Raw genomic sequence first — 140,652 nt, forward strand, 5'->3', positions numbered from 1 at the left:
AGCTAAAAGTTCCATCAGAAAACTACTCCTGGCTACGCGCCAATAACTGAAGATTGTTACTAGTGGAAAAAATGCGACCCGGAAGCAGTTCGTCCTGAGAAAAATTAGTTTTCGAGAGTTGACTGTATTTACATTTTTCTAACCTATTCATTATCTACAGGGGGCGAAATGTGGGAGGGGCCACTTTTCCGTAGATCACCTGAATTACTAGTTATGGTTGAAGCACTAGCTTTCTTTTTTATGCAACTACATCTTGAGGAGTGATTCTACCCGCAATAGGAGTTTAAGTTTTGAGGCTCTCGATATTAAGGTTTATTATTCGATAATTTTCATGTGAGCATCGTGAAATTTTGTTTAGTGCCGTCTGTAATAAATTTACTAAAAGCAAAGGTTTCTAGGAATAGACACAAAAAGCACTATTAGTTTGGTTTAAATGAGAAAGAAACGCTACTTACAGTTCTGGACTGCAGCTTTCCGGCACGGGCAAGGAGTCGCTGCTGCGGATAGTCTGTAGGAACTGGTAGTTGGTCAGCCCCTTGAACGGAGGTCCCCCAAACGTAACGATCTCTGAGACAACCACTCCGTAACTCCAGACATCTGAAGGCAAGATGTAGATTCCCTCCAAAAGACTCTCCGGGGACATCCACCGAATAGGAAGCATCCCTAAGCGAAAGTGCACATCCACGTCTTACTTGGAACAGAACTCAGCAAGCGTAAAAAACTCAATGTTAGCTCTACTTACAAGAAATGTCAATACAGAAGGAGTTTTGGGTCCACCCATTGCAAAATTACCCCGTTACGTCACTAAGTGGATGTATTTAATGTATATAAACCAAAGTAAGACTGTCTTCTTGGTTTGTTATAAAAGTCAGCGTTCGTGTTAGTCGAATATCGAAGCCTTTCTTGGCAGTTTCAAAGAAGGAGTTCCAGTTGCATAATCAGGTGCGGACGATGTGAACAGTGTCGGCGTGGCGAATCCAGAGGACGTGGGCGAGAAGTATTTGCGAAGCTTCCTTGGGAGTAGTGTTGCCAGGAAGCCACCTCAGAAAACTTGCACACTTCCGATTGCGTGAAGTACTTCAAAGTGGATTGAATTATTGGATGGTTTCCATTAAAAAAAAAAAGAACGGAAGGAAAGTGTGAACTTAAAAAAAAGTTCTCATTGAATGGGGGTAAATGGCAAGAGATACTAATTTAAAATATAATGGAACTAAATTGAAAAACTTTATTCAAAATCTCTCTCTCTCTCTCTCTCTCTCTCTGAAAAGAAACCTTCACATTGACATCCAAATAATTCAGAGGTATAAACAATTACTTGGAATAACTTGAACGCACAAAATGTTACGTCCATCTGTTCACAGAAATGAAATGTTGCCGAAACAATTGAAGCTATTATTATGGGAGAATATTTTTCACATTTTATTATTAATATGTGAAAATAATGAAACTTTGAAGAATGTAGTTCTACCCTTATTTTGGAGGAGATGACTGATTGTGCATATATATTAAGCGCAGGAAACAGTGCGAGAATTAGAAGGACCACGGTCACTAATCACGTAGGTAAATTGTATAAGAGGATAGTGGAGACGAGGAAAGAGTGAAAGTACGATGAGGAAAAACAGAGTACAGTCCCTTCAAAAAAGGTAGACCGAAAATGATCTTATTTTTGCTGCGAGACAAATTATAGAAAAACAAATCGAGGGTGGAAGGATCTGTGCACGGCCTCCTTAGATATTGAAAAGGCATATGGGAAGTGTTAAGACATCAGGGAGTACGAAAGTCGTTGATCAGTTGTCCATACAGATGTGTGAAAACAATGGTTGGAAACAGACCGAACTCTCACCTCTGCTGTCCATATTCGTAATGGACAATACAGCAAATGCTGTGGAGAGAAAGAGTGGGACAGAAAAAAATGAGTGATGATCTACGCTGATGATTTGGGAAAGGGGGATTAATGTTTTTATTGAGGGACAGAAGACAGAAGTGGATAGTTTCAGATATTTAGGAAGCATATTAAGTGAAGGAGGGAGAATTGATGAGGAGATATGCAGAAGAGCAGAGCAAGGAAGAAAGGAGCGTACAGTATTAGGTTTCAGTAATAAGTGATGCTGGAGAAGGATATTATCACAATGCGCGCGATGAAAATGAATTTGAGGGGTGTGTGTGTGTAGACCATGTGAGATAGAGCGAGAAATGCAGCCATACGGAAGAAAGTGGGAGATGAACAATTACAATAACTGATTGAGAGGAACAAACTGGGATGGTTTGGTCATGTAAAGAGGGTGGAGAATAACAGACTGCCAAATAGAATGTAAGAAATGGAAATGACCAAGACGAAGACCGAGAAGAGAGACTGGAGGAAAGGCAGTTTGCTCGGGGAGGCTAGAAGTAGCATTTGCTCCTCCAATTACTTTTTTTTTTTGAGTTTTCCTCCACCAACAGATCCTCGTATGGCTATGCAAGAAACATGTCGAAGATTACTCAGATTTCATCCATGACAACAACATTCCGCAAAATGGGGTCCATAACAGATCACTGCAAACACCCTTTTGCTTGACTAATTATAAATATATATATATATATATATATACACACACACACTTGGTTTAAATAGATAATGTTTTCAAAAAAGAATTTTACAGAAAACAGCAGGACACTACCACAAGTTATCAAAGGCTAACTAGAATTCAATGAGTATATAATATCTTTATTGCAATTAGCGAAAATAAGTAAATTTTACATGTATGCCTGATGCAACGAACTCAAACTCTAACAACAAAAAAATAAGTTGTAACAGTTGTAACATGAAAACAGTTTTTTTTTTTTTTAACAATATCAACAAAACCAATCAACGAAAAATAGCGACAGTCACTCTATTGAAGATGAGCTGCTCCCTGATGACACGTCTTCTGTAGGCTTTGTCCTCAATGAGTTTCTCGTAGTCAGCATCCATATCTTGGATGTTTTGGAACATCTCCATTGGCAGGAATCTGTCGCTCTTCCTGAGCCATGGACTGTAAAGAAGAGAGGGCCCTTAAGGGTCTCGGGGGGGGGGGAATTCTCCAACTACAAATCTGCCAAAAACTTCGCGTGTTGATTTCACTCGCTGCCATTTTAACTGCGACGAGTAAGCAGAGGGTGAAGATCCGTTCTGAGACTTTTCTGTAGTTTAGAAGTTTTGTCACTTCTGAAGTATATGTGAGGGATGGAAGCTTGTGCTTGAAAGCACCCACCGAAGGAGCCAGTACGCATCAGATGAGATGGTTTTTAGCGTGGTTTTTGCTGCTGACGCCCAGATTTCGGATCCGTAGATAATGACTGGCTGAAGAAACCTGTAAATATATTGGATGGTGTACTGGGACTCTGTGACATGAAGGAGGTGCTGTTTGGCAAGCCATCTGGATCGGCAGACCTTGTTGTGAATATCTCCCACATGGTGTTTAAAGCTAAGCTTAGGGTCAAAGATGATCACAAGATCTCTGTGCTTGGTTACTGGAGGTTCCATGGATTTTCAGGTTTAGTTGAGTTGGGTGTGATTTTAGTGAGAACACCATTTGTGCCAATTTATTTGGGTTAATCTGGAGAGAGAACTGTGCTAAGTACGCAACTAGAGCTTTTAGGCTGTTGTTGGTGTCGGAAGCAGTCTCAGGTTGGTCGGTCCCATGGATCCGATAGAGGAGCTTCAAATCATTTGCATAGCTGAGAAAATCCATTTCCTGGCATAAGAATGGGTGGATCGCAGCAGTAAAGAGGAGTCCAGACCGAATTCCGCCCCGGGGAACACCTACACTGACCTTCTAGTGAAGGATTTTTTTATTCACCTTTAGGTGAAGAACCCTGGTTGTAAGAAGCGACTTTAAGAATTCAAGGATATTTCCTCTAATCTGGTATCCCTCCTCACAAAGCTTAAAGTGGGGCTGGATGTCAATGCATCAAAGGCAGACTGGATATCTAAATACACAATTGCCATCTCCTTCCTGTCTTGTAGGGCCTCCAGAATGGTGTTATTGGTTGCCAGCAGGTTGGTGATGGTAGACCTGCGTTTCAGTGCATAATGGATAAATAGTGAATTGCATGGGAGAACCTGGTTGGTTAAGATGGGAAGAAGGCAGTTCTCCATAACTTGGAGGATGCATGACGCTTTCATAATTGGCCTGAACTGTGATAATGAGGTAGTTCCATGTGTTTTTGGAATTGCCCGAACTATATATTGGTTCCAGGCTGTTGGGAAACTGAGCTGTGAGAATTACATTCAGGATTCCTAGACGCACATCTATGATGAAAACACTTACGCTCTTAAGGATAAATTGTGGGATCCCATCAAATCCAGCACATTATGTTGGTGGGATACTATTGATGGCCTAGATGAGCTCTCCTTTTCTAATGATGATGGATGTGAGGGTATCTCGCTGACAACTGTTGTGAAGGTTCTTGCGGTCTGATGCAGACTTTGGCTTGAATCTTGTAATGTAGTCAATCCATTCGATCGGATTAATTTACTGAGAGATATTATCATGTCCTGCCTTAAACGGTGTCTTCCCTACCTAGAGGGTTTTATCAATGTAGGCTTTCATGGCTTTAGATTTACATCTGTCAGACTGAGCACGGGTTCTTGGGTATGCTGTCCTGTCTATTGCGTCTGATGTGGCTTTTCATTTTGCATGAAGCCTTTGCTTATTCTGAAATTCGAGGATGAGCTGTTGGTTCCACCATGCTTTGCTCCGGCAAGAAATTGACACTTGTTTCTGTACCCTGCAGATCGAGCAATGGAATTCAGCCAGCAGGTAAGAAAATGCAGCCCGAGCTGTGGATGACATTGGTTTAGGGTATCCCAAGGAAAGATGGATGCTGCAAAGCAGCATTTCTGTGGATCGAGGAGTGAAGGACTAATCACAGTTTTCTTAACTGGTATCTGATGTTGCCATGGTGACTTGGAAGCAATTGGGAGACATAGGGCTATTGGTAAGTGGTCTGACATGAAGGCTGTTTCAGGCTGGCTGTCTAAGATGAGGGAGTCTGTTGCAAAGATTAGGTCTAACTGGCTAGTCCCTCTAGTGGGAGCAAAGTTCTGAAGGGTCAGTCCTACTGCAACCAGATTAGAGGACAACAATCTCTGAAGACTGTTGGTCTCAGCTAATATTGAAGTCTCCACACACAAGTAAAGTTGCTTTTGGGTGGCATTGATTAATGATTCAGTTAGAGACCTCTTGTATAGTGTTCTTAACTGAAGGTGGGGGATATAGACTGTGCACACGTGAAGTCTGTTGTCTTGGACACTGAGTGAGACTCTTCCAGCTTCAAATAGGTCTATCTTCAAAGTGGCTAAGCTAGTCAGTAAGAATTTCTGTGTGTTGAAGAGAATGCCAGCACCGCCGCCAGTCCTCCGCTCTCTTCAGGCAAAAATGCCAGAGAAACATGCAGATTAAGAGAAGGCGAAGTCCTCTTCATTAGGGGAGAGCCAAGGCTCTGTAATGCAAATCACGTCATACAACCTTTAGCGGAGAAGAATTTCCATTGTCTAAAGCTTATTTCTCAGGCTTCTAGCGTTTTTGTAGAAATAGTGCACATCATAGAAGTTTTGATGTATGTCCTTGTTGGAGCTCTGGTGGCCTTCGAATATCAGCTTTGTTCGTTCTGGAGGTAATCCTCACTTTAATCTTCATACGTCCCTCAGCAGTTGGTGGCATGTGTTCTTGTCGCTGACTTGCTTCTATGAGGCTGTTCGGACCTTTGGAGCGGTTCGGAACAGTATAACCTGAATGCTTCTCCATTTTCTTAGAGTTGATGGTGGGTCTGAGTCAGCTCTTCCTTTCCTTCGTCATGGTTTCATATCGTTCAGGAAACTGCTTCTCGGTAGAGAGACGCTTGGAAGGGTAGAAATATTTCACAAGTGCCCCGGCAGGCCAAGATGATGCAAGGCTGATTAGTTTATAGTTAGATTCCGCAGAAGTGATTTTGAATGATGCATAGTATGGTTGTTTGGTGGTAAGCCTAGTGACTTCTGCATCTATACCTATGTCTTCATTCAGATATGATCTCATCTGTTCAACTGCTGTCTGTGGGGGAAGCCGTGTGACAAAAATTGATCTATTACGTTTCAAGATTTTAAGCGGAATTGCATGAATTTTGTTGGGTTAGCAGTACCGACCGTGGGCTTCATATGGTAGTTCGGCTTTCCTTGTGTGGTTTCTGGGATTTTTGTGCCTTTTTGCTTACGTTCGGAAAACGTCATCTCCTTAGGATATTCTTGCTGGGTTGTTACTTCGTTGTGGCGGTGAGATCGATGATTTCGGGATGTTTTTCTTTGAGGAGGGTACTTGTAGATCCGATTTGGTTGATACGGTGCCTCCAGTACTTTAAATGGTGGTATTTGGATGCCAGGAATTGGTCGCGTCTCCTCTTCCCCCCCTGGCGTGCGCCGGATGTGTTGCCTTGGGGTGTTCTTCCTTGGTGTCTGGACGGTTGAATGATTGGATTTGAGGACGTCTGCATATGTATCACATCGACTTAATTCTGCATCTTGGACGGATAGGTTTTGTTTCTGAGATGAACGAGGATGGGTGGTTCTGTTCTGCTGTGATGAGGGATGACAGGTCAGGAGTTCGATCGCAGTTTCTGAGGAGGAGGGAGATCTATCATTGCGTTGGTAATTCTTATTCGCTCCAAAAGTTTGTTTCTTGACTGCTGACATCCCTTTCTCCTGTTTGTGGGATGGCATTCATCAGTCGTCTTTTCCTGTGAGTGTGTATGATGTTGTCCCTGTGAAGAACAATATTCGCTCTTGTCAGTTGAAGTAGGCTGTTGGAGACACGTAGATTGGGCCCGATGAGCGGTGTCGATTGGGACCTCAACGGAATCATTTCTCCTGTGAATGGTGGGGGAAAGAACATGACTACATTTCCTTTTACAATCAGGACAAACTAGCACAATATTCGTCTTCGTCTTCTCAACGTTTTTATATATATTAATGAGTTCCCGCGCGTTAAGAAGGTTTGTAATGTCCCTCGTATCCTCGGACTATCTAATTCGATGTTATTGAAGATGTCGAGAAGAATAAGCTTAATACCTTTGTTACTCCGGTGCAGAACTGTGACATTACCTTGCAGTTCTGCAAGGTTCGCTTTCATCATATTGAAGCCGAATTTCAATTTCGAAATATCGCCTGATGAGGTCTCCTGGAGGTTCAGTAATTCTTTCTCAATGAGGTTGACTCTGGACATCACAATCTCGGAACTGTTGACAAATGCGTCCATCGCAATTGTGACGGTTCAATCAGTTTCCGTTCTTATTTTATATTAATGTTCCAGTTTCGCGACAACTTTCTCTGTCAGTCGCATGCGAGTCTCTTTTAACTGATCTAGTCGGGTTACCAGTTGCATAACCGCGACTTGAATTGGGTTCACAAGGGTTCTCAACTCATCCCAATCATGGGACCTGTTTGTTCCGACTGTTTTATTGTGGAGGTGGGGATCGCCGCGTCTACTTTTTCGCTGTGATAATTGTTCATTTTGCATGCATCACATTTCCACGAAAGCTTAATCTTCTTTGCAAGCTTCTTTAGGTCGGTATATGGGCTACATTGTCCGCAGAGACATACCTGCTTACAGGAAGTGCAAACAAGAAGAAAATCTGCTTTCTTAAGGCATCCGGTGCACAACGCAGCTTCACTCATGCCGAAATTAGCTGAAATGAAGTATCAGAGCGGGGCTTAACAAGGTCGGTGAAAATTCAAGTTTTAAAATGAATTGAGTAAACAGGTAGAAGGTCACGTCGCCCGTGAGCCTTAGGGTGTGTACACGTAGAACGCATGTAGTGGTTATCGGAAACCATCGACATACAGTTGAAGCTTCTCACTGGCTATGAACAAACAGAAAGCAGTTGACCAGTGCAACTGATCGGTTTTCGAAGGGGATAAGTTTTGCACTTATCGACTGCTTTTTATTGCGTCTATAGTCAGTGAAAAGCTTCACCTGCACTGGTTTCCGATAAGCACTTCTGCGTTTTACGTGTGTGCACCCTTAGGTCGAATAGCTTTCAGCACGAAATCAATCAGCGGGGGAGGAGTGTTACGCTAACCTTGTCCAAATGCAGCCGCGATGGTGGCTTTCTTTGTCAGATGCGGAAGAAACTAAAAATTATAAATAATTACCTGTATCTGACGAGTCGATGCTGCAAGACCAGACCTGGAGATAGTCACCATAAAGCTTAAATAGTCACCATAAGCTTGACAATAGCATTTAAAAATGCAAACTTTTAGGAGCACTTTCAAGCACATGTTCATCACGAGGATGCCCACATGGCTCAGTCTTGGGCCCACTCTGTTGGAACCTTGAAGAGTTGTTTTTGCACACTCATTTATCTTCTTCACAGCTTCCACTAGTACCTCTTCGGCACCACGACCCTGCTTGTAACAAAGCTGCCTCTCAGCAGTACTATAACGAAGATTACATCTTTGAACTGTTACTCTTTCATGCAATTTTCGTGATGTAGGAAGAAATGCTACATCATTCGTTGAGTTCTCAGGATCTTTTAATAATATCTTTAACACAACTAATTTCCACTTTTCCAGAAATTTCCCTTCAACCCAATATCTGTTATATAAGCACGGCAGAACTTTCGGCCCAAAGTGGAGAAGTTTCTTAGCCACCACTAGCTCAATCAAATTGACCCGAGGGGCCTTCCCCAATGTCATTTTCTCAACAGCAGGTTCTAATTCCCTAATCGAGAACCGAGGCTCTTTTCACTCAGAGGCGTAAAGTGAATTGAATTGCCTAATTTGCTGTTGCTCAATACTTTATGAAACTTCCTGCTCTTTAACCTTATTCGTAGCTAATTTTTAAGATATCTAAAAGGGCTTTTCTTTCCTTCGTGTTCTGCAAATTGTTTTCAAAGCAGCAAAGTTACTTCTGGCGATCTGCTTCACATTATTCTGTCCTAATCTTTTTATTTACCTTTTGAATTTTCCAATAACATTATTTCTGAACGCCTGACACACTGAAACTCCCGTCTGGATGATCTGCCCTCCTTCATTGTCTTAAAATTTCTATCTCATCTACAAAGGGTAGTGTCTTCACAAAACGCTTTTTCCGTTCCATTGAATTCTTCGTAGCCTTTCCCAATAGTTCTAATATGTTTTTTTTTTTTTTTTTTTTTTTATGATGTAAACCCCAAACACGAGAGGAATTATAACCTATAGTACTTAGTACCGTGCTTGGGTTGGAGGTTGAGAACACGAAAGAAGATATTTGTTGATATTGAACTTGAACTTCTGCAGATTGTAATTTTCAGGAAATACGTATGAAGGAAGGTTGTTCCAGAAAACGGCAGTTGAATGAATAAATGAGGAAGATGAGTAGTTGGTTCTGTGGGTTTGAAGTTGGATAGTAAATGGATGTTGGCTGGTGGCGACATGTGTTCGGACTGTTTTGAAAGAGAGAGCGGGAATTATAGAAGCCAATTCAGAAGAACAGTGCCCATGGAAGTATCTGTAGAAGAGGCATGCAGCAGAAACAGTGCGTCTATGAGAAAGCGAGTGGAGAGACTCTGTTAGAGATGGATCATTAATTAACCTAACTGCCCTCTTCTGAATGGAATCAAGAAGCCTGAGAGAGGTTTTGGGGGCACCACCCCAGATGTGGGAACAATATTCCATGGCAGGGCGGATTTGCGATTTATACAAAGTGAGCAGCTGTTTGGAAGAAGAGTAACGCCGAGAGCGAAAGAGAAAACCAAGTTTTTTAGATGCAGAGGAAGCAATATTTGTAATGTGCTTGTGCCAAGAGAGATTAGAAGTCAGGGTAATCCCCAAAAGAGATATATCATTTTGCCTAGAAATCGGAGTGTCACTAAAGATAAGCATAGGAGCAGAAGAATCCTTTTTGCGAGATATAAGACAAGACTGAGTTTTAGAAGGATTGAAATCAACTAAGTTGTCTTTGACCCACTGGAAAATTACCTGAAGATCGGCATTTAAGGAATTGACAGCAGATTTTCGAGAACTTGAAGCTGATTGAGCTGGACAAGGTTTCTCAAAATGGAAAGTGGAATGCAATGTGCTATCATCGGCAAAACTATGGATAGGATTTCCAGTCAATTGAAGAAGGTCATTGATATACAAGAGGAAAAGAGTGGGGGAAAGAACTGAACCTTGGGGGACACCGGCATTAGTGGAGAAGTTAGAAGACAGAGCCATCTACCATCACCCTCAGTGAGCAATCAGAGAGAAAACTGGATAACCAATTACTAAAAACAGTTGGCAAACCATAAGATGGAAGCTTGTCTAGAAGACCTTTATGCCAAACACGATCAAAAGCCTTTGAGATGTCAAGAGCAAATACTTTTGTTTCACTGAACCTTTCCATTGAATTAGTCCATAAATGGGTAACATAAGCCAGAATATCACCAGTGGATCGACACTGACGGAATCCATACTGGCGATCGTTGATGAGACGGAAGGTTTCTAGGTAGTTTAAGAGTTGGCGGTTAATTGATTTCTCCATTACTTTAGAAAGAGTAGAAGTAATTGCCATCAGATGATAATTGGATGGCAGGGATTTGTTGCCCTTTTTAGGAACTGGCTGGATATGAGCAAATTTCCAAGCAGAAGGAAAAACACCTTTGGAATAAGAAAGTGAAAAAAGGCGACAAAGAATAGTAGTAAGTTCAGCAGCACAGGTTTTGAGAACAAGTGGAGAAATACCATCAGGACCTGGAGCTTTCTTGGCACCAAGATTCATCAGAATCCTTCTGATATCCTTTTGACGGAAGACCACAGGAGGCATTGAATGGAGCGTGTTGGGAATGGTGGGAGGTGTTTTACCAAGATCATTAATACATGAGCTGGAAGAAAAATGGGATGCTAGCAGGTCAGCTTTATCCTTGGCTGAAGTGACAACAGAACCATCTGGTTTGGACAGAGGTGGGAGCAGAGATGGGCAAAAGTTGTGGCCAATGCTTTGGCTAGAGACCAGAATGCTCGGCTACCATTAGGGCAAGAAGCAAGTTTTCTACTCTTAGCCTGTTAAAACTCTAGATTGCACTGATTAATAACTGCTTTACAATTGTTCCGAACTTTGGTGTAGGCAGAAAATGAAACTGAACAATTAAAAACAAGCCAATTACGATATGCAACGTTCTTCTCTTGGACAGCCTTAGCACATTTATTGGAAAACCAAGGTTTAGATAAAGGACGAGATTTTAAAGTGGAGTGTGGGATAAAGGATTCCATTCCTGCAAGAATAATTTCACTGACACGATCTGAGCAAACGTTGACATCAGAAGTTTTGAAACAGTAATCAGACCAAGGAAAAGAAGAAAAGAAGTCTCGCAGGTCATCCCATTTTGCATTCTTGTAATGCCAAACAATACGAGGTTGGGAATAGGCATGAGATAAAGGTTCCATTGGAGAAGAGACAATCACCAAGTTGTGATCTGAAGTGCCTAAAGGACCCCTCACTTCGACCGTCTAATTAGAAGGGTTGTTTGTGAGAAAAAGATCAAGCGTATTGGCTGTATGATTAGGATTGTCTGGTATTCTTGTAGGTAAATGAACCATCTGTGCTAGGTCATTAGTAATTGCAAAAGCCTCAGCATCTCGACCTGCTGGGTCGGTGTGACTAGAAAACCGAAGCCAGCTGGAGTTGTGAACATTAAAATCACCAAGGAAAATTACCTCACTGTTAGGAAAGTTGGACTGGAGAAAGTCAAGTTGCAAAGAGAGGAAGTCAAAGAGCACCATGTGATTAGTGGAGTTGGGAGAACGGTAGAGACAACAGATGAATTTGACACAATGAGGTAGGAGATTTTAAGCCAGAGAAGATCAAAGAGAGGAGATTCCAAATTGCCAAGTCTCTGACAGGGAATATCAGAATGGACATATGCACAAGTACCACCTTTTAGGCGAAAGGAATCATACAGCAAATAATTTGGACATCTGAGATGAGCAGTAGTTGAATCAACTGATAACTGAGATTCAGTCAGAAAAAGTACATGGGGTTTGGAAGACTGCAAGTGGAAATGGACATCGTTGAGATTAGAATTGAGACCACGTATATTTGTGAAATGAATTAGGAAGTCCCTGGGAGGTTTAGATCTTTTCGCAGATAAGCTTGCTCTATTAGTTTGACAATTCATGGTGTATTCAATAGTAAGAAAAAGTGGGTGGGACAAGCTGTATGAAGTAATGAAATTTTTGGATATGGCGTACACGTGGTAAGAATATACCCAGATCCTTGACATTACGTTGCCTCGACAATGCTCCCCGCATACACACTACTCGGACTCCCTCCAGTCACTATCTGGCAGGGTAGAGGTAGCAAGATTATACATTAGCTGATCCGGAAGCCTCCTAGAGAGTTAAAAATAGGTTCGGTCCGGTGTACTAACTAGCGGCTGGCCTGCGAACACCGTTTTAGAGCTGTACCCTCGAAATGTAAGGAATATTGGATCTCGCCACGACGTTCATCATAACCTGAAAAGTCATCAATCATACTGCACGATGGAAGAGATAGGGAAGGGTTGACTGGAACTTAGCTCTAGAGACTAAACATGGGTACCACCACTTCAAGCCTCCAATAAGCAAAGTGGTGGTATTTCACCGGTTGATGAGTCATCTACCACCTAGTACTGCCTGGTAACATAGAGGGGCGGCGTTCCTCCATGTGGTGTGGGCGCCACACCTCGACCCCTGCTTACGTTGGTTCACACCTGGGTGGTCACCCACCATGTACTTGTGCATGGAGGTTATACCCAGGATTACTAACAGTCCCACCATCGCGAAGGTGCAAGCAGAGGATTTGGCTGTCACAGACCGTTCGGACTTCGCCGAAATTGGGTCCACTTGACTTGAGTTTCACCTGAATATCAGTTCCATCAGCGTTTTAGACTCCCAGGTAGCAAGTACAGCTTGTCTGGCATATCTGAGAGAATGTCTGTGACAACCTCAAGGACCATATGTATACATATGGTCCTTGAGGTATGTTGTATAATATGTTGTTGTATACATGTTAAACTCACGTTAAATTCATCTCCTGATCATCCGCAAAATCCACAGAAACCTGTTCATCAAAATATTGCCATTCGTAGCCCTCGATGAAACATTTATTGTACATCATCAAGAGCACGTGTGGAAGCAATTCATGGAACTTAATTATAAAAGGCATTTTCTGTTAGGTCCATGCCAGGACATTTACTAATATTAACTTTTTAAAAACATTTGTTAATTCATCAGCAGTAAAGGATGGTGCAATTCTTTCAGTTTCACGAAATTGATTATCAGTTCGAATGGCCAATTGCTCTTTTGTGTCCTGCACAGGATTATCTGCTGGAAATAATTTAGTAAGTATGCCTGAACAGTATCTCCCTATCCTGCGGTTTCTTAAGAGTCTACATTGACTGTTCCAAACATATCTGAAGTGCACAGTTTGTCCCTAAAAATTTTATATAACTCCCCCCCCCCCATGGTTTCTGATTTCCTAACTAAAAGCCCTCCAAATTTTACGCTTCCGTGCAGCTATATATATATTTTTTTTTTATGCAACCTGTTGACCACCTGAAGATACCAATTACGCCAGCGTTGATATTGGCATCTTGCACGATGTACAGATCGACGGAGTACTGTAAACTTACTCGACCACCAAGGAGTGAAACATCTTCTTAGCTGACTTATTCAACGCTGTAATGATACACTTTTGTACATGTTCACTGCAGATTCTTCCATCATTTGATGTTGCTTATCAGAAGGGAAATTGGCAGAAACAGAATATGTAATCAAATACTGACTAACGATGTAACAGAATACCTAATGAGATGTGGAGAATGTTGACCACGATCAGCATGCTGAGGGAAAATATCCACATGGAAGGAAATGGCACGATGGTCACCGAATGTCCAATTTTCTATTGTTTTCCAATCCCGTACTCAGTATCGTAATCCAACAGAAGCTAAAGTAATATCGATGTTGGACTCGCTCATGGGGTCCACAAAACGTAGATAACATAAATTAGTTCTTGAAGAAGAAGTCCTGGCGAAGTGAGCGACCTTGAGTCGCCCGTTGGTTTGTTCTCTACTTTACACACGCGTAATTCTTCAAATAGTCCGAAACAACCATCACCAAAATATAGCCGTTTTTAAATCCCCGCGTAGCGATTCAAATCCAATTTCTAAACTTGCTTTAGAAATGAGGTTTCAGTTTTTGAAATAGTGGGTTCTGAAACGATCGGAATTTTTTCCCGACTCATTCTCATTTGGTCGAACAGGCAAAGGAGGTCATATTTACCGTTTTCGCAGACTGGGAGCTTCTTTTAACTAAGACTGAAACCATTTAAATAATTACTTTTACTTAACACTTACTTTCATATTTAGTTAATAAAACCTCAAACAGAAAAAGGATATATATTATTTTTTATTTAGTCAACGTTTCTGCTTAACATAGATTTACCAAAAATGGGTGTAATCGAGGATAAATTTACTTAGAGCAATGTTATTTGACCACAACGTTCTAAGTTGGGATTCTCCCCATTGTGTGTGCATATCGGTGCATGTGTTATTGAAGAAACACGAAAAGGCGTGAACAGTAAATTAAACAAGAAACAAAATTCGGTCACTTGCCTTTCCTGTTGAAGCGGTAATAGTTGGTGTCGTACATCTGCCTGCACATCCCGAAGTCGGCAATCTTCACCCGCTGACAGGCATTCACGAGACAGTTCCGGGAGGCCAGATCACGGTGGATGTACTTCAGTCCTGCCAGGTAACTCAGTCCTTTGGCGATGTCAAGCCCAATCGTAGTCAGACATTTCCTGACGCTGTCGTAGCATTCCTCGCGACCAATTTTACAGCGATATCCCCGAAGAAAACTCTTCAGGTCTCCTGTAGAAGAAACCGGTGCGATTTATGAAAGATAAAGCCACAGGAGTGGGTGTCGCAAAGTCAGAGAAGGAACTGAAAAGAATCAGATTTTTAATATCATTCAAATATAATAAAATTAAACAAAATACAGTAGATTCGATATGATTTGGAATTGAATCCTTTCTAATGACGGAACACCGATTTCCACTGGTCGAAAGTGTCTTGTCTCGTGTTCGCAGTCGCGTTTCATTTATTAAACGTTAATTGCCAATTCTCCTATTTTAGGTAACCTACCGGCCCCGAGTGCCAAGCGATTTTTCCCTGCGACTTATAAAGTGATCTTTGAAAGTGATATAGTTCTATTTTTGTTGTGCGATTTTCTTCTGTTTTGTTCACTTAAAGTGGTTCTTTGCTTAAAAAATCTTACGTAAGAACCCAGAAAGGGAATCTACCTTTCTTCTTTAATATTCTTATTAAATACCAACTCACTCTACTAATCTTAATAACCGCTTGGTCACTGGTGGCACTGCTCCTGCCTCCACGTGGCGGGGCTGGTAGTCTGGGAGAAGAAAGTCCTTCTCCCAGGGCTAAAAGGAGTAAACATGGATACTAATGATTTCCCACGATTAGAGCCAAAGAGCTCGCAACATGACAACCACGAAACTGATCATGACTTCTCATTGTCGAAAAGACTAAAAAAGGATGCAAACAAGCAGGAAGCTCCAGCTTTCCTGATCATCCATTCTCTATCTTCACAACCTGTCAGCAAGCTTTCGCCTTTCATCATACAACGATGCCTTGTAAATGCAGCAGCATCTCCAAAAATGGTGAAACGTCTTCAATCTGGTGACTTGCTAATGGAGACCTCTCTTCCAAGACACTCTGACCTCCTGTTAAAACTTACATCTTTAAGTGGAATTCCAATTCAAGTCACTCCACATAACACCCTGAACTCTTCCAAGGGAGTGATCAGTGAATGGGACCTATTGAACGTTTCCGAGGAAGAAATAATTCAGGAACTAAAAGATCAAAATGTAACTCAGGCCAAGAGAATCCTGATACGAAAAGACGGCACCTTAGTCCCAACCCGTAACATAATTTTAACCTTTAGTTCGCCGAATCTACCATCCTCGGTGAAAGCGGGCTATTTAAACTGTCGTGTTCGGCCCTTTATTCCAAACCCTCTGAGATGCTACAAATGTCAGAAATTTGGCCACTCCCAGACAGCATGCCGTGGAGATGCAACATGTCCAAACTGCGGTTGCAAAACTCACACTCAATCTGAATGCAAGGCACAAACTCCGCAGTGTCCTAACTGCAAGGGCAATCATCCAGCCTACTCCAAAGATTGTGATCTTTGGAAGTTAGGAAAAAAAATACAGAAATACAAGACTGAAAATAAAGTATCTTTTCAAGAAGCTAGAAGACAAGTAAAATCAACTATTACAAAAACTACTTATGCTTCGGCTGCCCATAGTTACAAATCAGTAGCATGTCAGACAGAAGTGTCAATCTCTCCAGACAAATCGATCGCCGACTGGGCTCGATCAGTACTATCAACTCAGCCTACATCTGAATCGCAGTTAGTGGACCAGAGTAATAATACACCACTCACAATTCCAACTCAAAACCTAACCCACAATACAGTGGCAGAAAAATTGCATAAATCAGATAGTGTGGAAGTGAAACAACCAACAAGCATGGATACTGATGATATGCCCAACCAAGAAGATTTTCTTGAGTTATATGCAGATGGAGATATGGAGGATAAAAATGATTCAGGACGCCCTAATTTTCCTAGAAAAGAAAAATCTAAATCTGACCGTCACAAACAACCTACGCATAAAAAGCAGACAGATTCATCTTCCTCTTTCAAAACCAAATAATGCAACATATTATCCAATGGAACTGTAGAGGTCTTCGCAGTAACATAAACGATATACATGAAATAATTCATCACTATAAACCTCTTGCAATGTGCTTGCAAGAAACTAATTTGACATCACTGGTCTCAGTTGCAATCAAAAATTACACTGTATTCAGGCAAGACAGGGCTGTCTCCAATATCGCTCATGGCGGAGTAGCGATACTCGTGGATTCCTCCATCCCCGCCAGACGTATTCCCTTGCGAACATCCTTAGAAGCTGTTGCCACGCGTGTTGTTAGTGGTATTACTTTGACATTGGCTTCCATTTATCTTCCGCCCAATCATCAATATACTATTCAGGAACTTGAAGATCTTGTTATGCAGTTACCATCACCGTTTTGTTTACTAGGAGACTTTAATGCACATCACCCATTATGGGGTTCCCCCACCTCAGACAGACGGGGTAAGCTGATCGAAACGTTGATTGATAGGCAGAATTTAACATTACTGAATACTGGGTCTCCTACATATGTGCATCTCCCTACTGGCTCAATATCTGCTATAGATCTTTCCATATGTTCCCCAATCCTCTTTCCAAGTATAGATTGGATACCTCTGAATGATCCTTATAGTAGTGACCATTATCCATTAATCTGCAAAATTCAAACATCCTGTTCATACCCAACAGAAAGTCCAATTAAATGGAAATTTTCAAAGGCTGACTGGGCAAAATACAGATCGCACATCTCATTTGACAACGATATCATTCAGACCGATCCCATCAATAGTGTTACTGAGCACATCACGAATAAAATCCTGGCAGCTGCATCTGTCACCATACCTCAATATCAAGCAAGAAATAGACGAAAAATAAATTACTGGTGGAATGAAGATTGCAATAATGCAAAAAAAGAGAAAAACAAAGCATGGAATCTTTTCCGCAAAAATCCGACCACCCCCAATTTTATTAACTATAAACGGCTCAGAGCTAAAGCTCGATGCATCAGACGCAAAGCAAAAAAAGAAACTTGGATTAAATTCGCCTCATCAGTTAATAAAAATACCGATATCAGATTAATCTGGAGAAAAATAAAATGTTTAAACAATAAATTTCCTCCTCTGTCCACCCCGCTACTAAACTGGAATGGACAAGAACTCTCTAATCCCACAGATATATCAAATGCACTGGGAATTGTATTTTCTCTGTTGTCTTCTTGTAATGCTTATGATCAATCATTCCAAAAACGTAAAACAGTTGCAGAGAGATCCAAACTGAATTACGCTGACAATTCTGCTTTATCTTATAATCAGCCATTTACCATGTTCGAGCTACAGCAAGTTCTTACCAACTCAAGAAACAGTGCTGCTGGCCCTGATGGGTTATATTATGTAATGCTCCGAAATCTGGATCAAAGATCACTCTTTTCGCTGCTCTTATTTTATAATCGCATATTTTTTGAACATACCTTCCCCAGCTCCTGGAGTCATTCTTATGTAATACCGATTGTAAAACCCGGTAAAGATCATTCGGTTCCTCAAAATTACAGACCGATATCCCTCACCAGCTGTCTCAGCAAAACTCTTGAGAAAATGATACATCGCCGTCTCACCTGGTTCCTCGAATCTCAAAACTTGATAAGTAACAAACAATTTGGATTCCGGAAAAACCGATCTTCATTGGATCTTATGATCAAAGCCGAGACAAATATCAGAAATGCTTTCATCAAAAAGGAACATCTCGTCATGGTCTGTCTTGACGTGGAGAAAGCCTTTGACACTACGTGGCGTTTTGGAATCTTAAAGGATCTACATTCTCTTGGCCTGAGAGGTAATTTACCATATTTTATCCAAAATTTTCTTCAACGGAGATCCTTTCAAGTTCGTTATCGAGGAACCCTCTCTAAAATCTTTATCCAAGAAGAAGGAATTCCACAGGGATCTGTTCTCAGCGCTACCTTGTTTGCAATGAGAATCAATCATATAATTGAACTCATTCCGAAAACAGTGGATTCATACCTTTTCGCAGATGATCTCTCGATTTCCTGTCATTCCCAAAACATGCATTACATTGAACGCCAACTTCAAATATCAATGAATCGCATCCTGACATGGATGACACAAAATGGTTATAGACTATCCAACCAGAAATCTACTGCCATACACTTCTGCTCTAGACGCAATATGCATTCTGAACCTGAGCTGCAATTGAATAATCATCCTCTTCCCATAGCTAACTGTACTCGTCTACTAGGATTGTTCTTTGACAATAAGTTAAATTTTCAAAAGCACATTGAACATCTCCGGACTACTTGTCAAAAAAACTGAACATTCTCAGAGTCTTATCAGCCACAACATGGGGAGCAGATCGACAAAGCCTGCTACATTTATATAGATCCATAATCAGATCTCGATTGGACTACGGTGCCCCTGTCTTCGATTCTGCTGGGGAGAGCGCTTTATCTCGCCTCAATCCTATTCAACATTCAGCTCTCAGAACAGCACTAGGTGCATTCAGAACATCTCCAGTGCAAAGTTTGTATGTTGAAGCTCATGAACCTCCCCTAAATATCAGGAGAAAGATGCTGCTGCTGAATTATGCAACCAAGATCCAAAGCCAGATGACCCATCCTAATTGGCCAATACTCTACAATCCACAGTTTATGACCTACAGGAACAAACCACAGACAGTTCGGCCTGCTGGTATTAGGTTAAAACAGCTAGCAGAAGATTGGGATGTACACTTCAATAAAATTTTACGAGATCCTATAGATTCTGATCCTCCATGGTCTGTCATCACACCATCTTGTGACAATTATTTCTACCAGTGGGGTAAACACTATCAGATATTAATATCCAGCAGCTACACATAGCGCATACTCAACGTTATCCTGACTTCGCTAAAATTTATACAGATGGATCGAAGTCTGAGAGTGGATCAGGCGCAGCAGTAGTACTCCCTGATACTACCATTTCTCTATCTCTCCCAACAGAGTCCAGTAGTTACACAACTGAATTATATGCCATAAAGCTTGCTATAGAAAGTATTTTCCATGTGTCAATTCAAAAGAGCATAATTTACACAGACTCGCAGAGTTCCTTATCAGCCTTGCAAAACAACTCCCCGTCTACTCACCCTCTATTAAAGCTCATTAGAACAGAGTTGATACGTCTGAGAGAGCGCCAACAGAAGGTTATTTTCTGCTGGATACCTGGTCATACTGGAATACCAGGAAATGAAATTGCGGATGATGCTGCCAAACATCCATCCAGAGCAGCCCCAACAAATTTCTTAATACCGTTTACAGATTATAAAATGAAGATCCGAAGTATATGTAAAGATCGATGGACTCTACAATGGCAAGCACAAATTCATAATAAACTTTTTCAAATTAAACCTGTACCAAAATTATGGGCCTCTAGCCTCATTACTAACAGAAAAGAAGAAGTAATCCTAACCAGAGCCAGAATCGGTCATACTCATTTAACTCATTTGTTCCTCCTCTCAGGGAATGACCCTCCTGAGTGTAATCATTGTCATACACCACTTACAGTGAAACACATACTTCTAGAATGTACTCTGTATCATAATGCTCGACTAATGTCATTCAGTTCTCTAGCAAGCTTAAAGGTACCATTGTCACTTAGCCATATCATAGGCGAAAAATAAAACATCACAGAATTCTTCTCCTTCCTAAAACAAATAGGAATGTATAGCCGTTTCTAATTGCTTCTACATGAACCAAACAGGCAGTATGAACCACTTTTCTAAGTGCAATATGGCCTAAGTAGCCATTGCACTTAAAACCCCATAAACAACAACAACAAAATGGGTAACCTACCCTTAATACAGGTAAGATAACTTCCACGTTATATTCGCTCTAGGTGTGCAGGCAATTTGTTTCTTAAGTGCCCAATTAAGAAACTACTGATTAGCATGTTTTAAGAACACCAACTCATTTAATAACGTTAGGTTACCTAAAATGAATTGAAGGAAAAAATTCTTGGAAGTTTGTTACATAAAGATTTATTTTCGGTAATGCCAGCCTGATAATGGTTGTCAGCCATGATGAGTAGAAACTCATGAGGGAGACAAAAATATCAAAATTTTTACCTATCATTCCGATAGTACTGGAAAATTCTTAATAGCGTCCCTTTAATTGATTTTGCTCCCTTTGTCTACAACATAAGGGTTTATTACGACGCAGTTTGTACTTTCAAATTGCAGCAAATAGTCAAATGAACGTTGAAATTGTTTCCATTTCTAACGTTGCTCCATTGATTGCTAATTAATGAAAATCAATTATCAATTTGACCACAACGTTCCCAAAATAGAGAATGTATATTGGGCAGTTTTTAAAAGCTCGGAACTCTTGCATGTATTAAAATATTCAGCCCACTTTCTACGGGCTCGTAAGTTTTCTAAATTATCATCTTTCGTTTTCTCAGAAACAATTCCTTAATATTCGTAAATTTGTCGAATAATCTACTACCATCCATTTTAAATTTGACAAATGATGGATGATAATACAGTCCACTTGTAATTTTTGGATAATACAGTCCCTTTAATGCAACCAGCGCATGGCCGATAATGTTACTGCTGTGTCAGACGTCCAAGGTCAAAGTGTTAGCTTTGTCTCGCAGTCGAGATAATCTAATCAATTCCCTTAGGAGTCCCCCCACGTCAAATTCCTACTCCATTCAAGCTAAGCATTGATATACTCCTGCAAGTATCCTTAGGGAGTGTAAATACTGCAAGTGTAAACATTTCCTTTTCGCCTTAACGCGCCTCAGCTGCACGAAAGGAATGTGGCATTAAAAGTTAATCGATAGGAACTCGTGCCTCCGGGGTTCAACCGACTAAGAGCAGTTCTACAGTTTCAAGCAATAATTGCACGCCTACGACCAGCACCACTGGCACTTTCGTTTACCGTACAAGAAAACCACAATGAAGAAAACGCTTTGAAAAGCTAAACATTCGAAATTCAAATAACCTTAATAAAGAATTACTGGATCGGCTAGCGTACCCGAACCAGGGATGACCAGAGTACCAAGAGTTCGTGACCAAATACAAGTTAGAACACGGAACCAAAAGCCCCAAAAACAGGGACGTAAAAATTAAAAATTCAGAATTCATGTCACGTGTCTTAATGATATAAATAATTAAAACAAATATCGACCAAAGGGGGAAAAACTAAGAAACAAGGTACAACGTCTGGAGAAAATTAAGGTTATAATATTGCACAGAAAAGCTGGAAACAAATGGCTTGAAGATGGCGCTCGAAAAGTATTAACAGAATAGCCAACACTCTTCAGATATACGTACCTAATAATGCACCAGACTGCCCTCAACTGAAGAAACTCGGAAGTCATTCACAAAAGGGAAGGTGGCTACTAAAACGTCAAACCTTCACTTATAATGCCTACCAAGACATTACCACAAGGAAAAATAGTACATCCCGGCATCAGAAGACAACTAACGACGTTCGGTACCAAACTTCAAAAAACCAAACAATCTGAATCAAGCTGCCTGCATCAGAACACATACAACAGCACTATTTTCAAGCAACAATGAATAGTAATAACAATAACAAGAGCCACCCGCAACAGCTCTTTGATGGTGATGGCAATATTCCTAGCACGTTTTAGGGCTAACAACAAGAAAACATTACTGCAATAGAGATCCCTCCTTTTCCCCAGTAGCTGATTGTCGGCAAATCATCTATGGAACCGCTGGTAATTTAGTTCTAAAATCTTTACCTCGGAGGTTATTATCCAACACCTCAGGATGACTGAGTGGCAGAGTATGTTCTCTTTATCATTCAAAGACGCGACACAGTTCTCAAATTGCACTTTCAGGTGCTTCCAAAGATGTGCGTATTACCCCGAGGAGTTGTCCATAGTTCTCCGGAGACTTGAAAACGGCCTTCCTTAGGAAGCAAAATGCCTTCAGAAAATAGAGAAAAACTAAAGCAACAGCAGATCACATGGTAGTAGTAGTGGCATGTGATGCAAGAAAGCAAGTGTATGAGCTTATGCAGCATCAGCCAAAAAAAAAAAAAAAAAAAAAAAAAAATTACAAAACAATCCCCTCCAAATGCCTGTCCAGTTCCTCCTTAAATTTATTCAACCTATCAAACTTCCACAACGACAGATGGAAGTTTGTTCCAGCAATTAACCACTCGCTGGCTAAAGGCAAATTTCCGGACATCTATTCTACATCTGTCCTTTCTTAATTTGAATTAATGCCCCCTTAGGTTAGTAATCTGAACAAGTGGAAGAATCCCATCAGAATTGATCCTCCTCAACCCATTCAAGGCCTTCATCATCATCATCATCAGCCATTTTCAATCCACTGCAGGATGAAGGCCTCTCCAGCAACTTTCCAGGCCTTATACACCTCAATCAAATCACCTCACAGGTGCCTAGTCTCCAGCCACTGCAATTTGCAGAACTTAAGCCTGTCTTGGTAAGAGGATCCCTTCATCATCTCACCAATCTTGTTGCCCTTCTCTGTACACGCTCAAGTAAATCTACATCCTTCCTAAAATGAGGCCTCCAGACCTGTACGCAGTACTCAAGGCGTGGCCTGACCATTGCCTTATACAAAGGGACAATCACCTCTTTCTCCCTGCTAGCAAAATTCCTATATATCATTGACAAAACCCCATGACCTGCCCTGGCAGCCTGTCTGCATTGCTCAGAAAACTTCATATCTGACTGCACAATTACTCACAGGTCTTTTTCATTTTCTACCACCTTAAGTGTAATACCAAACAGTTGGTACGTTTCTCTGGGGTTACTTCTACCCATATGCAGTACTTTGCATTTGTCAAGGTTAAACTTCAGTTGCCACTTCTTAGCCCATCTGCCCAAATTATCTAGATCCTGTTGCAGTAGCACACTGCCATGACTGTCATTAACAACCCTGCCAACCTCTGTATCATCAAAGAAGAGCAGCACCCATTGATTACCACCCTCTGTCTTAGTACTAGTAACGGCCGCATGGTGCAAGAAAGCCTTATGGTGCACCAGCCAAAAAAAAAAAAAAAATCCGAATAAAACAATGATAAAAACAAAAATATATATATATATAAAATAAAATAACTAAATAATAATAAAAAAAAGGGAAATTTAACCTATCATCCTATGCGCTTCCCTTACCCGAAAGTACTATCCAGATGACCTTTGAATTTCCCCAAACTGTCGGCCTCTACCACCCACGAAGGCAACTTATTCCAGTAATTTATAACTCGCTGGCTAAAATAAAACTTCCTGCAGTCCAATCTAAACATTTCCCCCCGTAACTTGAATTTATGTCCCCTAGTTCTAGCATCATTTATAATCTTGAAAATTTTGTCCTCATTCATTTTACTGATGCCTCTCAGAGCCTTAAACACTTCAATCAAATCTCCGCTAAGGTGTCTAGTTTCCAAACTCTGCAACCCACATATTCGAAGTCTTTCTTCATAAGGACGCCCTTTTGCCGATCTCACCAGGCGAGTTACCCGTCTTTGTACCCTTTCAAGAAGCTCGATGTCTTTCTTTAGGTGCGGTCTCCATACTTGAACACAGTATTCCAAGTGTGGTCTAACATAAGCCTTATATAATGGGATTATCACGTCCCTATCACTGCTTGCAAACGTTCGATAGATCATCGATAGGACACCATGGGTCTTCCTTGCGACCTGTTCACAATGCTCAGAGAATTTCATGTCTGACCGTATCGTAACACCCAAGTCCCTTTCCTCCAGTACTGGGTTTAGTTGAACTCAACCAAGTGAATAAGTATTTTTAGGATTACTGTTTCCCAGGTGTAATACCTTACACTTTGTTGGATTAAAGCACAGCTGCCACTTTTCTGACCATTCCTGAAGTCTGTCTGGGTCTCTCTGAAGAAGCTCAGCTTGATAGTGATGATTAATTACTCTACCAATTTTAACGTCCTCCGCAAATTTAGACATCACGCCCTCTGTCCTTTCATCGATGTCGTTTATGAAAATTAAAAACAACAGTGGTCCTAATACTGATCCTTGGGGAACCCCACTTCTTACATCAACCCAATCTGAGGAATAGCCATTTATCACAACCCTCTGTCTCCTGCCCTGAAGCCATCCTTCTATCCATCTAAGGATTTTCCCAGTGATTCCAACCTGTTCCAGCTTATAAAGTTGGTTGGTTGGGTTTTATTGGCGCATTAGCGACTAAGGCTATAATGCGCCAAAACCTGGTCATAAAAAGTAAAATTTTCAGTGGCCTAATCATTTAGGTCACTAAGTCAAGGTATGAAACAAGTATAAGCTAAAAGATTAATATGAGTAAACAAGTAACTATAATAAGATTTTTCAAGATTATTTAATGAAAAAAACTTTCGAGCCTACAGACCAGTAAGGCTCCTGGGTTTAATGGAATATACCCTATAATCTTAAGAGAGGCGGCAAGCGAGTGCATTGAACCATTGAGGCTAATTATGCGAGCATCACTGGACTCTGGGGAGATTCCCTTGGATTGGAAAAGTGCAAATGTATCTCCCATACATAAGGGTGGCTCTAAAAGTGAAGTTGGAAATTATCGACCTGTCAGTCTGACTTCAGTAGTAGGGAAAATCATGGAGGCAATGATCAAGGGTGGAATTCAGGATCATTTGGATCGAATTGAAATTCTCAAGGATACTCAGCATGGTTTTGTAAAGGGAAAATCATGTTTAACAAATCTGGTTCGCTATTTCGAAAGGGTCACTCACGAGCTGGATTTAGGGAATAATTTCGACATTGTTTATTTAGATGATTTCAGCAAAGCTTTTGACTCAGTCCCACATGAGCGGTTGCTTTATAAGCTGCAACAGGTTGGAATCAATGGGAAAATCCTTAGATGGATAGAAGGATGGCTACAGGGCAGGAGGTAGAGGGTTGTGATAAATGGCTAGGCCTGACGTAGCCCAGTGGTCAGGAGCGAGAGTGCATAGCACGCGTTCCTTGAGTGGACCGGGGTTCAAACCCGTGACTACTAAATACGATAAATATTTGTATTGACGATTTATTGTAAACTCTCCTGACTTGGTTGTCGTACCGGAGTATAAACAGAAAATTTATTCCTCAGATTGGGTTGATGTAAGAAGTGGGGGTTCCCAAGGGTCAGTATTAGGACCACTGTTTTTAATCTTCATAAACGACATTGATGAAGGGATAGAGGGCATGATGTCTAAATTTGCAGATGTTAAAATTGATAGAATAGTTAATGATCACTGTCAAGCTCAGCTTCTTCAGAGAGACCTAGATAGACTTCAGGAATGGTCAGAAAAATGGCAGCTATGCTTTAATCCAAAGAAGTGCAAGGAATTACATGTGGGAAACAGTACACCCAAAATAACTTATTCACTTGGAGTTCAACTAAACCCAGTACTGGAGGAAAGGGAATTGGGTGTTACGATACGGTCAGACATGAAATTCTCTGAGCATTGTAAACAGGTTGCATGGAAGGCCCATGGTGTCCTATCGATGATCTATCGAACTTTTGCAAGTAGAGATAGGGACGTGATAATCCCATTAAATAAGGCTTATGTTAGACCACACTTGGAATACTGTGTTCAAGTATGGAGACCGCACCTGAAGAAAGACATCGAGCTTCTTGAAAGGGTGCAAAGACGGGTAACTCGCCTGGTGAGATCGGCAAAAGGGCGTCCTTATGAAGAAAGACTTCGAATATGTGGGTTGCAGAGTTTGGAAACTAGACACCTTAGAGGAGATTTGATTGAGGTGTTTAAGGTTCTGAGAGGCATCAGTAAAATGAATGAGGACAAAATTTTCAAGATTATAAATGATGCTAGAACTAGGGGACATAAATTCAAGTTACGGGGGGAAATGTTTAGATTGGACTGCAGGAAGTTTTATTTTAGCCAGCGAGTTATAAATTACTGGAAAAAGTTGCCTTCATGGGTGGTAGAGGCCGACAGTTTGGGGAAATTCAAAGGTCATCTGGATAGTACCTGTGGGTGAGGGAAGCGCATAGGATGATAGGTTTAATTTCCGTTTTTTTTTATTAATTATTATTATTTAGTTATTTTATTTTTATCATTGTTTTGTTCGGATTTTTTTTGGCTGGTGCAGCATAAGCCATAGGCTTTCTTGCACCATGCGGCCGTTACTAATACATTCAACCCTCTAACAGACCTGCCCTATCAGCAGTTACTATCTCGAGAGATCATCTCTTCACTCTAATTAACAAGATTCCCCCAATAGAGCGACTGTGGGCCTAGATGTATTTCCCAATTTCATATAACCAAGTCATGCAGCACCTACGTAATCGATTCTCTCTTGCACGTTTTTCAGAACATCCTCAAAACTCTTACAATCTCTAGTATCTGGAATAGCAAATTTGTTAAGCCAATCCAAAAAATAAAAACTGCAAAAGATTTTTTGTTTCGTCTCAGTAGCATGCGCACTACTTAAAATATTAGAAAAAGTCATCCGCACAGCAATTGTCAACCACTGCTTAAACCATAGGCCTCCCTATCTACATTCAGTGATTAGTGGAAGGGCCACTACCACCAACATTCTAGATACCCTTTCCAGGACACAAAGGGCTTTCAACTGCAAGTCGCAACTTGACATCTTGTTTATTGATATAAAAGCATCATATAATGAGATATCCATTTCTGTTCTCCTGCATATTCTGGAATCCTATTTCAATATCACCGGCAAGCTCTTGAAAGTCCTGGCATCAATCCTTCAGACCTAGACATATGCTAGTTTCACATCGACACTTCAGCAGAATTTTCACCATTTCGAGGGGTAGGTATCCCACGAGGGGGGATGGGCGTCCTCTCATCAACGCTTTTTGCGGCAGCACTGTAACCCTTTCTGTCGGTTAAGCAGCACTTCTCCTATGCCGATGATCTGTAAATATTCATCACTTCTGGAGATCCCAACTCTGCCCATTTAATCTCTGATAAAGTAATACCGAAACCTACACTTTTTTGAAGAGTATCTACATTCCATTATTTACAAATAAATAAAGACAAATCAGCGCAAGTCACTTGCACAAAAAAAAAAAAGAAAACGAAGAACCACATTCCTGCCATCATCAATGGTTCCGAAATCAGGAAGGTTCTCATCACAAAGGTCTTGGGTTAAGATGGTACCAAAACCTTAGGCCCCGGGTGCCAAGCGTTATAGTGATCAAGCGATTCTCAGTGATTTCTAGAGCGTTTTTCTCGAAGCTGCAGTTTTGTTCAGTTAAAAAAGTTTTCTTACGTTTTCATTAAATACTAGTAAACTTAGACTTACGATCTGTAAGTAAGTTTCAGAAAGGCAAATCACCTTTCTTTTTTTCATTTAAACTAATATACTAACTTTTATACCGCTTGGTCACTCTAGCGGCACTGCTCCTGCCTCCCCGTGGCGGGGCCGGTAACCTGGGAGAAGAAATCCACTCTCCCGGGGCTGAAAGGAGCAAAGATGGATAACAATACGTTCCCACCTTTAGAGCCTCCGAGCTCAAAACTAGCGACAAAACACACCGATGATGACTTCTCCCAACCCAAGAGGTTGAAAACAAATCCTCAAGAGGAGATACCAGCATTTCTCATACTGCACTCTACATCAGACCAGCCTTTGAGTAAATTGTCCCCATTCCTTGTGCAAAAATGCTTAGAGGCTGTCGCAGGTTCACCAAAATCAGTAAGGCGACTCCAGTCTGGGGATCTTCTGGTAGAGACCATGAAATCCCAGCATTCTGCAAAGCTATTAAATCTGACAACTTTCGGCGGACATCCCATAAAAGTCACTCTCCATGCCACCTTAAATTCCTCCAAGGGAGTAATTGCAGAATGGGACTTATTAACCGTATCAGAGGAGGAAATAGTCAAAGAGCTACGAGAACAAAAAGTCATCCAAGCCAGGAGAATCATGACTCGTAAAGATGGTACTCTCATTCCAACAAGGAGCATAATCCTCACTTTTAGCTCTCCCATCTTACCAACATCTGTCAAAGCAGGCTATCTCCATTGCCGTGTCCGACCCTACATCCCAAACCCAATCAGGTGCTATAAGTGCCAAAAATATGGACACTCTCAGACTGCATGTAGAGGTGAGGCAATATGTCCTAACTGTGGATCGAAAGACCACAACCAATCCGATTGCAATGCTACCACTCCTAATTGCCCAAATTGTAAAGGGAATCACCCAGCTTTCTCCAAAATATGCGAACTATGGAAGCAAGGAAAAAAAATACAGAAATATAAAGTGGAAAACAAAGTCACTTATTCAGAGGCGAGAAGAGAAATAATCAAAATGGAGCCAAAGCGTACGTATGCCACAGCTGCCAAACAGGTGCAATCAGTAAGTATCCAAACGGACGTTACAGTTCCTCCTAATACATCTATCGCGAATTGGGCACGATCCATACTCACTTCTCCCAAAGAGTGTCCTTCACAACAAACAACTGAACAAGCCAGCAATACTCCAATCTCCATTCCAGCCGATGCGTCAACAATGAAACCAAAAGCTACAGAAACCCCAATAGTGCATCCACGGATTTCAACGGAAATGGATATTGATCAGGAGAAAAATTCAGATGATGGAATTTTAGAACTCCATGCAACTGATGAGATAGACACAACACGTCCTTTCTTTCCTAAGAAAGACAAAGGAAAAATAGAGAGGTATAAACAAGCTACAACCAAAAAACTGTCAGAAGCAAAAACAACTAACAAGAACGCATAATGGAAAGAATTCTTCAGTGGAATTGTAGAGGCTTTCGTAATGTAAAAGATGACTTGCATGATCTCGTAAACCGCTATGAACCAGCATGTATATCATTACAAGAAACCTATTTAAATCCACAAGTGTGTCCTACCATTAAAAATTATACCATGTTCAGAAGAGATAGGAGTATCGACTCGCCAGCTCGTGGAGGCGTGGCAGTTCTTGTTAGAAATAATATTCCATCTAAACCTGTTGCTCTTCAGACTCCTTTTGAGGTAGTGGCAATGCGCGCAGAAATTGGCATGACTATTACAATAGCATCTATATATCTTCCCCCAAATTCCTCAATCTCCTCAGAAAATCTAGAAAATCTAATAGACCAGCTACCACCTCCTTTCTATTTACTCGGAGACTTCAATGCTCATCACTCGCTGTGGGGATCTCCAACAATCGACAAAAGAGGTAAACAAATAGAAAATCTTCTCGATGTGTGCCAACTTACCCTTTTGAATACTGGAGAGCCTACCTATATACATTTTTCAACAGGATCCATGAGTGCTATAGACCTTTCAATCTGCTCTCCCTCCATATGTACTAATACGGAGTGGTCTGTTCTTGAAAATCCACTAAATAGTGATCATCTACCAATTCTCTGCAAGCTGCAAACACGGGTAAACCCCCCTTTGCCGGGTCGCACCAAATGGAAATTTCGTAGGGCACACTGGAATGAATATGCTTCAAATGTTCAGTTAGATGATGAAATAATTCAACTTCAACCCATAGATTATGTCACACAACATATAACGAATCAAATATTACAAGCCGCCAACTCTACAATACCAAAGTCCTTGCCTGGGAAACGCAAACACAATAATTACTGGTGGAATCCGGATTGTACATACGCTAAACAGGAAAAAAATAGGGCTTGGAATTTGTTCCGCAAATTCCCCACAACCAGTAACCTAATTAGTTTTAAAAAAATGAAAGCTAAGTTCCGCCAAATAAGAAGGAAGGCAAAAAGAGAAGCATGGCTTAGCTTTTCCTCTAGTATAAACAAGGACACAGATATCAGACTCATCTGGAAGAAAATACAAACAATTGATGGCAAATATATCCAGTCCCCAGCCTCAATATTAAACTGGAAAGGAAAGGAGTTGTCCTCACCGGCAGAAATTGCAAATGCCTTAGCCGAATCATTTGCCAGTATATCAGGTGTATCCACCTACGATCCACTCTTTCAGAAAATTAAAAAATCATCAGAGCAGCATAAGATCAATTTCTCCACCAGAGTTTCACACCCGTACAACCAGCCATTTACATTAACAGAACTTTTAGGGGCGCTCAATAAAACTTCCAGTAGTGCTGCTGGTCCAGATGGGATCTACTACATCATGATAAGCCAACTAAACAACAGAACAAAAAGGGCATTGTTAAAATATTACAATCGAATATTTCTAGAAAATATTTACCCAAACTCCTGGCGTCACTCAATTATACTAGCCTTTCCAAAGCCAGGAAAGGATCGCAGCTTTCCACATAATTACAGGCCGATTTCACTGACCAGCTGCTTAGGCAAAGTCTTGGAAAAATTGGTTCACAGGCGGCTAACGTGGTTCCTGGAAACTAACAACTTGCAAAATAATAATCAGTACGGGTTTCGAAAGAACCGGTCCACGTTAGATGTAATGATAAAAGCAGAAGCAAACATCCGAAATGCCTTCATAAGGGGACAACATCTGGTCATGATCAATCTTGATATTGAGAAAGCCTTTGATAACACCTGGCGATACGGTGTACTTCAAGATCTTCATTCTTTTGGCTTGAGAGGTCATTTACCCCACTTTATAGAAAACTTCCTATGCCACAGAACATTTCAGGTTAGATACATGAACAATTTATCTAAATCATTTGTACAAGAGGAGGGTGTTCCTCAGGGGTCCATTCTTAGTCCGACGTTATTTTCAATAAGAATTACAAACATGACACAGGATGTACCTAATACAGTAGAATCATATATGTTCGCTGATGACCTCGTTGTTTCTTGTCAATCCCAAACCATGAACACCATTGAAAGACAACTCCAAATTTCCATCGCTAAAATTGAATCATGGGCATTGCGGAATGGCTATTCCCTATCAGAAAAGAAATCTAGCGCAATTCATTTTTGTAAAAAACGCAAACTTCACCCGGATCCCGAAATATTTTTAAAAAACAACCTGATTCCTGTCACTAACAATTTCCGTCTGTTGGGGTTATATTTAGATAACAAACTTAATTTTGCTTCCCATATTGCTTTCCTTCGAACTACATGTCTTAAAAAACTGAACATCCTGAGAGCAGTCTCTGCTAAGTCCTGGGGTGCTGACAGAAGCTCTCTCCTTCATCTGTATAGAGCTTTAATAAGATCACGATTAGATTATGGATCACCTGTCTATGACTCCGCTAGGAAGAGTTCACTATTACGTCTAAACACCATACAGCATAGTGCTCTTAGGACAGCTGTGGGAGCCTTCAGAACATCTCCGGTCCACAGCCTGTATATTGAGGCAAATGAACCCCCTTTGAATCTCAGGAGAAAATCCTTATTGTGTAATTATGCAGCAAAAATTAAAAGCATGCCATTCCACCCTAGCTGGCAGTACCTGTTTGATCCTCAATATGTTGAATTATATCACAGTAAGCCTAATGAAAACCGCCCCGCAGGGATTCGATTGCAAGAACTCACGATCAGTTGGGATCTTAAATTTCACAACATATTCCAAGACCTTGCTACTCCTGAAACTCCCTGGACTGAATTCTCACCTCTCTGCGACAATTCCTTTTCAAGATGGGGAAAATCCTCTGTGGCAAATATAAACTATCAACAGCTCCATAAAACTCATTTGTTGGAAAACTCAGATAAAGTACCTATCTATACTGATGGCTCCAAAACAGATGCAGCCGTTGGTGCTGCAGCAGTTTCTTCTACCTTTTCAGATGCTGTGTCTCTTCCTACGGAATGTACTATCTATACTGCAGAATTATTTGCTATTAAACTAGCTCTAGATAAAATACACAACAGCTGTATAAAGCAATCTATGATATACACAGACTCCTTAAGCGCAATCACTGCCATTCAAACTACCATGCCGCCCTCTCATCCGATTCTTAAAGAGATACGGTCCAAGTTATTTTACTGTAAAAAAGCCAACCAGAAGGTTACCTTCTGCTGGATACCTGGTCATGCAGGCATTCCAGGTAATGAACAAGCGGACGCCGCTGCTAAACACCCTGACTCAAGCACTTCCAGGCAACAAACAGTGCCCTACACCGACTACAAATCCATCATTGAAACATCATGTAGGAAGCAATGGTCTGACCTATGGAAAGCTCAAATAAATAATAAACTGTTGCAGATAAAAAAAGAGCCAAAATTGTGGACATCTAGTATCAGGAAAAGCAGGCGGCAAGAAGTAATTCTAGCAAGGCTCCGCATCGGACACTCACATCCAACTCATCTGTATTTGCTTATGGGAGAGAACCCTCCTCAGTGTTTGTTCTGCCAGTCACAGTTGACAATATATCATATTCTCATTGAATGTCCCCAACTTTCAACTACCAGAAAATCAACCTTTACCTCCCTGTCCCATTTGAAGGAACCGATAACCTTATTGCAGATTCTTGGCAATGATGCAAATTTGGAGGAACTGTTTACTTATTTGAAACAGATAAATCTCTATAATAGCCTATGATCACAATAACATGAGAAATTTGTGATAAGCAAATATCGAACAGGCACAATATGGCCCAAGAGGCCCTTGTGCCAGAAAACCCAAATACAACAACAACAACAACAACCAAAACCTTACTTTCCTCCCCCCCCCCTAACACTGCACAGACACCAGAAGCAAGTATTTCTCTGCTATATGGGCAAATCGGCAAGAGCTCACCGGCATTTTTAATGGAAGTCGTCCAGTATGCCCAGAGATGTATCGTCCCAGTCATTATGTACGCATCAGTAATTTGGTCATCTGCGCCGCCATCCTACCTGAAACGCCATCTAGGATTAGAATACTCGTACCTGCCACAGCTAAACTGGGGCCGTAAGGAAGTCCTTCACAATCTCCAAGGCGGTACTATTTGCAAACCTGAACATAACACCGTGGAAACACCTTATCGTTACAGGGAATGTTATAACCCTTTGTCATCTGTTTACACACACGTTGGATCCTCCCGACATTGACAACATTCTATGCAGCGGGAAGAGAAGGAGAGACCAAAATTACAACTTCACTTCCTAAAGACACGCGCTTCAAAAACCTAACATGTATTTCAAATCCGAGGCCCTGGCATTACTTTGTGTTATGTGTCGTAGAATCTTCTGTCGTGATTGCCAGCCACCTAAAGTTAAAAAGGTTGAAAAAACAACGGAGAAGAAAACGGACCTGCCACCTTTGCGCAAGTAACCCAAAAAGCGCGGACATCTCGAAGGAAGAGATATCCACTATCACTCTTGCAAAAGAAACCCCATCCAACCCCTCTGGCCATCTTGAGGTGCGCAGTTCAATTGAAGGTAGTATTGCGTCGTGTGCGTCGAGAACACCTGAAGATTCGAGCTTATGCTTTGGGAAAGACTGCTTTTTCGGATAGGGAGTTTGATACCGCTCCTGCCGCCCCCACGAAGAGCTTGCAGGTTAAAACCCCTGTGATAGTTTGTCAATTAAAAGCGCTTTAAGTGACAACACGTCTATACTCAATGCTCTCCCTGAAAGATTCAAGATCACTTTCGGGGAGGTTCTGTCCCCAATAATCGACTCTCTTGCCTGCCTCAATGACGAAAATAGTAAACTCAGAGCCGAAAATGCGGAAATTCTCGACCAAGTGCTCGGACTAAATGAACAACTCAGGGATCTCAAAATCTTGATAAGTGAATGCTGTTTTCCCTCTAGTCAGACCATCAGGAACCTCGGGAACACTGACAGGAAGCAGATGTTGCACTTCCAAGACTCCCAACTCAAATTGGGCGTGTCCAGCGAGGAACATCAGATCTCAGAAATCTGCAGTGCGCCTCTTATTGCTTACAGAACAACTCAACAGATCGTAGCCCCAGCCGTGATGTCGAACTCTTTAGGTACTCATCCCCCTCACACCAGTCTCCATCAGCGCGGTCCGACCTACGAGGCTGGCAGCCCTTTTATCCAGGACAAGTGTATGATTCCTGGTGAATGTAATCTGCACCGACCTTGCAGAAGACGTTAGGAGAAGCCTGGTAGCCAAGTTCTGAGCCAGACTCATCACTGTTACAACATGGAGATGAAAGAAACCCCACATCAAAACAGGGAGGAGCGGATCTACGCCCAAGCGCATGCTTTCTGTCTCTCTGGTCAATTTACTTCTCATGCACAATTTCCCAGGCATAACCCACAAATGGCTGGCACCCAAAGTGTTTTGACTGTGAAAACACAGGGTAACAGAATTCCATCCCAGGGGCCTAATAGGTCGGTTCCGACTAACCTACCTCGGTCCCTCTGTCGAGAAGACTTGAGGAGATATATAATATTTCAGCTGTCCAGACCCGAGAGAGAATTTTTGTTTTCAGACTCGGACCAGCAACAAAAGCGGAAAGTATCAGGGCACTCTTTGCCCAAGAACATGGGATCAACTTAGACACAAAGGCTATCAAAACTAGATATCCGATCTATTCTTCCTTTATCATCTCCTGCTCTGCGAATGCAAAGCATATCGTCTTGGCTGCTGGCTGGTAGGCTCCCTCATCAAACCGTTCCAACAGAGTAGCAGAGAGATCGCCTACAGCAGATCCAGTCGAGATAAACAGCCATAACTACAAAAGGATGACTTGCTACCAGGTTCACACGAAGGAGAGATTCTTTGGTTTATGCAGAATGTTCGCAGCCTGAAAAACAAGCTTCATTGTCTCCAGACTCTCCTATTGCTTAATGAGTTTGATGTCATCTGCCTTACAGAAACGTGGTTAACGCCGGATAGACAGCTTGATCTTACCCCTTTTAACCCCCCCCCCCCCTTACAAATACATAGGGAATCACAGGATTAACGGGCGGGGCTGAGGTGTTGAAATCCTGTTCAACGATCGATTCCCGTCAATAAGGACTCGTTTGAGCCAGTCAAATAACTTCGAGGCAGTCTGCACTACGCTGAGGAGTCCTCTTCACCAAATCCAATGCTGCCTGGTTTACTTTCCTCCAGACCACAATGAAGACTCTAGAGCTGAGCTGCTCATGTGGTTAGCAACCAACTTAGTGCCTAAAATTCCAACTGTTTGTAGCAGGTCATTTTAACTTGCTCCTGCCCAGGCATGGGGATGCCCTTGATGCCACTCTTCGGGCCTTTAACCTTACACGGTTAGCGACGCAACCAACTAGAGCGAGTGAAGCTCTGGACCAAATCTTCCACAACTTGCAAGACATCAAACTCCTATCTAGCAACTTACAATTCCAATCTGATCACTCGCCAATTGCATGTAAACTATCCTTACAGAGCAATTCCCTTGGGTTCCCTGACGAGTACTCCGCTGAGTTGCCTAGGATAGCCTTCTCTACTAAATATCTGAAGCCAGAGATCACTCTCCAATGCTTGATTGGGTTTGACTGGGGGGCGTCTCTATTCTGAGCCGTTGGAGGATGCCATTATGCTCTTATCCTAACAACTGAAGTTAATTGCACTACGTGGTGCAGCCAGAATCACAAAGATTCTGGCTGCACCACGTAGGTTTTAATAGAGGTTTTAACAAGGAAACTAAGACTGCTTTCATCAAGAAGCAGGAGGCCTACCAGAAATGGCAGAAAACCCAACTTCTCTTAGACCTTCCCATTTTTAAGAAAGAAACAGCATGCTTCTTGAAAAAGAAAAGGCACGTCCTTAACCAAGCTGTTCTCGATAGGTTGAAGAGTGGTAGAAGGATCCTTTCACATCATCCTCTAGCCATTGACCAAAAGCTTGTCCAGAATTGGGCAGAGTTCAGCTTACAGCAAGCAGATTTTCCTAACTGATTCCTCTCTCCCCGCACGAGGACTGGTTACCTAGGGTACACTCGACTGAAATAGAAATAACTAGAGAGACCCTAATTGATATCATTAATAAACTACCCAACAAAGCTACTGTGGGTCCCGATGGTTTCCCAATCTTTATTATCGAAATTTGCAGCCCATATATAGTCTACCTTCTACTTCACCTTTTCAGACAAATCCTGCAATCTGGAATAGTTCCTTCAATTTGGAGAACTTACCATGTTAAGCCCATTCCAAAGATCAAGGAATCCAAATCTCCTAAAGACCTGCGGCCAATCTCCATCAGTTGTTCTTTGCTCAAAATTTTTGAAAAAGTAATTCAGCCAACAATTTCCCAGTATTGCTTTGCACACAGGCCCAATTACCTGCATACCGTTCTGCACAGGAGATCGACAGCTACCAATCTTCTTGATACCGTCTTCAGAATTCAGCGCATCCTTAACACCAAATCACAGATTGGTATCGTATTCCTCGACATTAAATCGGCTTATGACAGAATACACCTCCCAGCTCTGTTTAACATTCTGAAACACTACTTCGGCCTGGCAGAAACCTTACTTCAAATTTTGAAGTCTATTTTACTTCCTAGACACCTGACTGTGACCCACAATGACTTTCGGCCCCGGGTGCCAAGCGTTATAGGGATCAAGCGATTCTCAGTGATTTCTAGAGCGTTTTTCTTGAAGCTGCAGTTTTTGTTCAGTTAAAAAAGTTTTCTTACGTTTTCATTAAATACTAGTAAACTTAGACTTACGATCTGTAAGTAAGTTTCAGAAAGGCAAATCACCTTTCTTTTTTTCATTTAAACTAATATACTAACTCTTATACCGCTTGGTCACTCTAGCGGCACTGCTCCTGCCTCCCCGTGGCGGGGCCGACCTGGGAGAAGAAATCCACTCTCCCGGGGCTGAAAGGAGCAAAGATGGATAACAATTCGTTTCCACCTTTAGAGCCTCCGAGCTCAAAACTAGCGACTAAACACACCGATGATGACTTCTCCCAACCCAAGAGGTTGAAAACAAATCCTCAAGAGGAGATACCAGCATTTCTCATACTGCACTCTACATCAGACCAGCCTTTGAGTAAATTGTCCCCATTCCTTGTGCAAAAATGCTTAGAGGCTGTCGCAGGTTCACCAAAATCAGTAAGGCGACTCCAGTCTGGGGATCTTCTGGTAGAGACCATGAAATCCCAGCATTCTGCAAAGCTATTAAATCTGACAACTTTCGGCGGACATCCAATAAAAGTCACTCCCCATGCCACCTTAAATTCCTCCAAGGGAGTAATTGCAGAATGGGACTTATTAACCGTATCAGAGGAGGAAATAGTCAAAGAGCTACGAGAACAAAGAGTCATCCAAGCCAGGAGAATCATGACCCGTAAAGATGGTACTCTCATTCCAACAAGGAGCATAATCCTCACTTTTAGCTCTCCCATCTTACCAACATCTGTCAAAGCAGGCTATCTCCATTGCCGTGTCCGACCCTACATCCCAAACCCAATCAGGTGCTATAAGTGCCAAAAATATGGACACTCTCAGACTGCATGTAGAGGTGAGGCAATATGTCCTAACTGCGGATCGAAAGACCACAATCAATCCGATTGCAATGCTACCACTCCTAATTGCCCAAATTGTAAAGGGAATCATCCAGCTTTCTCTAAAATATGCGAACAATGGAAGCAAGGGAAAAAAATACAGAAATATAAAGTGGAAAACAAAGTCACTTATTCAGAGGCGAGAAGAGAAATAATCAAAATGGAGCCAAAGCGAACGTATGCCACAGCTGCCAAACAGGTGCAATCAGTAAGTATCCAAACGGACGTTACAGTTCCTCCTAATACATCTATCGCGAATTGGGCACGATCCATACTCACTCTTCCCAAACAGTGTCCTTCACAACAAACAACTGAACAAGCCAGCAATACTCCAATCTCCATTCCAGCCGATGCGTCAACAATGAAACCAAAAGCTACAGAAACCCCAATGGTGCATCCACGGATTTCAACGGAAATGGATATTGATCAGGAGAAAAATTCAGATGATGGAATTTTAGAACTCCACGCAACTGATGAGATAGACACAACACGTCCTTTCTTTCCTAAGAAAGACAAAGTAAAAATAGAGAGGTATAAACAAGCTACAACCAAAAAACTGTCAGAAGCAAAAACAACTAACAAGAACGCATAATGGAAAGAATTCTTCAGTGGAATTGTAGAGGCTTTCGTAATGCAAAAGATGACTTGCATGATCTCGTAAACCGCTATGAACCAGCATGTATATCCCTACAAGAAACCTATTTAAATCCACAAGTGTGTCCTACCATTAAAAATTATACCATGTTCAGAAGAGATAGGAGTATCGACTCGCCAGCTCGTGGAGGCGTGGCAGTTCTTGTTAGAAATAATATTCCATCTAAACCTGTTGCTCTTCAGACTCCTTTTGAGGTAGTGGCAATGCGCGCAGAAATTGGCATGACTCTTACAATAGCATCTATATATATTCCCCCAAATTCCTCAATCTCCTCAGAAAATCTAGAAAATCTAATAGACCAGCTACCACCTCCTTTCTATTTACTCGGAGACTTCAATGCTCATCACTCGCTGTGGGGATCTCCAACAATCGACAAAAGAGGTAAACAAATAGAAAATCTTCTCGATGTGTGCCAACTTACCCTTTTGAATACTGGAGAGCCTACCTATATACATTTTTCAACAGGATCCATGAGTGCTATAGACCTTTCAATCTGCTCTCCCTCCATATGTACTAATACGGAGTGGTCTGTTCTTGAAAATCCACTAAATAGTGATCATCTACCAATTCTCTGCAAGCTGCAAACACGGGTAAACTCCCCTTTGCCGGGTCGCTCCAAATGGAAATTTCGTAGGGCACACTGGAATGAATATGCTTCAAATGTTCAGTTAGATGATGAAATAATTCAACTTCAACCCATAGATTATGTCACACAACATATAACTAATCAAATATTACAAGCTGCCAACTCTACAATACCAAAGTCCTTGCCTGGGAAACGCAAACACAATAATTACTGGTGGAATCCGGATTGTACATACGCTAAACAGCAAAAAAATAGGGCCTGGAATTTGTTCCGCAAATTCCCCACAACCAGTAACCTAATTAGTTTTAAAAGAATGAAAGCTAAGTTCCGCCAAATAAGAAGGAAAGCAAAAAGAGAAGCATGGATTAGCTTTTCCTCTAGTATAAACAAGGACACAGATATCAGACTCATCTGGAAGAAAATACGAACAATTGATGGCAAATATGTCCAGTCCCCATCCTCAATATTAAACTGGAAAGGAAAGGAGTTGTCCTCTCCGGCAGAAATTGCAAATGCCTTAGCCGAATCATTTGCCAGTATATCAGGTGTATCCACCTACGATCCACTCTTTCAGAAAATTAAAAAATCATCAGAGCAGCATAAGATCAATTTCTCCACCAGAGTTTCACACCCGTACAACCAGCCATTTACATTAACAGAACTTTTAGGGGCGCTCAATAAAACTTCCAGTAGTGCTGCTGGGCCAGATGGGATCTACTACATCATGATAAGCCAACTAAACAACAGAACAAAAAGGGTATTGTTAAAATATTACAATCGAATATTTCTAGAAAATATTTACCCAAACTCATGGCGTCACTCAATTATACTAGCCTTTCCAAAGCCAGGAAAGGATCGCAGCTTTCCACATAATTACAGGCCGATTTCACTGACCAGCTGCTTAGGCAAAGTCTTGGAAAAAATGGTTCACAGGCGGCTAACGTGGTTCCTGGAAACTAACAACTTGCAAAATAACAATCAGTACGGGTTTCGAAAGAACCGGTCCACGTTAGATGTAATGATAAAAGCAGAAGCAAACATCCGAAATGCCTTTATAAGGGGACAACATCTGGTCATGATCAATCTTGATATTGAGAAAGCCTTTGATAACACCTGGCGATACGGTGTACTTCAAGATCTTCATTCTTTTGGCTTGAGAGGTCATTTACCCCACTTTATACAAAACTTCCTATGCCACAGAACATTTCAGGTTAGATACATGAACAATTTATCTAAATCATTTGAACAAGAGGAGGGTGTTCCTCAGGGGTCCATTCTTAGCCCGACGTTATTTTCAATAAGAATTACAAACATGACACAGGATGTACCTAATACAGTAGAATCGTATATGTTCGCTGATGACCTCGTTGTTTCTTGTCAATCCCAATCTATGAACACCATTGAAAGACAACTCCAAATTTCCATCGCTAAAATTGAATCATGGGCATTGCGGAATGGCTATTCCCTATCAGAAAAGAAATCTAGTGCAATTCATTTTTGTAAAAAACGCAAACTTCACCCAGATCCAGAAATATTTTTAAAAAACAACCTGATTCCTGTCACTAACAGTTTCCGACTGTTGGGGTTATACTTAGATAACAAACTTAATTTTGCTTCCCATATTGCTTTCCTTCGAACTACATGTCTAAAAAAACTGAACATCCTGAGAGCAGTCTCTGCTAAGTCCTGGGGTGCTGACAGAAGCTCTCTCCTTCATCTGTATAGAGCTTTAATAAGATCACGATTAGACTATGGATCACCTGTCTATGACTCCGCTAGGAAAAGTTCACTGTTACGTCTGAACACCATACAGCATAGTGCTCTTAGGATAGCTGTGGGAGCCTTCAGAACATCTCCGGTCCACAGCCTGTATATTGAGGCAAATGAACCCCCTTTGCATCTCAGGAGAAAATCCTTATTGTGTAAGTATGCAGCAAAAATTAAAAGCATGCCATTCCACCCTAGCTGGCAGTACCTGTTTGATCCTCAATATGCTGAATTATATCACAATAAGCCTAATGAAAACCGCCCTGCAGGGATTCGACTGCAAGAACTCACGATCAGTTGGGGTCTTATATTTCACAACATATTCCAAGACCTTGCTACTCCTGAAACTCCCTGGACTGAATTCTCACCTATCTGCGACAATTTCTTTTCAAGATGGGGAAAATCCTCTCTGGCAAATATAAACTATCAACAGCTCCATAAAACTCATTTGTTGGAAAATTCAGATAAAGTACCTATCTATACTGATGGCTCCAAAACAGATGCAGCCGTTGGTGCTGCAGCAGTTTCTTCTACCTTTTCAGATGCCGTGTCTCTTCCTACGGAATGTACTATCTATACTGCAGAATTATTTGCTATTAAACTAGCTCTAGATAGAATACACAACAGCTGTATAAAGCAATCCCTGATATACACAGACTCCTTAAGCGCAATCACTGCCATTCAAACTACCATGTCGCCCTCACATCCGATTCTTAAAGAGATACGGTCCAAGTTATTTTACTGTCAAAAAGCCAACCAGAAGGTTACCTTCTGCTGGATACCTGGTCATGCAGGCATTCCAGGTAATGAACAAGCGGACGCCGCCGCTAAACAACCTGACTCAAGCAATTCCAGGCAACAAACAGTGCCCTACACCGACTACAAATCCATCATTGAAACATCATGCAGGAAGCAATGGTCTGACCTCTGGAAAGCTCAAATAAATAATAAACTGCTGCAGATAAAAAAAGAGCCAAAATTGTGGACATCTAGTATTAGGAAAAGCAGGCGACAAGAAGTAATTCTAGCAAGGCTCCGCATTGGACATTCACATCCAACTCATCTGTATTTGCTTATGGGAGAGAACCCTCCTCAGTGTTTGTTGTGCCAGTCTCAGTTGACAATATATCATATTCTCATTGAATGTCCCCAACTTTCAACTACCAGAAAATCAACCTTTACATCCCTATCCCATTTGAAGGAACCGATTACCTTATTGCAGATTCTTGGCAATGATGCAAATTTGGAGGAACTGTTTACTTATTTGAAACAGATAAATCTTTATAATAGCCTATGATCACAATAACATGAGAAATTAGTGATAAGCAAATATCGAACAGGCACAATATGGCCCAAGAGGCCCTTGTGCCAGAAAACCCAAATACAACAACAACAACAACAACAATGACTTTCAGGTAACTATTGACGTCGGACGAGACATCCGACAAGGAAGCGTACTGTCAGCTATCCTGTTTGCAGCAGTTTTGTACCCTTTGCTAGCCCAGAATCCTAACTTTGCCTCTTATGCTGACGATCTGAAGTTCTACGTGAGATCAGATCATAATCATCACATTCATGATATCAACCAACAAGCTTCTAGACAGATACTGAGCTTGGAAAGTTATCTTGTCACAATTGGGCTGTATCTGAGCCCTTCCAAATCAGCGCAACTGATGATAACCAAGAAGAGTCAAAAATGATATCCAAATCTTTGTTAGTGGGGAGCCGGTGCAAAAAGTGACCTCTCATACTGAGCTGATGTGAATTGCAGTTCCCCGGCGTGGTTCAGCGACACCCCAGATAGACGTGGAGTACAGAACGAGCAAAGACTTGAAGATTACTTAGCGAATAGTCCGTACACAGTCCTCAACCGACCAAACAACCTGGCAAGAATCTCTAGTTCGAAGAGGGAGGCCACAATCGATATCCCTCTGGCTACCAGATCTCTCGCTGGCCACCTAACATCGTGGACCGTCCAAGAAAGCTGGACCACATCGGACCACCACGTTTGAGCTCCAACGCCCACTTAGCCGATACCAAGCAGTGAGGCAGGCACAGCCAAGACATGCCATAGAGAAGGCGTATTGGCCGCTCTTCCAAGCCACAGTGATCACAGCAGCCCAATCGCTGAACATCATTGGACTCAGCCCGGATCAGCACCAAATTACGGACGCTGGTCTCATCACTGAAGCTGCCAACTCCTCTATTAAAAAGAAAAACCCAACCCCAGGGGCTGTACCCTGGTGGTCTCCAGAAGCTTAGGCAGGAAGTGCACAGGAGAAGGAAACTCTTCCAGAGGGCAAGGCGCTCCCAGCCGGCAGCGGATGAACTAAGACAGAACTTCCAGGATGCAAGGAACCTGTACACTGCAACCATACCCCAGCGTAAGATGCGCAGTTGGGAACACCTTGTCTCTACCACTGGGAATGATAACCCAGGAATGATAACTGGGTTATCATTCCTGGGTTATTCTGTATACCACCCAGGGGTGTGGTATACAGAGTGAGACCATACCAGCGACGAAGACACGACAGGGTACTTATACTCGGATCTGGCAGGAAACAAGTACTAACATCATGGATACCATGTTTCAAGATCATTTTTCCCCCTCTACCTCAGAGCAGATAACCCTCTGTGCAGCCAATGATACCTACTGCACGACTGCAACAGAAGAATCTTTCACCAAAAACCTGAACTGGAAACAGCTGCCATGAAGATTAGAAACAAGAAGTCTTCTGGCTCTGATCTTCTGAAGCCAGAGATCTTTAAGAAAGCCGTCGAAATCATTCCAGAGGTGCTTCTTAACCTATACAACCACTGCCTCAAAGAAGGCCTGTTTCCCCTGGCCTGGAAAACTGCAAACTTGTGCCTCATTCCCAAAAGTCCCAACAAACTAGCCCTTCTGGGGTCGTACAGACCCATAGCACTCTTATCAGTCCTGAGCAAGCTCTTTGAGCAGCTATTAAGAAACAGAATAGGAATCCACTACACTGCAGCCGGCCTCCAGTCACCCCAACAATATGGATTTAGGAAGGGATGCTCAACCCTGGATAATATTACTAATGCTGGAACTACCTCAGATCAGAAATACTTTCTGGTCATAGCAATAGACTTTGCTGGGGCGTTTGACACTTTATGGTGGCCAAGCGTCCTAGCCTGACTCCGGAAGGCCAACCTACCATGAAATCTGCATCAAGTCATGAAATCCTACCTGTCGAATAGGTTCGTGACAGTCACAGCACCATATTCTTCAGTAACAAGAGTATTCAGAGGATACCCACAGGGCTCAATCCTGGGTCCACTCCTATGGAACCTGGTTTTAGACGGCTTTTTGAACTTGGAACTCTGCGACGTCGTACCCCTAGTCTATGGGGATGATGTGGTTCTGATGCTGCCTCGGAGGTCTAGGGCGCAACTGGAGAACACCGCGAACAGAGCAATAGAAGCTATAGAGGACTAGGCCAACAGCAATAACTTGAAGATCTCATCCTCGAAGACAAGATCTATATTATTAAAAGGAGCCCTAGATACCAGACGACCCCCTCAAATCAAGACACAAGGTAACACAATTAAGCTTACCACCGAATTAAAGCACTTTGGAGTCGTACTAGACAAGAACCGAACCTAAGCTTTATACCACATAGTGCACTTATGGAAGAAAATTAGAGGATACTCGGCGCTTTTTGCGCGAATCACACGCAAGGAATTGGGTTTGAGGAGAAAAATCCTCAGCCTCTACTATAAAGCTATTTTACTACCAGCGCTGCTGGAATATGGTATCGCAAAGCTACTACTGCAGTGAACCGGACAAAATTGGTCTACGCAGCGACACACACTCACAACCATCTCGAGAGCATGTAACACTAAGTACCCACACACTCCAGGCCCTAACGGGATCCCTCCCTCTGGACCTGGAGATTGTTAAACATGAACTATTCTAACAACTGACCAAAGGCAGAACGGCAACATGCCTCGACTACACCATAGATCTGTCAAACGATCCCAAAGTAGAAAGGAACCGTCTCTCCGCTTACCTCCAACAAACTTGGCAAGCCCACTGGAAGACCTGCAGCAAAGGTGCAGTAACTAGAAGATTTCTACCCAACATACGGCTGGTATATCCTGATTATCCACCATGGTTCTCAACAGGACTCTACACCACCTACCTGCTGACGGGACACGGGGCCATTAGAGAAACTCCAAGGATTTGTCCTGAGTGATACGCCGTTTTGCCTCTGCGGTGAACGTGAAAGCACCTAATGTACAGTTGCTCACTATATGAAGACCTCTATTTCATGTTCATCACTAGAACACAGCTTAACCTCCGTAATCAAGAAGAATTCGCCATAACTAAAGTCGACACAAACAAGGCGTTCCCGCAGCTGGCTCAGGACCTCTTCACAAGGAGAAGGACGCTCCCACAGCCTCAACCACTGCAATAAACAACCATGCTGTGCAGACCAGCATGAGTCTACACAACCACGGAAACCTATCCAGATGAACTGACACCAGGGTGAAACCACCAAGGAATTAAACCTCACACTGAGTCTACCTGTGGGTTGTCATAGTGACAATCTATGACAACCCACAGATGTATCCACCTGACGTGACAATATCATTCAACACATGAACATGACATGAATAAGGTAACTGGACCTGACCTGGAAGTGACCAACTAAAAAAAATAACACTGACCACGCGATTAGACATCACCCAGCACAGGCATTTGACAACCTGATGAAGACAACAGGACTACCATGCAAGAACTCAGAAATGACTGCAGCACATTGCTGCACCTAGCCATATGGCGATCTGGGCTGGTAACCTTGACCAGCTGCTTTCACTCCTATTCCTTGGAGCGGGGGAGACGGCTCGTTGTCCTCCTCCTCCTCCTCCTGCCATCCCCGCTTTCGCTCGTTGGCATAGTACGGACAACGTCGCGTCCCATCAGGGACTCGACGGCCAACGGGCCAGAAGAACAATGGGCACAACATGCTATACAACACATGATCCACACACTTTTAAATCTCTGGTCTTGACAGTGTACTGTCCCTCGATACAGCGTACACTCGCGGAGATGGGAGAAATTCCTGGTGCCGTTTGACCCTCAACACACTTTGTACTGAACTCGGCCTCACCTGGGCTCACATTTCAGCCTCACTTTGCCAGGATGAGCAGAAGATGTACGCTGCTCTTTGGGCAGTGCGTCAAGAGCTCGTTGGTGTGCATCAGCCAGCGCTGCTTGTTCGGCACATCGTGAGGTGTATTACGCCGATCCCTCTCTATGCATCAGAAATTTGGTCATCTGCCCCTCCCTTATATCTTCACAAGTATCTGAGCTTAGAGTACTGGTTATTTAGATGGATGAACAGGATGGTAGGCCACCTCCTAACTATCTCCAGATCGATCCTACAAGCAAATGTGGGCACCACTCCCTGGAGACATATCATCATGACAAAAAATGTCTTCACGCTTGCACGGCTTCTAACGGGGCGAATTGATGCTCCATCTGTATCCACATTAATCTCTGGCCGGAGGAGGGCAAGAGGGGAGCACCCGGACTCCTCTCTCCCTCTGCGTCCTACATTGTCAAGCATTGATTCCCTGAGGAATGTTTCCAGCCAATTATCTTCGGATCTTCAATAAATTTAGAATCCACCCTGATAGGTTCTGTGAAGACAAGCCCTACAGGAAGGAAATCCTCAAGAACTGCTACCAGATAATGAATCTATGATATCCATCTGCTCCTGGACACGACTGACTTTTTATTTTTTCAACTTGCCTATTGGTATTTGACAAAGACTTTTTCTTTGTGCAATGATATATTTTGTATATTATTGTGTATTTTGTATATTTAATCCTGTATATGTCTCGGGTCGAGCACGCATGTAATCTTGTTTATTGTAGATGTGTTCCTCGCACCTTAGTCTGTAAATATTCACACCCTTCTGGCACAGAGCCGTCCCGGGGTGATCCAAGGTCTGAGGGGTGAAGTGGAAGTGGGTTTTTTTTTTTTTTTTTGGCTGATGCTGCATAAGCTTGCTTTCTTGCATCAAATGCCTCTATTAATGCTAAAGGTTTCTTGGGAAATAAACTGATTTTAATAATAATAAAAAAATTCATGTCACAGATTTACTTCTGTATGGCGCCTCCTATTAGAAAAGGGATGGCAATGAAGAAAAAGTGGACATCTACAATTCTTCCCGTGCCTCACGGGAAAGTACTACCTATTCCCTAAACACCCGACCCTTTTTCTGTACACTCTGACGAAGACATCGATGAACATCAACTTGATATACACGAAGTACAGCGGCCGTCTACGTCAAGGATCCGCCATTTTGTCCAAACCTTTATCCTTCCGAAACACACAAGGTCACAGAAAGTGAGCTTAATGACCTCATCAGTAATCTCGAACTGCGGAAGAATAAAGCGGAGCTTTTGGCCTCGAGGCTACAACAGTGGAATCTTCTAGATTATTTTATTTATTTTTATTGTAAGATCATTCTGCAAAAGTGACATTTCGTACTCGAAATGAAGACTATGACAAATTCTATGAAACAGAAGGTGAACTCATTGTTTGTGAGGATGTTGATGGTCTAATGGTAGCAATGAACACGAGGCACGTTCCCGAAGAATGGCGACTATTTATAGACGCTTGGAGGTTAGCCCGAAGGCTGTGTTATTACACGATGGAAATATACTGCCTTCAATACCTCTTGCGTATGTCGTCCACGAAAAAGAAACACCAACCATGGAGAACATCCTCATAGGTACACTGTCCCGAGTACGAGTGGCAGATATCTGGTGATTTAAAGGTGATGGCCATTTTATTAGGGCTGCACTAAGTATTGTTGCGTTCTCTGCGAGTGGGATACTTGTGTCAAGGATATGGACTATGTGACGAGGAGTTTACCTCAACGAAAATCATTAACACCTGGAAAGAAGAACGTAGCATTTGAACCTCCCGTACATCCAAACAAAACGTTTTCCTTCCACCACTGCACATCAACCCGGGGTTCGTGAAACATTTCGTGAAGGCTTTGGAAGTGAACGGTCCTGCATTCACATACTTGCGAGACAAATTCCTAAGACTTAGTAAAGAAAAGATTAAGACAGCCGTTTACATTGGTCCAAAAATAATGAAACTTTTCAAAGACTATGTTCGAAAATGTCCTTGGTGATAGCGAGAAAACAGCGTGGAAAGCCTTTCGAAATGTTTCGACTTCTAAGAAAATGTTAAAGCCGGCAACTACAGGCAGCCTGTGGAAGATCTCGTTACTTCTTACTAAAAACCGCGGTGCAGCGTGTCATCGAAGATGCATTTCTTGCATTCACACCTGGATTTCTTCCGCCAAACTGTGGTGCTGTTAGCGACGAACATGGTGAGCGCTTCCATCAAGACATCGCGGCGATGGACTAAAGTTACAAAAGCAAATGGAGTGCCGCCACATTAGCCGATTATTGTTGGATGGTGAAAGGGATGCTACGGAAACAGAAAGGCAAAAAAGTCCCGTGTTTGGTACTCTTTGGTTTTTAGAAGCATTAGGAACTAAGGCCATATTGCTCCGAGGATATGCGGTGGTCATTCCCTGACCTTTCAGCATCGTCCGTATTTTGGTGGTCACGGACTCGAACCCCGGTCTAATCAAGAAGCGTGTGCTGCTGCTGGCTACGGAGGAGCCGTTTGGTAAAAAATGTCGTAGCTCATCTTATTGCCATATAAATAAAAATATACCTCTTGTAAATATGAAAAACCTACTTTTCGAAAACAAGAGCCAATCTGCCATTTTAAGAACCATTTCCGTGTTTAGGACCTCAAAATGTGTAAAGTAAACTTACTTTCATGCCGCAACAAGATATGGCCCAAACATTCGTTGTTCAGTGTTATTGGTCTCCAGTCTTATGATCATCATTGCAATTACTCACTCGTAACTAATGTAAACCCGATAGCATCTCGCTGTTCAGGGATGATCACTACCGCACACAGGTATCGTCGTAAGGGGGGAGGGGGCATGACAACCAGGTTTCAGTTTATTTTTTTTTAATAGACCTAGGAACACTTATATGCACGGTTAAGGGAGGCATTTGCCCCTTCTGTCCACCCCCGAATACGTCCCTGAGTGAGATTATGATCTCCAACTGAATGAATAAATAAATGTGACGACAGTTCCTGCAGCCAACCGTGGATTCAGTTAAGAATAGAAAAAGACAGAACGGGGAAGGCATTTACCCTCCTGGCTTACCATTCAGCATGAGCTCCATGACTGCGTAGTACGGTTCCACGGACGTGCACACGCCGAGCAACTGGACAATGTTGGGGTGTTGAAACCTTTTCATCATGTCCACTTCGCCCAGGAAGTCGAGCTGCAACGGAAGTGGACAAATCAGCGATCGCATTTTCAGTTTAGAACGAAACAAATGCCGCATAATGCGGGATAAGGGATGGGGTGAGGGGATGGGTGGGGATGAGGGGGTGGGTGGGAATATTCCCGCTAGAGAGGAGAGTTCTCAAAGGAAATGCGCGACCCATTTTACGAAATTCATTTCTTTCTTTTAGCGTGCTCCGTCACCGCGACATTTATTTCGTGGGGAGGATTAAGAAGACGAAAGGACGGACAAACGCCTGGCGCGGGACCCGCTGAATTGTTGAAAAGGCAGGGGTGCCAAGTTGATACAATTCCTTACCATCGAAGCCACTCTGCATTGCGGCGTATTTCTTATTGCGGGTCATTTCAATGACGAAAAACCGGAAAATTCTCCAGGGAAACTTCGCTTCCTCTGCCTAAGATCAGCCAACTACATCCCCACTTAGAGGCCTTTAAGAATTCTTCGAACGCAGGCCTTCCAAAACGAGTGATAAGTGGAAAAGGAAGTGCGCAGTCACAGAAAACCAAATTGCTTCGACCCTCATTTGAAATTAGTTCTTCCTCCGAAGATTTCGCGTTCTTTTTGTAGCGCGTGAAACTTCTTCGCGCCGCACTGGTGCTGCCATCTGTGGCCAGCTTGTTTAACTAACTTCCATTTATCTCGCGAAATTAACCGATACGCGCCAGCTGCGAGAAGAGCGGATGGGAGATATCGTCGCAAAATTACTGACGCGTGACGTTCAGCAACATTTCTCCCGATCGTAACGAACTGCGGATAGAAAATCTGTTTGAAGAAATCGACTGTTCGCTGGAAGGCAGAAGAATGAGAACTTTTTTCTACGGCAGAAAAACTCCAATCCTCCTTTCGCAGTCACCACCAGGCGACTGCCCTGTGTGCAATCCTCGCCCCAGACAGACAGACACTGATTTCCATCTCGGTAACATTAAAATTAACGTTACCACGGTGCAGGGTCTTGTTTGGTCCACAAAACAATACGCGAATATCTTGGAACAGTTTCCAAGAATGTGTGGCGCATTCCGAGGGAATTATTTCTGCAAGACTGTTCCAACGAGTGAACGATGTCACCTTTCGTAGACGAGCCTTGACACAGCTTTCAAGTTCATCCCACAGTGGGTGGCGCAAGTGCTGCTTGGGCCATATTGCGCCTATCAACGAGACGCAGGTCAAGCATGGTGACCGTAAGGATGGTCAGAAACGATCGTATAGATTAACCGTTTTTGGAAGCGGAAGAATTTCAGATATGCATCGTTACCCATTGTGTCACGAAGTGTCAAAGGTTCTTCAACGTTTCGTAGAAAACCGAAACAGTTCCACCGCGTGCATTGCGGAGGATCATTTCCCGAGATGAGTAGTCCGACTGTGACCGATTCGTGATCTCGCCACGATTACTTCCTCCTTTCTGTTTGCACGGAAGCCAGACACCCCTAAGTGTGGTTCAGATTTTATTTGGAGGAGGAGCTCGTTACGCGGTTCAGCTCGCCATAGAAGCGTCCATTGTCCCTCGCAGATATTTCTTATGTCGGATCCGCACTCAACGTAACGTAATAACCTGGCGATGCTACGTTGGACGAATGTTTGGCTGCATAATCCGCTTGTTCCCTAGTTCACTAAATAACTGTCACAGGATGGTTTAAAATAGAACCATGGAGGATCCGAACTGCTTGGATCGGAGGACTTTGCCAAGATTTACATTCCAAACTTTTGATAACGCCCGCAATCTAATACCTGTAGGCTCAGCTGCCGCCCTGGTTTGATTCCTACAGTACATCGTAAACTGGATATTGGTAGGAAGACTTCGAATTTTGGCTTCGTCTTTCTTCTCAAGATGAGGGGAACTTCGTGGGCTTCAATATAGAGACTTTGAACTGGCGACGTTCTATGAGCCAATTGCAATTCCAAGGGCAGAATCTTAAATAGGGGCGAGCCGTGCTAGCTCACTTTCCCTAGCCGAATCGTACACAGAGACACCGTAATCCACGCGAGATCTGATTAGGGCTTCATACAACTGAATTAAGGAGTCACGATCTGCATCCCACGATGTGGAAGAAATAACGGAGTAAGTTCATTTTTTTTTCCTGGCAAGCGGTCCGTAGATGTTTGGGGTATTCTGAGAACTTCTGTTTGCTGTCGAAAATCAGGCCAAGGCGACAAACGCTGCGCACAATTGCGATAGGATGATTTGTTAAGCGTACCTCTGGATCTAGATGCATCTTCCATTTGTTACAAAAGTGAATGACACCAGATTTCTGATAACACAGTCAGCAACGATTCTGTGCCACCAACAGCTCAATATTTTTAACTGAGAGCTGCGGCTGAACGAAGCTCATTCTGTGAACTGCGGGAGACATTCACCGGCATGGAGGGATGGATTTAATATTTCAGGTCAAATGATTTATTCTTATTGCAAATAATGTTGCCATAAGAATGGCAAGAACAGAGCCCCGACAGACTCCTTTATATACATTTTCCAAAGGACTTGCAGCAAGCGAACTTGAAAAGTCGTATGCAGAAGAAAGTTCTATATGAAGTACAGAATTTCCTTCTGCATAGGAAATACATATAAGTGGTCAAGGGAATGAAGATCTCTCAAGGATACCAAAACGGCAAGTGGTGTCAAAGGCCTTCTCTCCTGTTTTTTTTTTAATCCTTTGACGTGATGAATCCTATGCGGTGACTCAGAGAACTGAAAATATGGTCCGTAATGTATTGACAATCTTTGCGGGAGTAAACATCTCGGGGTCATTTCATCTGAAAAGTGGAGAGGATAATGGGGGAAATTTGCAGTTTAATTTTCTCCATGTTATTCTCACAGTATTGTTCTCAATTGCAGTTGCGAATCGAATCCAAGCGTCTGTTTTCGCTTTCTTCCTAATCTGGTGGGCATGGGCGTCGGCAGCATGGTGCAAGTGCACCACCTTTGGGTTTCGAAGTAAATCGCAATTTTAAATATTTTCGTTAATTTACTGAAACAAAATATTGTTCGTATTCGAAAATTTGGTGAACAAAAAATTTATTCCTACATGAAAACCACATTGCAAAATATCCTGCAGGAGCCCATGGTGGCCTCGCCTCTTAAGTTCATTGTAGCTTGGAAGATTGGTGGTGGTAGGATGTTGGCAGAATGGATTCCACGCACGGTTTTTATCTTTTGTTTTAACATTCTTACAATCCTTGTTCCACCAATAATTTATGGTTGCACACAATTTTTTTTTTTTTATAGTTGTTCAGATATTTTATTTTAACAATTTTTGGCTCGAACTTTGTTGGGCTCTTGGCACAGCTGCCAACCATATTACAAAACTGTGCTGCCGCTGGCTGGTAGCCCTGGTCTATCTTCCCGTGGTGGTACGTTTCCGACCTCCAGGTTCCGGATAGCCAAACATACAGTTCATTTTCGGCCATTTCTACAGAGTTCTGAATCTTATGTGAAACGAGGCGGAGATGAACTCACAATCCAGATGCCGCTTACCAAACACATACAGACATGGTTCTACAGACTGTGATTATGGGTTGGCAGCGGACGTAGCTGCCATCTCACAATCACAGTTTTGTAATATGGTTGTCAGCTGTGTCAATTGAATGAGATTCAATTATCTGATTGTCGACGGATACATGAGAAGAGTACTTGACACAATCTCTACCTTGAACTAAAACAAAACTGGTAATCTCTCTCATTTCACGGCGCAACCCTTTTCGTGAGGTTATCCGGTTGAGATCCATCGATTCAGAGAGCTCCATTTCAACCTTCAACGTGTGAGATCTCGGCACCATCCGCTGTCACGAACTTCCTGAAAGTTCGTGGGCACAACTTCCGCACACGGTCGTTTACGGAACCCCCGTAATGCAATGCTCCGTACAGAGCAGGCCGTGTGTGCTCCCTGACTTCTTTGACCCCTCTAGAGGCCGGTTTTCAAGATTCAGTTTTGGCAATCTCAGCTTAATAGGCGACCCTCTTGGTCGATATTCCACCTTTTAACAGACGTCTACTTTGCGTTTGCATGAACTGTCTGAGGAAAAGTCTGCGAAATGCGGACGAGCTTCAACATGTCATTCGTGGAGTGCTGCCTTCTTCGTTAACTTTAGTGCGCATCTCGCATTCTGCTTAAGATGTGCTTCGTCATCGTCTCAGTTATTACTTTTGATCAGTGGCGAGCAAGTGGACATCGCTTCGCTAGTGGACATATTGAATGTATATTTGTAACGTTCTGTGACTTTCGACGAAATTTGGTGTTTGTTTCAGCCACGAGTGCCACTTTGAAATGAGTCGATGTTCCTCGGCATTCATTAAATGGCAGAACGTAATATTCAGAATTTAAAAATAAAGTGAAGAATGGTTGCAGGATAGATGAGGTTTTCCTTCAGCCAGTGGGTGATTGATAGTCGGAGGAACTTCCATATGTTGTTGTGGAAACGGGCAGTTTCAATAAATTCAAGGAAGCTACACAAATTCTTGTAGGGTATGGCCGGGTAGTTTTTTTTTTTTTTTGCTGATGCAGTATAAGTGATCCTCTGTTTTCTAACGAGGACCACCGACATTTCGGCCCTCTCCGTGTCCCCAACCGCGACTTTGTATCGGTACCAAAATGACACGGGAGTATTTTCGCTGTTTGCCAAGTGGGTTGCGCTTCCTTCTGCAGCGAGACGCACTGCGCATGTGCTCGAAAACCTCAAAAGCAAGGATTAATCTCGGAGCAAATGAGCGTTTTCTTACCTTTTCGTCGGGGTTGGAACCGATTCGCAGGGTCTTTATGGCGACCTCTTTCCACTCGCCGTCGATCAAAGCTTTGCCGCCGAATACCGCAGCGAAAGCACCCTCCCCGAGCTTGTGGTTGATGATCACGTGCTCCCTGCGCAACTGCCACTCGTCCAGGTGGGAAATCCCGCCGATCATCAGCATTTCTTTGACGTGAGCTTCGTGTCTTCGGGCTCGGTCTTCGTACCTGCAAAGAACCAATCAAGAGTCACCGAACGTTCGCCCACAGGGCACGCACTATGTAAGTATTATAGTAGCGAGAAATTCAAAGACACCCACGCTGATTAGGACGAAATGTCTTTCCACGACTGTTAAAATTATCGTTTGCCAGATTTCTGCACCATTACTCTAGGACTTGCGATATTGAAAAGCCCCTCGGCCTACTCTCACAGTGACTCCAACTGTGTGCCCGTCTCAGCTGCTTCACTTGTCCGATAGGTTTCTACCTTTTAAAATGCTCTCACGTGTCCAGTCACTGGATGCTGAGCTTAATGAGTTTGCTTGTGTCAGGGAGTACAGACACCTTTGAGTCGTATATCTCTGATCCTGCTTCTCAAACTCACTTTAATGCCAAACTTTGTACTTCTACTAACACTTTCTCTCACTCTTTTTTCACTCTCCAGAGAGAAAAAACTTATGAGCAACAGTTTCACTACCTGTTTTGCATTGTAATATAAAATAATTTTACTCAGTTATATTGCATTTATATATTGTGTTGTATGTAATCGTACTGCGCTTTGAACTGTACTTCATTTTATAAATATGTTTGATTTATTGAACGTATTCCGCTATTATTATTTATTAATTTTAATTTTTTTCTCACATTCTGTTATCACTGTTAACCCTTGGTCTGGTGGGAGTGAAGAGCAATATTGCAATTCTTGTCTCTCTATACATTAAAAAAAGTTTTCCTCCTAGTCGTATTTATTCACGCCAATGGGAGAAGAGGGCAAAGCAATTACGTCAACACAAATGCAGTTAATTATTGAAAACTGCCTCCATAACGTTCACCAACTTCGTGCACGTGATTCATTGTCTAACATTTGCCGTTGAATTGTAACGTTTTTGGTATATTAATGAATGTATATTTGTAAATGGTTTAGTATTTTGTATAGTTTGTAAATATTTCAGTTACATATTTTAGTCCTGCTCTTTCAGATGCAACAATATTCCTCATTATACAACCCGAAGCAAAAGGCCTTTGGCTGAAATCTTATTTGGGTACCGCTTGTCTTGGCGCACTGGGTGTGGTCGTAAAATAGAGTGATTCAACGGTCGAGTTCTCTGATGGGTGATTATTGTGAATGCGTTTTATTTCTAATTGTTTTGTGTCGTCGAGGAGGGGAGCTTATCTTAGGTAGGGTGTTTATCTCCCCCACCCAGCTGTTTTAAAACTTATGCGTAAAATAAATAAACATTTTTTCCTAATTTACAAGCCGCAGGAAGTGGTAGTTGTGTGAAAATGGTGAGAACCGCATAAAATGCGTCAGCTGATGTGTGTGGACAGACCACAAAAGGTTGTTCGAAGTCAAAGGAACAAGAGGAACTGTGGTTATGGCAATGAGTTAAAATTACTCTATTTTGGGATCAAGTTCAATCTCTTCGTTTATTAAGTTTATTACTTGATTAATTAAAAGGAATTTTTTATAAAAAGTTGTGGCATATTCTGCAGTAGTTGCATTGCTAGTAGATAAAGAGATTACTATTAAAACAAAAAAAAAACTGACCTGACATTAGGAGCAGTTAATCGTCGTGCGCAGCGTTGACTTACTTGTTCTTAATGACGACGTAGATGACCCACACGAAGAGGACGATCGGGCTGAAACCAATCAGGTTAGCGATGATGAGCGAATTTTCGCAGTTGACTCCCAGAAATGCGCGAAATGCCTCGAATGGACAGCGTTCATTGGCTGAAAAAGACAAAAGAAAACGTGGTTGAAAATGCGCAGATCGAAACACACACGGAAATTCGAAATTACTCGGCATTCGGGTCAACACATTTACAAATTCGACGTGAATCGAAAAAGATGCATTTAATGGCCATCTGCTCGACCAAATTTCTCAATTAGGAAGTCGAAAATGTGAGCCAGATGACTTAAAGGTCATGGCCGTGAATGCACTGATAGCATAGGACATAACTGATACCGTCCTACCTCCACCATTCGGACTGTGGACGAACTCGGCCGACATGATTTTTACCCCAGATGAAATCACCGACTCTTACAAATCACGTGTATCCAAATAACCGCAATACTGAAGCACGAAACCTTGGAGTGACCGTCGTACACAAATCTTTCTCACCGTCCAGTTGGCGCAAATTACGAGATGCAAGTCGGTTTGACGTAAAGAGCTTCGGTTTAATTATGAAGTACCTTGCCACCCTGATTTGTTAAGGGCCGGTACGAGGGGAACTATCTGGTGTTCCATAATTAACACTCATTAAAAACGTTGATCGCCGCTAAGATGACTGAATGGAACAATCAACTCTTGTTTTCCCCCTCCAACCCTATTAACGGTGACCTTTCCACTCGGGATGAAAATGCCCAGGGGGATGATCACGTAGCAGTGGATCGCAGCACACTGAAATTGCCACGAAAGGAATCAAATTTCAGTTTTTCATTATATTCGGACGCTATTAGAACGGTGAAACAAAACAAACGAAGGATTGTTGGGCGTTGAAATGAATACGTTTCGTGATGCTAGATCAGTAAACTCCATTACATAAACAAATCAAAGCCCATCAACAACTCGATGTCGATGGACTTCGAAAAAAACAAAGCGAAATGCTGTCTGAAATATTCGGCGCAATAAAACTTAAAACAAAGCGAAATGCTGTCTGAAATATTCGGCGCAATAAAACTTACGAAAACTAATCTCATCAAGGTGGCGACATCACCGCTTACCGTCAGCACCGTCGTCGGGCTTCTTCCCAGACGTCCAGATGATGGACGACTCCCACAGCTCGAACTGGCCCTCGGCGAGGCCCTGTGGAACATATCGACCGATTGTGTGCGCCGTCCCTTCTCTCCACTGCCAGATCATGACGTCGGAAATGCGGCTCGAGCCCACGAAATACAGGGGTCCGGAGAGACCGGTGAAATTGGTGCGCTGAATGTTCTCGACGAGTTTCCTGGAAAAGAACAAACACGAGCGATCAGACCGTGGTCATGCACGTGATGGTAGGGAAATGTGTTTTTTTTTTTTTTTTTTTAACGGTGTGAAAGACTTAACAGGAACACACCAGCATGAAGTCACGTTGGCCTCATTCAAAATGGCTTTTGTTTGTAAATTCTTTGTCAACGCAATCATTACAGGCAACCCCCGTATAACACTACTTCTACAACACTGTTTCGGTCTAACACAACTGATAAATTGCTGCAATCCCCGAACGACACTGTTCTTATATAACACGGTTAGAAACTTTCGGTGAATCTCGCATTTTTGAGCTTTTCTGCGGGGGAACCCTGCTATTATGTTGGATGTAATTTTTCAACATTTCCACTCTTTTTGAATCCCCACTGTTCGCTCTCTAGTCAAAAAAAAAAAAAAAGAGAGAAATCCCCGTATTTTATTTTGTTGGGAAATCCCCGTGTCACATTCTGTGCTGTTGAACGTATGGAAAAATCTAGATTTCAAAGGTTTATTACTATTGGATAACAACAGCAGGCCATCCAAAAGATTTAAGTCATACAGACGTCAAGGTTATGTTCCTTCCACCACAGTTGTACTGGGTTAATACAACTTTCAGCCATTACATCAATGCATTATAACTCAAGTAACGAGTTTTAATACCGATTACTTAAGAAAATCGTTACAATAGATTTTGTAAAAAATTGAGTCCGAATCTATTGAAGTAATGGAGGCGTGGAAACATTTCGCAATTGTGGACTGATTGGTGAGGGGAACGAAGGGATCCTCTTACCAAGAGAGGCTTAAGTTCTGCAAATTGCAGTGGCTGGAGACTAGGCACCTGCGCGGTGATCTGATTGAGGTGTATAAGGCCTTGAATGGGTTGAACACGCTGAATTCTGATGGGATCCTTCCACTTGTTCAGATTACGAACCTAAGGGGGCATAAATTCAAATTAAGAAAAGACAGATGTAGAATAGATGTGCGGAAATTTGCCTTTAGCCAGCGGGTGGTTAATTGCTGGAACAAACTTCCATCTGTGGAAGTTGATAGGTTGAATAAATTTAAGGAGGAACTGGACAGGCATTTGGAGGGAATGGTGCGATTTTTTTTTTTTTGCTGATGCTGCATAAGCTCATACACTTGCTTTCTTGCATCACATGCCACTACTACTAATACTATATCGGAATCGTGGCTTTATCGATGAAAGAAGTAAAACCGTCAACGTTAAATGCGTGTGGAAAATGTATGGCCAGAGTCAGGTCATTCAGGAAATACAACCGAACTGGCAGAAGACAGAATCGATGTGCAGTAGAACTTGCTACGTCGGTAGGAGGGGAACGTTTTGATGATATGACTACTGAAGCCCTCGTGGGTTGATAGAATCGCTCTGTTCCCCACACCGGGTGGAAAAGACCTCAGTTCGAATCCTGTCGATGACGAGAGGAATTTTTATGGGTCTTTTACGAAACGTGACTGAGTTAATCGGGACTCAGGCAACAGTAGTGTGGTTTTTTCTCCCTGAAACCTGGATTTTCGTCCAGCAAAACGGAAAATCGACCTCAGCACACGCAATTTATAGACAACAGAGTAACATGGCCTTAGTCCATAAAAAAATTTAAATAAAAGATATTACTGAAGACGTTCAAGAATTACTGGTAGAAAAAGGGGTTGGCGAAAATCGCATCTGAGGTAAAACGAAACCAATTCAGAGGATGATAACGCAGATGAATATTCTAAACTTTCAAGTTTTACACTAAAAAGCATAGAAGGTATAAAGTTAGCCGAGCAATCAGAACCTTATTTTTTGAGTGCAGATCCTTGAATGAAAGGAGTCCAAAGTTGAAAAGGGAGCTTCAAAAAATGCTTAGTTCCATACGATGAAATTCAAAAATTTATCAAGCAAAGGCAAACAAACCCAGATTACTGATTTTTAAAGAGAACAGAACACACACGAAATCTAGAATGGTGTATTTTTGTTAGCTTTTGGAACGTAACCCCCTTTTTGTACTTTTTTTTCTTAGTCCCGTATAACGTGGTTTCGCACAATACGACATTTTATAGGAACTTAACTACCGTGTTATACGAGGGTTACCTGTATAAAGTCAAACTTTTCTGGGTCTGCCTGGAAAAGTCTGCAGCGGAAATATCCAGCGGGTTCGAGCGATTTCGTCAACTGTATCAGTATCACGAACTGATCTCCGCGTGTTACCACAATTCCATACATCTCGTGGCTTGCTTCCAATACGTGTATTAAATTCCTTCGTCCCTAAAATTCTGTTTATTAAACTTACAAATGCTGCTCACAATATTTGGCGCATTTGTTTTTCATAGCGAATCATTCGACTGGTTCATTGTTCTAGTTGCGTTTTAGGAGCATCGGAAACTAAAGCCATATTGCTCTGAGCACCCTTGTAGTATAAGGCGTACCCTAGCCTTATACTATAAGACAACCTTCCTCCCAATAATTACATACGCTTTAGCAATCTGGTACGACAAAGCTGCCTTGGTCGTGAATAAGAGAACCCTGAATGCAATTCAACGCACCATCCTGCTCACTACCACCCGCGCCTGCAGAACGGTGAGTAACCCAGCGCTGCAGGTGATGGCAGCAGTACTTCCACTTGAACTTGAAATCGCAAGAACAGGACTCTTCTACTACTTATCTAAGGGAATAACCGCCAATTTCCTGGAATTTACAACAGACCCAACAAACAACCATAAGGCAGAAAAGATCCGGCTTCCCTCTCACCTGTTGCAAGTGTAGCAGGACAGGTAGGCAGAAACAACCAAAGGAGCAATCACCCACAAGTTCTTGCAGCAGCTTAAAAAAAATCTATCCAAAATCGCCCACTTGGTTCTTTCCGGGGTTGCAAACAACATACTTGCTAACTGGACACGGCCCCTTTAATGGAAAGTTAATGGACTTCGACCTTGTAGAGGACCCATGCTGTACATGTGGAGAGATCGAAACCTGGGAACATCTCATGTACGACTCTCCACAATACGAGGATCTCAAGTGCATTCTAACCACGAGTATAAGACCTCCTCAGAGGGCAAGAGTTTCAGAGGAAGAATACAGAGCCCTGACCAACTTGGCTCAAGAACTTTCTCAAGAAGGAGAACGCTAAATGCAATACACCAGGAGTGAAAGACGACAAGCCAGATAACAAATCAAAACATCCTTTTAGACACGCCCCGGAATGATAATTATGTAGAAGATACTAGCTGTCTTGCCTAGGAATAGTGACGGTGCACTTCCTACAATGATACGAACGAACACTGGAACCAAGAAACCCTGCTTATGTACCAACAAATATGAGATCTAAGTGAAACTGACAAATGTACTAACTGAAGACAGAGAACCACAATCGTCCCCCTAGCATAACCGCTAGGGGGACGATTGTGGCGCCGGCTGTTTGTGTGATGTGCTCCGCAAACTTTTCTTGATTTGTGTGTTTTTTTAATTAAAGTATTAAGTTTCTATTAGTGCCACCACATAAAGATAGGCCCTTGGATTGCCAGGTGCAAGTACTTTATTATTTGAGCAGACAACAGATAAGTATTAAATGAATTTCTGCATGTTCATTCTGCTACTCTATACAAGCGCTTTCAGCCATTATCTTTTAGTTCAACTTATACATTTGTCCAACAGACACTTGACCTTGACCAGGCATTAGAGTTTCGCATAGCCGCTCTGCTCTCCCCTCCCTACTTAGATCCCTGCTACCTGTGAATTTCACTGCGGGACAACTAAGGCGACCGGCTGATCAGAGTGCCAATTGCTTGCAAAACCACAACTGGTGGTGATATTAAATTATCTAGTAACACTACAGTAACTGAAAGCAATATGACAAATCTACCTTCTGTCAAAATTCTAGCGTCTGCACCATCTGTGGTCCCAGCTCTGACCCCATTGTCCAATGTATTGAGTGTAAGCAATTAACATGCAATGACTGTACCCACTCTGACCTGAAAAAATTAAATAAAAGTCGTCGGAAATCATTCTGTTGTGATAGATGTCGACTCAGAAATTCTCAGAAAAGCCCTATAACTGTTGCAACGCAAAACAGCACTGAACCCGAGACACTTTCCTCCTCTTCCGCTAGCAAAGTTGATATGCCTTATTCTAGTTCACTTAAGACGAATATCATGCCAATAACTAGAAATACTGACCCTGAATCGTACGTGGATGAAGCCTCTAATCGTTCTTTGTCTTCGGGGTCGCATCAACTCAAACACATATCTGTGCTGTCAGAAGATCTCAGCGCTAACTCCCCCCCCTCCCTACTGAAACTGAATCCCACCTTTTGTATTCTGCAATCAACTGAATTCCAGGAACTACTCTTTAATACTATGCAGAAAAATCCTCATTCAAACTCAGCTAATCAGCGCACCTAATTCTGCAAAATCTGATATTCCCCTGGATTCTAATACACTCAATGAAAGGAACTGCGAGCTATCTACTGAGATTCGTGGCATAAAAACAATATTAACTAATCAACAGGCTGAAATTATCGACATTAACGCCCATATTAAAAATCTCAAGTCAATTATGCCTTGCCACTTAAGGGAAGCTAGGGAGAATTCTGAACCTACTCTTGAAACTAATGGGCTCAAAGTGAATAGGAATTCATTACCTGACGATGCCCTTAGTATTGAGACCAGATCTTCATCTTCCACCGGCCTCAATACTCCTATTGCTGCAAATATTAATTTGCCAAAGTCTGCTAACATTCATGATTAAAGTCATTCAACAGAGCAATTTATTGCCAAACAAACAGACTATGTCAGATGATTCTTCTGATGTAAATCGAACCACTCCTACCACCTGCTCTCCTCTGCGGAACAGTTCTGTCTGTACCTTTATTTTACAAACTCAGAGCCACCAAGTGGAATCCTCTTCAACATCAGTTAAGGCAACATATGTAAAAATAACTGCTGCCACATCTAATGAGGTCTGCAAACCTGTCTGTAGGGTTGCCGCCACAGTGAGTAAACCTGTTTCTGATTGCCAGTCTCAAATATCACACCAAAGATCAAAACAGAACAAACCTTCAGAAAATGTTAAAGCTTCTATATCTCAAGATACTTCTTCCAAGCTTCCAGCCAAAATTCATCAAACACAGAATGTAACTAATTCAGAAAAATCTCAGTTACTCAAACATAAGTACAATATCACAATTATTCCCACAAAAGACTGAATTTGTTTTTAGTCTTGGACCCGCCACTAAATCTGAAGATCTTGTCAACTTAATTAAAGAAGAATATGGTTTCGGTGTAGATGTCCGTTTTCTGAAGACACGGTGTCCCGCCTACTCATCTTTTATAATAACATGCCTTTCATCACAAACAGAAAAAGTGCTGAAACTAAGATCCCTCTTATCAGGAGCTCTAGTAAAACGCTTCACGGACAGACCATCAAGGGAGTCCAAAATCTCTTCTCCACAGGCATAGCAATCAGAGGCCCTGCTATCTACACATACTACTCTCTCCTCTCGTCATGGAATCTCCAGATTTCAACTGTTCAGTGTTTACCTTCAGAATTGCAGGAGTATAATTAGCAACCTAAACCACTTTAGAGCAATCCAAGGCTGACATATTTACGACATTTACCTGTTCACTGAAACCTGGCTCTCTATAGATAATGATGATCAGGAGATTATAGATGGGCATTATACAATCCATAGAAAGGACAGAGGATCTCGTGGAAGTGGAGTAGCTATTGTACATTCTAACCATATAGTCTGTGAAATTGCATCAAATTTCACAAATATTGAATCACTACACTGCCTTCTTCATCTTGGCAAGTTAAGTTTTAATCGTATCGCTTTATTTTCCACCTCCTTTAACTAATATCAACCTTCAGTACTTAGAAAGCTTGCTGGAATCTATCTTCCCACTAATTCAATCTGCCGACATAGCAATGGTTTTGGGTGACTTTAACTGTCAACTGGCCAATTTAGGATCTTCTTATCCATCACTGCAGACTAGGGCGCTCTTCAATAGGCTTCACAGCTATGGTCTTGAACAAATTTGCAATTTTACAACCAGAGAAAATGCCTACCTAGGCCTAATATTCTCCTCTACTCATATAGATGTTCACAATGACAACCCCATATGTCACTCTGATCATTCGCCAATTACTTCTTGACATCACTGACTTCTCATAACTTCAAATGCAGCTCCCGTTCTCCAGGATTCAATTTCAGAATGGCTGACTGGCCTCTGCTCAACCCAGCTCTCAGCAACGTAGACAAGCAGCTCCCTGACGCTATGGATGACATCGATGTGCTCACCAGCAACCTGGTCAACTGTGTCCATTCAGTTATATCTGACATTGTTCCTCAATCGCATCTGACCGCACGCTCTACCTACCCGCACTGGTATAACCGCGAACTAATACATAAAATTAAATCCAAAGAATTCTACAGAAACAAGTATAAGCAATCAGGTGACAGTCAATACTTCGAAATATTCAGCCACCTCCGCAAAGAAGTGAAAACGCTCATATTAAACTCTTACAATATGTATATATTGATTCAGTTCAGGATAGTCTTCTTACTCACAGAGAGATCAAACCATCCTGGAATTACATGAAGCGTAGGAATATAACAGTAGAAAGTTACAACTCCATAACGCAGATGGAATTCTCTTATCGGACGAATTCAGTATTGCTCAAGAGTTTGCCAAACATTTTTCCAGAATTCAAACAAATGATGCATTGAGACCTGCCTCATTTCCTGATTTCACCCCTGTTAAACATGATATCCTCATTAACCTCTTTATCACTGATGAAGATTTAAATTCGGCATTAAAAAGCATGAGAAATGACTATACTAGAGCCCAGATGCCATTCCAGGCTTTATTTTGGAAAATGACTGTCATTAACATAAAACCCCTCATACTGCAGATCTTCAACTTGTCTCTCAGGCTGGGGAAGTATCCTAAGCACTTTAAGCAGGTCAATATAGTTCCTATTTTCAAAAAAGGTGATAAAAATGATGCAACTGACTACAGACCTATAACCTTGCAAAATAGCCTGGCTAAACTCTTCGACACAGCAGTACACAAACATCTCTTCGAATTCTTCAGGACTTTCATTGATCAGAATCAACATGGTTTCTGCAGTGGCAAGTCAATAGTCACATTTATTTCCTTTCTGGCAATACACCTCTGAAGCTCTTGATAACCACCTTTAAGTTGATGCAGTCTACACAGATATATCTAAGGCATTTGATAAAGTCCCGCACGAACAACTTCTGGAAAAAAACTTAAGCTATGTGGTATCCGTGACCCTTGGCTCTCATGGCTACGCAGCTATATTACGCATCGTTCCTTGAGCGTTATCATAGATCAAGTGAACTCAGACTATTTTATACCATTAAGTGGAGTACCACAAGGCTCTCCCTTAGGTCCCCTTCTCCATTGTTTTCGTAAATGATCTTCCTTCGTTCATCTACACCTCCAATGTTCAAGTTGCTCTCTATGCAGATATTAAGATCTAGTCAGCAGTGAAGGAGATTACCGATTTTCATCAGCTTCAATGTGCTCTCAATAAATTCTCGCTGTGGCTATCTCTGAATGGATTGTCTGCTAACCCCTTCAAAGTAAAGAGATTACTTTGAAGTGCAAAGTAATCTCTTTCTCATCCGGCAGATCTCCACAACTAATAAATACGGAGTACAGTATTAACTCTGTGATCATCGAAAGGTTTGTTTGTTATTTGGTTTTTAGGAGCATTAGCAACTAAGGCCATATTGCTCCGGGGATATGCGGTGGTCCTTCCCTCACCTTTCCGCATCTTCCGTATTTGGTGGTGACGGGCCCGAACCTTGGTCTAATCAAGAAGCGTGTGCTACGCACTGCTGCTCATCGAAAGGTGTGACCAAGTTAACGACTTGGGGATTGTCTTCTCCAGCAGTGCTAAATTCGATGCTCGTGTCCTTAAAGTCACCAGCAAAGCATTCAAAACAGTGGGATTCATCAAACGGAACATATACAAAGTTCAAAAACTACAGATATGCGGTTATCCTTTATAAAACTATTGTTCTGCCAATTCTTGAATTCAGTTCATCCATCTGGAATCCTCACAAAAGACTTTAACCAACAAAATTGAAGCAGTCCAAAAAACATTTGTCAGTTACCTTACGTACCGCAATCCTCTATTCTATCACTCAGTGTATTATGAATCGCTGTCTGATTAGTTTCATCTGAGGGCTCTGTGCACTAGAAGAGTTACTGCTGACATCGCCCTTCTAGCCAAAGAAATCACTGGAACTTATAATAATCTGATATCCTGAGTAAAATAAACTTCAATGCTCCTTGTAGACAAGTCAGGAATCTTACACCGTTTCGCTTTGACTCTGCCACCACGGACTTTATGAAGTTCAGTCCACTGAACAGAATCAGCAATTGACTGTCATTGACAACTCCCAGTCACTGATGAACTCCATCCACAAGTTTGCCTCTTCTCTTTAAATGAAAAATGACTCATCTAATTATTGTAGTTTATTATTTGTGTTTTATTATTTTTCTATTCTCTAACGGATTAATTATTACTTGTTCTACCGGTAACTTAATTTAATGCAATCCTCTTTTGTACATACGATTTTAATGTTTGAATCTATATCAATGTTCATCGTCCTGTTGGATCTCTTATTATTGTTATTGCTCTGATTTCAGATACACTGTTAATGGTTACCTGTTGTGCATCTTGTTATTAATAAAATAAAATAAAAATAAACCAAAAACAAAGACATTCAACTTGGACGGGACGCTGTCCCACAAGTGACGACTACCGGACATGATCTTATGACTGCACTACGACTGCTGTAGCCAAATGGCGATCTGTACCACCTCCCTTGCCTGGTACCTTTTTTCCTCTTCCTGGCAGGAGGAAGAGATGGTTTTCCTGTCTCCTCCCTCCCCTGCTATCCCATATACTTCGCTTGGTGAGGCACGGGCATGCCCTATCAACCCCATACTTCTGTCTTTTCCCCCCAGTCTTCATTCTCTTCCCCCTACTCTCACTAATACGCCAACGTAAATCCCCACAAATAATCTAAATTAACGATTTCTAAATTGAAACCTGAACCACATTAACCTCTCCTGGTTTTTTTCTAAACTTAAGTGGCCCCATTTTTTTTTTTTTAGGTCCTAGCCAACCGATATCTCAGGAAATTAGGTGGCAGGACCTGCCAGAGTATATAAGCTATTGGATTACTGGTCTGCGTCCACGGGGCGTAAGTGGGCAACGTTGGCCCCTAACTGGAGTCAGCGGCTAAACGACCAGAAGAATGGTACACGACACTAAACGATCCAAGACCCACACACTTTTAAATCTCTGGCATTTACAGCGTACTGTAACACACCACAATGTAAACTACCCGGGGATGGAGGAACCCCCGGTGCCGCTTGACCCTAAACACACTCACTTATTGCTCTGAGTATATTGCGTGTGTTCGGTAGTCGATTTTCTGTTTTGCTGGAAGAAAAACCAGTTTTCGGGAGAAGAAACCACGCTACCCTCGCCCGAGACCGGCTTACTCGGCGACGTTGTGAAAGAGGCCCATAAAAATTGCTCACGTCTTCGACAGGACTCGAACTCAGCTCTTTTTCACACGAAGTGAGGAGGACGGCGATCCTACCAACTGTGTTATCCACGAGAGCCACTGGTTGTTAAGGAAGGTGAACACGATACAACGCCACGATGATCACTTCCAGTTCGACCGTGAATGTCCCAACTGCAAGCTGCCAAACTTAATGTGAAAAATTTATCTAACCTTCATTTAAAACCTATCTCGGCGCCTCCGTAGCTAGGTGGGCAGGAGCGGCAGTGTGTAGCACACGCTTCTTGATTAGACCGGGGTTCCAGCCCGTCACCACCAAATACGGAGGATGCGGAAAGGTCAGGGAATGACCACCGCATATTCCCGGAGCAATATGGCCTTAGTTGCTAATGCTCCTAAAAACCAAATAACAAACAAACAAGATCTACCTCGGCCTTATTTAAACCTCTAGCGTCTACCCCATTTTATTATTTTTTTTAACATAGACCCTAGCCACTGAAATCTCAGGAAATTAGGTGGCAGGGCCTGCCAGTACACTTGTACAATATCCATACACTTAAATCTCCGGCCTCAACAGTGTTCTGTTTCACATGACAATGAATACTACGGGGAGATGGAAGAAACCCCTGGTGCCGTTTGACACGAATACACTTTACTTTCACTTTCAGATGGCAAATTTAAATAACACCATGACGGGTCCCAGCCCTCTTCGTAGGTATAATAAATTGGTTTGGGTAGACGCTGATTTATTAGGGACGCGCATGGTGACATACATCTTGATCCCCTAGGCATGTCACTTTAACCTTTCTTAAAGGAGGTCGAAACTAACTTAACACACTACAGCTTTCTGGAATATGTCCTTCCGGAATTTTTGAAGGATTTCCCCGAATTCCTATTCACTAGGCATTGTTTCCCGTTAAGGGAAATCAAAGACCAGATCATCACTTGGGACAGCCTGAACCATGCATGATGAGTCAAAAACAATCTTTACATAACAAATATTACGATCTTGTGTAAGGACCCAGCCTTACAATAATTTAATAAAGTTTGTTAAATATTGGAAGAATTAATTGTGGCGTATATAGTTAGTTTCAGACAAGTATCATTTGTTAAGAAACACTGAAATTCGAAGGTTAGTCCAAACACACCCAGTTAGTTAAATCTCGGTTGTAAAGAATTCCTTAAGCGAGTCAGTAAAAGTAATTATAATGAACCGAAACAAATCTCACTTAAGACAGGAGCATATACACTATAGAAAGGGCACTGAGTGCGGAAGTGGCCCTATTATAGATTTCACGGTTCGACCTCTAGCAGGTGTGGGCGACTAGAAATGGATATGGGGGTGAGGTCACAAAGAAAGCCTGAAACTCTCTTAGCTGACCGGAACTTACGTTTAATTTCTAGAAATTACCAGTATTTTCCAGATTATCGGAAGTTCGGTCACACTAGGAAAAAGAAAGCACGCCCACGGAAATGAAGGGAGACGAATAGGATCACGAAGGAAAGGATAGGGAAGTCAACGATTGGCCAGGAAGAAAGCGGTGGGAAATTTGAGAGAAAGGAGAGAAGGGAAAAAAAAAATTGATACTGATTCATTCGGAGAGGAGTTTTTGTGGTGGAAGCAGTCCTGGGGAGATGGAAGCTGTAGTGGGAGAATTTGTTATAAGAATGTATTTGTGAAAGTCTAGAGTCGGAAGGAATTTTCCCTTGAAGAAGTTAATGCAGAGTCTATGGAGGAAGAATGGTGAAACGCCCTAGAGGCAAATTTCTCGATTGAGCAGTTGAGTGACTAGTCGACCCGGAAGGTATCCCAGTCCTCGGACGCAACGCAGATGGAGGAAGAAAGGAGATAAGATCCGGTATTATCTTCAGCCGTGCAGTACCCGGTAGAGAAACCCAGGATAGATTACTGTGTTCCCCGGATGAGCAACCTTTCGCTTTCCAGTCCTCACCCCGAGCAGATAGGAAAAGAGACCGAGCAGGGAGGAATACCAGACCATTGCGTAAGTGCTAGAATAAGTACTGAGAATATAATTTGTAAAAAGGGGAACTAATTTAATAATGAAAAGGACTCTAGGAGGACGCTATAAATTTTAAGAGAGAATGTCAAAGTACTAACTATATATATATATATATTTGAACGAGTGTAATACTTAAGGAGTGATAATTCAATTTAGTATAGAGATCAGAGTAATGCAATTTAAGAGTAAGTTAATCTGTAGTAGGAAGTAAAAATTTTGTCCTTGAATTATTGTGAATGTTAAATTGCTGTGAGTATGACTTATTTGGGGTAGAAAATGATTAAACAGGTAAACAATTAAATGAGCATCTAGCCCTAATTGTGAAATAGTGGATTAATTGAACGGAAAGGTAACTAAGTAAATTGGTTGGATATTGTTGACTGTTGACATGTTTGCAAGGAAGGATTCTTGAATGAATATATATGTATTTCCTAATAAGTTGGGAAACGAGCACTTATGAAATTATATTTTGTCTGTTCATTGGCTGATGGTGGTTTATTGACTTACATGGACTGTTAAGGAGCAAAGAGACAGATTGTGCGTTGTGAGGGGTAATAAATGCCCGGACATACTGAAATCTTTGTAGAGCAACATGAAGAGACACAGTGATATATATATATATATATATATAATTATGAATAAAAATTAAAATTAAGTAAAGAAAGAAAATGGATTTGAATTTGAATAGAGATAAAATGGAATATCAATAATATGAATTATGGATCAGGGACACTGCAAGAGCAAAGGTACCCTACAACCATAATGTATATATAGAAAATTATTTTAATGTTATGTGCAAATCTTTAATTTAACTTATGCTCATAATGAAAATACCGTGTACCCTGGGAGCGATGTATGTTGAATAAAGGGGGGGAAGAACGGAAAAGAGTAACGTTATAAACAAAGTGCGAATTTTGAAAAATGTAAAATTTGAAAAGAACGAAAATAGAAATAGCAGATTATTGAAAAGAACGACCAAAGTAGAAATAGCATTGCAGTATCTTTCATAATTTCTGTGTCATCTTCAGAGGTCATCCACCTAAATTATGAAAAAGAACAGCAATACTCTTACTTCTGTTTCTGACATGTTCTGTATGTCAAAAAAAAAAAAAAAAAACACGTGTACGCGGACACGTTGTAAAAAATAATTTAGAATATAAATTTTGAAAAAATAAAATACAAGTTAAGCAAAAATATTATTCCAAAGTATAACATACAGAACATGGATGACCTTACAGAAGTAAGTAACCCGCCAAAAAGAGAAGACAAAGGAAGCGAGTGTCCGATTGACAAGAATGACAAGAATGTCAATAACTTACCGCTACGTGACCGGTCGACAAAAAAGAAAGAGCCGGAGGCTAAACAGTGTATATATGTGAAGAAACGCTAGCGGCACCTAGCGTTAGACGAATTTTGGTGTATGTATATTTTGTAATTTACGTAAGCGGTGGAGCTACGCTAGGTTCAAGTTAAGTACATGATACTCAAACTTTCGGGATAGCAAAGAAATATAATTGCTTACAAAGTAGCAGTAGAGTAGCTAAACTTTGTTAAGGCGAAAAATTATGATTTGGTATAGTGAGAAAAATAGTACTCTGATATTGCTTTCGTTACACTAATCGCTCACAGAGTATAAAATGTAGAATTTAGTAAAGCAAAAAGATGATGAAATTAGGGATATAAAGTTGGGCTAGGGTAGTTCGGGGTTGCAAACCCGTTCCTATAGTTAGGACCCTGAACGACTGTCCGAGAGTAGGTGCACCATGTACTTAAGTCAGTTGTGTTAAAGTGTAAGATATATATAAGTTACAATTAACAAATAAATAGATAAATAAATCAAGATATAATCAAAATTAATTACAAGATAATTACAAGGTAATACACTATGTTAGACCAATCGGTGGGTACAAGTTTTCCAGACCGTAAGACACCAAAGAGGCCTAGTGTATTGTATTTACACTATTTACAAACTTGATGCGTATGGGAGTAATTATTAGTTATAAACTAATAATGCTGTTTATATTGATATCTATTAAGTTTTTGTGCCTTAATATGTTAAGGGCTTTATTGATATGATGACGCAGGTATTTAATAGGAAAAAGATTTCTGGTCAGTTTACTGTACAATGATCTGATGTTATCAATAACTGTTGTTTTGTCGCTGCATATCGTTGCAATTCTGATGCATTGTGCTAAGATAACGTTAGCATGTACCTGTTTGGAAATATTGGAATTCCATTGTGTATAGTTTACTATGCTAAAGTTGAAAGCTTCACGTTTGTTGTACAAATTGATGGAGGCTATACCATTTTTTATATTGATGTCTAGATCCAAAAATTGGGCTGCTGTGTCAGAATTGTTAGTTCTTTCTAGTACAAGTTCGCTAGGGTATAGATGTGCATAATCCTGGATGAAATGAAATTCGGGCAGTTAATTACTATGAGGTCATCTATATATCTAAATAGTATTAGTTCCTGTGGAAATGAGGTTTCTGACCAGTATAGATATAGGTTGGCTATTATGCATGAGGCTGGGCTGCCCATAGGTGTTCCATTGGTTTGGTGATATACTGTATCGCCATCATATATGAAATTATTGGAAATACATAAATTAAGTATGTTGTTCCAGTAATAGGTGTTGCAGGAAATAAAATTCTTATGTTTATCATATATATCTTTGAGTACCAATTTGAGATTGGTTTGATTGATACTGGTAAATAGGCTATGGAAATCAAAGGTTTGAATATTATTGACTGTATTACTTTGCAAAAATTTTAATACAGGTTGGTTGTTGCCTATGATTTTGCTGTTATGTATCTTATTCATCAGTGGTTGCAGTAGTCGTTCAAGTGTTTTTCCTGATTTGTGTACATAACTATTTTTGCATGAGGTTATGAATCTGAAGCCTGTTGGTTTTTTATGAAATTTAGGAATGAAGTAGATGTAAGGTAAGCTGTAATTATTTAAGTTGAGCTTTAGTTTTTTGTTGAAGGCCATTAGTTTTTTTGTAATGATATTACATGTACTGGAAATAGGTTTGTAGGTATTGCTTGAGTTAAGTTCATTAGTTAAAGTATATGTATAAAAATATTTGCAAATGAATGCAAAATTATTGGCTGCTTTATCTACCGGTGTGATTACGAAGTTTTTGTGAAAATCTAGCAGTTTTTGTTTTAATGCAGTCAAGTTATAGTATGTGCCCTGATAATATAAATTTGAACTCTGTAATGCATATTTATGTTTGAATAGGGCGAATGTATGGCTAATCCACATATGGTATGCTTCTATAGGCGTGTTATTTTTGTAGGCTAGATGGAAGCAGTAGTTTAACAGGTCTTGATATAGCTGCTTATTGAAGTTGGTTATGTTTATTTTGGTGGGCGGCCTGAATTTGAATCCTTGTGATAGTACATGTCTTAGCATTGGGTCCGTAACTATGTTTAGATTTCCTGTAATGATGTGTCCATAGTCTGGATCAATATATTGCTGCATGTTGGTTTGTTGACAAACGCAGTTATTGGTGTCTGTTATATGTGATGTTAAACTGGTAGCTATAGATTTGTAGTTGCAAGCTAATAATCCAAAGGGTTTATTAGCTTATATATTTTTGCTTAACTTATATTTTTGCTTAACTTATATATTTTTGCTTAACTTATATATTTTTGCTTAACTTATATATTTTTGCTTAACTTATATATTTTTGCGTAACTTGTATTTTATTTTTTCAAAATTTATATTCTAAATTATTTTTTACAACGTGTCCGCGTACACGTGTTTTTTTTTTTTTTTTTTTTTTTTTTTTGACATACAGAACGTGTCCGCGTACACGTGTTTTTTTTTTTTTTTTTTTTTGACATACAGAACATGTCAGAAACAGAAGTAAGAGTATTGCTGTTCTTTTTCATAATTTAGGTGGATGACCTCTGAAGATGACACAGAAATTATGAAAGATACTGCAATGCTATTTCTACTTTGGTCGTTCTTTTCAATAATCTGCTATTTCTATTTTCGTTCTTTTCAAATTTTACATTTTTCAAAATTCGCACTTTGTTTATAACGTTACTCTTTTCCGTTCTTCCCCCCCTTTATTCAACATACATCGCTCCCAGGGTACACGGTATTTTCATTATTAGCATAAGTTAAATTAAAGATTTGCACATAACATTAAAATAATTTTCTATATATACATTATGGTTGTAGGGTACCTTTGCTCTTGCAGTGTCCCTGATCCATAATTCATATTATTGATATTCCATTTTATCTCTATTCAAATTCAAATCCATTTTCTTTCTTTACTTAATTTTAATTTTTATTCATAATTATTATCCTAAGCTTTATCCAGGTTGAGCTCACGCCGCCTAGAACAGCTTATATACACCTTCACTTACATTTTTTATATTTCTACTCGATTTTCACTTGCAATATATTCACCTTCTTATCCCGATATTGAAAATACAGTTTACTTCTGGTTGCGCATACACTTTATTTATTTTGTTGTCCTTTTAATTATTATTGTAACTTAAAATTTTAATTTTAATGTAATTTTTATGCAATTTATATGAATGGAATCAGGTAACTTTGACAAAATACTACATGGGCAGAGTAGGATAAACTTGACCCCGGGTACACATGCTCTGTACTGTACTCCGAAACACGAATGTAACTCTGAACATACACATTTAACACACACAAGTCAGAGCACATCAGCATATAATGCTTCTAACTTAGATAAATATGGGATCCATATACTTAAATTTAACACCTGCAAGAATAAACTTTGTTTAACCTGTCCCTGCATACACCCGCAACATATTACAAATGATGCATCAAAACCTACTTTTTGTAAAACTAGTAATGTTATATACCTCATAACCTGCAAAACATGTAATATAAAATACGTCGGACAAACCAGCAATAAGCTACACGTAAGAATTAATCAGCATAGATCTGACATCAATAACTACTTAAAAAGAAATATTAACAATATAGAACAAGAAATAGAATATATGCATTTTCAATCTCACAACTTCAACAATATATACATATCCATATTAGCACAGATTAATAACGCTAATATTAGAACTAAACAAGAGGAAATATTTATGTTAAAATTAAAAACATTATACCCATATGGTCTAAATAATAAATTCAACCATAAAATTATTACCAATAACTTAGCAGATTGTTGTATATATGACAAATTTAATATAATAAAGTTCCATAGGAACCCTCGCAAACGTACTCATAAATCTAAAAATACTAGCAACAAACACAGTAATATTTTAGGTGATTTCGAAGTCACACTTAAAAACTGGGATAAGAACATTATAAATGTAAATGATATACATAATTTACTTTTCAGTACTAAACACAGTATACTGAAAGCATTGCACAAATTCATACGCACTTTCAAATTCGAATCCAAACATCTCTTTCATATAATAAATGATATTTGTAAATTTAATCTTAAAAACATAAGCTCGACAACACATGATAAAGATTCTATTATTATTTTGAACTTCAACAACCATATCATGGATAACATAAATATCAGTAAAATTGTAAATCAGCATAATCATCTACTTCCAAATACTAGTCCCAGTCATATTAAAGTAAGATATAAGTATAATAAACCCTTTGGATTATTAGCTTGCAACTACAAATCTATAGCTACCAGTTTAACATCACATATAACAGACACCAATAACTGCGTTTGTCAACAAACCAACATGCAGCAATATATTGATCCAGACTATGGACACATCATTACAGGAAATCTAAACATAGTTACGGACCCAATGCTAAGACATGTACTATCACAAGGATTCAAATTCAGGCCGCCCACCAAAATAAACATAACCAACTTCAATAAGCAGCTATATCAAGACCTGTTAAACTACTGCTTCCATCTAGCCTACAAAAATAACACGCCTATAGAAGCATACCATATGTGGATTAGCCATACATTCGCCCTATTCAAACATAAATATGCATTACAGAGTTCAAATTTATATTATCAGGGCACATACTATAACTTGACTGCATTAAAACAAAAACTGCTAGATTTTCACAAAAACTTCGTAATCACACCGGTAGATAAAGCAGCCAATAATTTTGCATTCATTTGCAAATATTTTTATACATATACTTTAACTAATGAACTTAACTCAAGCAATACCTACAAACCTATTTCCAGTACATGTAATATCATTACAAAAAAACTAATGGCCTTCAACAAAAAACTAAAGCTCAACTTAAATAATTACAGCTTACCTTACATCTACTTCATTCCTAAATTTCATAAAAAACCAACAGGCTTCAGATTCATAACCTCATGCAAAAATAGTTATGTACACAAATCAGGAAAAACACTTGAACGACTACTGCAACCACTGATGAATAAGATACATAACAGCAAAATCATAGGCAACAACCAACCTGTATTAAAATTTTTGCAAAGTAATACAGTCAATAATATTCAAACCTTTGATTTCCATAGCCTATTTACCAGTATCAATCAAACCAATCTCAAATTGGTACTCAAAGATATATATGATAAACATAAGAATTTTATTTCCTGCAACACCTATTACTGGAACAACATACTTAATTTATGTATTTCCAATAATTTCATATATGATGGCGATACAGTATATCACCAAACCAATGGAACACCTATGGGCAGCCCAGCCTCATGCATAATAGCCAACCTATATCTATACTGGTCAGAAACCTCATTTCCACAGGAACTAATACTATTTAGATATATAGATGACCTCATAGTAATTAACTGCCCGAATTTCATTTCATCCAGGATTATGCACATCTATACCCTAGCGAACTTGTACTAGAAAGAACTAACAATTCTGACACAGCAGCCCAATTTTTGGATCTAGACATCAATATAAAAAATGGTATAGCCTCCATCAATTTGTACAACAAACGTGAAGCTTTCAACTTTAGCATAGTAAACTATACACAATGGAATTCCAATATTTCCAAACAGGTACATGCTAACGTTATCTTAGCACAATGCATCAGAATTGCAACGATATGCAGCGACAAAACAACAGTTATTGATAACATCAGATCATTGTACAGTAAACTGACCAGAAATCTTTTTCCTATTAAATACCTGCGTCATCATATCAATAAAGCCCTTAACATATTAAGGCACAAAAACTTAATAGATATCAATATAAACAGCATTATTAGTTTATAACTAATAATTACTCCCATACGCATCAAGTTTGTAAATAGTGTAAATACAATACACTAGGCCTCTTTGGTGTCTTACGGTCTGGAAAACTTGTACCCACCGATTGGTCTAACATAGTGTATTACCTTGTAATTATCTTGTAATTAATTTTGATTATATCTTGATTTATTTATCTATTTATTTGTTAATTGTAACTTATATATATCTTACACTTTAACACAACTGACTTAAGTACATGGTGCACCTACTCTCGGACAGTCGTTCAGGGTCCTAACTATAGGAACGGGTTTGCAACCCCGAACTACCCTAGCCCAACTTTATATCCCTAATTTCATCATCTTTTTGCTTTACTAAATTCTACATTTTATACTCTGTGAGCGATTAGTGTAACGAAAGCAATATCAGAGTACTATTTTTCTCACTATACCAAATCATAATTTTTCGCCTTAACAAAGTTTAGCTACTCTACTGCTACTTTGTAAGCAATTATATTTCTTTGCTATCCCGAAAGTTTGAGTATCATGTACTTAACTTGAACCTAGCGTAGCTCCACCGCTTACGTAAATTACAAAATATACATACACCAAAATTCGTCTAACGCTAGGTGCCGCTAGCGTTTCTTCACATATATACACTGTTTAGCCTCCGGCTCTTTCTTTTTTGTCGACCGGTCACGTAGCGGTAAGTTATTGACATTCTTGTCATTCTTGTCAATCGGACACTCGCTTCCTTTGTCTTCTCTTTTTGGCGGGTTACTTACTTCTGTAAGGTCATCCATGTTCTGTATGTTATACTTTGGAATAATATTTTTGCTTAACTTGTATTTTATTTTTTCAAAATTTATATTCTAAATTATTTTTTACAACGTGTCCGCGTACACGTGTTTTTTTTTTTTTTTTTTGACATACAGAACATGTCAGAAACAGAAGTAAGAGTATTGCTGTTCTTTTTCATAATTTAGGTGGATGACCTCTGAAGATGACACAGAAATTATGAAAGATACTGCAATGCTATTTCTACTTTGGTCGTTCTTTTCAATAATCTGCTATTTCTATTTTCGTTCTTTTCAAATTTTACATTTTTCAAAATTCGCACTTTGTTTATAACGTTACTCTTTTCCGTTCTTCCCCCCCTTTATTCAACATACATCGCTCCCAGGGTACACGGTATTTTCATTATTAGCATAAGTTAAATTAAAGATTTGCACATAACATTAAAATAATTTTCTATATATATATATATATATATATATATGTAGATATATATAAGTATTAGGATTTAGTAGTTCTTTTGATAACAAGGTTGACTGTAAATTACAAGATATATACACATTTAAAAATTAGTAAAATAACAAGTGTCAAACTAAATACTGTATTCTGTTAAAGGTTATTGTAATTTTCTTATATATAATATGACAATAAAGAACAAATTTGTATATTCTACATTCTTGTGTGTGTGTCTGTCATTTCTAAACTCAGCCAGTCCAGTGGAAGAATACCTTAATATATTAGGGGTCCCCGTGAGTCTGGGAATTTTCTGAAATCAATCAAGTCAGGTGTTAAAGTGGGAGGGGTTAAAATAAGGGGATAAAAAAAAAATAACATAATATAATATAATTGTAGGCCTCTTTGAGGAATAGGATTTTCAGAATAAAAAAATAACTAAAACCCACCCCCACACTTGCCTCCTTCCTTAGGTTCACTGGTTTGACGTCAAACGAAGGGTGTGTGTGTGGGGGGGATCAACGCAGTTTGAACAAAAGAGAAAGGCAGTGAACGCTGTATAATAATTTGTGGCATTCTGGCGAAAATGGTAGGAAACATTACGATCTTGAAATTTTCTGAGACTGGGAAAATTTCCCTCAGGATCCGTCAGAATCAGCAATGCAAGGCTAATCTCTCGATATGTTAAAGGTCTCCGTGTCACGACGCATCACTTGGTTCCTAAGAAGCGAACTCCAGCTGTTGAGATTGCTTAACAAGATGACCAAGAATCCCTTCGCCTTGAGATTGATCGATTCGAGCTCCCACAGTAGAAATATCAGTTACCAGAGAGAATTTCACTCGGACACACGAACAACGGAAACGCCACAAATCCATTCGATTAGTACTTTCGGAGCCACCCCCCCCACTCGCTCCCAGCGGCCAGTCACTGAACATTGAGACGATACAAAAATTACACAGAAAAGTTGTGCTCCACCAAGATGCTACCCTCGTGGCAACTAACATAGAATCCAAGTTTTAATGTAGTATGGAATCCCGAGATAACATCTTCGGTGACCCGAGTAGGGGTTGTCAAGGGACACTGACATTGTGAAGCGACTTTTTTGTTACAGTTTCGATTTTTATTATTAAACCAAAATACTTTGGGAATTGTAAAACTAATTTGTAATGTAATGCATCGTTTGTACGCACTCTCGTAGCGCCATCTGCTGTTTCGGGAATGATTCTCGGCTACTTTGCACTAGTAATGGCCACATGGTGGAAGGAAACTAAGGCTTATTGCTGCACCAGCCCGAAAAAAAAAAAAAAATAGAATAATAAAATAAAATAAATAAATAATAATAATAGAAAAGGAAACAGAAAACCGATGAATTTCCCTCCTCCCGCAGGTAACTATTCAGCTGACCTCTGAATTTCGCCAAACTGTCGGCCTCTACCACCCATGAAGGCAACTTATTCCAGTAATTTATAACTCGCTGGCTAAAATAAAACTTCCTGCAGTCCAATCTAAACATTTCCCCGCGTAACTTGAATTTATGTCCCCTAGTTCTAGCATCATTTATAATCTTGAAAATTTTGTCCTCATTCATTTTACTGATGCCTCTCAGAGCCTTAAACACCTCAATCAAATCTCCTCTAAGGTGTCTAGTTTCCAAACTCTGCAACCCACATATTCGAAGACTTTATTCATAAGGACTCCTTTTTCCAATCTCATCAAGCGAGTTACCCTTCTTTGCACCCTTTCAAGAAGCTCGATGTCTTTCTTTAGGTGCGGTCTCCATACTTGAACACAGTATTCCAAGTGTGGTCTAACAAAAGCCTTATATAATGGGATTATCACGTCCCTATTTTCTACTTGCAAAAGTTCGATAGCTCATCGATAGGGCACCATGGGCCTTCCTTGCAACCTGTTTACAATGCTCAGAGAATTTCATGTCGGACCGTATCGTAACACCCAATTCCCTTTCCTCCAGTACTGGGTTTAGTTGAACTCCACAAAGTGAATAAGTTATTTTGGGATTACTGTTTCCCAGGTGTAATACCTTACACTTTGTTGGATTAAAGCACAGCTGCCATTTTTCTGACCATTCCTGAAGTCTATCTAGGTCACTGCTTGGCTGTGCTCATTAACTAGTTTACAAATCTTTACATCGGCAAATTTAGACATCACACCCACCCTCCATCCATTAATCGATATTATTTAAGAAAATCGGAAACAACTCTAGTTCTAATACTGATCCTTGGGGAACCCCACTTTTTACGTCAACCGACTCTGATGAATAACCATTTATCACAACCCTCTGCCTCCTGCCCTGAAGCCATCCTTCTATCCATCTAAGGATTTTCACTTTCATTCCAACTTGTACCAATTATAAAGTAACCGCTCATAATATTTTACTGTAATGCATTGAAGTACATAACAATAAGGAACCTTCCCGCCGCTGCCGTTTTACGTTGTCCCACATGGTCCCTCGGAATTTGACAGAGTCCATTATCATCATCAACGCGATTTTAAGACTTGAGTCAAGCAGAAATGATAAAGGGAAGCGGGAAAGTTAACAACGCTTACGAATCCTGTTTAAAGGACTTTTTTGGGTCAATTATTGCTAAGCGGCTTAGGGATCGGAATCGAGAAGCGCGTGGGAAATGGGCCAGAGGAAAAGGAATGAGCGAAAAAAGAAAGGCGAAAAGCAGTAATGAATCTACCTCAGAAATACATTACAGTTGCTTCTTCACGTACATTGAAGTGGTCCTGGAATGAAGGGTTTCAACCTGGGCCGAGTCCTCCTTGAATAGAGCGTCCAGTGCGTAGGCGTATACCCACACGGCGTCGTATGCATAGCCCGCATACACGCTCTCCTTCATGCGCTGGAAAGAACGAAAAACGAAGTTAGTACCAGTTGCCGCGCGCAAGAAACAAAAGCAAAGCAGAAGAAGAAAGGAAAGAAAGAAAGGAAGAAAAGATTTCTGGCTTCGGATTTGTGCCGCTAATGGTCGAACACTAACGGCAGACTTGCGCCATGTTAGTGATCAATCCTTTTGTTGTTTCCAAATACATCAGAATTGCCTGTGGGGGATTCGTCGACGTTCATTTTAACAGAAACAGCGCGTTCAGTTGGGGATTTCCGCTGACAATCGATATTCGGCCCGTAACGCGTTACGGTACAACGCCCCGTTTGACGTAACCGGCCTTTTGGAAACAGATGTAGGGAGCACCGAAGACCCTTCCGCGACAAAGTGTTCATTCGTTGGCCGAGCGTACTACCAATCTAAAAGCACGCGCTCCGTTCCTGACGGCTGAATCGGGATACTGGCGAGAAGCGAAAACGGGCGAATCGCGTTAACCGATCAGCGAGAAGGGGTTGACACAAATTACCGAGTTGGACCTTAACAAAATAGGTTACGAATACTGACGACATTAAGGGGTGGGAATCGAGGCGATTGCATAAAACGAAATAAGGTCAATTAACGATGTCGCAGTCATAAATAAGGGTAAAATAAGGGGTGAATGCAGTGCACCCGTCGCTCATATTCGACAATACCCGAGGGAGTGCTTTTTAATTGGCATCGCAGAAGACGAGCGAGTCAGCCAGAAATCGGGCTGTTGGGTTCGACTGTTGGCTGCCAAAACAAAGGGCGTGTCTTTTCAGACATCACGCGCAGTCGCATTTACTGCTGCGAAGGGTGCATATTCCCGTCAATGTTTCTAGCAGAGAGAGAGAGAGAGAGAGAGAGAGAGAGAGAGTTTTAGGAGTGAACGAACGAAGTTGTTTCTTACCTGAGAAAACGCGATGTTTCTGTAAATGTCCCTCCACGACCTGACGGAGATGTTCTCCTGCATGATGACATCGTCGTCCCCGAAGAATTTGTACGACAAGCTCATGTAGCCTTCGATGGCCCGCATCATCTCCTCGGTGGTGCATCGCACGTTCTCCCGCTGCTCGACGTTGTAGTAGTCCGTGTCGTACCAGTTTTCGCCGAACCACAGAGGAAGGAACCATTGGTACCCGTGCTTCGCAATCATCCCCTGAAAGAAAGAGGTCGCGTCCTCATAAAGGATTTTTCGATTAATAAAAGCGAACGCAATTGGAGGAAGGGGGGATGGGATGGGACTGGCATCTGCAGCCCATTCTTCTCATAAAACGCGCCACTTGTTCAGTGGTGCGAGTGAAGTACTGCCGTTCTAATATTTCACTTCAACGGTCGTATTGGACTGTGGCGTAAGACGTCAAAATACACTTGGTTTATGTGACACCCTTACGACAGATTCCAACTAAAAGAAAAAAAAAAAGCTTTTGGGTTAAGTTAGGTTTAGCTAATCGAGTTAAGCGTATTATTAATGGGACCTGTGCGTGCGCACGCACACACCAATGCCCCATCATCAATACTGGCAGACCCGCGCATCTACAAATAAATTTATTTACGGGAAAACTAAGAACGTGGGATGAAATTGTCATTACGACAGCAGTCTGCGAGAAACCAGCTTTTGCAAATGTCCTCCGATTCCACAAAAAGATGGGATGCTTCCGCCATTCGCAGTTCAGCTCTGTTTTCGGACGTTCTCTTTCTACCCACACCCGAAGGTCGACTTCATAACTGGGGGCTCTCCGTAGGATTAAGCCGAGGTCTTTGCGACTCGCCAGTCTAATCGTTCCCCCACTTGCGTTCTCAAAGGTTCGCCACAGCACGGACAGAAATATATCGAGCACTCTTATGCCGCTAGAAGTATGGGCTTCCCCGCTGTGCTGTCACAACGCAGCCTTGTCCAGGATGTCTAGATGAACCTTTTGCGCAAACCAACCAATGGTCCCAGAGCAAACCAAGAAAAACAGCCACAGACCATCACGGACCCTCCGCCAGGCTTCACTGTCGGCACGATACAGTCCGGCAAGCAACTTTCTCCGGGCACCCACAACACGCAGGCAGTACTTCAGAGCAATAAACCATGTACCGTGACTCGTCACTCCAATTCACAGCTTTCTATCGATTTTGTGTCAAAGAACGGCGAGCCTAACAGCAAGCTAAACGGTGTCTGCCATTAGTCGGCGTGTTAGTGCCTTGTGGACGGCTACATAATCATGGCAACCCTTATCGTGTAACATCCTGAACACTACTACACTGTCATTTACCCCAATTATCTTCACGAGGGCCTCAATGTGCTGTGACAATGTTGACCTGCGTTCAAATCGGCGATTCTTTGCAGGGTTCCCACGTAAAACGTTCTACCAACTTCTTACCTGAGAAAAGACACATTCCCCTCTCAAGGTTTGGGTGGGGGGGTTGTCGTTAGTCAACTCGCAAGATAAGGTAAATGATTTTGTTGAATGAACACTAACGTAAGGAATGAGAGAATTTCATGCCAAAAATGAACTCTCCACTGTTTCTTAACTAAAATGTAGGTTCCTTGTTCGCTTAGCAACAAATCTTTGGCCACATCTGAGCATTCTGTTATCTCTGTGGGCTGAAAAAAAAAAAAAAAAAAGGTGAATATTATTTTCAAGCTGCTACAATTTGTAGAAGATACATCTACTCCCCTGCTCTGAAATCGACAAACTACACGCCCGAATAAAATTTTTATCCGGTTTTTACTTGTGTAAGCAGAACCAGGGATTTCCACCGAATGTTACCGTTAAAAACATGAACACTATTTGTATCGGGGTGGCTCCTAGGCGTTAGCCCATCTCCTGCTAAACCATTCGTGAGTGTCTTGTACGGTTCGTGCTTACTGTGGTGTTACATTTGTACGACTAGCCTCTTAACAACCCGCCAGAACTGGCTAGTTCTCTATCCTGCCACGAAAATGCAGGCTACCAACTGCTCTGTCACTTTAGAGTTTGGAGGGCAAATCCTTTAGGCTTCCACTACTCAGAAAAGAGCTGACTGGGCCATGTGCATCCTAGCCTAATCGAGGATGCAGGCTGGACCTTGAGCAAGGTAGTTGGTTCGTTTATAGAAGGGAAAAATGGAATGATACTCGAAGGTGAGACATCCAAAGGCAAACAGAGCAGAGAATCCCTATAGAAGGATGGATATCCAAAAGGAGAGATGGGGTATCCACAAGTGGGATGGAAGCAAAGTGCAAGCATGTACTGTGAAATGTACATCGATTGAAACGAAACCACTGCTGCTTAGCGTATCCCACACCAAGGAATAATTCCATTCCTGGGGATCCCAGAAGTCCAAATGAAATGGCATCTCATTCAAGGAAACTGTCATAATGCAGAAATTCCATCCAATAGGGGCCCCGTCCGCAAATCCTACGATGGGGGGGGTACATTTTCCCATAATTCAAAAAAGCCTACCAAAAGAAATAGGTAGGCAATGCGATCCCACGACAGGGCGAAGAAGGCTCTTGCTCCAAAGGAATCCCATATTCAGATGGAAAAGTGCTCTCACAGGACAGCAGAACACTGTACGCAAAGGTTTAACCATAAAAGGAGTAAAGAAAGTTCTATTCCATTCCAGAAAAAGGCATTTGGTCAAAAATGCGATACACAGAGAGCACAAAGCAGAAAGACACAGCTTGGTGGAAGACCATGTCTAGGTAGCTGGAAACCTAGATCAACAAGAAGGCAAGAGGACGTTTCCATGGGGAGATGGCCCTCCCATTCCAAGCACAGATAGATGAAGCCAGTCGCCGGATCCTCGCAGATGCACTTGGCGTTATCGGCCAGACTGAAATCTTCCAGATTTTATTTTATCCAAACACATCCCGTTAGAAACGGGGCGTGTTTGGATAAAAGCATTGGAGGGTATGGAATGAGCCGCCTGTGTTGGTTCACAGCTGTCACTGAGTTTTCTTAGTAACTGCTTTAGTGCATTCCTACCACGGGAATTGCCATTTGAGATGTAACTCGTTCCAGATCCGCAGTTTTTCTTCCTTCAGTTCAGTCTAGTGAGAGCACGGATGCCACGAATCTCAAAACTCGTCATTCTTCCTAATGTGTGAGCTCAAAATAAACAGCATGTAGGCCAAAGGGGTGATGTCTGCCTATTAACACTTGCAAGGCAGCTGTGGAGGTTGTCCCCAATTTTTTCTCCTGAACTGCAATAGTAGTTGATCCAGCTATTTTTTTGAAGATGGATTTGTCTGGGCGATGGAGCCAATTAACCGATTTAGAACTCTGGGGACGAAGACTGCATCGTGGATGACGTAAAGGGAGCCTTAAATCAGAAGAAATTTGAATCCAACCTTTGCAACAATCGATTGGCGAACCCACTTCAGGGGTTTGGGACGATAAGTGGGTTCACCAATTTTGATCGTGGAATGTTGTGAACTTATGTGGAAAGTCTGTAATCATTGAACAATCGCTTCTCGGCCTGTTGGCTTAGATCGTATTGTAGTGCACAATCATCGAACAAGAGATGCAGCACGAATATAAGAGATTGCGGCACGCTGTCGTTGAACATCCGAGTAAGGGAAGAAGAAAAAAAAACAGTTAAGAACGCCACTCACCAGCTTCGATGCTTCGCACATGACGGCCCTCGCCGAGAAATCGAAGAAATCGCCGATGATGATCCGGGCGTTCACTCTCTTCAGGTCAATGAGATACTGCGGCATGCTGTAGGTCTTCTCGGAGTCTTTGGAGAATTTCATGTTGAACACCACGAACCCGTGGCCTTGAAGAAGACTCTGCAAGAAGGTGATGTACTCTGGATACTTCTGTCCGTCTTCCGTCAGGGCAGCCACTCGTCGCCATCCCAGCCGCAGAAACAGTTCCAAGTAGACATATCTGGAAAAAGGATTCGGCCCGGTGAGTTTCCTACCACGCTAACAGTTCCTTTCACGAGGCTTCCAGCCTTTCCCTAGGTGGTCTTTCTGATCACCTAGGGAAACTTTTTACCTTTAGATAATTACGGTTTTGTGACTGGTTGGTTCGTTGTCAATCGAACTCCGCAACAGCTGTTGTCAATTATGTTCCCCATTTGAATAAAAGAAAGTTAGAGTTAAATGAAGTTTTAAAAAAAGCTGTTTGTTACAGAACAAATCGCAGAATTTTTTGTAGCTGCCATTCTGGATTCCAACCAACCAACAGGAGCAATAATCAGTCGCGCAGGTACAGCAGCCGTAAGGGCTAAAAATAGTTAATGTACTCTTAAACTTCGAGGCATTCCATACTTGTTATTAAAGAATGAGTAAATTTCCAATCAATTATTATTTCAATTAAGACTAAACTAATAATATATTAAGCGCTACATTTTCTTTTCCCCATATGCATATAGTTAAAGTAATGGGAACCCAGAGAATGAGCTGGAACAGACAGCGTAGTAAAACATTATTCTAAGATACAGGTCATGCAAGTTTCCGAAGTGAAAGAATCTCAAATGGAAAGGGGGAGTGTGGCTGAGGTAGGACTCGGCAGTCCCATGAACAATAAGGGGATGGAGGAGTCCATGGTTGGGTGGCCGTAATCTCCTGCTTCAGCTCGCGATTATAGTTGTAGCAGGCCTTCTGTGCGGGGGGAGCACGTAACTCAAAACCATGCCTTAGAACTTTGGTCCAGGACAACAACCTGGTTGGACCTTACCGATTCGTGCTCTGGCTAGAATGACTTCTTTCTGTCTGCACGGAAGCTGGAGGTCCGTAACTGTGGTTCAGACTTCATTTGACAGAGTTCATTGCGCGTTTGTGCTTGCAATTGAAGTGTCCGTTGTTCCCTTAGTGGTCAGCATCGCTGACTCCTAGATGAGCGCCTAGGCTGCTCAAGTGCAGAATAATCTTCGTAATCCAAGATTAGCTCTTTTTTGTATCGCAGTTCATTTTCCCTCCCACGTTTCTGGCTTCGCCACGGGGAGACAGGAGCAGTGCAGCTAGGAGGTCAAGCGGTTAGAATAGTTAGTCGGTTGGACTCTGCAGAGCACAGTTGTGGCGATTCACAATACCACTGAGCTTAAAGGAGGCTTCGTACAACCAGAAAATCCTGTTCACCTTCTGTAAAAACGAATGGTCAGAGAAATATTGATTGCTACAGCTTTGGAAAGTAATTTCCACTTCGCAGATCTCAGGATTTTGTTTACAGCTGTCCCATTGCAGTCATTCTTACGGCAGATCTCAAAATATCGTTGGGGATCGCGTAAATGCTTGTAACGCCAGAGTAGCGCTAGATGTATTCGCCGATGTCCTACCTCCCTCATCCTGTCCTTTGCATGCAAGATGCGCAATCAGCCTCACCACACGCATTCTCAAATTACAGTACATACAGATTTGTGCACTCCTGTAGGCCAAGTACTCAGTCGAAGCTGGATTTTGAATGGGGAGGGGAGACTACGATTCCGCAAAGTGTCGGATATCCATTTAATTACACAATTTATTTAATGACGCGTACAGTTTGAGGCACCCGCTGTACATATACATGATGTCTCAAACTGTTATTAACAACAAAAAACGGACCTCTGATAGTCAGATGCAGCGCGAGATCTTGTAGAAAAAATACAACACTCTAAAATTTTGGATTGAAACCTGGATATTGAAGTGAAGACGCACGATCGGCCAATAAAAGCAAGTTTCTCGGATACCGAAAAAGTTCAACGTCTTGAGTAAAAGCTGAAGAAGTTGGACAAATAAAAGAAGTGAACACGAAAGAGGTACTTACTGGTACAGACTGTTCTCGGGAGTGGTCCGAAAGAAATAAGCGTACTTCAGCCTGTCGTTAAAGATGGCGCCCTCCGCACTGTAGCTGATGATGACGGTGTTGTAGTGACGGGCAACTCCAGCAATCGGCTCTACGGTGTTCGAACATGCCGGCCCTGCGCACAAATAAATCGTAGTATGACCCTTAAAGCACAAAGCGGGTGTGTACAACTCAAAAGTTAACTGGATATGCTCTACATAATGAACAAGTCTTAAGCGCTCTCAGAACCAGATTCCACGATGTTTTTTCACGCATTTCTACAACAGCCGAACACACTACACTACAGAATCGACTTTAGTGCGTGAACAGAAAGGGGGTGTATACCTCCCTCACCGCAACCGCGTCTTCAATGAAGAAGTGCAAGTTAACGGCCCGTCTTTGCCACGAATATAGTAGTGGTGAGGAAAGCGCAATGGTGTGCAAAATAATTGACGCAACTCGGTGATGTTGGGCATTCAAGTCCAATGTATTGGGTAGGCGTGAACCAGTGGGAAAGAGTTTTTTTATGAAAATTACCTCGTGAGCGCCTGAAATTCGATACCCAGCAAAAGACGTTGTATACGAAGAGCGGATTCCCAACCTCTTTTTTAAAACTAGAGGACCAAAACTAAAAAAAATTTCGTGAGCCGTTAAATTGGTTCCTTACCAATAATAAAAGCATTTTTTAGTTGTTAACAAAAATTGATTATAATTCAGATTTGGTTATCAACGTTTATATTTACATCAATAATTCAACTTACAAAATCCAATCATTATTACGTACCATCTAATGACAACGTCCATATTCTGTGCTTATAATTTTGTTGAATACTAAGTGAACGCACAAAAAAAAAAGAAAATAAAGAAAAATCGAATGGATATCTTCAAAAGTCAACGTGAAAATATACTTTGTGAAAAAAAATCAGCTTTAGACTGAGAGGAAGCATAACCCTTAGCATTGCCTAAGTGGCCGAAGCCGGCATAATGTGAACCGATTAGTGGCGTAATCTAGGGTGAGGCAGGTGGGACACGTGTCCTGGCGTCAAATTTGGGGAGGGGGGACGCCTTTTTATGGTTAAAAAATGAAAAACTCCAAAAGAACAGTTTAAGGGGTGCCATCAACCATACTTACGCCACTACGGGATAAACCGCATGAGGGCCGGACACAACCGTTTCACACCACAACAGGATCACATCACGTATTAAAGTCTATACAATCATATTTACACCCCTTAAATTAAAGAAGGGTTGCTACTGATATTATTCGCGACTCACTGACGCTGATCAATGGGAATGTTGAACGGTTCTGGAGTTATTCACACACTTTGATTATCAGCAGTGATTCTTCATGCATTAAGAATCTGCAGATAAATGAACCACTAGGTGGCAGTGATCACAGTGTGCTGAAGTGGGATTTACTCAAAGAGGTAACTACCATTAGGGGTAAAGGGAAGGGTTATTGCTTCCGTAAAGGCGACTACGATGGACTGAGACAGTATTTAAATTCTATACAGTGGGACCAACTGATGATGTTACCAACAGCAAACTCAAAATGGGAAGCATTCAAAGAACTTATCTTGGAAGCTACTAGGCTTTACATACCAACTAAGAAATATTGTTCAAGGTTTAGGCCAAAATGGATGTCAGATGAACTAATGAGGCATATGGCAGAGAAGAAAAATGCATGGGATACATACAAATTAATGGGTGACATGGAAGCCTATGATAGATATAAAGTGGTCTGTAACCAAGTCACAAAGTAGATTAGGCAGGCAAAGGCAGATTATGAGAAATCCTTGGCAAGGGATGCAAAGAAAAACAGCAAAGAGTTCTTTACTTATGTAAACTCTAGAAGGAATGGAATTAGCACTAGCAGAGGCATATCATACAAGAAAGGAAGCTTATGCAGCATCAACCAAAAAAAAAAAAAAAACCCTTTCACTTCACCCCTCCGTTCGTTCCAAATACCTGTCCAGCTCAGCCTTAAATTTATTTAGGCTATCAACTTCCACAACAAGGAATGGAAGTCTGTTCCACCAACCAACCACCCGCTGGCTAAAGGCAAATTTCCGCACATCTATCCTACATCTGTCTTTCCTCAATTTGAATTTATGCCCTCTCACGTGATTATTCTGAGCAAGAGGAAGAATCCCATCAGCATTGAGCATGCTCAAACCATTCAAGGCCTTATACACCTCAATCAGATCACCTCGCCGGTGCCTAGTCTTCAGACACTGTAATTTGCAAAACTTAAGCCTTTCTTCATAAGAGCAACCCTTCGTTCTGTTCACTAACCTAAATCAGATTGGTCCACTGGATGTCGATGGTTCAACTGTTGATGATCCTACTGAGGTGGCTAACAAACTAAACAAGTATTTTTCATCTGCATTCACACATGAGGAATTATTCAGGGAGGGGAATGCCAGAGGTGAAATAAACTCTGCCAGTGAGTTAGATGATTTTGTAATAACTGAGGGGAAAGTGGAGGAGAAATTGTTGAAGATAAACACAAAAAAGGCACCCGGGGTGGATGGGATCTATTTAGTTATATTAAAGGAGGCAGCAAAGGAAGTAAGCAAACCCTTAGCCATAATTATGAGAGCTTCCTTGAATTCAGGGGAGGTACCCATAGACAGGAGATGTGCAAATGTGACCCCAATTCAGAAAGGAGGATCAAAGGCTGACAAGTAATTATAGACTTGTGAGTTTAACTTCTGTTCCAGGGAATTTAATGGAGGCACTGGTTAAAGAAGCACTGCTGGATCATCAAGACAAAACTTCAGTTATAGCTCGGACAGAGCATGGTTTTGTTAAGGGGAAGTCTTGCCTGACCAATTTGATTGGATACTATGATGCAGTCACAAAAGAACTGGATGCAGGGAATGACTTTGATATTATATATTTGGATCTTAGAAAGGCTTTTGATACTGTTGCACATGGAAGACTGCTGCCCAAATTAGAGGCAAATTGCTGCTATGGATAAAGGGGTGGTTGAGGGGGAGAAGACAGAGAGTGGTAATCAATGGACACCGCTCATCGTGGACTAATGTTATTAGTGGAATCCCTCAGTGTTCAGTGTTGGGTCCATTATTGTTTTCGTATTTATAATAGTATATAAAGCTTAATGTGCAAGTTTGCAGACGATGCAAAAGTTGGCAGGGTTGTTAAGGACACTACTGATGCTATCCTGTTGCAACAGGATCTGGAAAGGTTGAGCAGATGGGCTGAGAGGTGGCAAATGAAGTGGAACATTGACAAATATAAAGTACTACATATGGGAAGCAGTAACCCCAATGTAACGTATCAACTCTCTGGTACTACACTGACAGTGGTAGAGAATGAAAAGGACCTGGGGTTAATTGTGCAGGCAGATATGAAGTTTTCTGAGCAGTGCAGACGGGCTGCAAGCGTAGCTCATGGTGTATTGTCAATGATATACAGGAATTTTTCCAACAGGGATAAGGAGGTGATTATTCCCTTGTATAAGGCAATGGTCAGGCCACATCTTGAGTACTGTATACAGGTCTGGAGGCCTCATTTCAAGAAGGATGTAGAACTGCTGGAACGAGTACAGAGAAGGGCAACAAGATTAGTGAATGGAACAAAGGGGTGCTCTTATGAAGAAAGGCTTAAGTTTTGCAAATTACAGTGTCTGGAGACTAGGCACCAGCGAGGTGCTCTGATAGAGGTGTACAAAGCCTTGAATGGTTTGAGCATGCTCAATGCTGATGGGATTCTTCCTCTAGCTCAGAAAAATCGCCTTAGAGGGCATAAATTCAAATTGAGGAAAGACAGATGTAGGATAGATGTGCGGAAATTTGCCTTTAGCCAGCGGGTGGTTGGTTGGTGGAACAGACTGCCATCCCTTGTGGTGGAGGTTGATAGCCTAAATAAGTTTAAGGCTCAGCTGGACAGGTATTTTGAACGAACAGAGGGGTGAAATAGGAGTTGTTTTAGTTTTTTTTTTTTTTTTTTTTGGCTGATGCTGCATAAGCTTACTTTCTTGCATCAAATGCCTCTACTAATGCTAATTTATTGGAATCACCTTGGGAGATCTCGGTAGCCAGTTCGACCTGGAAATATGCTCACTGGAAAGATAATTTTACCAGCTATTTTTAAATCATTGGGTGCGTAATGTGTCTGGAAGAAGATACCCAAAACCAACCCATAAGCACGGGGAAAGGGTCTCCATTACGAATGGTAGTGGTCCATCATCGAGTGTAACATGCGATGCACATATTTGCGAATATTGCATCTTAGAGAGGAGGATTTCGCGTTTGTTCAAGAGGTAAGTCTACGAACCCAAAGCCACTACCCACAGTTTTACAGAGCAAATAAACAATTTAATGAGCTTCTTTGGAACGACAAACACAATGAGAACTGGATAAAAATAGATCCATTTGTTAAACAAGTTATTTCGGATGTAGACGAAATATAAATGAAATTCAAAATAAGTCTTGGTCTTTATCCTCATGTCTGGCCTAATGGCCCATGGTAATGTAATTTGAATGCTTCCCGGAGTGTCCATTTGCAGAATTGGACAATTCTCAAAATGGTTTTTGATGAAGGTGGATGTACTACGCGCAAGTTCGTATTACTTGCTTTTACCCCAAACGCTGCTGCTTCACGGAATCTGTGGGTTTATTCGGAGGCAGTTAAAAATGATTTTGGTATTAGCAGGAAATGCGTTCAGTAGGGCCGTTGGTGTTGTTAGGGGTACATCTTAGTGGTAGAAGACAGTTTGAATAGTCTTCCAGCGATGCTTGGAGCAGTGTGACTGCATCCAGATTCTTCACTATTATTTGTTGTCACCAGGATATGACATCACGGTTTATATAGCCTGGTTTCGAGGATAGTGCATGGCTTTCCAGCAATGAAGTCAATTCATGGCATCGTCTAGTACTCTAGCATAAAAATCATGAGAGAGAGAGAAAAAATGATGAAGACCAGAATGTAATGCATTCAGATCGGTTGGTACTGCAAATCTAAAAGAAATATATGCAATGACTGCAGATTCAGTACAAAATTTCTTGCCTTATTGCTGATTAAGTCTTGGTTTTTCTCTGCATGAAACGTTTACCGAAAGATAGTTTGACTGGTCTTCTTTGTTCTATACAAAGAGAGAGAAAAACTGATTTTGACTGAGTTCACTATAGTCGTAAATCATTTCTAATTCTTGCTTTGGTGAATGAGTCGTACACATTTGTTTGGGTTTAAAGCGACCCGATGGACTGGATATAACCTTTAAGCTCGTGTATTTGCTCGTTTAGGGCGAGATTTACCATTGTGATATCCAAAGAATCTTTAAACTTTACAAGAAATTAAGCCAGTGACAGACAATTAGTACGTGGCTGCTAAAATATGGCGATTTTCTCGTATTCTCTTTATCTTGTCAACTCCTGATTTATCGTAGGTCACCCTGGGGTATGAACGGGATTTGTTTATTTTCAGTTGACACGTATAGTTCAAAAGGTAGCAGTAAAAGTAGTCTTCCTACAGAATTTCTTCAAAAATTATATATTTTTTTGAAATTACTTCAGGATTCCATCATAAGGCCAAAATAGAATTATAAAAACGGATTATTTATGAACGCTAATAACTTTGAAAGTTTTTAGAATTTCAGTTTTCTTCGAAATTAGATATTTTTAGGAAAGCTGCGTACCTCCTTAAATAGAAGGGAAATTGTTTACTGGAGGATTGACTTCTTCCCCACTTGGAATTTTACAAAAGAACAATTTTTTTTTTCGCTTTGGTTTAGGTCAGTTTTATTTCGGCTTGATGGAACCCCAAAGGTGGATTCCGAAATATAGATGGATATTTTCTTTACTCAATAGTAGTTGGCGTTGAGATTTTTATTTATTTTATTTTTTTTGCGTATTTCGATCAACCAGTTTCCACATTCATTCCAGGCATCGTGACATAAATCAGTTTTGTAGAATTCTTTTCCTATGGACGTTATCGGGCTCGCTTTTCAAATCTAAAAAGAGTTTACGTTGTTTGGTGCCTTTATTTGACGGGGACACTTTGACTCAACAAACGCCACTTTTCGAACTGAGCGGTTATCGGATTAGTTTAAGCAACCGGCGTTCTAAGATTAGATATTTCAGAAAAGGATTCGCTTAAAAAGTGCGAATTTCAACCATCAGTTAAAGTGAGAAACGTCCACTTACGTACCAATAAAGGGAGATTCGTGGGGGATTTGGGGGGGGGGGGAAATTTAGTAAGCAACATATTGAATTTTGGTGTAATTACACATTTAAAGTAACTAATTTAGCTCTTAATCAACCCCCGCTCCCCCCGAAAGAAATTCAGTAATTTCGTCTCGTTCTTCCATACGAGATTTTTGCTCTTTGCGAGCCACAAAAAAATTGGAAATCCATGGCAGATTGTAGTTCATACGAGCGGTTGAGACACAGCTGAAGTCCGAAGTAAGTTGGCTTGGGAGACTTCCCGTATTTCGGTTTCCTGGAGGTCCATGATGGGGTTTGTTTAAAATTAAAAAAAAAAAAAAAAAGAGGCTTTTCCCAGCGAATACCCTGGAAGTAACACTGGAAGCCTAAGTGAGCGTAGTGTGAATATAATCCCTTACCCCTCATTAAAAAACACCTTCGACATACTGGAGTTAATTTATTTTACGGCAAGATAAAGGAACGGGTCCAGCAATAAACGTCGATTCGGCAAAGCATACCTAGTTGGAAAGCAAGGATTTAGTTTTCCACTCCCTCTGGACTCATTCCTAGATGGCAGCAGCGAATGGAAGCGAGGAAGGCGGTATTAAGAAAGTGAGTAACGTAAGTTCCGAACATGAGAAAAGAGTGCCAAGGGTACGTGGCGCTATTCTTCTTGTTGGCTGCTGTTAAACGGAAGGGCAGGTGCCACTTAATTGTTGTTGTTATTTGGTTTTTAGGAGCATTAGCAACTAAGGCCATATTGCTCTGGGGATATGGCGTGGTCATTCCCTGACCTTTCCGCATCCTCCGTATTTGGTGGTGACGGGCTCGAACCCCGGTCTAATCAAGAAGCGTGTGCTACGCACTGCTGCTTCTTCCCACCTAGCTGCGGAAGCGCCTATGTGGCGCTTAATAATAAATGCTTCCATTGCTTCTGCTGTGCCCCACCGTTTTCTCATCCAATTAGCTGACCTTGATCAGAGAAATGTAACTCAAAATCACCTATCTCCGACCACCCTCAATTCAAAGCAGCAAAACAAATTTCTCCGCTCCATTCTTAAAGAAAGCTACACAGAATAATTAGGCGCCTCCATAGCCAGGTGGGAAGGAGCAGCAGTGCGTAGCATACGCTTCTTGATTAGACCGGGGTTCGAGCCCGTCACCACCAAATACGGAGGATGCGGAAAGGTCAAGGAATGACCACCGCCTATCCCGGAGCAATATGGCCTTAGTTGCTAATGCTCCTAAAAACCAAATAACAAACAACAAACAACACAGAATAATCATTTGCATCGGCCCGCATTCCTTAAAGAAGTCAAAGATCTCGCCGAGTGCATATGGATGGAAGAACGTCGTTTACTGAACTTCCTGTCGGGATGGAGGAGAGGGTTGGTCCGAATTAACAGCTACAGAAGTTCAGAGCTGTCTTACCCAGAATTCCAACCATCCGGGAGTACTTCGGGCCGGTCACGTAGCCAATGAAATGTTTGAGGACTTGGTCTGGCTCGCAGCTGCCATCTGCGTGGGACACCTCCAGGACGAAATCTCGGAGGACGGACCTGTCGCGGTTCACCGCATTCACCGCCAATTCGGTCGCTGCAACAAAAACAGAAAAAAATTTAAAAGAAATGAAATTGCCCTTTCTCGAATTCCCCGCGTAGCCATTTCTTCGGGCTCAGTAGTTTCTGCGAATGCAGTTCATTTCTTTCTTGCAGTGGCGTTATCCAAAGATTTAGAAGTTGCAACTGAACTGCTCCCGAGTGATGGGAGTGGATTATCTCGGCAGAATGAGAGTAGTTGCTTAAAAGTCACGGTTCCTACATGAGCGAATTTCTATTTGACAGATTTATGAAAGTCGCGGCATGCACAGTCGGAATTCTTGCCATCGAAACACACCGGAAAGGAAAAGACATTCCAACAGCTCTCCTGTCACGAGGGAAAGCGAATTCCATGTTTCCCACTTCAAACTGAGGTAGGAAGTTCGTGTGAAGTTGCAACCAGCCAAACAGATACAATTACTTAAGATATTTAATACGTTTTTGTATCTACCAACCCAGAGCAGGCGAGCATTCACAATTCTTAGATCTATTATGTTAGTAACATTCGTTTTCTCTGATGGAAAGTTTATTCATTTCTTTGTTCGATTTGATTTTGCTTTTTACGGACTTTCTTTATTAAAACAAGGTTTTCAGGAATGGCAAACCCATATTTTCTGCAGAAAATTCTACGGGACCTCACACCCTTATGTTATTTCCTGCGGGATCATGAAATCCATAGTTTATTCTAAGCGTTTCACCACGTAAGACTAAGTGAGAAATTGCATTTTGGTAGTTGCTGAACCACTAAGAACAGCTTTTCCCTTTTCAGAGATTTACTTCTGTTTCTTCGCTTTTAGTAATTAATGATTGGTGCGTAATATCTCGGAAATACTTTTGAGACATTTTTTACAGTAACCTGACTTCAGCTCTGCCAATTAGAGTAGCGGACATCTGGAGACCAGGCCACCTGCGAAGTGATCTCGTTTGAGGTGTTTAACGCTTCGAATGGATTGAGCAAACTCAATGCTGATGAGATTTTTCCTTTTGTTCAGACTATGCGCAGAGAGGGCATAAATTGAAACTGAAAAAAGATCATTTCAGGATAGATGTGTGGAGATTTACCTTCAGCCAGATTGTTAGAACAAACTTCCATTTGAAGTTTTTTCAAATGAAAGAACTAGACAAACTATTGGTGGGGATGGACGGGTGATGTGTGAAGATATTTTTTTTCGGCTGATGCTGTATAGGCTCGCTTTCTTGCATCATTTGCCACCATTAAAAATAATTTCGAAACTTTTCGGACTATCGAAAGTACGTTAATTGGATTTTCCAATTTTTAGCTGCTGAACAGGGTCCTAAATTTTTTTTGGGCACATTTGAAACATCCTCTATTTTGTAATAAACACACGGACATTTCGACAAAAAATGATACAGTGAAAGTGAATCCATTGGCGGGATTGATATGGAACTGAAGAATCTGCGAAGATATAATGCTGACAAGATTTATACTTTCGGAAGGTAGCTTTCGCCTAATTTTCAAATCCGAGGCCATTACGAGCCATCAGTGAACGAACATTAAAAGCTTAATGGACACCTCCATACCACCATCATCAACGCTCGTTCCACCTTTTGCGGAGACAAGATTTGGACTTGCGTCGAATACTTTGCGCTTTGCCTAAAGAGCACGCAGCGACACATTCAGGGAAGGAGATCCAAATCCAATACTATCGCTTCCTGTAGCTCATTTCTAGTGGGACCTTTGCGGTTTTGCAAAAAAAAAAAGTAACAACGAATGCACAGCGATATACGAATATTGTAAATTGTGTCAAAACCAACCTAACCCCATGTTGTTGCGAGAAGAATGAAACGTCCTTGCACGCGCTGCCGACACTGATCGTGAAATGAGTACTTACCGATCGTGAGCGACCTGTGCTGCCAATAGGTGCCGGTGATGGGGAAGATTCCTCCCAAGTGGAGCACCGTCTTCTGTCGGAGTCTTAATGGAAGCCAGTTGTTTATAACGTCCATGTGACCTCTGACCCACTCGCACGCGACGTCCTTTACTCCTTTTCCTTCATCTCGAGCTCGGCTGTAGCTTTCCAGCAGATCAGAGACTTCTTCCTCGGAGAATGATATCGACTGCAAGAGGTGGTACATCTCGGGGGCCTTATCCTTTACTCTCAACCACGCCATCTGAAAAGAAAACACAACTCGCCTTAAAAGCATCGAGGAACAACCATACAATTAATTCTACCCGGGCCCATCCCCAATAAATTCCGTACTCGAAGAAGTCATCAAACAGGCCACCAAAGTTGCATGGCGTACAAGCTGGCTTCGGAGTCATCTTTGCTTTGTGAAGGGCTCTAAATCTCGAGCAGTTACATTTCGCTGTCTTCTTCACGACTCAATATGCCGAGGTTATAATTGGCTTACAAGGATGGTCAACTTTTAATATTCGGACGATTTAAAATTTCATTTAAGCGGAGTGGAAAGCAGCAACAAATATAAGAAAATAAATATCGATAAACGCAATGTGCCATTTCTGTTACACAATCTTAGTAGAGTACATGGAAAGAACCATTAATTGAGACTCATTAATTTCGGTGCAAGTGCGTGGTGATTAATTAATAAAAAACAAAAATAACCGATGGTCGTTGTTTTGAACTGTTGTACGTTCTCTTCAACAAACACGTTCAACTAATTATTTTACTTTAACGCTAAGGAAGAAGTTATCCTGGATTTAAAACTCATTATGGGAAATTCTTCGCGAGTTACTGCGGGGAATTAAACCATACTTGTACAGACAACGGCAGAAGCGCTGACACAAACGTAATAGAAGGTCACATTTAGAACAACACGGGTTGTCGCATTATGTCCGCAATGACTCCCACCCTGATCGTATTCCGAATAAGAATTCGAATAAAAAGAAGCGTTGGAAGTACACAGATCTGATTAGGAGTTACTGCGCATAAACACGAGCTTACCTTCCGCAGATGAGCAGTTTCGAAGTCACAGGGCACTTCCGGTTGGTATTCGCAGTGGGGAAACGCCACCGTGATGTACGTCTCCGATCCACTGGTCTGATGTACGCTGGGGATTCTGCGCAGGAAAATCACGGCAGCTCTGTGCGACGTCCTGTTCCTGACCAGGGAATCCAGATGGTCCCCAACGAAAGCGACGGACACGAATATCTGTAGACGCTCAATTTCACTCTTCAAAGCATCGATGACGGGCGCTGAAATAGAAATCAAAATCACGAAGGGTTCGACACATTCGCGTGAGATCGTGCGAGGAAATTCGCTGTAGGCCTAGCTTTGAACTACTGGAGGCAGAGGTCATTATTTACAGAAAAAGCGTCAATATTACCCCCCCCCATGCCACTTTGTGGGGCGAAATATCTTGAAAACGCGACCGACAACGAAGTACAAGAATAATTGAAAATGTGCGCTGGATTGTATAAATATCCGATTTTGCCAACGCATACTTCGCACTCCTTAACTTAGATTTAACGGACGAAGACGAACTCACCTGGATATCCCGCTAGCAAAGTGGCACATCGCTCGCCCTCCTTCCTGCAACGAGACGACACGAAGATGCCTCCAATGCACTCTTCCAAGGCGCAGAAATAGTTCTTCCGCGTCCTGTCGAATGTCCACTCGAAGAGATCGTCAGCAGACATGTAGAAGAGAGACGACACGCTGTCGCTCCTGAATGACTTCCAACTAAGGACAGGGCCCTCCTGCGGCAAAGAACGATGTGGAATCACCCACCGGAACCTGAAAGAGATTCAAGCCGATGCGAAAGACATTTTACAAAGAAAACTTCGACAAACGCTTAATTTTAAAGTCAAATACAAAAATAACCGATGATAGTTGTAGTAATGGCAAGTGATGCACGAAGGCAAGTTATATAGAATCAGCAAAAAAAAACCCAATTTACCTATCTTGAATTTATATTCCATGTCTCAGCAAGTGGAAGAATACCATTAACATTCAGCTTCCTCAATTTATTCAAGGCTTTAAACACCCCAATCAGATCTCTCCGCAGATGCCTAGTCTCAAGACACTGCAATTTGCAGCACTGAAGCCTTTCTAGGTAAAAGCACGTTTTCGTTCCCTCACCAATCTGGTTGCCTTTGTCTGCATCCGTTCAAGCAGTTCTACATCCTTCCTAAAATGAGGCCTCCAGACCTGTATACAGCACTCAAGATGCGGCTAACCATGGCCTTATAAAGGCCACGGTTAGGCTGCAAAGGGATAATCACCTCCGCATCAAAGGGACATACACAGGGATAATAAGGCACCTCCTTATTCCTGCTAGTAAAGTTTCTGAATATCATTGACAAAACCCCATGAGCTATCGTGGCAACATGATTGCACTGTCACAGGATTTCACGTCACACTACACAATTAACCCCAGGTCTTTTTCAATCTCTAGTACCCTGACTTTAGTACCACTCAGTTGATAGGTTATTCTGGGGTTTCTGCTACCAATGTTCAGTACCTTGCATTTGTCAACGTGAAACTTAAACTGCCATTTCTCAGCACACTGACCCAATTTTCCTAGATCTTGTTGCCGTCATGATGGCTGTCATTAACCACCCTGCCAACCTTTCTATCATCTGAACACATCTTCATTAATACATCGATAAATATCAAAAACAACAGACCTAATAACATTCGTCGACGAAGAGCAGTGCCCATTGAGAATAATCACTTGTCTTCTTCCACTGAACCGTCTCTTTATCCATAGCAGTAACTCGCTTCTAATTCCAAATTGCTTCAGCTTGTACAGCAGTCTTATGTGCAACAGTATCAAAAGCCTTCCTGAAATCCAAGTATATGATGTCAAAAATACTTTCGACCACAGGTTTCCTCTTCTAGAGCGTGTTTGCTGATGATAGAATTGAGAGATTCGCTCATAATTTTGGAAATCCGTGGTGCCTTATATCGGTTGTTACTAATAAAGCCTGATACCTACTGTCAATCAAACTATACATGAAACAGTGTTTAATTTAAGGTGCTTCAAAAGTTTTTGAAGCACAAATGAGTCTATCCCGAATCGGTTTAACTCTAACCGAACTGTCAAGTTAAAAAATAGAAAACAGGTGGGTGTAAGTCGTGTCGGTTAGGATACGTCTATCTTCAGTAGTGCAGAGAGATTGCTAAAGGTTTAACCGCTGCAGCGCATCTGCTCAATCCAAAGCTTGAACAGATCGCTCTTCCGCGAGAAAATTGGGAAATGGAAGCAGTTTGTCTTGCCAAACTTCTCATGACTGCAAACTGACCTGTGCACTGATGAATCGGCAAGAATTCAGAAACACGCTGCCACTAATCAAAGAACACCGCATAATCCTTACCATGGACGATCCCCAAAAGGTAATTGCTATTAGTCTAGAAGAAACTATCAACGTTTATCGAGATTAAGTGATTTGTATGTAAATTGGCCGAGTTAAGCAGAGTCACAAGTGATTAAAACTCAACCTTTTATCCGCTTAAAAGATGACTAATAACTTTCTTTCCCTTCAAGCACTTTTACGAAAGAGGAGGAAAAAGATCAGCGCTGGCAGCAATTAAAAGCGCATTTCAGATTTCCGTTTAAAGCAACTTGTTAAAAGTCACACTTACCTGCCAATGGGACCGAGGGAGCCGCAGTCTAGAATCTTTCCCGCCCCGATCCATCTGTCTAAATTTGAAGAAGGCGATGTCCAAACTTCCAGGTTCACGAGCACTTGGGGTACAAAATTGCTCTGCGGCATGCATTCCCTGAAAGAAACATCCCATCTAAGAAGGCGACAGACTTTAAAGTAAGACACAAATTAGCAACACTAAAAACTTAGTATAAAAAGATTTCACGAGATGGCCCTGTTTTCAAAAGAGCACCGATTTCATGAAATAAAAGAATTAATGACAACAACACCTTACACAAAATTCCATTCCTTTAAAACAAACTCGCTGGAGTCTCCATTTGAGGTTTAGAACTGATGATAACGATGCCAGGATCGTGATATGAATTTGGAATTTAGTACTCTTCAAGCTTTAGCTGGTGAACGTTCTTCCTTCACTTTAACGTTGAAATAAGATATCTTTCCTAAGAAATCCAACAAAATGTGATTTAAGAATTGCCGTTTAGTGGCTAATGACGGTTGACCCAATTTTTATCAAGTGCGAGATGAAAGTGCACCTCGCATAATTATGGGGTGATGAGCACTGACTACTACCTCAACTTAAAACTCGATATAACCGATCGCTGTTAGGCAACCCACAGCCGTACAGATGACCATTCGCAGATCCAGAGAATACTGCCAATTCCAAGATAATCCACTGCCATTATAACCTCACCACACTCAGTTGCTGCTAAGTGCCATGTAGAATGTCTAAATGACATCTGTCGAACACATTTTTCTTTATAGTAGTATTAGCAAATGATGCAAGAAAGCAAGCTTATATTGCATCAGTCAAAAAAAAAAATAAATAAATAAAATAAACACAAAAATGTTGGCCCTCCACGTGCAGCCAAAGTAGTTCTTACCAGGCGAGGAATGGACGCTACAAGATTTCTAAATGTGTCTTGTGGTATCTGGTACCAACACGTAACCAGCAGAACTTTTAAGGTCTGCGGTTGAGACGCCGCAGATGGGAGTTGCTGTTCCAACACAAACCACAGTTGCTCGATGGGATTGATGTCTAAGGAATTTGGAGGCCAGGACAAAAACTGGAAGACCAATTCCAGTTACCGTTAGAAGTCTTCATGTTCCGCGAACCAGTCTCGAACAATCCGGGCGTTGTGGCATGGCGCATTATCCTACTGAAAGACGACACCGCCAGAGGGGAAGACCGTTGCCATGAAAGGGTGTACCTGGTCAGCAGTGATGTTTAGGTAGGTGGCAGACGTCAGAGTCCAGCGCATGGATGACTGGACCTAAGGTATCCCAGCAGAACATCGCCCAAAGCATGACACTGCCGCCACCAGCTTGTTTTCGTCCCACAGAGCATCCAGGCAGGCAGGCACCATCACTTCTCCAGGTAAACGACGCACACGAAAGTGGCTGTACACATGGTGCAACAGGAAACGTGATTCATCGGACCAGACAACTTCTTCCAATCATTCAAGGTCCAGTTTCGATGCTCGCGTGCTCACTGTATGCGCTGTCGCCGGTGAACCATGGTTAACATGGGTACTCGGTGCGGCCTGCAGCTACGCAGCACCATTTTCAGCAGGGATCGATGTATTGTGTGTTGTGGCACATTACCCCATCCCCGGCATTCCAATTACCAGCGAGTTGTGCCACTTCTGTTGCCACGTACCATCGAGGAGAGCCTTCGTTCACCTCGAGAATCGATGAGTCGTGGTCGTCCAACACCTCGCCGGCAGTTCGTGCGTTTTCCCTCCTCGGACCACTTCGTTAGGTACTAACCACGGCTGACCGTGAGCATCCCACCAGCTGTGCCGTTTCGGATATGCTCTGACCCAGTCGTGTGGCCATTACAATTTGGCCTTTGTCAAACTCGCCTAAGTCCGCTGCCTTTCCCATCTGAAGAACAAGAATAACACTGATTAAGGGAGCTCAGTATCAGGTGTTTTTTTATACAGTGTCCGACCCTCGCCGTAGTTCACCTGCAGTTTCTTCGATTTGCATAACGACTCACTGGTCGTAATGTTTTGGCTCATCGGTGTACATACATACACACACTTATGTACGTATAATGGAAGAAGTCTCCTCCATGCAGCATCCGGAAACATCTTGAAGACCAATTCCAGTTACCGTTGGGTTTAATTGAAAGATGGGATTTAGACCCAAGTCCCAACATAAGAACTTAGGGGTCTTGCTTTTCCTCCAACGCCTCTTTCGTCCCTCATAATGCAGTGTTTAAATTTGTCGCTACTGTCTTGCCGATTCTTGAATATGCTGTTCCTATATGGGCCCAGAAAAGCAAAATATTTGCTCAAGAGTTGGGAAATATTCAAAAAAAAAAATTCGTAAAAATTACTAAAATTAGATGGCGCTAAATGTTCACATGGGAAATTATTGTATATACTTCCAAAGATTTTTTTTAGTAGATGAACTCTGACCAAACTTAAGTTTGTTTCTGAGCTTTCACATGAAGTTGATGCTCTCAAGCAAGAGTACAAGGAGAAGCGAAAAATCTACCATAAAGCCATCGCAGAGAACAAATTAAGGTCTTGGAGACAATTGGTTTTCCAAGCAGAGAACACTCATCCCTGGGGGCTCATATACAAGATCTGTGGGAACAAAATTATCTGCCCAAATATATACAACACAGTGCAATATCAAAACGGTGAAGCATATGACTGGAACTCAACAGTTGAGAAAATTATTGAACATATAAAAACAGTCCGTACTTGACCAGTGGCTCACCAGAAGCTTGACAACTGCGTCAATTTCGCTTATGCAGACAACTTGGTTATTTGCGTTGCAGGAAGATCCAGGAGAACCCTTGAGGACCGAGCAAAGATTGTCCTGGATGACCTGGTAAACTGGACCATCAGAAATAAATTAAAAATACCAAACACAAAAACAAAGTTAATGATCTTCAAAAACAGGTTGGATTACCACAGACCCCCTAAGGTGCTTATTCACAGGAAGCAAATTCCATATGTTGCACAAACTAAACACCTTGGCATCATATTGGACGACAGGCTCAGTTTCCAACCACACGTGAACAGTTTAGCAAGCAAAACTGTTTGCAAAAGGTTCACTGCAGTCGACATCAGGATCTCCCGTTCGAACTGGGGACTCACCAAAAGAATCCTATCTCTACTATAAAGCTGTGTTCTTGTCAATTGCCTCCTATGCTGCTGGGGTCTGGTTCCATAGGGTCACTAACAGTAAAATCCGGGCCCAACTCCTTTCCATGCAAAGAACCATGCTGCTTGCGATACACCTTGTAACAAGAACAACATCAACAAATGCACTGCAGGTTCTATCTGGGGCCCTTCTCCTGGACCTATATATAGCTTATAGAAGTTTCGTCTACAAACACAAAAAAGCCTACCAACCTCATTTCTTGGAATAGATCGCAATCCTGCTACAAAAAATTCGTAAAAATTACTACTAAAGTCAAAATTACTACTAAAATCTCAAACAGGAAAAAATAAACCTATGGAATAAACTCCTCTCCCTTTGGCAGGTTAGATGGGATGAAAGTCCCACTGGAGAGGTCACCAGACGTTTTATCCCGGATGTCACCTTTGCCATAAATAAGCCGCATTGTAATTGGTTCTACCCATCCATGAGCACGTCCAACATCCTAACAGGCCATGGTGCTCTTAAAGAAACTGTTCCAATTCGGACGGGCGACAAATCCTCACTGCTCCTGTGAGGAAGAGGAATCCTGTAACCACATCCTATTTTCCTGCCCTAACTACGAAGAACAACAGAGAACACTTAAAAATAAGGTTTAGAACATCTCAGAAGTCAATCTTAACGCCTTAATTGAAAATGAGACTAACTTTCAAGCCCTCCAAATCTTCACCAACGACGTCTTCAGCAGAAGAATGCAGATGCTTCACCACGCTGGATAATTCAACAAGCTCTTGCTGAGCTGTTCCCTGCCACCCTACCAATCATCCTGGACTTAATTCGTTTGATCTCTGAGGTTGTTCAGAGACGTCAACAACAGGTGTTTTTTTTTAAATATTTATTTATTATGTTTTTTTTTCCTGCTGGTACTCAGGACTGGGCATCTCGAGTACGGGATTGCTGGTATCTACTGGTTTTCCACTACCTCCAGTGGATGCGGGATTTTAGCGCACTACAGAAGTGAAGATAGTAGATTATGTCCGGCTCCACGTGCCTTGGGACGGGCAACAGCTGCTCACATTTCAGACCCTGATTACACAGATTCTGTAGTCAAGATAGAGAATTTGCGGAGATGGACCCAGGTCCTGGAGTCGCTACAAACAGGCCACATCCATACACAAACGTCACTGAGTGTGCATGCATGCATTTCTTTTGAGTCTTGAGAGTTTTGTTGGTTTTACAATTTTGTAAGAGAAGCTCCACTTCCTGCTGGAGTTTCTTACACAGGTTCCAATGATTGTAAATAGAGTGTTGTGTATTTTTGTAAATAAATAAAAAAAATTCACATTATAACATCTTAGATACATCTTGCGTAGAAAAGAAAGTATTCTGTTCCTTATCTCTCTCTCCAATCAAATACAGGAATGACTATGGTAAAAACAGCCCATTACTCAGTGACTTAAATTTGCTGAACAACTTGCAAGTAGACCCTTTCACAAATCACACAAGTTTCATTCGCACTAAACTTTCAAATTTAGAAATGTGGATTTATCTTTAATTCTTGCACAAATAAAATAATCACTATTTTTTACCACGTTCAATCATCGAGTAAACTTAATTAAATATTAAATGCGCCGTTATTTAATGTCTTATGATACTGCACATGCGCACTGTTATTGGAGTTTACTCCGTAATGTTTATTACTCAATAAACACTTACGAAATAAGAGAAACCCGCCTTGTGGGAAACGGGACTACCCCGAGGACAATGAAATTTGCGCAGCGAGCGTTTGTGGTGAAATGAATGGGATGGAAGTAGCGGAATTCCTACCTGGGGGACCAACAGCCCGAAATCCTGAACAGCGTCCGTGTGATGTTGAATCCGTTGAACCTTCGATAAACGATGTCCTGGTAGCCGACGACTTCTTCCAGGATGATCCCAAAGATGTAAGAAACCACTTGATGAGACACCCTGTCGCTTACTTCGACCGCAACTTGCCGGGGAACTCCAAACGGGTAGAAGTGCCGCTGCTCCGTCTCCCGATCTGCAAAATGGAATTTTGTTAATGCGAAACTAATGCACACCAGGTGGCGTTGAAATCATAAATGTGACTAGGCAAGGATTGTGAGAGAGCAACCAGCGCGTGAATGCTCGAGGGTGCTCAGCATTTGGGATGTTCCACTAACGAACATCCCCCCTTCAGATAAATTTTGTTTTTTGAAGGGAAAAAGAATTTTTTTGCGCTACTAATCAATTCACCGGCAGCCGCTACTCACTTTATCCTCGATCCCTTTTTGAGAGATGGATTTTAACTTCTACTGCACCTTCACCCGCGAGATTTAATTTGTTTTGGACAAAAGCGGCTACATTACCAGCCGCGTGACATTTAAGTGCAGTGACTTGTACAACGGTCGGTTTTGTGTACGTGTTTTGGATAATGGTCATCATGATGAATACGTGTGTATATACGGATAATGAAAAAAATTAAACGTAAAACCTTCTGCAAAACGTTTACGAATACAATTTTTCGTTAATGTAATTGTCTAAGAAGTAATTTTATAGTGCCGATAGAAGTTGGGTCTCGAAATGGTGCTTGAACAGAATCTTTTGACTAAAGAATTTGATTTGACTGCACAACGATATTCGGTTGAAGATTAGAAATTCTGTTCGATACGCCAAACCTCCAAAGTAAGATGTGTGCACCAGGTGGCGTACACATCTTACCATCATATATGTAACATATACGCATATGATGGTCGTAACTTGGGTCGTTTGCGGAATTCTATGGCTTAACATACTCTGTACGTAGTACGTCGCGCAAGTCTAATTTTGTATCCACGAATAATGGACATTTATTTAGCCATCTATTGATAATTGTGCGGTGTAATTATATTCCTCGGACCCTTGTCGAACTTGAAGGACTGAGTTCTGAAAGCTGTTCCTGCATCAACAGTCACTTCAGCTGGAATTCTTTGCGTTAAAAAACCGATGAGAACACGACTCGTTCTGCTGACCGCACTATGAAAGATTAAGGCGAGAGAGAGAGAAACAATCATACACTCCAAAAAAAAAAAAAAAAAACTTTAAGCAATATTTAGGAAAACGAAATTCATCTGTAACAAGAATTGTTCAAGTTACGTACTTAAAATGTGAAGACGTTCACAATGGTATGGCGATACAGTACCAATCTACACGGAAAGGTGTAGATCAGTAAATTAAAAATTAAATAATTGTACTTCACTCCGAAGAAAGGTGAACTTGTCCGCGCTAAATTTATCTGACATTGGTCTCATGTGGAAAGTTCGTATCTTCGACTCCGTTAAAAGGAAAAATTTCCCAGCTTTCTAAAGAATCTCAGAACCAGGCACAGCTGTTGCATTTCTGTCACCGATGTTTCTAATTAAGAAACTAACTAATTTCTAACTTTGCCCTACAACATAAGGTGCAGTGTAGTGGTGAAGGAAGCAATTGAATATAATTATTTCCACTTATTGTGAAATATTTATCTCGATGTAAAAGAGCCTCCGACCATAGGCCATAATGGGTGGGTCTCCCTCGCTTTCATTGCGTGTATTCAGCTGGGCAACCAATATAGATCCAAAAGAAATCAGGCAGATGGGCTGAGAAGTGGCAATTGAAGTTTAAGTGGTACTTAAACTTTAAGCGGTAAATTCAAGGTATGCATATACAGTGGCGGTAAAAAAAAACTGCATCGCTCGTGAATTTTGCAAATAAAGTGTTTTGCGCTGCATTGTGAGTTGCAGAAATGTTCGAAATGCATTTGTTGGATGGGATATATATCTCCGTGAATGAAATCCAATAAAAAGACTCCACCGATAAACCTTAATGATGTGCCATAAATATCTTCCCAAAGGGTAAAATGCGTAATTAATGGAAATATGAGAAATCATGCAAATGGCAATCATGACAACCAAACATACATTTTATTGCATTTACGTGTACAAACTGAAATGACAAGTTAACGTAATAGTATTATGTACTGTAAATCAGCAAAATAAGTCCTCAATATTTTGCTGTTCCTCCTCGAGCTGCAATTACAGCCTTGCAACGATCTGGCCTAGAGTTAATCAACTTGTGGATATATGGTTGCCCAATTTCGTGGTACCACACCCTTACAATACTCTCCTGCAGCTGAATCTTACTTGTTGGCTTCTTGTGAGCAATTTTAGACGGCATTATGTACCAGCAATTTTCAATTTCAAATCTCACTGTTGCTGGGCCAATCCAACACTACATTTCTGAAATATGACTGCACTTTAAGGGAGAAAACGAGGGAAAACATTGGTGTATGTTTTAAGCCTTGTAAGACAAGAAGACAAATCATCATTAAATCTAAATAGCATAAAACTTACCAATTTTTCTGTGTGGAAAGGTGTTGGAAAAATGCAGTTTTGGACGTCTCTGTGGTGATCCCTATTAACGGGTTTCTGGCGCTCCTCCAAGACAGCAGTTTAGGTTTCTGCATTCACCTCTATTCTGCTGTTGTTGTTATTTGGTTTTAGGGGCATTAGCAACTAAGGCCACATTGCTCCTGGATATGCGGTGGTCATTCCCTGACCTTTCCGCATCCTCAGTATTTGGTGGTCACCGACTCGAACCCGGGTCTAATCAAGAAGCGTGTGCTACGCACTGCTGCTCCTTCCCACCTGGCTACGGAGGCGCCTCTGTATTCTGCATTTACATAACCGTAATCAAACGTTAATAAACTTAATTCGCCCCACCCCTCTCCTCGTTATGCATCCCCAGACCATCTGACTGGCGGGGAACTTTACAGTCGGTGTTATGCAGTCGGGATGGTATGCCTCCGATTTTCGTCTGTTGACATATCGCTTCCCATCCGAGCCATGCAACCAGCATTAAAATTATAATAATAATGATGCAGGTCGAATTTTGATTCGCCAGAAGAGATACGGTGTCCCATTGCTCTTTCGTCCATGAAACATGCGTTTTAGCCCAAGAAAGTCGCTTCTTCCTCATTTGTTGGGTCAACAAAGGCTTCTTCTTGGGCCGATAGGCATGCAGACCACAATCCGAAAGCAGTCTTTGGATAGTTCGTGCACTTGTCTCACACCGAAGGCCATTTTAAAGTCCAGTTTTAGATCAGGAGCGCTATCATGGCGATTACGAAGGCATAGCAGTTTCAAACATCGATCTTGGGAAGGCGCAGTCACTCTCTTACGGCCTGATTCAGGTGATCTCTTCACATCACCGGTTTCAAGCTTTAATTTCAGCATCCGGGATACTGTTCGCTGGTGGCAGCCTATTTTATCAGCGATAGCACGCGTAGAAAGCCCTTCCTGGGACAGAGCAACAGCTACACTTTTTTTTTTTCTTGGTGTCAACTAAACATATGGGGCCATGCTTACACCTCCGCAAAACAGGATACTAATGAGCGTGTATACCCTTCCAACGCCGTATTCATAGAAACGGCTGATGCAACACCTTGCAATTGCTGTCTGATGCAATAGAAGCGTTGTTTGGCGCATTACGTGTCTAAAAATGTTACTTTTCTTAAGATGACGCAGTTTTTTTGTACGTCACTGTAGGCAACAGTAATCCTGGAATAACACACGAATTCGGTGGTAGTACACTCATGAAAGACCTTGTGGTAATTGTGCAATCAGAAATGAGGTATTCCGAATACTGCTAGGAAAACTTATGGGGTTTTATCAATTATATATAAGAATTTTGCCAACAGTGATAAGGTGATTGTCCTTTCATATAAGACAATAATTAGGCTCATCGTGGGTACTGAACACAGGTCTGGAAGCCTCATTAAGAAGAAGGTAGATCTTGTGCAGAGAAGGGCAATGAGATTGAAGGGAACGAAAGGGTAAGCCTTACTAAGAAAGACTTCAGTTCTGCGAATTGTAGTATTTGCAAACAAGACAACTGAATAATAACTCACTTATGTGAGCGAGTTATTATTCAGCGTATTTATCTCTACGCCTAGCCTGTCCATCTGAGGTTAACATCACTCGCACTCGTCTAAAATACAGGAAATTAGAAAACTGATAGCGTCAACTGTCCAGGAGAGGATTAAACGTACGTGACATTAGAGTTTGTGGCCCTAAACTATTTCTTCCTTGGAGTCTGTCTTAAACTGGGCAAAATTGAAGTGTCTTAAACAGTGTCCTTACCCGGGGATGTAGGAAGGCAGAGTTCTGTTACTACACTTTGAGGAAGGATGAGCAAAGCATTCACAATGAACCAGCTGAGCAGTGGCATTTTCGTCCTGTACAATTGCACTCAATGATGGTATTCCGGTGTGACCTGCAAGAAAAACAAATGGCATAAATATTGTGCAAATGAACACCAACAGAGTTCATGTTTACTATACCTCCAAAAACTAATATTTCAGGCTGTTCCAGCGGTAGAACTAGAAGAGATGGGAGTAACGTGGTTCAGGGGTAATACGAGATATTGATCAAGTATTGGTTGACCCTTAAGTCTCGCTAAAAGTAAGATACAACCATACCATCATCTTGATAACCGTTATGTATGCTAAAAGTTGCTAAAGTCGCGAGAAGAATGCGCAGTTGGACTTTAAGGTTACGCACAATTGTTCAATATTTTAGTTGAAATAGAAAATTAGTTGTCCGAGATGCCACCGTAAAGTAATTATTGGGCCTTCTACACCTCGCGTGCCACTTGCATATTCACATTCTGACACGTTTCATTATGTATTAGCTGCATTCACACAGAACCGGTTTAGTCGATTGTAAATTATCGAATGGAAAGTGATTTTGCGCATAAAAATGGATGATCATTTTTAACTCCGGATTATCAAATTCTCAGGGAAAGTTGTAAATCTCCGAGGGAGACAAATCAGACAAGAAGCTTATAGGATCATGTTTATTTATTATTAAATCAGTTTATTTAACCAATAAGTGTGGTCCGCATCCCTTACACGGCCATTCAGCCAGGAGGGCGATCAGTAATTATTTAAATAATTCATAAAACGTATAAATCAATTTTATATTAAATAGTTTCAACAAACAGTGGATTTTACAAAGTAAACTTACACGAATAACTGCCATAAATAAGAAATATTTACAAATTTAAGTAGCAGATTTAAAGCGTACGGATTTACAACGTTACAAATTTCGGTATAATTTTAGCAGCAGGTGTCAGGGCCGAACCTAGACATCTCGGTAACGTGTTCCCCGGGCTTTTCCACTGGACAGAAGATGTCACAGCTCCATCTACGTGAAGGTTTTCTGCAGTTTCTCCGATCTGTATACTTTTGAGTCCCAGAACTTGTCCACATCAATCTCTAGTCTGCTGATAAGCTGAATGGTGTGTTCGGGAAACATTCCTTAAGCAACCCAGATTGATTAGCCCTGCTAGAAGAGAGAGAGGGAGAGAGAGAGAGAGAGAAAGCCGAGGGTCAGCCTGGAAGCGTCCTGCTGTCCTGGGAGTAGTGACGATATCGTCGATACTGTGGGCATCGATACGTCGGATTATAAGTTCAGTTAGAGTTGGGATATATTGGGCAGCAATCTGGTGTTTCCAAGGCATCGCGTCTAGATTCGAATACAGCACCGATCTAGCAATGGTATTTGCTTCCCTGTTATTCTATTAAGCCATTTGAGGATCCAGTACTCGAGCCCGAGGAATTAGTTGAAATGGGTTTTGGGCGCTGATGACCAGATGGTGCATAAATGGGATAAAGGCAGCGTTGCACATATCAGATAATAAGCCGACGGTCATGTATTCCTGCGAGCTCTTGACGTAGCAGCCACATCGCTGCAAACGTCTTCGTTTTGGTGACGCAAAGATACTGATGAAATATCAAGCCCTCATTCGAAGTTAAGCCTAAGTCCTAATGCGCAACTACTTTTCTCGTTGCCTCCTCTCTACTCGTTCGGGCATTTCTACATCCTTCCTAAAGTGAGGACGCCAGACGTGTATGCAGCACTAAAGTGTGGCCTGACCATTGCCTTCTACAAATGGATAATCACCTTATCGCTGCTAGCAGAGTTTCTGTATATCATCGACGACACCCCATGATCTGCTCTAGCAGCCTGTCTGCACTGCTGAGAAACTTCATATCTAACTGCACAATTCCCCCCCCCCCAAGTATTTTTAATTCTACCCTGAGAGTAGTACCGCACGGTTGGTACGTTACTCTGGAGTTACTTCCAGAGGTGTATTACTAAAAAAAAAAAAAAAAAATAGTACCGGAACACTCTTTCTCCACAAGACTATATGATAACGCCATATAACGATTATATGAAAAAAGTACCGGAACTCGTTCCGGCCCAAATACGCCACTGGTTACTGCTACCCTTATGCAGTACTTTGCGTTAGTCATGTTAAATTACAGTTCCCATCTGCCCAACTTTTGAAGATCCTGTTCCAGTAGCTTACTGTCATTAACAACTCTGCCAACCGTCCTATCGCCTGCAAACATGGACATTAGCTTGATATACATTGATCAATATAGAAAACAACGATGGACCCAAAACCGAAACGTGAGGGAATCTTCAAATAATATTAGTCCAAGAAAAAAGGTCTCTATTGATCATAAAAATATATTCTCCCACTCACCACAACGTAAACTACGCGGAGATGGGGGAATCCCCAGGTGCCGCTTGACCCTAAACACACACTTACACTTCCTCCCCCCCCTCCCATCGCTTGCAAAATAGATCGAGCACTCCTCACATCGTCTGACTTTGGCAGTCTGAAAGAAAGTAACGAAGTACTTTTTTTTTCTTTCATTCTTATTGATGCAAAATGACTGACTTCTGTTCGACCATTGTTTTAAACAGCCACAATCGGGAGAAAAACGTGGAATCCTTTGATGTCGAGTGAATGACGTGTATTTAAGACATTTATCACCTAGATTTGGTCGAGAGGATCTTTATTACGTCGTGCGATTCAAAAATTGCAAACTGGGATCGATCATCCCGTTCGCTGCAAACACGCCAAATAGAAGAGTGACGTCCAAATAAAGTGTCCCCAATGTATCCCTTCCAACATTGTTTCCATCCGACCATTCCCTGAGCGGGAGGAATGGATGGATACTTCCAGGGACGTAATCAAACCGGTCGGCAAATAATTCATCGGAGTTCCATTAAAGTCATCTTGGGGGATTTTACGCTCCCTTCACCACCGGTAAACACTTAATAGCCCGTAACCAACTAACGCTGATTTCACGATGGGTTATGACCTAAGGATATGGTGACAGTAAATACGAAAGAGTAGAAATAAGAAAAATTATTACATTATAACAATCGACGGGGTGGATTCCAAAAAGTTCCCTTTATGTGCGCGCGACATTTTACGTACTCGATTTAGCCGGGAAATTTGAATACACGCTGGTGGAAGGACACAGTATTGTAGAATCGCAAGGGTCTTTCTACCAGTCTTCATTATAGTGGCGTTATGAAAGTCAGAAGGGTTAATGTTTATAGGGGGCTGGGCACGTTAATCACCGCTACTCGCTGCGATCAATAGGAAGGGGTAACCGATTGTAAACATTAACCATCGGCAGTGTCCTCGCCGTTTAGACTGTCTTTGTCCGTCCCATTTCGAACTCGTCATTCCAGAATGACATCGCATCGGGGAGCAGCGTGTGTTCTTACGACCGGATGCCCTTTTTAAAGCCAAAGCAACCGTCTCCGCAGGTATTAAAATACCCACTTTATGAATTCGTGTCGAGAACAGGGACTCGTGCGGGCCGTTGCGAATGTGCATTTTAGCCGCTCAGTGACCACTTCCACCCACAGCGGACAACGGTAATACTCCAGAACACGGTGCCCCTTTGACAATTACGTCGAGAAGAAGAAGGGGAAAGCAGTGACGTACGGTTCGTAACTCCGCCCATTCACTGCGTTCCCCCTCTTCTTCTCGACAACTGCACGTGGCGAATGTCACGCAACATAACAGTATGGCGGAACCGAAAAATAACGAAATTATCGGCAACAGTAATTTTTTCGGAGCAGCAGCCAAAATAATTGCAAATTAAACACACTAATTTCGTTCTTCAAAACGAAAAAAAAAATAATGAGACGCAGCAAACGACCAATTTTCGACAAATAACTGGCGAAGTCCCGCAAAAAGGTAACCTACCATTTTTAATTAAAAATTAACTTTCGTAACCTACCATTTTTAATTAAAAATGGTAGGTTACGAAGACAATTAAAAACATAATTCCAATTGAAAAAGGTTCTTCAAAACGAAAAAGAAATAATGAGACGCAGCAAAAGACCAATTTTCGACAAATAACTGGCATAGTGCCGCAAAAAGGTAACCTACCATTTTTAATTAAACACAAACGAAAGACAATTAAAAACGTAATTCCTAATTGAAAAACGTTCTTCAAAACGAAAAAATATATAATGAGACGCAGCAAACGACCAATTTTCGACAAATAACTGGCGAAGTCCCGCAAAAAGGTAACCTACCATTTTTAATTAAACACAAACGAAAGACAATTAATTAAAAACGTAATTCCCAATATACATTTTTTTTGTATGGCCACTAATAACATCTGAATTAACACGTGCAACGAACAATAAAATTGCTCTTTGCATAAGCACAAAACGGCAACATCGAATTTTTTCGTTTTTTAAAAAAAAACCGCAACGGACACAATATTACGTTAATAATACGTGAAAATAACACAGAAATACAAGACAAACTAAACTCACCTCACAGCAGCAATAAACAAAGAAACAGTTCACCAGCAGGATGGAACGGGATAACGACAAACTGAAAACCACGAGGCAATAACCAGAAAATGAAGAAGTAACAACTCACCTCCGTACGCACTAAAAACCAACATTCAAAAGAAAGAATATACGCAACGAATTTCGCATTTAGCGCGCTCCAGTGACGTCGTGTCACGTGACATCCACGTGAAACGAAGAGGGGACGCAGTCAGTAGGCGGGATCAAAACCTGTCAATCACTGCTTTCCCCCCGTTCTGACAACCAATTACAAGGGGGCACCGTATATTGGAGTATGGCCCGGACAACTTTTAAAGGTTATTAAAATTAGCGAGAAATAAGAATAAAAACTTTTACGTCCCTTACACGCAAGAACCCGGTGCAACGGGAGTTTGCACACCGTACAATTTCAAAAAGAAAAGTAAGAAACAAAGTGATTACCATAAAAATACTCGCCTTCACCGATGGAGGATGCCGCTGACCCAGTACGGCAGTCTGTTTATCTGACAAAGAAATTCTGTTGAATAAGCGCTTAATCAAAAATCTGACCATCCCCTCTCCCAAAAACACACGCAACTCATTCTACACTCTCGCCACTGTTGGAGAAATTGAACATTGTTTACCCACGATGAGTTTAGGTTAAGAATTCCAAATGGCGCCCCCTGAATAAAAAGGAGAAATTCTTTCGTCATTCAGTTTCCTCGTTAAAAAAAAAATAATAATAATAATAAAAAGAGTCAAACAAGCCCAAAATCCTCGAGCATGTCCGCGAGGTCGCACAGTGGCTATAATCACCGTTCTCCGTAAACAGGGTGGAACAGGCCCCGGTTCAAATCTCCCTCAATGAAGCGAGGAATTCTTACGGGCCTCATTCACTTCGTGGCTGTGTTAGTTGGTCTCAGGTGTGCTGTCCACTTCCCTCTCTCCGGAAACGTGCCTTTTTTACAGGCAGATCCACTAGAGAACACACCATTTATGGTTATAAATTACGCATGGGCAATTCAGTTAGTTCTTGTGTGGATGGCACTTTTCATCGTAGCCAATTAACTCTACATTCTTGGTTAGTTGTGCACATCCGTTTTGTGAATTTCTTCTCTCTCTCTCTTAGCAATATTTGCATGATACTTTAATTTCTTCAGAAAACTAGATTTTCATCCCGGAAAACAAAATTCAGCTCTGTGGAAACTAAGTAATTTACACACGCAAAATACATTTGAGGAGTACAACAGGCCCAACTACATGTCAGTCTCTTATTTGAGAAGAGTCTGCTTTCAATCTATTCTCAATACAGACTTGAACACTAAGCAACACTGAACACTGTTACTTTGCGTTGCATTTTGTAATCTCCATCAGGTACTCTGGTACCAGTTCTGATTCTTGGAACCTTGTCCAAAATATGTGGACAAGTACACAATCAACAATGAACCATCTGATATGAAATTCCACGAACAGTTCCTGAAACATCTCATGGGTTTTCTCAGTGAAATACAGGTACTTTGCCAGTAGATACAGAGAGATGATTCTTCTGTTCTATGGGGCACTGGTTTCATAATGATAACGTATACAGCGCTCTCGGTCATCGAACAACAACGACGGCATGGCTTGGACATTTCGTTTAAACAGAACTGCCTCATCGTAGGGAGCATGCAATCGAAAATGTTAAGGTACGTAATGGCATTCATGGTTCTTCACACAGCCACTAAAGGTTTCAGGACATTCCAAGAGAAACAGCGCCACACCGTAGTCCCATCTACTCTGAACTTTGTTGTTGGCACAATGCACTCCGACAGCAGATGCATCTGCCATACCTACACTTACCCATTTGATCGAACAGGTTGTGGCGAGATTAGTAAGTCCGCAAAATATCCACTGCTCTCTGGACCAATTACCACGTGTGTTATTCTATGGAGGGCGAAATCTCTGACTGCGGTCAGTGATGGTAAGCTTATTCACTGCGGTCTCCCACGAAAACTGGGGCTGTGGAGCCGTACGTCCTGTGGTCATGCACGCCTCAACCCCCGTCGATGCTTTAAACTTCTAGTTGATGTTTTGCAGAAAATTCTATGGAAATTGTCGGAGTACCCTTTCGTGTACCCTCGGGTTACGTGGAGTGAGCTTCCGTGTCCTTGAGCGTTGCAGGAAGGTGTTGGTACCCTCACGCTTCCTTTCACGATAACATCACCGACGATTGACTTTGGACGGGGCTGTCAGCAACTGCATCAGCTGACCAGCCAGCAATTTAACATCCGATTATTATACCCCTCTCAAAATCAAATTGCAATTTAACGTGCCAAACGTATAAACTTTATTAAAATAGAAACAATATTTCAGTCAGCTTCGATTTTCTACCACAATTGATCCTCTCAAATTTTGTTTTTCCATAATTTGGTGAACGAATACATCATTTTCGATGGGGTGGAACTACAGTTCAAGGGCTGGCCCTCCATGTTTCTATAGTTTCGCTTGATAAATTAAACAAATCGGCAGTTTTGGTGAAAAATCTCCCTGCTGAATGTGCGCCAACAATTTCGAATTCAGACTGGACTGGAATTTTTTTTTTTTATATAGCCTCTTAAATAAACAGCTTTTATGAGTTTTCTTTCGCAGTGCTACTTGCAAGAATCAAAAAAAAAAAAAAATCATCACTGGATTTTCATAAACACGTCAAATAATCATCGCAAAAACTACCAGTTTCATTTCAAGAAAGAGTTTCATTATTTTCCCTCCCCTGTGCGTGTACATAATTCGTTGTCAATTTTACTATTGGTGATAAAGATACCGAAAAATGAGAGACGCAACACGCATTTGGCAGTTCATTATTTATATTTATTCACCGTTAATTTGGAATATTTATCGATTAACAAGATAGGGTAGAAAAAAACGTTTCTCAAATCGATACTCAAAGAAATGTCTCTTTTTCTAATTTACTTAATAATCTGAATGGGTCGTTGTTACTCTCGGTCCGGTTTAATAAAAAAATACACATTGCTGTCATTTTCAAATTACGCCACCTTTGTCAAATATTTTTATTTTCTCGAAGTTTTTGCCACTTAACGTCTGCTCTTGTAAACGCGCGATATTCAAACGAGGTGATATGTCTTTCTTTTTCTTAAGATGTAGTTATATTAATTCGATAATTATTAATCGCAGAAATTATAAGATTACCGCTTAGAAATATTATAAATTAGAGCATCAACTCGTATGGAATCTTGAAAACCCCACTGAAGGCGGGTGTACGATTGGAAATTCTTGGGTTTCACTTTGACATATGAAGGGGATATTCTTCTTTCCTCACGTCGCCCCTTCACGAGCCCTCGAGATATAAAACACGGAAGCAATAGTATGTCCCATTTGTCCTTGTGTGAAACTTGCAAAAATGAAATATAATTTTCTCAATTGTCTCCCAAAATGGGGGAGAGGGAGTGTTCCCTCCAAATCGGACACTGTGGTTGTCCTGTCTGCATTCACCCGATCTATCATAGCCTTTCTAATGTCACCAACAGATTGTCAGATTTTAAGAGAATATTATTATTCATGTGGGGACTAATAATATTATTATTCATGTACGATTAATGATATTAATCGTACACGATCTGACTATTTGTTGAAAAAATACAGGACCATGCTGAGGAAATGCCGCGAACTAGGCCACAATGTCTATGTGTCTGCAATTCTGCCCAGACACGATAGGAGGAATTATGTGTTAAGAGCCTTGTGGATTAACTCAAGACTTGAAGGAATCTCCAAGGCTTTAGGGGTGAAATTTCTATCAGCATGTACACTTGTACATGCTGATAGAAACTTGTACGTAGAAGGAATTTGTTTTGCCAGTATTATTGAGGATACCTTAAAGGTTCAGGGAAACTGCTGGTTAGGGGGAATGTGGGTAATACTAACACGCGTTTATCTGATAATATTGCTCAGAGTTACTCTTGTACAGACATACCTTAAGAGTTCTTATCTGTTACCCCGACTGGACGTATTATCTAGATGTTCTGGGGGCAAAGACGTTTCACGTGAGCGGGTAGCTAATATCAGGGAAGAGAGCCTAAAAAACTTCAAGGGTTGTGTTAGGGTTGTTAAATATACAAGAACAGTAAATCTTAATTGTTTTTAAAGTAACGTTAGAAGTGTCGTCAATAAAATGAGCGAATTCGAACTGCTGGTTAAAACAAGTAACGCGGACATAATAGGGCTTACAGAGACGTGGTGCCACCCGGAAATTGGGGATGATGAGTTTCAGTACGGCTTCTATAATGTATTTAGGAAGGATAGAGTAGATAGAAGGGGTGGTGGGGTGATGCTTCTTATCAGAAGCAGCCTGAGAGCGACGATAGCTTTCCCGGATTCAGACATTTCACATGCTAGTATAGAGTCTGTATGGTGTGAGATAGTTAGAAACAAAGGTATAATGCGAGGAGGAGTAATCTACAGACCGGGTGATTGTGAAGATTATGACAAAAGCCTCTACATGCAAATGGAACGGGCAAGTAAGCGTCAATGCCTTATTATGGGTGATTTCAATTTGCCTCTAATTGATTGGAGTAAATGGGAAGGAAACTCGACATGGGGAACAAAATTTTTAAATCAACTAGATGACTGTTATTTGTATCAACATGTCAGGGAAAGTACTAGAGAAAACAATATCCTAGACCTCATCATCACACATGAATCAGATGACATAACAGGGCTGACAGTAGAGGAACCAGTAGCAGGAAGTGATCGCGGAGTTCTACTGAGGATGATGATGATGACCAGAGAGGTAGCAGAAGTAAAAGGCAAAGGAATGGGTTTTAATTTCAGAAAAGGAAATTACGATGCCTTAAGGTACTGCATGGCCTCTATTAACTGGGTAGATATCGCGCAGAGAATGAATACAATTGAACTGTGGTACGCTTTTAAAACATTAATCACAGATGCCTTGAATGCGTATATACCATTAAAAAATACTCCACGAGGAGGGTTCCCAGTTGGATGAATAGAGAAGTTGCCGCAATACTTGAGCAGAAAAGGTGTCATGGAAAGGTTACAGAGCAATAAAAAGTACTGAAGCCTATAACAGCTACAAGGTGATGTGTAATAGAGCCACAGAGAAGGTTCGACAGGCAAAGGCAGTTTATGAGAAATTAGAGCAAAGAGAGGGGATAAAGAATTCTTCACATATATAAATGCCAAGAAGAGCAGGACAAACCAGATCGGACCTTTACGTAAGGGAAAGGGGATAGTAATAAATACACCAGCTGCCGTTGCAGATGAACTCAACAGTTATTTTGCATCGATATTTACAAATGAAAAGCCTTTTGTGGCAATGGGAAATTGTGGGAGCGAAGTTAAAAAATATGTAATTAATGATATTGAAATTTCCCAAGATTATTTAATGAAAAAACTTTCGAGCCTACAGACCAGTAAAGCTCCTGAAGTTGATGGAATATACCCTATAATCTTAAGAGAGGCGGCAAGCGAGTGCATTGAACCATTGAGGCTAATTATGCAAGCATCACTAGACTCTGGGGAGATTCCAGTGGATTGGAAAAGTGCAAATGTATCTCCCATACAAAAGGGTGGCTCTAAAAGTGAAGTTGGAAATTATCGACCTGTCAGTCTGATTCAGTGGTAGGGAAAATCATGGAGGCAATGATCAAGGGTGGAATTCAAGATCATTTGGATAGAATTGAAATTCTCAAGGATACTCAGCATGGTTTTGTAAAGGGAAAATCATGTTTAACAAATCTGGTTCGCTATTTCGGAAGGGTCACTCACGAGCTGGATTTAGGGAATATTTTCGACATTGTTTATTTAGATTTCAGCAAAGCTTTTGACTCAGTCCCACACGAGCGGTTGCTTTATAAGCTGGAACAGGTTGGAATCACTGGGAAAATCCTTAGATGGATAGGATGGCTTCAGGGCAGGAGGCAGAGGGTTGTGATAAATGGCTATTCCTCAGATTAGGTTGATGTAAGAAGTGGGGTTCCCCAAGGATCAGTATTAGGGCCACTGTTGTTTTTAATTTTCATAGAGGACATTGATGAAGGGATAGAAGGCGTAATGTCTAAATTTGCAGATGATGTTAAAATTGGTAGAGTAGTTAATGATCACTGTCAAGCTGAGCTTCTTCAGAGAGCACCTAAAGAAAGACATCGAGCTTCTTGAAAGGGTGCAAAGAAGGGTAACTCGCCTGGTGTGATCGGCAAAAGGGCGTCCTTATGAAGAAAGACTTCGAATATGTGGGTTGCAGAGTTTAGAAAGTAGACACCTTAGAGGAGATTTGATTGAGGTGTTTAAGGCTCTGAGAGGCATCAGTAAAATGAATGAGGACAAAATTTTCAAGATTATAAATGATGCTAGAACTAGGGGACATAAATTCAAGTTACGGGGGGAAATGTTTAGATTGGACTGCAGGAAGTTCTATTTTAGCCAGCGAGTGAAAATTACTGGAATTAGTTGCCTTCATGGATGGTAGAGGCTGACAGTTTGGGGAAATTCAAAGATCATCTGGATAGTACCTTCGGGTCATGGAAGCGCATAGGATGATAGGTTTAATTTCCTTTTCTTTTATTAATTATTATTATTTATTTATTTATTATTTATTTATTATTTTTTTATTATTATTGTTTTATTCGGTTTTGTTTTTGTTTCTCTTTGGCTGGTGCAGCATAAGCCATAGGCTTTCTTGCAGCATGCGGCCGTTATTAATACTAATACTAATTAAAAGTAGGATAAAAGTATTATTATTATTATTATTATTTCTGTGATCATTGGATTGTTACGCAAAGTCAATGGTTTCTATATACATATTCTTTATATATATAATCAAAGGAATATAGAATAAAAAGAATATACTACATTAAATATGTATTTTATATATTATTAAAATGTTTTAGCAAAAGCTTATTTCCCACTACTCACCACTCTTTGATTACTGGGTGAGTATTGTTATGGGAAATAAGCTTTTGCTAAAAAAAAAAATTAAAGTGTTAACAGACAGTCCTTTATGACTTAGCTATTAAACTATATAAAAGTTTTCAGCAATTCCAGGCAACAGTAATATTCATTTCTTAATTTTGTATTAGTAATGGCAAATGACACAAAAAAGCAAGCTTTTACAGCATCAGACAAAAAAAAAAAAAAAAAAACGCCCCTGTGCTTTCATTTCCTCTTCCTTAAATTTATCCATACTATACCATTCATATCTGAGGAAAGAAAATTTTCAAGCATCTATCCAACAACCATCTTTTTTCAATTTAAATTCACACTCAATATATGTTTTTTGAAGGACAGTAAGGACGCCACGGGGCTTAGAGGGGAACAGGTATTCTGCGTGTTATCAGACACTCAGTCTAAAACACTGATAAATCCAATATCTTTCTATTACAGAAGATTTAGGAGAAGTCCGGTTGGTCTGCCTCCCTAAAATCCACTCACGCACCTTCTCGATGGTCAGCTCTGTTACGTCACTTAGGTGGCAACGAACGTGTACAGTGGTTCTCTTCAAGACGCCTGGTCAGCGTGAAGAGGAAAAGACCAAACCTTCCAGCATACGACAGCACGACGAAACAGTCCCCAGCGGCTTTCACTCCCCCTTTTACGGCAGCGAGAGGATCAGAGTGGAAGCAGAGGGTGCTAAGAATCTCTGGGTACGACCAGGCTGCCATGCACGGAAACTGAACTTGGCCTGTTATAACGTACGATCACTCATCGGTGAAGACAGGATACTAGAGCTGGAAAAGGTATTTGAAAATGTAAATTGGAATATCATCGGTTTGGCTGAAACAAGAAGAAGAAATGAATCACTTATAAGTTTATCAAGTGGAAATCTGCTGTACACCAATGGAAACAGCGAAAGGAGCAAAGGCGGAGTTGGATTTCTGGTCCGTAAAGATATAAAAAAGAAAATTTTGGAATTCAAAAGTACATCACCAAGGGTGTCAAGGCTAATACTCAAGATTTCTAAGAGGTACAAGCTAAAGATTATAATGATTTATGCACCAACATCGGGCCATGATGATGAGGAGGTTGAAGAAATGTACACCGAAATTGAGTCTTCTAGATAAGCAGAAAACCCACTACACTATTATTATGGGGGACTTCAATGCTAAGGTTGGAAAAAGCCAAAACAGCGCAGAAAGAGGAACTATAGGAAATTTTGGAATTGGTGAAAGAAATAAAAGAGGTGAAAGACTTGTGGAATTTGCAGAATCTCAAGGATTGTCAGTAATAAACACTTCTTTCAAGAAAAAGGGTGTACAGAAAGTGGACATGGAAGAGCCCAAATGGATTAACTACTAATGAAATCGACTTCATCTTCACTAACAGAAGATATATTGTGAATGATGTTACCATCCTGAATAAGGTAAATGTTGGAAGTGATCACAGAATGGTAAGATGTACACTTGATATAGATGTAGGAAAGGAAAACACTGACTCGAATAAATAATATAAAGGTCTTTGAAATAACAGAAGAGAAGAAAGTTTAAAAGCTAAGTCATAAAGTATTGTCCATAAACTCATTAATCCAAGACATCAACGAGGATTATTTCAACTTTCTGAAAGTAATAAAGCCCAAGAAACCTATAGGGAAAACGAAAAGAAGAAAAACTTAGTCACGAAACACTTGTTATGATGAACAGACGGCGACAAATTAAGAGCAAGATAAACTGACAGGGAGAAAATTGAGTATACTGAGTTATGCAAAGCCATTAGAAAGAGACTCAGAGAGGACATAAGAAGATTTAACACAACAAAAGTAGAACAAGCATTAAGGGAAAACAAAGGATTTAAATCAGCAGCCATGAGCAGTAATACAGAAAGACAAATGATACTGAAACTGAAGAATAGCGATGGTGTACTTATAAACAGCAGAGAAGGCATAATTCAAATAGCAGAAGACTACTATAGAGAATTATACAAGGAGCAGGGGAATGATGCCAGCAGTGGGGAAGATGGATTGCAAAGTAGCAACACATACGACATACCCGATATTCTTCCTGATGAGGTAGAACATGCATTGAAGAAAATGAAGAATCGGAAAGCCCCGGGGGAAGATGAAGTTACTGTACAGTTGTTAAAATTGGGAGGAACAGGCATAACACAAAAACTGGCAAAGCTCTTCACAAAGTGCATTAGAAAAGGTGTGACGCCTAAGCAGTGGAATAATGCAATCATAGTTTTGCTGCATAAGAAAGGAGATAAATCAGAAATTGGAAATTATAGACCAATTAGCTTGTTATCCCACCTCTACAAGTTGTTCACAAGGGTCATTACTAACAGATTAGAAAGAATACTTGATGAGAATCAACCGAAAGAGCAAGCTGGCTTTAGGACAGGATTCTCAACTATGGATCACCTTCACGTAATATCACAGCTAATGGAGAAAGCAAATGAATATAAAACACCATTATGCCTGGCATTTGTGGATTATGAAAAGGCATTTGACTCCATAGAGCATAAGGCAATGTTTCGGGCACTGGAAAGACAAGGCATAGATACCGCATATATTGTTATATATGCGTTCTCATATATTTTTAAGAAAATATATGAGAACGCTACCTCCTTTATTAGACTAGACAAAGACAGTAGGAAATTTAAAATCGAGAAAGGAGTTCGACAAGGAGACACAATATCTCCGAAGTTGTTTACTGCTGCCCTTGAGGGCGCTTTCAGAAGATTAGACAGGTCGCAGAAAGGAGTCAATGTGAACGGAGAGTACCTAAACCATTTACGATTTGCAGATGACATTGTGGTCATAAGCCACGGTCCCAAAGAATTAGAGGAAAATCTTAATCAGTTATGCACAGTTAGTAAGGATTTTGGACTAAAGATGAATATGGCTAAAACAAAAGTAGTGATGAACAAGTATGCCACGGAAAGGGAAATAATGATTGAAGGAGCAGTAATTGAAAAGGTAGAGTCATATACTTATCTGAGACAAGTCATTAGCTGTAATAATGATAAATGGCTGGAAGGGAAGAGAAGAATAAATTTTGGATGGATAGCATTCAGGAAATATACTGAAGAGCAATATCCCAGTTTGTCTGAAACGTAAAATAATGAACCAATGTATATTCCCCACCATGACTTATAGAAGTGAAACTTGGGCACTCACCAAAAGAATGGAAGAGAAGCTAAGAACTACACAGCGAAGAATGGAACGAATCATATTGGGAATCAGACTGTTACATAAGAAGAGAAACACATGGATTACGCAGAAAACTCAATAAAAGGACATAGGATAAGTTCTCTTATGAAAACTAGAGAACTAAAATGGTCTTGGCCAGTACACATAGCTCGAAGACATGATGACAGATGGACTAAGAGAATAACAGAATGGTACCCAAGAGGAGCTAGAAGAAAACCTGGAAGACAAAGGCGGAGATGGATAGATGAAATTCATGAGTTTGTGGGTAGTAAATGGATGGCCATTGCACAAAACAGAAGGAACTGGAAAGTTGCTGGAGAGGCCTTCATCCTGCAGTGAATTGAAAATGGCTGATGATGAAGGATGCCACCAATATTTAGCTTATTCAATTTATTTAAAACCTTAAATGCTTCAATCAGAACTCATCACAGGTGTTTAGTTTCCAAACACCACAATCAGGGGCAAGCTGTATTGGGATGCAATACACTGGCACCAACGTTCAAGGGGCACTTGAAAACCTGAAACTTACGTACACATATGAAGAAAATTTTAAAAGGGAGCCCCAAATTTCAGGTGGCACGCAGGCACCACATACCCTAGGAATGCCCCTGACTACAATTTACAGAACTGAAGACTTATGGTAAGATTTCAGTTCTGTAAGTTTGTAATAATGTTTGACTATGCACCTATACAAACAAGATTTAGATCCCTCCTAAAATGAGGCATATAAAACTATGTAGTACCCCAGATCTTGCCTAACCATTGCCTTGTACAATGGGATAATGACCCCCTTGTTCATGCTGTCAAAATTCTTGTGTATCGTTGAGAGAACCCCATGAGCTGTTCTAGCAGCCTGCTTGTACTTCTCAGAGAACTTCATGTCGGATTATACAATTACCCTTTGTCTCTTCCATTCATGGAGCGTGTATGGTAATATAGTGTATATATATTGGGTGGTACCACTCAATTGGTACGTTATACTGGGATTACTGCTGCCTATATAGGGTATCTTAGATTTATTAATGTTAAGGATCAGTGGTCTGTCTTGTTGCAGTAAAATGCATTGAGTGCTATCACTAATTACACTGCCAACCTTTGTATTACCTGCAGACTTACTAAGTTTGATATGCCTTCATCAGTAATGTTAATAAATATTGAAACCTATAAGAAGCCTAGCACTTAACCATGGTGAAATTAACATTAATTCAAGAGAAGCGCCCATTGATTACCGCTCTGTCTTCTGCCATTCTCTATTGCCAAGGAGATGAGGAATATATTATGCAAAAAGGGGTGGAACAGGGCCAGGGTATGTCTGCCAGGGGAGAAAGTTGGTGACATTGTAGGCAGATGTCTTTTAAGGGCACAAAACGTGATATTGTTGTACTCGTTAGCAGTAATGACCTTAAGAGTAAGAGATCTGCAGGTTCACTTAACAAGTACAAGTCAATGTTGAAAAAACAGTTGTGAGTTGGGATTAAATTTGAAAGTGTCTGCAATTCTGCCCAGACACGATAGGAGGGAGTATATGATGAGAACTTTGTGAATGAATTCGGCCTGGAGAGACTGTGCAAGGCTCATGGGGTAGAATTTTTTTCAACGTGGTTTGTGCTTGCTACGTGGATGGGATACAGTTAAATAGAAAGGGTTCAAGAATATTTGCTGATGCTATCGAGGCAGCATTAGGTCGGTCGGAAAACTGGTAGCTTGCAGGGATTCACAGATTTTAAAGATTAACAGTAGCCGCAAGCAGAGGCGAAAGTGATTCTTGCACTGCTTCTATTGTAATGAGCAGCAGCCTAAAGAGCAAGTTGCTAGGGATTTCAAGAGCTGCTGGGAGACATCACGGAACAAGTAAATATATGGGCTGTGTTAGAGTAACTACGAGTAAGAACAAGTGCATGTATACTTTTATGTACACTAATGCTAGAAGTATTGGAAATAAAATTGATGAATTTGAAGTGCTGATCAAGACATCAAAGGCAGATATTGTTGGGACATCAGAGACATGGTGTCACACAGATATAAGCAGTGCAGAATTGGAATTTGGGGAGTACAATGTGTACAGAAAGGACAGACAGAGTAGGAAGGGTTATGCTGTTAGTTAAGAAACACAAAATCTAAGGTGCATTCAATTGATGTTGGACAATGCAATGTTGAGTCTGTTTGTTGTGACATAAGCATTGGAAAAGGAAAAAGGAGAGTAGGAGTGTGTCATAGGCTTAATGACTCTGATGAGTACAACGAAGTTGTGCAGAGAAATAGAGTGGGCCAGTAAATCAGAATGTCTTGTACTGGAGGATATTAACTGGAACATGTGGTTTGGTTACTTGCACGCTAGCAAGACTTTTGTGGATTTATTGGAGGATTGTTTTCTACAGCAACATGTTCGAGGGGCAACTAGAGAGTGTAATACTCTTGACCTGATTATCAGCAGTGATTATTCTTGCATAAAGACTTTTTAGTTAAAGGAACCACTAGGTGACAGTGATCACAGAGTACTTAAATGGGATTTACTTAAAAATGTAACTACCATCAAGGGTAAAGAAAAGGGTTTTAGTTTTGTAAAGTTGATTACAGTGGTGTCAGACAGTTTTTAAATTCTATACAGTGGGACCAACTGATAATGTTACCAAGAATGAATTCTAAATGGGAAGCCTTCAGGGATTTAATCTTGGAAGCTACTAGGCTTTTCATACCAACTAAGAAATACTTAGTTCAAGCTTTGGGCCTAAATGGATGTGAGATGAATTAATGAGACTCATAGCAGAAAATAAAAATGCATGGGATACATACAAATTACCAGGTGACACAGAAGCCTATGGCAGATATAAGCTAGTCTGTAATCAAGTCACAAAACAGATTAGGCAGGCAAAGGCAGATTACAAGAAATCTTTGGCAAATGATGCAAAGAAAAACAGCAAAGAGTTCTTTACTTATGTAAACTCTAGAAGGAAGGGGATGAATCAGATTGGTCCACTTAACATCGATGGGTTGACTATTGATGATCATGCTCAGGTAGCTGATAAACTGAATGAGTATTTTGCATCTACATTTACACATGAGGTGTTATTCAAGGAGGGGAATGCGAGAACTTTATCAAACCTTAACACAGAGCTACGTGATTTTGTAATAACTGAGAGCAAAGTGGAGAAGAAATTGTTGAAGTTAAAAATAAAAAAGGCACCTGGCGCAGATGGAATCTATCCAGTTATACTGAAGGAGTTACCAAGGAAAGCAAGCAAACCGTTAGCCATAAGAGCTTCCTTGGACTCAGGAGAGGTACCCACGGACTGGAGATGTGTAAGTGTATCCCCAATTCACAAAGAGGGTTCAAAAGGTGACACAGGGAACTATAGACCTGCTAATTTAACTTCTGTTCCAGGGAAAATAATGGAATCACTGGTTAAAGAAGCATTGCAGGATCACCTAGACAAGAGTGCAGTAGCAGTTTAGACACAGCATGGGTTTGTTAAGGGGAGGTCCTGTCTAAACAATTTTATTGGATACTACAATGTGGTTACAAAGGAACTGGATGCATAAAATAATTTTGATATCATATACTTGGATTTCAGGAAAGCTTTTGATACTGTTGCCCATGGAAGACTGCTGTACAAATTGGAGCAGTATGGCATTAAGGGCAGTTGCTGCAATGGATAAAGGGATGGTTGAGTGGGAGACAGCAGAGAGTGGTAATAAATGGGCACTAATCTACGTGGACTAATGTTATCAGTGGGGCCCCAGGATTCGGGGCTGGGCCCATTGTTGCTTTGTGTATTTCTCAATGATATGGATGAAGGTATATCAGGCTTAAGGTCCCAGTTTACAGATGATACAAAGGTTGGCAAGGTTGTTAACAGTGTTGCCAACTCTTAATAATATTTCCCGCTAGCCGCATACTCAAAATCCGCTATTTTTAGCACTTAACCCGCTAAATTTTCATTTGTTTGTACTTTGTAGTGAATAAAAACAAACAAACAAATAGTACATATAAATAGTTATTTATTTTTCTGTTTTTAATATAAAATCAATATCTAAAAATCTAAATTAATTTCGAAATTCAATACCGCCTCATCATATGCTTCTTGTGTACCTATTTTGCGAAGCACTACTTCAGGTAAAACAATTTTTACAACACTTTTCAACTCTTTTGAGCCCGTGTCGTACTAATAAGATTGCATTAACCGTGCCAACACTCATTCTGTTGCGTGTTTTGTTTTTTACTAGATTTAAGTTGCTGAATATTCTTTCCACATCTGCATTGGATAATGGCAAAATTAAAATACCCAGTGCAAATTCGCTAATTTCTTTAAATGGATTTTCACCGCTTGCATATCGATATTTCGAAACTTCTAACCAAAACTTCATTGTATTGTTCATGTTTTCCCATTTAACGAGAGTAATGTTTATATACCGTTGCTCAATTTTTTCAATTTCTACTTCAGACAATTTTAAGTTTTTGTAATAAATTTAACAGAAAATTTTGCTTTAATATATTGTTAACTGAGATTAATATTTTTTCAAATTCTTTTATGTTGTCTAGAAGGCGTTGTTTTAATTGTTGATAAACCAATCAAGAAATTACGGCATCTCTCTCTTATTGCCATTTCATCTGTTGTTGTGATAAGTTTATTCATTATTAATTCATTTATTTTTCTTTCAAATTGGTATGGCTTAGGGTCTAAATAATTATTAATGTCCTCTTCTATCCTTTCAATATCTGTATTTGGTAAAAACATTTTATTGGCAATCATCGACAATAGCATGTTTAAATCATGTAGTAATAATGTAGGATCGGCAGTATTTGATTCAAAAGATTTGTTTACTCTTTGTACTTCAGATAAGATAGGTTTTTAAAATAAAAGATATGCTAAATTACTTTCATCTTTAAACATTAAATAAAGAAGTTCTGCAGTATAACATTTGTCAGTCAAACGAGTTATTCCAAAATGGGCTTTTAATTCAATATACTGTTCTAAAATTCTTGTTATAGCAACTTCAATGGATAACCACCTTGTTTGACACGAATGAACTATCTTTTTCGGATCTGCACCATCGTTTATGGCACTGTATAAATATTTGAATTGATTTTGTCGGCTGGTGGATTTACTAAACCAATTAAAAGTTTCAGCTATCATGAATTCTAGACTTCTAGGGAATGTTTCGCGGGTTGCATGAGATACTGCTAATTGCAAAGAATGACATACGCATTTAATTAATATCAAGTTGGGTACATCGGACTTCAAATGTGTATAAACGCTGTTATTAACTCCAATCATAACGCTAGCATTATCTGTCCCAATGCCCACAAGATTATTTAAAGTAAGTTTAAAATTTCCCAGCGTTATTTTAATTGAATTTGAAATATTTTCAGCGTTACATTGATTTAATTGTACAAGAGCTAAGAATGTAGAAACTCTTTTATCGAATTGCTCATCATAATACACAATTGCAATACCTAATAGTTTTGTTACACTAATATCGTTTGATTCATCTAGTAACAAACTATAGTTTCAATAAATCTTTCTGAAAGTGGGGGTGTAGGATATATTTTATAATGCCGCTGCATTTTGTTCGATGAATTTTTAAAGTTTTGGCTGTTTGATCTTGGAATGCATTCTTACATAATTCACCAAGGTGGTCTATTGCCAGTATTGACGAATGAGCACAAACAAACAAACTTAACTTTGCTTCAGCTTCCGCTGTTTGTAAATTCTTGGTGGGAAAATTTAATTTAGATTGGTTGCCTGATCTATTAGGTGAAAATGGTTCTGCTGATTTAATAGGTTTGAAAGTTTTTAAATGACTTTTAATGTCCGAAATTTTAGCAGTAAAATCAGACTTGCAATATTTACATCTTGCTCGAGTTGGATGTCCTGGAATCTCTACTAACCAGTCTTTGAATTGTGGAAAAGCTAACCATTCCTTCCGAAAATTTTGGGTATATTTCGTTTTATTTTTGTCCGCCATCCCGTAAGGTAAGGCTTATGGCCAGTCCGCCTCTATCGATAGAGAAAAAATATGAAATCGTGAAACGCTTTGAGCGAAATGAAAGACCATGTGATATTGCACGTGCTACAGACCTAAATGAGGCAACGCCGAGAATTACAAAGAATGCGGAGAAAATAAAAACAACTTTCATAGCGGGAACAACTCAAAGTGTAATTAAAATCCATTAGATTAAGACACAAAGAATTGGAAGAGATGGAACGGCTGTCATCTGTTTGGATAGCAAATCAAACAAAAAACAAGTTTGCTTACGATAGAAGCAAAAGCATTAGCAGTATTTTATTACGACCTTTACGTAATAAAAAAAAATACGTAATAATCGTAATAAAATACGTAAGTATTTTATTACGATTATTACACATTTGTAACCAAAACATTACCAAACACAATAAATAATCGTAATAAAATACGTAAGTATTTTATGACGATTATTTATTGTGTTTGGTAATGTTTTGGTTCCAAATGTGTGTTCAATCTTGGGTGGTCGGCACCTAACCCAATTTTTCCCATAGGGCCTGTTGTTTATATTGCACGAGGGTTTCTAGGAATACAACTATCGTGCTATACGAGGACTGACTATACTAAGATATTATTATACTGTGGTTATTAGAAATAATTATTACTTATTACTCTTATTACTTATTGCTCTGTGGTTATTAGAAACGTTGAAAGAGATGTCGGTAATTCGGATCGCATTTCTTAGAAGCCAAACAAATACGACGAAGAAAAATTATCCAATGCCATTCCTTCGCGGTTTCAAAAAAAGGCGTCATTAGAATTTTTTCCACATTTTTAGATTTGATCCAACAATTTAAAGCTATGACCCAATGATCAGGTCGTTTGACCGCGAGCGTAACTACGTAAAATTGTTGGGGTTCTCCTCAGGAAAATCCAGAATAATATAAAACCGATTCTTCGCTTTATAAAAAAAAAAACTATGAAATATGATATCCCTACTATTTCAATTATGAATTATTTTTATTATTAATTAAATAATCAATTGAACAATTAATTTAATATTTCTTAAATGAATATTTCTTAATTTAAATGTTACATTGCCAAATTACATAAAATGCTAAACATTTATACTCTTCCCGCTAAAAAATCCGCTATCCGCTATTTCATATTTTTATCCGCTAAACCTGAAGCAATTCCGCTAAATCTAGCGGGAAAACCGCTAAAATGGCAACACTGGTTGTTAATGACAGAATGCTACTGCAACAGGATCTAGAAAAGTTAGGCAGCTGGGCTGAGAAGTGGTAACTGAAGTTCAACAACCCCTATAAACGTGCCTTATACATGTCCGAAGTTTCTCGCTGTCTCCTGATTTCATCGTTATTCTACGGTTCACTACCATGCCAAAGTTTGTCCCGATTCATCGCAAGCTGCATGAGCTACAATACGTTTTCTGTTAATTTTGTCGAGTAGTGTATTATTATTATTGCTCTTATATTACTATTATTACATTATTATTATTATTATTATTATTATTATTATTGTTGTTGTTGTTGTTGTTGTTGTTGTTTTTGTTGTTGTAATCGACATTAATAAACACAAAAATGTAAATTCCAACCTTTATTTGCAGAGATTCATTTTGTACAATAATATACATCGTAGCATATATGTATAGAATTTTGATTCTTTTGGTATAATAATGGTCTTAGTCGCAGACTAAGACCATTATTATACCAAAAATTGGGATTTCACAGAACTGGGTCTTCACAGAATTGATCCTTCACAGAATTGGGTCTTCATAGAATTGGTCCAATGTTCAGGTTGGTTTTGCCATATCGCATTATCTTGCTGGAGGTAACTGTTAGCTGATGAATAAACTGTGAACATCAAGGCATGCACCTGGTTGTTGCAAACAGTTGCATACCTTTATGTTCAAAGGTTGTGTTAGGTACCCTAGTACCTGGCAATCAAAGCCTGAATGCCGCAGTCCACTTAAAAGATTATTCCAATTTCATTAGGGGCCCTTATTTCCAAAGAAGGTAAAAGGTACCACTGATAATACAACCTGGATTCAAATGCATGACCTCTCTCTCTCTCTCTCTCTCTCACACACACACACACACACAAAGCATTATCGGTACAGTATTGGATTTTCATTTTAATTAATGAAGTTAATTTTTTATATTTATATTTTTATAATTAATTTAGTTTATATTTTTTATTTAATATTCGACCGTTTTAATTTAATCATAAATTAAAATAGTTGAATATTAAAACGAGTCTAAACTGTGTATTATATGGTAAACCATTTTGTCATTTGCAGTCTCCAAAGAAGTGGGCGAAGAACCCGATCAGTTACTGATCCATCAGAATCTGAATGAATTAGTAATCATTTATTTTGTCCGATATTCTTTATTCTTCGTGTTTTTTAATGATATTTAAATAACAAAGGTAATTACTAGACCTCTTTATTAGGAATATAAAAACTGAACTATATAGTTAACCAAAATGGAATGGAAAATAACAAATTATGGCTCGTGAAATAATTAGGTTCTCTAAATTAAAGCTCAATTTAAAACTTTTCATTCGGGTCATAAATGTACAAACGACTGCTTCACAGAATTGGTCCAATGTTCAGGTTGGTTTTATTCATGAACTCTGATTGTGCCTTCCACAGGTGATTCATCTCACGTCCTATCCGCACGTTGGATTGAGTCTTGTAGTTCTTTAAAGACTGTGGCAGAGGTGGGGCACAAACCATTCCTCGAAATAGTTGAACGACTGAAAATCAAGGGGTCAGGACGATGCAATACCCCCCCTTGTAATGTGTATACCCCTGTAACTTAAGTTACTCGTGGATCCATGTGTATATCCTTGTAAACTTAAGTTACAAGGGTATACACATGGATCCATGAGTTCGACATGGATCCATAAGTTTGGCACTATATGTTCCACGAATAAGTTTTTATATAGCAAAAATTACGAGTAACACTAATTCTGATAAGAAAGTTAAGAATTTTCTTTTTTTTTTCTTTTTTCCTTTAGCATTTTTCGAAGACGGGATTGAGCGACAGCGTAAGGAGCGGGCTGCGAACAGACGGACGGGCAAATATTTCAGTTTCGTTTTACTTTTCAAATCCGCATGCTTTGAAACGTGGAGAGGCAAACTTTGAAGGTGGGTTCGAAATATTTTTCTTTCTCGATCCCCACGCTTTTTTTTTTATTGAAAGCAATAAGACAAAATGATATTTTATTTTAAGAGGACCGGCAGTAAATCTAGGCACCAAAAGGGGGTCCGAGGTAGTATTGGAACAGCATGGATTCCAGTCATTTCCGTATGGATGAAAGGAAATAATATTTTGGGACTTTTTCACACCTAATTAGTTAATGTACAACACTGAGGGTTGTGAGGCTTTTCCTCTGCAAAAACTTGGGTTTTTCATCTAGAAAACAGGCAATCTGAACAAAGAATAAATCAGTTGGGGTGTCGTTAGCTGATTTAAGTCAGAAGCAGTAAGGCTTTTCTCCCGTAAGTTTTTGCAGCGAGCGCATATATAAATCAGTTTTATGACATCACTTGGAAAGACCAAATGAACTAGTTTTGTATAACCGATGCGTCAAAAGCTCTCCCTTCAATAACAAAAAAAAAGAAAAGTTTTAAAAAATCCAATAAGCATTTCTTAACATTAAACAAAAGAACACTAATTCATTTTGACTGCGCACGTATTGAATTATTATTAATGGGAGCTGAATTTAGAGTCATAATTCACAAGTAGTCCACACAAGGCCGTCATAGTCTTCTGTACACAATAGTGGTCATCACGTTATATTGATGGGAGATGCTTGTCCATCCACCACGCAGTGTCGATCTTCTCTTTCGGTTGTCATCTGACCGAAGTTTCACAGGAAATCGATTCGGCGATGAAGTTAAACCATACGCCGAAACCCGGATGAACGGGACTGTGCCCAAATTTTACGACAGAGGTGTGACAGGGATGGACAAGTGCCTGAATGTGAAGGGTGACCGTGTGAAAAAGTAGGGCCCGACATGCCTTCGTTTGTGTGTTGTTTCATTGCTCTATATTTCAATTTCTTTTTACAAAAATAAGTCAAACTTACTTTTCAAAAAGCCCTTGTTTTGACAAAAGTAAATACAGAAAGTTCCTTGCCTAGAACCCCAACAAACGAAAGCCATGAATTACCATTCGATCAACCCTCAGTTCGTGGTTCCAACATATATGACACGTATTGCGCAAAAGATGTTCCAAAGGTTATTTATGTGCGTAAAAAGTGAAGATGTTCTTTAAAATCGTATTTATCACCTTACTAAAGTATAAAAACATTGCTAAACAGAAAAATTATTCCCCTTAGTGTAAGCTTCTTGTGATGTAAGCTATAAATAAAAATGTCACCACTTTATTTCTGTAAGAACTCAGATACTGCAACACCACATTTTTCTTAAAGAATGACTTGATTTTCGGTTTCTTTTATTTAGGTTTAGGTTTCTTTGTGAAGTTCTTGGTAACAGTTTCATTTCCCATTAAATCTCTTTCCTCTTAACTCTCCTCTGTGAAGTGCTTTGACCCTTCCACAGATGGAACGAGCACTTTCTTATGGACCAACAATTCCCATCGTACATTGCATAAACTTACTTGTTTTCGTGGCAGTATATGGTTTCGCTACTTCTTACTAGATTGGTTACATCAGGCGTGTGGTAAGCGCGAAAGCCACGAGGCTATGAGTGTGTTGTTTCTGTAATTGCGTGTACTCTTTGGTCGGTTTGCCGTTTACTGGACAAAACGCTCAAGGGTTTCTTCTAAGTTATTCCAGAATTTTTCATTCCATACGACGCTCAAATCGAACTTCGGAGCGTGTTCTACACAAATGCCAAAAAGAACACCACAGAATCTCCCTCCATAACGGCTTATTATGGACCGACTAGTAGGCTGACACACAACCATACAGTATTTAGCAAGTCCGCTCTTTGTAAAGGGTCAGCAACCACGAGTCTCTTGAATTTATTAACCTTCTAGTGATAGTAAATTGAAAATTATCAGACAACCATTAATGAAATCTTCAATGTGAGAAATGGCTTCTTTTCCCAAGAAGTATTCTGAGTCATCCGGCTATCCAAGCATAATTTCAACAAACTCCATTTGCTGTCCTCTTTATGAATCTCTTGTGCCGTTAATTTTATTTGCGATTCCAGATACGTATCTGTCAACCCTTTCTTAAATTTGCAAAGTTTTCTAGTCATACGAGGATTAACTGATGATGTATTTCAAGAATTAATAATCCTTTGGTCAAAATATTATTTTCTGATATGCAATCTTCAATTATTCAGCCTCGAGTATGTCATTTAGTTGATGCCACTTGGGAAAGAAAACAATTATCTCCATTATTTGATTAACTGGAACCTCTAAGTACGCCTTCAAAACCTGAGGCCCCATGCAGATGTTTGGTGTCAAGACTTTCAAACCCAGACAGTCGACATGTCTTTATAGGAATGCTTCTTTATATCAATAACTCACCTGGTTGCTTTTCGTAGTTCCGTTTCCAGCAGATATTGCCTAAAATACCACCATTACTACTACCACTGCTAAAACCGGGTGGAAAAGATGACGGTAGGAATATTTATGGGTGTTTTTCAAAACGTGGCTGAGTTAGTCAGTCTCAGCCTAGGATAGCATGTTTTTTTTTTCTCCCGGAAACTCGGGTTTTTCGTCCAGCAAACAGAAAATCGACCTCAGAACACACGCTACGGACAATATACATAGAGCAACTTGACCTTAGTCGCCGATGCTGCTAAAAACCCAATAACAACAAACAACTGCTACTACTACTACTGCCAATAATAATAATAATAATTTTCTTCTGTCTGTGTGAGTGGCGTCTCACACAGACGGAAGAAACAGACAGAAAGATCAGCAAAGAAGACACTACAATGACTCCACCATGACTAGATAGATAAGACGGCTTCCAATGCATGGCTCACGAACAGAAGGCTGTTCCCCAAGACCAAAGAATTCATGCACGTCATCCAAGACCAGATAATCAACATCAGGTACTACAGGAAATAAATCGCCAAGGACCTCAGAGTGGCTGATGACATGTTGATTATTCCACCTGGCAACAGAAAAACTCCAGCACATTATCACGGGAAGCTGGATGATCACACAGACGGAGTACACTACAAACACGACCGGGTCTGTGAGTGTACTCCGTCTAGCACAAAAATAACTCCAGGCCGTACTAGAAACTCTAACTCATAAACTATACTGGGACTGTGCCTTAATCACGGACAAGACGGACCCGCACAACAGACAAGACATAATTCTCATTGAAAAGAAGAGTTATGTCTAGTCTGTTGTGCAGGACCGCTAGGTCGATCAGATATGGCTGTTTCCAACACCAGCAACCTTCAAAAAACCTTCGAGGAAAAGATCAGGAGGTATATAAAGGTGATATAGTTGTACACGTTGTCACTAATGATATCAAGAGTAGGAGACCGGCAGAATTACTTAACAAGTACAGATCACTGATGAAAAAAAAGCCATGAATTAGGGTTGAATTTGAAAATGTCTGCAATTCTGCCCAGACACGATAGGAGGGAGTATATGATGAGAGCCTTGTCGATCAATTCGGCCCTGGAAAGACTGGGCAAGGCTCAAGGGGTAGAAATTTTCTCAGCCTGCTCGGTACTTCTTAACAGAACGGACTGCTTCTACAGGGATGGGATACACTTAAATAGAAAGGGTGCAAGAATATTTGCTGATGCTATCGAGGCAGTGTTAGGTGGGTCGGAAAACTGCTAGATTGGGGGATATAAGGACTAATAGTTTAACAGTAGCCGTAGGCAGAGGTGAAGGTGATTCTTGCACAATTTCTATTAGAATAAGTAGCGACCTGGAGCGAGGGGTGTTGGGGGTTTCAGGGACTGATGACAGTCATCGTGAAACAGGTGGGTATATGGGATGTGTTAGAGTAACTAAGAATAAGAATAGGTGCATGTATACCAGTGCTAGAAGTATAGTAAATAAATTTGATGAATTTGAAGTGTTGGTCAAGACATCAAAGGCGGATATTGTTGGGATATCAGAGACGTGGTGTCACACAGATATAAGGAATGCCGAACTGGAATTTGGGGAGTACAATGTGTACAGAAAGGATAGGAAGGGAGGAGATGTTATGCTGTGAATAAAGAAAAACATAAAATCAAAAGAAGTGCATCCAGTTGATATAGATGAAGGTATATCAGGCTTAGTGTCGACGTTTGCAGATGATATAAAGGTTGGCAGGGTTGTTAATGACAGTAATGGCAGTGTGCTACTGCAACAGGATCTAGATAATTTGGGCAGATGGGCTGAGAAGTGGCAACTGAAGTTTAACCTTGAAAAATGGAAAGTACTGCATATGGGTAGAAGTAACCCCAGAGAAACGTACCAACTGTGTGGTACTACACTTAAGGTGGTAGAAAATGAAAAAGACCTGGGAGTAATTGTGCAGTCAGATATCAAGTTTTCTGAGCAATGCAGACAGGCTGACCGGGGCAGGTCATGGGGTTTTGTCAATGATATATAGGAATTTTGCTAGCAGGGAAAAGGAGGTGATTGTCCCTCTGTATAAGGCAATGGTCAGGCCACGCCTTGAGTACTGCGTACAGGTCTGGAGGCCTCATTTTAGGAAGGATGTAGATTTACTTGAGCGTGTACAGAGAAGGGCAACAAGATTGATGAGGGGAATGAAGGGATCCTCTTATCAAGAGAGGCTGAAGTTCTGCAAATTGCAGTGGCTGAAGACTAGGCACCTGCGCGGTGATCTGATTGAGGTGTATAAGGCCTTGAATGGGTTGAGCACGCTGAATTCTGATGGGATCCTTCCACTTGTTCAGATTACGAGCCTAAGGGGGCATAAATTCAAATTAAGAAAAGACAGATGTAGAATAGATGTGCGGAAATTTGCCTTTAGTCAGCGGGTGGTTAATTTCTGGAACAAACTTTCATCTGCCGTTGTGGAAATTGAATAAATATTGAATAAATTTAAGGAGGAACTGGACAGGCATTTGGAGAGAATGGTGTGATTTTTTTTTTTTTTTTTTTTGGCTGATGCTGCATAAGCTCATACACTTGCTTTCTTGCATCACATGCCACTACTACTACTACTACTACTACTACTACTACTACTACTACTACTACTACTACTACTAGATAGACCTAAAACAGGAAGCCAAAGAAATATGGCATATCAAACTATGCGGCAACCGAATCAACAATGCCCGATCACGGTTTCGATCACCGAGATGGTCCCAAAGAGTTTCCATAAGAACCTAGCAGCAACAGACCTCCCAAAGAACACTTACATGGAACCTCAGAAAGTTGTGATTTCGAACACCTGTAGAACAGCAGGAGAGTTCCTAGATCGACAGTAATAACAATACTAACCAGACACAACCAACCGCCTGGACACAGCCAAATTGGAGTAGATTATGAGATCGACCAAAATAATGATGACCAAGAGCCGTAAACACCATCCGAAGTCGGCTATCGAGAGGCTGACCATAGCTCGGAAAGGAGGGAGGGTTTTGACAGACCGACCTTATTAAACAAGAGAAGAAGGCAATTAAGAACCAGAGGGATTACTTCAAGGAAAACACAGGCCAATCTACCAAGATATAAGGAAGATGGATAAACGGGACACATAACTCAACAAGGAGACCCCAACTCACTCAGAGAAGAAAATATAGAAAGATGAGCGAAGAATTTTCTTGATGGAAGTCATTGTAGTGTCCGCTATGGAGTAGAGGACACTACAATGACTTCCATCAACACTACATAGATAAGACGACTTCTAACGCATAGCTCACGAGCGGAAAGCTGTTCCCCGAGCCCCTCAACACTATTAGTTTATAGTAATCACTACTATACAACAACAAAAAAAAAAAAAAAAAAAAAAAATGCGTGTGCTCTCTGGTCGATTTCCCGTTTTGCTGGACTAACAATCCCAGATAAAAAAACCTTTCTATCTATGCCTGAGACTGGCTAACTCAACCACGGAAAAAAGTTCATAAAGTTCCTTTGCGTCATCGACTGATTCGAACCCTGGCCTTTTCCACGTGGCGTTGGGAGGCGCTGGCGATATCACTGGGCTAAACGCGCAGACACCACAAATTACAGGAAATATATCGACAAGAACCCCGGAGAGACAGATGACACAAGTGACACACGATGCCACCTGGTCCCAGAAACAATCCAGCACATCACTGCGGGATGCACGGTGATCACTCAGTCGGAGTACACTCATAGACTTGATCAGGTCGCCAGGATAATACATCAGAAGCTAGCGCAGAAATCCAATTGATGAAAGAAAGTGGACCACATTATAAGTACGAATCTCGGGCCGTACTGGAGACCCCAACCCACAAACTATACTAGAATTTCGCCATAATTGTGGACAAGACGATCCCGCAAAACAGGCCAGCCATAACCCTCATCAATAAGAAGGAAATGTCTTCCTACCTGATCGACATAGCAGTGCCTAATACCAGCATCCTCCAAAACACCGACGAGGAAAAGATTAGGAAGTACACAGACTTAAGACAGGAAGTCAAAGAAATGTGATATACGGAATAAGCAGTGACCGTCGCGATCACCGATATGGTGGAAAAGAGTCTCCTCCTTAAGAACACTTACGTGGAACTCTTACATGTTTAAAAACAAGTAAAGCGAGATAAAGATTGGTTATTCCCAATCTTCATATATCAGGAATACACGAAAATGTGGGTTTTTGCTAAACAACCTAACCAACTCACAGCACCCAAGGCTATTACAGCAGTTCATCGCCATGCTACGAGCAGCTACCTTTGAAGGTTGGATCACAACCGGAAGAACAGTACTAACCATGAAAGATTAAAGGGTAACTCCACGCAATTATAGATCAGTTACTCGGTTACAACGCTAAAATTGTTAACTGGAGTAATTGCTGATGCACTTAAGAGAGGAAATTGTTGAAATTCTCGCGAAATAAAAGCTCAATTGCTGATTGATAAAATAATACCAAAGAAAAAAAACAAATTTGCACGTGCAGTAGCTTCGATTCCTCCATACATCGGTGGATAGAAAAATCTTTAAAAGTTCATAGAATAAGCTGCGAGTCAGAAAATTCTTATTAGCAGCAACGAAAGGATAGAACACACTGGGGAGAGTCAATGGGGAGGACCGTTACCAGCCCTTTATACCGCGTGACCTCCTTTTCATAATCGCTATGACACCATTATCGAAAATACGAAAAAAAATCGAAGCAAGCTGGAAAATTTCCCATTTGAGGACGGGGCTTCTTTGGAATAGAAAAATGTGCAGCAATCAATATCAAAATCAGGATCAGCTGGAACAAAACTTGCAGATGGCAATGAAATTCAGAGTCTCGACTACAA

General features: G+C 40.9%; 2 protein-coding genes across 2 annotated transcripts; both read right to left on the minus strand.

Annotated features, from left to right (window-relative positions):
* Positions 1-14,599: 14,599 nt before the first annotated feature.
* LOC150090475 (uncharacterized) lies at positions 14,600-109,693 on the minus strand. Its single transcript, XM_090378055.1, has 14 exons — positions 109,589-109,693; positions 105,258-105,471; positions 100,291-100,428; positions 98,192-98,439; positions 94,557-94,721; positions 86,938-87,091; positions 84,801-85,077; positions 81,123-81,371; positions 80,085-80,212; positions 57,086-57,312; positions 55,954-56,092; positions 54,141-54,369; positions 49,285-49,405; positions 14,600-14,865 (listed from the first exon to the last, which is right to left on the minus strand). The coding sequence occupies exons 1-14, from the start codon at positions 109,674-109,676 to the stop codon at positions 14,600-14,602; spliced, it is 2,643 nt and encodes an 880-aa protein (XP_090234181.1). The 5' UTR covers positions 109,677-109,693.
* Positions 96,500-97,827, minus strand: LOC150090476 (uncharacterized). Its single transcript, XM_090376291.1, has 2 exons — positions 97,648-97,827; positions 96,500-96,856 (listed from the first exon to the last, which is right to left on the minus strand). Exon 2 carries the CDS (start codon positions 96,854-96,856, stop codon positions 96,500-96,502), a length of 357 nt encoding a protein of 118 aa, XP_090232417.1. The 5' UTR covers positions 97,648-97,827.
* Positions 109,694-140,652: the final 30,959 nt, after the last annotated feature.

The sequence above is a fragment of the Mastigoproctus giganteus genome, chromosome 1 (genome assembly GCF_048544385.1).
Source record: "Mastigoproctus giganteus isolate SK-2022 chromosome 1, ASM4854438v1, whole genome shotgun sequence".
Classification (NCBI taxonomy): domain Eukaryota; kingdom Metazoa; phylum Arthropoda; class Arachnida; order Uropygi; family Thelyphonidae; genus Mastigoproctus; species Mastigoproctus giganteus.

Excerpts from the sequence above, each read along its gene's own strand:
- LOC150090476 (XM_090376291.1), bottom strand. The coding sequence starts at position 96,856 with ATGGCGTGGTTGAGAGTAAAGGATAAGGCCCCCGAGATGTACCACCTC.
- LOC150090475 (XM_090378055.1), bottom strand. The coding sequence starts at position 109,676 with ATGCCACTGCTCAGCTGGTTCATTGTGAATGCTTTGCTCATCCTTCCT. Across the intron at positions 98,440-100,290 it reads TCCCTCGGTCCCATTGGCAG|GTTCCGGTGGGTGATTCCAC; the intron begins GTAAGTGTGACT and ends AATCTCTTTCAG. Across the intron at positions 87,092-94,556 it reads CCGGATGGTTGGAATTCTGG|GGCCGGCATGTTCGAACACC; the intron begins GTAAGACAGCTC and ends ATTTGTGCGCAG.